Consider the following 140,267-nt stretch of genomic DNA (forward strand, 5'->3'; position numbering starts at 1 on the left):
CAACATGTTATAAAATAAAACCTCATCATAAGTTGGTTAAAGTATGGGCTTAGGCCCAAAAATATTTTAAGAATACTCTCTAGGGCGCGACTCTACTAACGTAGCGATTTCAGGGAAAAAACTGTGATTGTTACAACATAATCATTAATCGTGATATACACGCATCAGCTTTCAGCTGCTAGTGTATTAAACAATATAATATAATATAATATAATAATATAATTAGATTTTTAATATTATAATTGAGGATGGTATATTTTACAAGGCCAATTACGTTATGAATGGCTGCGCACTGTACACAATTGACTGCAGAGGAATCATATTTGGTAAAGGGTTGAACACCTTCAGATGATTAACAGAAAGCTGTTATAGCCCTACCAAAATTAATAATCAATATATCACTTATCTACTGTCTATTTAATATAGTACCTACAACAACTGGCATGTAAGAGTAGCTAATCAGTTAATCCATGAATTAATTTACCAAAATCCATGATTACTTCTACAGTATAAGAGACACTATGGCATGTATTGTTGTGATAAGTGCACTTTTCAAATGAATTAATTGCCTATAAGACTGTAAGATTTTTGAAAAGAAACAAAAGAGGCTCTGAGAAAATGTATAAAATCTATTTTGTGTGCTTATAAGTTAAATTGTATCCTGCCTTGTTAATACTAATATCTGGTAACCATATCTGAGCACATGACACTGAAGTGTCAATAATGGAAGTTTATTTTCCTCTTTGCAAGATAAAATAAGTACTTACGTATACCAGAATTATTTGTTAGAATGTAGACCTTGAAATAAATGAAAACACAAATTATGATCTGAATATAATTGTGGGATGGAGAAAATAAAAACATGATTGTTTGCAGAAATGATTATAATAAACAGTTTTTATATATACATGTCTTTTGCTTTTACCTACCTTATACAACACTTCTTACCTTTCTATAAATAATAATGTATAGTAAAATATGTCACTGCACACTTTAGACCATTAGTCTATTTTCATTTTATCAGATTCATCCATGTACCCAGATGGTTAAGTGCACTTGTACTCGTTGTTTCCACCAGTTTCATTTATCATTATAAATGGATCACATTGGCGTTTTCTGACCACCAGGCGATCACAGACACGTCTCAAATATTAAATAGGCTTCAAATAACGGTACTGAAGCTTAATAGCAGCGTTTTACCTTACAATAAAACGCTTATTAAGCGAAATACCTTATTTGAAGCCTATATTTTTAAATTCGCCTGTGGCTACAACACTCAGTTGCAATAAACCACATCACTTTTATTAAGGCCGTTGAGGGTAGGGGAAACTGGGGAGGGTTGATCACCCCTTTTGTTTTTAGCATACATTTTCTTAACTATTTGTAGTATTGAAAAACTTTATAGACCATACGATTCAGAATTTATCTCTTCATTAATAGTTTGAATTAGAACAGATTTGTGCAATAAATTAGACCATTATTTAATGAAAACCCATACTGTTGACTTTTACCATGTGTCCCCTATGTAAGGGAGACTTGTTTACCCCTGGTCGGGAGCCTTGATCCTAGGGGGATGAAGTGACCCTGGTTCTTGGGACACATGGTAAACAGATTTTTACCATGTCTCCCCATACCAGATTCTCATTGATTATATAACTAGGATCGCTATTAGCAATGCATCTATAATTTGTAAAATACACAGCAAACATATTTAAATTGCATCTTCCATGCTTTGAAGTTGTATTTCCGGTAATCAGATGTCTAAGCCGAAGGGATCAAGTCTTCCAGATTTGGGGACACTTGGTAAAAAGATTTTAAGCGGCAATGTCATATTTCGAGGGTAGTATCTACATTAATTTATTCACTTTATCTACAGAAAATTAATATATGTAGATATCTAACACATATTAATCCATAATCTTATACTTTTAAAAAACAATGTAATCGTATTATCCATAAAACAACATAAAATAGGGAATCAATTTTTGAACCAAAAAAAAAGTTAAAAAAAAACAAAAATCTAAGTTATTAACATAACATTTCTTGTAACAAGCTAAATTTTTTAAAGTTATTATTAAGGTATTTTTTAGCGTCAGATACCTACAGCAATTTTAAATTTTTTACCTATCTCTGGTCGTTATTGTTTACTATAATAAATAATTTTAGAAATTTACTGCTCACGTTTCGAGGACGGTGTTTGAGCTGCATAATCCTAAAATCCTTTCTATGCACCGTCGGTTCTATAGTACATAAGGTCGGAAAGCCATTGAAATAGCATTTCATCCATAAAAACAAATATCGCCGGTTGAAAACCAAATATCGTTATAAGTGTTGTTTGTCGACCGAGTAACATCCCCTGTGTGTAAAACGTTTAACTTGATAAACAAGACCAAGTGCGGGTAGTTCGTAAAATGTTGATGTCAACTTTAGTTAGTCTTTTCAAAGGCCACGGGGATAATTCCGTTTTCGGAGTTCGGAGTCGGTTGTATAATTAAAAACTGAATTATACGCCATTAAATCCCGTTTTAATAAACAATAATCAGTCAAAAACCTTGAAAGTTTAAATCAGTGTTTCTCTGGTCGTACTTTTGCGGCATGATTTACTAAAGAAAAGAAAATATTTATGATAGCTCTATGAATCATTTTGTAAGTAAATTTATTACAATGTATATACTTGATCGCTTTGGGGGTGACATGATCCCGGAATCATATCTCCCCTGAAGAAAAAGACAAAGTCTCCCCATACATAGCAAGATTATAAAACGTGCCGTACTCGAAACGTGTGTTTGCGTATATCAATGTAATCCAAGTTAATCATCACTTCAATAAACAACAAATAAAATAAGCACACTCACTAACATCATTTCCATCTCATATTATAAAATAAACCCAGTTAAAGCTTACCGAAAATTTAATATAGTACGCAGAAAATCTTTCACCGTCCGCCATTTTTGAAACACTGACTTTTCCGATACAGTGCCATGACAGAACGTGAAGTTAGGAACGACTGAATGAGTGTTACCAGTGCAAAAAAAATTATCTCGTTTGGTTTGATTAAAAATGAAGTTTACCAAGTGTCCCCTAGGGATCGACCCTCCCCACCCTCACCTACTTTTGGCTTGCTGTTTTTTTCTCCCACCATGCAGGATGCAATGAGTAACATCTATAGTCTATACAGCCCAATATACTGGTACGTCTATGTATTATTTCACATTGGAAATAAGTTATTTAATTAGCGTTTTATTTTTGTGTAAAACGCTGTCATTGAATGATAATATTATAATGCAACCCTTTGGTAAGTGATATTATTGCAACTTCGTTTTATTTTTAATTATTTGAGATCCAATGAAGGCAAGCTCCGTGGCACCGAGCCACGGTCCCTGGTGGTCGATGGAGGGGATTAAAACTGGAAACGGAAGTTGAAGGTATGAGGGTAGGTGTCAGCCAATTGTGAATCGCAACGTCATCTGTCAACAGTATCGCTCTCTCAAATATTAAATAGGCTTCAAATAAGGTATTTCGCTTAATAAGCGTTTTATTGTAAGGTAAAACGCTGCTATTAGAAAATCGTTTTGACAGTTCTACAAAAGAAGTTGATTTGACTAGTAGGAAAGTAGCCAATTATACTAGATCTTGACAGTAGAAAAAGGCGGCAAATTTGAAAAATGTAGGCGCGAAAGGATATCGTCTCATAGAAAATTTGAATTTCGCGCCTTTTTTTATTGACAAGATTTGGTTGACCAGCTATACTTAGTCAACCAGATCTTGACAGTGGAAAAAAGCGGCAAATTTGAAAAATGTAGGCGCGTAGGGATATCGTCCCATAGAAAATTTGAATTTCGCGCCTTTTTTTACTGACAAGATTTGGTTGACCAAGTATATATATTCCATCATATTTTCACGGAAACGTATACGAACGTGTCTTGATATTTCAGAACGTGTGCGAATCGCGACGCGAAGCCGCGAACGCGAGTGTGGAGGGGGCTTATAAATGTTATAAAGTGGTATCCAGACGAGACAATTTTTCGCCAATCTGATGAAATTCTCCGATCGAATCAGCAGGTGCGGACACATATAGCTGAATCTTGTCAGTAAAACAAGGCGCGAAATTTAAATTTTCTATGGGACGATATCCCTTCGCGCCTACATTTTTCACGCCTTTTTCTACTGTCAAGATCTGGTTGACCGAGTATAAATGCCAGTTTACATAGTAAGTAATTATTATCTATGGAATGCAAATTGGCCAATTATTTTCCTGATCAAATCGACTGATTTGATCAGACCCGTCTGGAAACCACTTAATCAATATTATCAACACACGTTCGTAATTTTTACCTACAATGACACCCGCGTGCGTTCGCCCGCTGCGTGCTTCCGCGCCAGCCAGCGGACGCCCTTATATTTAAATAAAATTGTTTCATGCTATTTTCAGTACCTACAAACTGTACTAAACTGTACGTGTAGGTATATTAATAATCTAACTCAATAATTTATAAATAAAAACAAAGTTTTATAACGACCATAAATGATTTAATAAAATGATTGTGACATCGTTTTTATGATTGTCCATATCCATATACTTAAAGTGACCTAAACTATTTACTTTTAGCTTTAGCACATAATTTTATAGTTAAATACAAACACTTAAGCACAATAGAAACAGGTAACTTTATGTGAAAGTTCCTAAAAAGTTTTCATTGTTATTAAGTGTATCTAAGCGGTATGTGATTGGTAAGGTAATTGGTAGTTAAAATCAAGCACGATTTTTTCTCACCGCTTTCACTATAGTTCGAACGCGTTAAGAATGCAGTAAAATTATTGTCTGCCGGCCTAGCGATGCTCGTAACGGCATCCGCAACATCCCTGATACGTACAGGAACGGTTTGGTTGGTTACGAGCGTCGCTAGGCCGGCGGACAGTGATGATTTTACTGCATTCTAAACGCGAACTATAAAAACTTCTGTTTAAGTATCTTTTACTGGCCACAAGGGCTGATTTCCCCGCACCTTTTCCTGGCCTTGCGCAGTAGCGTCGGGCCGGCAGCGGCGCCCGCAACGCCGATCAGCAGCAACGCGAGTACAAAATACTTCAGCAAGCTGCCGAGGCTGTCAATGAAAAAATAGTATGTATATACTTGGTCAAGCAGATCTTGTCAGTAGAAAAGGCGGCAAAAAAAAATGTAGGCGCGAAGGGATATCGTCCCATAGAAAATTTGAATTTCGCGCCTTTTTCTACTGACAATATCTGCTTGACCAAGTATATGTACCATCACTCTCCACGACTGTTACGCCATTTATGGTCGTAGCTAAATTGGTTGTTCCATACTTACGCTATGGAATGTCCAATTTAGCTAGGACCCTGTCTGTGTAGATGGCGTAAAAATCACGGAGCGTGACTGTACATTTAATTTAGAAAAGACTACAAAGGTGGCAGCATAGGAGGAGGATTTAATTACTAGTGTGCGTGTAAACTAAAGGAACGACGCGAATCAAGAAGAAATAGTTATTTACGATACAAGTGCGGAAAAGAGGAAATTCGAAACGAGTGGCGATAAATTAAAAAAAAAACCGGCCAAGTGCGAGTCGGACTCGCGCACGGAGGGTTCCGCACCATCAACAAAAAATAGAGCAAAACAAGCAAAAAAACGGTCACCCATCCAAGTACTGACCCCGCCCGACGTTGCTTAACTTCGGTCAAAAATCACGTTTGTTGTATGGGAGCCCCACTTAAATCTTTATTTTATTCTGTTTTTAGTATTTGTTGTTATAGCGGCAACAGAAATACATCATCTGTGAAAATTTCAACTGTCTAGCTATCACGGTTCGTGAGATACAGCCTGGTGACAGACGGATGGACAGGCGGACGGACGGACGGACGGACGGACGGACGGACGGACACCGGAGTCTTAGTAATAGGGTCCCGTTTTTACCCTTTGGGTACGGAACCCTAAAAACGATCGAAGGGAGTGTTTTAAATCGACACTAGTTGCGAATTACCTATTCTCACTCTAAACTTCCGACATACGCACTCCCTTCGGTCGTGTTTTAATTTATCGCCACTCGTTTCGAATTTCCTCTTTTCCGCACTTGTATCGTAAATAACTATTTTATGCAAGCTTTACTGACTGTACTTCTTTTTCAACAGTCAACTAATACTCATCGAGACAATTCTAACAAACCCAAACAAATACGATACGATAAGCTTGAGTTGTTAAATCAAATTATTACAGAGTTCCTACGTCCTCCTCCGGTAGCCATCATCAGATCAGCTCGATGGTACTATTAACATTGAATTTTCACCTAAAAGTAAGATCAATGTGGCTAATTCCGTCATGGGGCTATTCCGTCCACGAGCGTAGGTATATTTGTATGATTTACAATCGTAGGAAAAAACCCATCTGCTTTTGATTGCTGAAACTAAAAGCAATCGCTGCTTTGTCGATGAAATTATCAATGTTGTTCGTTGTTGTTCGACGGAATAGTCCCTATGAGGGAATTAGCCACATTGATCTTATGTGAAGTATGAAGCTCATTGACGTATATATTACGCTCAATCGAATAATGGGAAAAGTGGCTCTATTTCGGCTTGCAAGATTTGATAAGAAACATACAGGCAACGGGACAGGTGAAACTAATTAAAAGCTTGTAAAAATAATACAAATCTAATCCAATTTAATGCCAGTGAATAACTTTTTCATAAAACAACTTTATACTCTACGGGATAAAATGTAACTTTGTCTACTGATTTCAAAGAATAAAGTATGTATTTCTGAATATGGTGGAAATTTTAATAAGTACAATTATGAAACACAATAAAGTGAAACTAACCTTCCCTTCGGTTTTGGCCTCCTAAGTAAAAAAAAATAAAGGATATAAAAAAAAGTAAAATGTTAAAAAACCAACTTAACCCTTCTAACGCCAAGAACACCTAAGGGCCCACACTATCGTCTTTTGAGCGTTGGCGTCTAGTCAGCGCCGTGGAAAATGGCGTCGCTGCGCAGTTGCGTCAACGTTGCGCCGAGCAGCAACCCAGTGGCGTAACTAGGGGGGGGCTGGGGGGGGCACGTGCCCCGGGCGCCGTCCAAGGGGAGGCGCCAAAATGGGCAAAAGACTACCTCTCCGCCTTGCCAAAGGCAGCAGGGAAGCTTTTGTCAGTCGTATTTACCACCACTGTGAAGTGTAAAATGCGGATGGTAATCTGGCCCACAGCGCAAAAGAGAATAGTTATTTGTACAACAAGTGATCAAAGTTTGATATTTCTTCGAGTGCTTATTTTGAGTCCCGTGCAAGCGAAAGATTCTATAATAGATTCACGAGCGTAGCGAGTGAATCTAATTTAGAATCTTGAGCGTAGTAAGGGACTCAAAAGCGCACGAGATGTAAATAACTTTGATCTCGTGTAGTACACAACATTTTTCACCTCAGCGCAGTGAGAACATACCTATTAGACAACTTGAAAAATGTAATCCTTCTTCATCACTTAATACCTGCACTCATGTTTTCTTAAGATATACAAACAATTAAGTTTAATTACCGCAATGGAACACAAAAATAAAACGTAATAATAAATTCCAGTAAAATAATATAGAAATAACAAACATTAACTGACACTTCAATCGCCAACTTTGACAACAAAAAAAATCTTTGTAAGATACGGTCCGAATTGCGGATACGGACTATTTGTCAACTATGGTAGAAATTCTTAAAAGTAAGATAATTAATTTTGCGTGATGATCTGTGTATTTTTTGAGTTCGTTATTTTAATTGTACAATAAAATACCTAAAATATAGTATTTTATCAGTTTTTATGAAATCTTAAACTTTATTTCATACTCGTACGTGGTTTGGAACGATGCGGTCTGAAGTTTTTCGGGGGTCTATTATAAACCGTGAATATACTGTTGAATGTCGTTTTAACTTTTTTGTCTGTTTCTTTTTGCTAACAGTGTGAAAGGGACAGAGATAATAGAACCCAAGTATTTCGAACTTTTATTAGACCCCGCATGTTGAAATGACATTTGACTATAAAGGTCACTTGAATGTCATTTTGTCTCACTCAGTGAGCAAAATCGCATTTTGCTCACTGTTTTTAAGAATCAAAGTACCCCTGTTCGAGCTGCTGAGGTGAAAAATCTTTTAGGTACTCTTTTTGCCTCGAACTCGACCTTGAAATACGACTGTAGCGCCCTACCGCCCATCATCTCGTAGTGCGAATACTCTATACCAGAAACTTCTATCAAGCAGAGGAATATTCGGCGGGAGTTGCTATACTTTTGTTTTATAAGGCGAGCGGGCCGAGTGCTTCAGAGTTGTGTCCCGTGTTAGCGCGTCTTTTCCGTTAGGGGTCTCCTGTTATGGACTGTCCAAGAGACTACCTATGCAAGTGGATCGCTAGCCCTTTGTCCGGCAGGCGCATATGAGCCGTAGTAGACGGAACCTGCTCCAATAGCTGCTGCTGCATATCTGTGATATGTTGTCTATCGACGACATTCATCGATATGCGGACGACAGTACTGGGGATTCCTATACAGGATGGCTAAAAAATAACTACATTTCCGTTGCCAGGGAGGTTTTGGGATTATACTGAACAACTTTTACTACGGGACCAACCCCGAAATCGCGAAAAAAAAGTTTACCCTCCCATAGAAATTGGAGCTGCCAAAATGTATGAAACAGCCAAAATTTTTTTTCGTGACTTAGGGGTTGGTCCCATAGTAAAAGTTACTCAGTATAATCCCAAAACCTCCCTGGCAACGGGAATACAGTTATTTTTTAGGTACCCTGTATACAGAATGGTTCAAACCTTGAGGTCCAAAAAAAATTTTTAGAATCCTCTCGTCGTGGGTTATCAAGGACGTCAAGGTTTGGACCACCCTGTATAACACATGCCGCATCAACATCCCTCGTTCTGATACTAGAATGTCGTGAAAAACCTGTGTCAGGTATCGAGAGCATTCTATTCAGAGTTTCGGTGTGGGATCGGGCCAATTTAGTCCAAATCAATCCCACCAAGACTCAATTTTGCGCGTTTACCGCTAAGAATACCCCATTTTTCAAGGCACAACCCTTCCCATATCAGGGAGTATTGGGAGCCTCGGTGTTGACATCTCCATCAGTGACCTGTGTGGTTTAAGAGGAATTTCCTTCACAGCCAGCAGCGGGTGGGAGGAAATTTGTCGAGAAAAGGGAGCTCATTCCACAATAAGTTGAATAATTTAAGTTCTCTTTTTTCGAGAGGCTACAGTAGGGCGGATCTCCAAAAAAGAAGTGTATAAGTATTAAAATGGTCTGCAACGCGCATGTAACACCCCTGGAGTGTAGACGTCCATAGGATGCGGTGACCGTTTACCATCAGATGGGAAAGCTTGTTAGCCACCGATGTACTAAATAAACACATATCTTCGTACACTGTATTTGTCTAAATAAAAGTAAACTTGAATAAGTAAAAAAGTAGCCCTTTCGTTAGTTCATTTCGTTTGGGGGGGCGCAAATTTGGTGCCTGCCCCGGGCGCCATATCCTCTAGCTACGCCACTGCAGCAACCATAGAGTTGAATAGACGTCGACGCTCGGTCGTCGTGCCCACACTGCCATGGACAACTGTTACACTTACAATGTTATGTTATGACGGACGTTGTCATAGCAACCTTCACACTTTGAAGTAAGGTTTACATTAGCTCGCTTTCGCCCGGGACCAGAACCACTGGTGTAAATTTCATTCGATAACGTGACGTGCGTTCGCGTTTGCGTTATGTCTATTTTTGTATGGGATTTTGAACAGCTGGCCAAACGAGACGTTTTGGAAACTCAAAATCCCATACAAATTGACAACGCAAACGCCTAGCTACGTCACGTCACGCTATCGAATGAAATTTACACTTGGGGTAGGTACTGTAGCATGGCCGCTGGCGAGGTTGCGGAAGAGTACTTCGGCGTTCCTGGGACCTCGCCTTATAGCAGCGAGGCGGCAACAGAGGGGTTTTAGTGGGTAAACCTGGGGTCTCATTAGCCCACAACAGGGAGTCCCACATAACCATCCCGGCCCGTCCCCGCGCCGGGTGGTATGCGTAAAGCATTTCCCCTCTTAAAAAAAAAAAGTAGCATGGCAGGGCCTAGCATATGATTGGCGCGACAATATCGCGCGGCGAGATAGACTACCCGACTTTTTCTAATTATGTATGTTAATAAAATAGGGACGATTTGGAAATTAATTTTAGGCCTTAGGTATTTTTAGTGTTTTATGAAAACAAATTAATCAGCGAACTTACCGTCCGTGTCCAGACGCTTCCGACCCATAATCATTTAAAAAACTGAAAGAAAAAAATCTGTTAGGTATACATTATATCTTTTGAAGCCGCCTTTCGATTGACATCGTTGAAAAGAAAAAAAATCGAGGTCAGAAATTGACCCCTGTATACCCTGTACACACACCCACGCGAATGCTAACACTAAGTACAGAGTGCCTAGCCAACGTGGCAATCGTTAACGCTCAGAGGCATAGCGGCATCTCTCTCTATATATATATATCACTCTTCCAAATTAGTGCGATAGAGATAGTTGCGTCTCGTTCGCTACAGAGCGTATACGATTAGCATGTTGGCTACGCACCCTGTATGGCCGTTTCGGAGATAAAGGGGGGAATGGTCGGACAGACGGACAGACAGACGCACGAGTGATCCTATAAGCCTTATAGTATAAGGGTTCCGTTTTTTTCTTTTTGAGGTACGGAACCCCAAAAATGAGCAATACAAGCTCGAGAAAACTCAGCGATGACTTTTTTATTAAGGGTTTAAAGCAGCGGTCGGCAACCTGCGGCCCGTGAACCTGTCACTTGCGGCCCGCGAGCCTCCCTGGCTATTTTGTATGTAATTTTGACAAACGACAATGTCCGATATAGTCATAAATATTAACAAAGTACGGCCCGCGTCTACTTCGTTAGCTACTATGTGGCCCTTGGCTACTAAAAGGTTTAGGGCCACCCCACATCTAGCGTCTTTCGAGCGTCGGTGTCTGGTCAGCGCTATGGAAAATGACGTTGCGTCGACGTTGCGTCGACGTTCGGCCATAGAGTTGTAGACGGCGACGCTCGAAAGACGCTAGATGTGGGGTGGCCCTTAAAGGTACGTCGTACGCGTCCGGGTCCACGCAGCTGTGGGACACGACAGCAGGCCGACGACTGGGAGCGGTGGGGCTCTTGTACTGCGGGAACAGCGGTGTTTGTGGCCTGCAATACACAACAATAATCTATATATATAAACGTGAAAGACCTGACTGACTTAAATCAACGCACAGCCCAAACCGCTGGGACTAGAAAGTCCAAATTTGGCAAGTAGGTTCCTTATAAAGTCTAGGGGTCCACTAAGAAAGGATTTTTCAAAATTCATAAAAAAAAAAAACAAAATTAAAAAAACTCTCCTGCGCGTGCGAAGCTGCGGGCAAAAGCTAGTAATATAATATAAATAATCATTGGTTCCTTGGGGTTTGGGAAGGGTGCTAGTGTGTAGACACACTGGCCCCTTCCCACCTCACCGGAACCAGTAACCAAGCAGGTGCGGCGGTTAAAGCGGCCGAAAAGCTTAAAATGCATAAGTACAGGGGTCTCGGCCCCGAGTATATTTTTATGCCATTTGGGGTTGAGACCCTTGGCCCGTGGGGTCTTACTGCCCTACAACTTTTTAAAGACCTGGCGAAAAGACATCGACCTCATTGATGACCGAAGAGCTGGCAGCTTTCTCGCGCAGCGTATTAGCCTCGCAATACAGCGGGGAAATGCTGCCAGCGTCCTCGGCACCATGCCAAAGGGGTCCATTTTTTTAGATTTATTTTAATTTTATTTAGTATTAGTTTTTAGTTTGTAACATGGCAAACCTGCATAGTGCAGCCACCGCGCGCACTGGCCGGTTGTAAAATAAAAATTAAGCCATTCGCCCGTCTTTTGTTTTTTCTCATCAATATTCAATTGGAATTCTGTTGCAAATTGCACAACTTTGATTTTATTTATTAAATGAGACTCGATGCTTATGATTTGTACTAAAAACTATATACGAAGGCTGCCACTAATGCAGGTAATATTTGTATAATTGTATATATAGTATTAAGTTTCTGTTTATGTTTAAATTAAACCTAATCCAAGTCTTATTTGTACGTCACTGGTTTCCTGTAACGAAATGAGGCTTGGGTTAGGTTCCGACCCGACGTCTAAGAACGTACGATTGTTGCAGCCTTTACTTCTGCCTTAAAACTGAAGAGGTACTTATTACTGTTGCTGTTTCTTTTGATGGATATTTGCTGCTGAAGTTTTTCTCTGCGTGGACCTTGCTGAGCCTACGACATCGGATGCGGTAGCACCCGCGGCCAGAATTGATCGTTTGGTTCGACAAAGATCGGGATGCAAGAACGTTAAGGCCAGTGACGATATTTTATTTGTTTAGGCTTACGTACTGACGAAAATTACTTTATTTTATTGTACATATTTTTAATATTATATTGTTTTACTATATGAACCTAATTTCATTTTCTACCGCTCTAGTTAGCCGGTTACAAGTTTTAATTTAGTTTTATTTAGTTAAGTTAGTTTTTTTAATGTACAATTACATATTAAAGCGACATTAATATAATATTTAAAAAAAAACATTTTGAGCCTATATACTGTTATATACGTCCCACTGCTGGGCCCAGGCCTCCTCTCATGCGCGAGAGGGCTTGGGCTATAATCCCCACGCTAGCCCAATACGGATCATTGGGAACTTATACCTTTGAATTTCTTCGCAGATGTATGCAGGTTTCCTCACGATGTTTTCCTTCACTGAAAATCTAGTGGTAAATATCAAATGATATTTCGTACATAAGTTCCGAAAAACTCACTGGTACACCTTTTGCAACTGAACTTAAGCAGTTTTGTATGGAGCAATCGTGGTCGTGTGCCGATTTAGACTTGCTGCCTGCGGACTCATATACTTTTATAAGCAACGCGCACGGCTCCCGGCACTGGCTTGACCACTGTGTTGTTACCGCTGCGGCTCAACAAACGGTGGTAAATATGTTAGTGCTGTAAAACACGTATTGGTCGGATCATCACCCCATATTAGTTGAATGTAATATGCAGCTGATTAAGCCAAAAATTATAACATCTTTGCAAACTAATAATCGACCAGTCATTTGGGGTGACCGTGATCATGCACAAATAGACTTATATGAGAATCTGTGTAACACAAAGCTAAAAAAGCGGCCAATTGCAAGTCGGACTCGCCCATGAAGGGTTCCGTAAGTATTTAGGCGATTTATTTAAATTTCAGTTTCAGTTCTAAGTATGGGCAACCCCCAAAATTTATTGTTTTTTTCTATTTTTGTATGAAAATCTTAATGCGGTTCACAGAATACATCTACTTACCAAGTTTCAACAGTATAGTTCTTATAGTTTCGGAGAAAAGTGGCTGTGACATACGGACGGACAGACAGACAGACAGACATGACGAATCTATAAGGGTTCCGTTTTTTTTTGCCATTTGGCTACGGAACCCTAAAAATGTTGACTTTCAAGCTGAATTTTGCAACTGTAGCAATGGAATTTGTGGTAACAAATATCATAGGATATCACAGGATAATACTAGGAGGCAGATCTCCGTGAGCTCGGCGTTGGCGAAAGCTGGCGCGATTCCGCTCTGGACCGAGCAAACTGGCGTGCTCTTGTGTTGGAGGCCAACACTCATTTTGGGTCATCGCGCCAGCCAAGTAAGTATTAGTACTTAAGTATGAAGTAGTATATAATACTAGTGTAATACTATTGAACACTTACTCTTGACGCAAGGTAGTTGACGGGGCTCTTCTGACCGCCGAGGGGTTTTGCATGCGGACGGGAATGGAAACGGCAGAGGTGCTTCTCAACCTGTGACACCAATATCAAAACCTAATGCCAGCTCCGCTGTACACAATCGCCGAAAGTTTCTCGCAGAGAGGCTCGCTGCTCCAATCCAATCGGAGAAGCGCGAGACGAGACAAGCGGCCCGATTCGAACTTTAAACGGTATGGATTAGATATGTCAGTGTCAAATGTGACGTTTCTTCAAAAACAAAGACGTCCCTTTTGACACTTACCTACACATCTAATCCATATCGTTTCTAGATCTATTAATTGACGTATCTTAAAATTCGAATCGGGCACAAAGAAGAGCGAGACGAGAAACACTCGTTCTCGGCCTGTCTAAGGGTCTCTCGACGAGTGTGTACAGACCGCATAATGATTAAATGAATATGAATAGTTGTAAAATGTGTCGAAGTCAAAGGTCCCACTTTGTCGCTTACCATGAGAACGAGATTTGCTTGTATCTTTATACGAATAACCTGGCGGCCTAGCCAAGGTGACATTCGCTATCGAATCGCTTTGTGTCTCTCTATCACTCTTCCATATTAGTGTGACAGTGACAGTTGCGTTTCGTTCGCCTGTCAAAGCGTCTATAAAGCAAGCGATAGAGTGGGAATTTTGCTTGGAAACAACACAAAAAATCATCGAATCAATTAAGAAACTATTAATAAAATACGTTGTATAGTATTTAGGATAAGAGCTGATAATTAGTAAACACAAGTGAAAAAGCCTTATCCTATACAACCCTATATAACCCTTTGAATGCTACATGCCACACCAAATTTAATATACAACGCGCTTAATCGTAAACGTAACGTAAACATTATCGGAATGTAAGAATATTGAGATTACACAGGTGAGATAGTTAGTTGACGTCTATATGGCGTAATCTAGTGCGTCATTCTGGCGGTATTTATTAAAAAAGTCGAATACGTTTTTTATTAACGATTTCTGCTGCTGCTTGAGGCAACATCGTTAGCGCAACTGCGCAACGACGCCATTTTCCAGATAGTCTAAGAGCTAGCTACGGAAATAGGTATGCAATTTATAGAGCAACGAAATCCCTCTAGTTAGTGTGCCATATGTACTATCATTATTAATTAATCCGGGTGCCTGGCAGCTGTGCAGCGGTGGATGTGAGAGTGGATGGGCAACAAAGGGGTTGTAAAATCAATTGAAGATGTGCAATTTATAGAGCTCTGAGTTTGGTGTGATATTATAGCTAATTAAAATATAACAATGCCAGGCGTTTTATTTGGAGGAAAAGTAGTGCCAGGTGATGAAAGTACACAAACCACTTGAGCGCTTTGCATGAAGACCACGAGCAAATTGCACCTGACTCACAATTGCTCGCGCCGACGCACAAAAGTCGCTAAAGTAGTGTCAGGGGTCTAATATAAAAGATAATTAGAGGTATACATACTTAGTTATATTAACGAACCTGTATGTAGAGGGCTGAGGCGTTGGAATTTTATCTGCACACGATTGGAGATCACATTTGTGGGGGGTCACTGGTCGCCCAGATTGGGTCATACCCAGCCGTGGAGGACTGTAATAAATATGATACATTTACTAGAGATTATTCAATATTAGGCGTGAGTGCACGGAGCGGGCGCACGCACGCGGGTGCAATTGTAAATAAGTAAAATCCGTCGCACGCGTCCGCGCCAGTTAGCAACGCCACGCAACGCTCACGTAGCGTACTACGTAGGCGAACAACCGGAACAACACGCGAACGCGAAGCGAAGCGAAGCGTTGCGGCGCGGGGTGAATCAATCCTTTGGTACCTATAGAAGTGTCCTACGCGGGCGATCACGTTGCGAACGCGAACGCCGTGCGTCCGCCGCGCCGCGTCGCCTCGCGTTCGCGAATTGTTCGCTTGACGTAAGACGCAGCGTCATACTAACAGTTTTGAATGATTCACGGCTAGTTTCACTAGACTTATATCGACCGGGATATGAACCGTGAATACCTATTGCATTATTTTCGAGCTCCCGATATTTACAACAACACAAAAGGTAATCACGGTTCATATCCCGGTCGTAAGTCTAACGCTCATACTATTTTTCGATAACCCGCTCACTCGCTTCGTGCAACCGCGCCAGACGGACGCCCTAAACGGCAACCGGCTTAAAAATTGCCAACTACTTAATCACCACAGAACGTACTATAGGGAAAGGCTTTCATTTACCTATATCATGATTATCATGACAATACTTCATTGTCACTTCGAGCCAAAATACAGTGCTCATGCTGTGCCTCCTATAGTTTATTACTTTTATAGCATATTACTTATAAGTAGGTACTCGTTTGATAGAGGTGGACACACTTAAGCGTTATATCTATAGGTAAGTTCAAGTTCTTTATTGGCATTCATGTTGTAAATAATATGGATATTAAATAACAAATGAGTTGTTTCAAACATGAGCCATGCAAGGGCAAAGCATCATTAGGTTAGTAGGTACTTAAATAAGTATAGGTACCCATTTAATTACCTAAAGGCATTTTGTGTGGTTTTTTTACTTACTCTTCTTGTCTACTCCATTTACGTCTTAGTACGCCCGAACAGTCAGTTAGCACCACGGGTGTCATTGTGCAACAGTCAGTTAGCACCACGGGTGTCATTGTCCAACAGTCAGTTAGCACCACGGGTGTAACTGTCGAACAGTCTGTAAGCACCACGGAGCTGCAGTCACAGTTTGGGCATCTACTGCAAATATATTCGTCATTAACATTTTTTTAATTCAAGGTAACATTTTTTTTAATTCAAGGAACAATGGAAATTAATCGCTTAGAGGAAATTATTAATTTGCCGCCTTTTTCTACTGACAACGTGGCCATGCCAGTGTATAAAATTTGTCATATGCGATAGTACCTAAGTACCTATCCCTTTATATTGTTTTATTTAATTCTAGAATTGTCACGAAATGCAAAATTATATGTTTGTTAAATTTGTTGAAAACGAAGTAACATATCTTTTCAGAAATGTGTAAGAAATAATTAAATATCCCAAAAGTAGGTGGTAAGTATTATACCTACCTGGAACGTGAACTGACAGTGTGAACGGATTCCGTGGCACGATTGACATCTCTGCGAAAAAAGTTTTGTGGATAAATAGACAGTTTTGCTTTTTATAAACCAATTTTACAATTAGTAGGTGTTAGTTAGGTTTTAGTTTAATTTAGGTTATGATTTCTGTATTTATATAAGTAAGAGATGTGTAAGAAATTATTAAAAAGGTACGTAAATACCTATCCAAAAGAAGGTGGGAGTACCTACCTGGAACGTGAACGGACAGTGTGAACGGATTCCGTGGCACGATTACCAGCTCTGTAAAAAAGGTTTGTGGATAAATAGGCAGTTTTTAGGGTTCCGTAGCCAAATGGCAAAAAACGGAACCCTTATGGATTCGTCATGTCTGTCTGTCTGTCTTTCCATGTATGTCACAGGTCACAGCCACTTTTTTCTAAACTGAATAGTTTGCGCGAGAGACACTTCCAAAGTGGTAAAATGTGTCCCCCCCCCCCCTGTAACTTCTAAAATAAGAGAATGATAAATCTAAAAAAATATCTGATGTACATTACCATGCAAACTTCCACCGAAAATTGGTTTGAACGAGATCTAGTAAGTAGTTTTTTTTAATACGTCATAAATCCCCTAAATACGGAACCCTTCATGGGCGAGTCCGACTCGCACTTTTTTTTTATAAACCAATTTTATAATTAGGAGGTGTATGTTATTACTGTTATTAGTTCAGTTTTAGTTTAATGTAGGTTATGATTTTTGTGTTTATATAAGTAGGTATATATGAATGTATCTACGTATTTCTGGTGTTCATGACCTAATCTCATCTCCGAAAACTTTAAGGCCCGCAATTTTCCTTTAGGTTTTGATTTTTATACCGAAACTGACACTCCGGTCGGATAGATAGATAGTCCATTTATTTGTTTGCCACAATACACACAAGATATTCAAAGTTACAACAATGACAGTATACAAAAAACAATCCAGAGAAAAATGGAAAATTACAAAGACAGATAATAGTCACACAGATTAACACAAAAAAGAAAAAGAAAGAAAACATACATAAAACACTTTTCATACAAGTAAATGCTGTGTGCATCGCAGCAAAACAAAAGGGTTCTGGCTCAGCATTACGCTTCACCCATTGGGAGAAGCACTGGTATTCTGCCAGGACCAAGATCACGTCAACAAAAATCAATGAAAAAGATGAAATAGTGAAAAGTTGGTACTTACCTAATTACCAATAGTAACACAATTTAAACTATAGTGACTTTTAATGTGTGCACATAGTTGTGACACAGAAGTGTCAGTGTGGTTAGCATGTAAGTTGTGTCCAAATGTGATTTAGAGAAAATCTTTATTTTTTAAGCAGGATTACTAAGGCTAAATCCGGTAATCAGCAACCAGGTATCCGTGAGGGATTCCCAAACTCTGCTTCTCTAAAAGGTACTTTTTGAAAAAATTTGAAACTACGCTTAGTTTTCATAACACGAATAGGTGGAGGAATATTGTTCCAACACCTGGTTGCGAGATACCGGAAGCAGCCTGTAAAGGCAACAGTTTTGTGAGGATGCACTTCCAGGAGACATCGTCTGGTGGATAAGTATTTATTACCAAAAATTAAGTTTCGTTGGTTTTTTGTCCAAGTCCTTCGGTCGAAACATTATATTCAGTCGGACGCTAATAAATTGTCCTTTTTTTAAATCTGTAACTGAACATGTACATACCTATAGATATTATGTAACATAGGTATTTGTACGCCAATTGCGTAGAAGACGTGTCCACCTCTATCAAATTATGTATAAAAAATGAAACTACAAATATTTCTTAGGTGTTCAGTACAAATCTAACCAGTTTTGAGAATTACAAACTAAATTAAATTAAATAAACAAACCCTGATTTTCCGCCGGAAAGTAGATTTCCCATCGTGAGGGCCAAGGTACACTGAGAAAAAGGGTACAATTAACATTTATTCATCCGTGAGAAAAGTTTATCAAATAAAAAAATACCTACCTATATATTTATTTCAAGAGAAGCAATGCAATGATTAGCCCTGAACACTAGGCTCAGCCTGTCAGGAATCTAGATCTATGTACAGGCATCATCACATATATCAGAGCAGCCAAGTTGTTCACAATATCTGAATACACACTCTAACGTCTCTAACGCCCTGACAATACGCAAGCCCCCATTGTCAGATATTTGTACGTACACACTCGTCAAGAGCCGAGTCACGAAAAAATCGGTCAAGTGCGACTCACGCTTAACTGTACATTTCTAATAGGTTTTCCTGTCATCTATAGGTAAAGAACTAGGTATAAGTATTGTGTATTTTTTCAAAATTTTAGATCTAGTAGTTTCGGAGATAAAGGGGGGAACGGTGGGACGATGTCTTGTCTGTGGGTGGGACGGACAACCCCCGTTTTTTTCCTTTTGAGGTACGGAACCCTAAAAACCGGGCCCCATAGACAACATGCCAATCGCTAACGCTCCGTAACGAACGATACGTAACCGTCACTGTCACACTAATATGGAAGAGTGATAGACAAAGCGATTCGATGGCGAAGCGATAGCGATTGTCACCTTGGCTAGGCCGCCCTGCCGGCCTAGCCAAGGTTACAATCGCTATCGTTTCGACAACGAAAAGCATTGTGTCTCTCTATCACTCTTCCATATTAGTGCGACAGTAACAGTTGCGTTTCGATCGCTACGGAGCGTAAGCGATCGGCATCTTGGCTACGCGGCCTGATTGGAGAAGACCGAGATGAGACAAATAAAGAAAGGAGCAGTGTGTACACTCTCATTCTCGACCTGTCTCGGGTTTCTCGACGAGTGTGTACAGCCGGCATAAAAATAAAGCAAACGAGAAGATATATGCGGTCCTCAAAATGTTTTAAAAATAAAAATCATCTTTTTATTTTCACTGGTTACTTACACATAAAATTGTATCCTTTCGCGCTTGCGAAGGTATACTTACTTTAGCTTTATAATTATTTCCGATACATACTTATATTATTTTAATTACTTTATTTACATGTTTATTTCGGTAACGTTTTCAGTTTTTTACTTCAATTTTGCCATATTTGGCCGGTTCCAAAATGAGATATTGTTGGTTTTTATAAAAATTGGTGTTATCGATACATCATTATCTTGTCACTGTCAAGCATAGAGTAATCTATATTTACTTATAAAATTGTCAAAGCGTTTTGATTGTGCTTTTGCTCAAAGAAGAATTGTTTATTCACACGATGGCGGTGGCGCTCTTTACCAAGCACTGTTGGATTTTGGACTTGGTCGTTAAATCGAATTTAGCGTGCGGACAGATTCAAGCGTTTGTTTAACGTGCGTTGAAAGTGAATGGGGCCTTATATTTTACTACTCTTTGGGCCTTATTCTGTTTGAGAACTACACTCCCGCAGCTCGGCCTTCGCATCCCGATACGGGAATTGGACGTACAGGGACTGAACATTCGGGGAATCGGACGTACAGGGACTGGACATTCAGGGAATTGGACGTTTGGGGAATTGGACGAACAGGGACTGGACATTCGAGGCCACAATCATACTTGATACGTTTGGCGTTTGGCGATGTATGATTGTCACCTTGGATAGGCCCTCAGCTTGTTTGCATAGCACCTTGGATCTCCGTCATCCGTTGGCCCAAAAATACGTTAAAAAAAATTTACTGAGGTATATTGTTGATAATTTTAATAAATGTTTGCGTTTGTGTCTGTCAGACATTTGGATGTTGTAGGTAAACCAAAGATCAAATAAATAAAAAAAGAATAATTTCACGTGAATTTTGTTTATTGTCACATTCAGACGATCTAGTTACATCACGTTTCTACTAAGTAGACAGAGGTTTATATGTAATTTTAAACTAGAAGTATGTATTATGATTGTTAGTATAAAATAAATGCTCTCAAATTGTTACCATACTTGCGCCGTCGAAAAATTTCTAAAACTGCGAAAATTTCTACAATGAAAAATGTTGGAAACTTCTCATATTTTTGTATAGGAATCGAAATTGTCCATTTCCAAAATTAAAGTTTCTTTTGTTACCTGTGAAATTTTCCTGAAATGTCCGAGATAATTTTCAACTTTTTGGAAAATTTCCGGAACATGTCACATCTACCTATAACGAAGAGTAGTAAATAATTACAATAAACATTTGAAAAGGAAATACTCAAATTATATCGAAATAAATAAATACCTATAGGTATCACTAGAAATCAAATCACCTATACAAAAAGTCAAGATAGGTAGGTATAAAAAAAATTGATTTTCGCTTAGTACAATATTAACAGTTTATTATATTATTCATACGTTATTTTGCTTCATTCTTAAAAGTTTAAGAAAAAAATCAAGCATATCACAATTGTATAAATAAAAATAATAATATAAAGTGCAATCTGGACCCTGAATTAGTTTGTTTTGTTTTTTCAACATTTATAAGAGTTATAAATACTAAAATCCTATTGCACTATTAGATACATATAAGTATTATAGCCTATTATAGGTATAGCCCGTCCGCCTTCGATCAACACGGAAGGGATGCGGCATTCGCACTATTTCCCCTCTGCCTAGGTACAAGATCAACTGATCTAGCGCGGGTAATAAAACTAGTTGCGCTCAGATTTTTAACTAGACCGAGTCCAGACGCGCGAGTGAACACAGCAGCAGAAAAAATGCCTAATTGCTCGGTTTTTTGTTGTAAAAAGAGGTCGGGGACATCAAATTTACAAAAAGAAGGTGTTACATTTCACACGTAATATTTTTTTTACATGTCATACGTTTAATTATATTTAAACACAATTATTATATTTTAGTGTCATGTAATTGCTGGATTTATCGATTTTTCTCGCCCAGTACAAATTGCGGATCGGTCGAGCAACAAATCCGACTTCTCATCTCTTGACGAAAATCTGTTAGTGTGCGTGTTGTGACACTTGTGACTCGTCCGTACACAAAAACAGATCGAGGTGTGCAAGATTTGTCTGTGTAGGGTGTCATTTTCTATGTATTTGTGTCGTCATTACAGATTGGATTTTGTATGCAAGTGTGTGAGAAGTGCGACTGTGTGCACGTTCCCCCCCGCGAAAAATGGCAGAATGATTTGAATGTCAAGATATCGCTTGGGCCTATCCCTTCCGACCTGTCGGAAGCCCGTGTTGATCGAAGCCGTCCGCACATTATTATTTCTTTACTTCTTAATCGTGTAATAATTATTTACGGTATAAGTGCGGAAAAGAGGAAATTACCTATTCGCACGTGTATCGTACAACGTTTTACAGTACATATACTTAGCCCTTTAAATTTTGTGACGAAACGAGACTGGAATGGTATATATCAGGCCAGCACAACCACCTTTTCATGCCACGAGTATATTTTATGTTTTATAATACAAAAAAAAGCTCAATAAAAACTTTTATGCACATGGTTAAGTATTTCTTGAATTTTTGCAAAAAAATGGTGGAATATAACAATTTAATCGGATTATATCGCTTATAATGGATTTAACATACATCCCGACGTTTCGAGCCCTTTACCAGTGCTCGTGGTCAACTGGTAGACTGAAAATATGTGATGTCTGTATTATAAATGTTATACTAGTTAATCTGTATTTTTTTAATTCATTATACGTTTTTTACTAAGCAGGCAAACAAGCAAATTCTACCGATGGTAAGCAATTACCGCCGCCCATGGACACCAGCAACACCAGAGGGGAAGTACGTTGCCGGCCTTTAAGATATGAGTAAAGCCTGACCAGGAATATATGATCACGCGCCATGTTGCGGAATTTCACTGGAACAAAATTTTTCATACCAAACTGAACTGTCACCCTATACATAAGAATAATTGCGCCCTCTTGACAATGATCATATATTGGTCAGCCTTTACGGAAATACCGCAGGAGACCAATCCGTTATTCTCGTCCTTCCTTGGTATTATTGTAATGCGATGGACCCTTTAATTCGCAATGTAGATTAGAATTAAATTAACTTTTGACCCTCTTTTTGCGTTTTTCCCCAACTAATCATCACTATAACCAGGACAATCGAGCGTCACGGAGGCTGGAAGTCAGAACTTTTTGCTCTTTAAAGGGTTAAAAGTATCAGTTGATAAAGAGACGACTCTACCTGTGGCGATACAAACAATTGTGCTAGCGTATAGCTGTAACAGACGGGCGTACCGGACCGTCTTGGTCCGGTCCGAGACCTGTTCGATCGAGTGGAAGGTCCGCCGTACGTCTGTTAAAGAAGCAGCTACAAGTAAGAGGGAGAAAGAGAGATGCTGACCAAACCAAGTCCGTCTGGTAATGCCAGTCTGTTACAGCTTATAGATATGTTTATGAGTTCTTCTTAACGACCATGGCCCCAACAGCTATAGCGCCGATTATAAGTGCTGCAAGCGCGTACCACTTCCAATTGCTGAAACCAAAAACAGTCAATTAGTTTCAGAGACAAATATTTATGAGGTTGATTGGTCGAAGTATATAGCAAATGGCGCCATCATAGCTTGCCCTGTCAATCCCTAGTATTGTGTCAAAGTTTTGTTTTTTTAATGCCCTGGCTGGCTTAAAGCCAAATCTCATAGAAAAAGGCGACCTATAATGGCACCATGTATGGAAACCTTTGACAGTTGCCAACCCCATTCTGAATGCATACTTTTGGGAGTATATTCGGGTAATTCCGAATATCGTACGGTCGGTGCCCCAACTTAAGTAGGTACCCACGTTGCCATACTAATTGCATAGAAAAGTCGATACTTATGTCAGGGAACCGACTTGCACCAAACATGGGTTAGCAAATAACTCCGAGTTAACCGTTAAACCAGGGTTAAATGGTACTGGTAACCAGGGCTTTAAATACCGTTAAAAAGTTGGTATCGTTACCACAAGGTGACAGATTTAACGTTAAGTTGTAACTAACGTTAGACCAGGTACCGTTAGTTATACCATGCCCTCCCATTCCGAAGGCCGTATAATTCTTTTTAAATCGATATCATAGATGGCGCTATATGTCACAATCGGCGATAACGAAATTTTTATCTTACAGATTAAGATGTATTAAGAGACATTTAAAGTGTCATAAATTAAAAACATTATAAATGAAATACAAACATTAATAACAACACGAATTCAATGCATTCATTTTCAAAATTTGAAATCACAATTATATCGCGACTGACTACGTTATGAACAACAGCGCAGGACAGTTATGTGGAGCTGTCGAAGTAATATTGAATATTGTCACTAGATGGAGCCACCACGGTTCTAATATGTGGAGTTTGATTTAGAATAATTACATTTGAGTTATGAAACTTATGAATTACGAAATTTAGTACATAATGTAAAAAAAATAGATCGGTCGATAAACATGCCTACTCTAAATGAGTACCTATTTTTTTTAAAGTAGGCCTGACGTTAAAATATAAATTTAAAAAACTCGTAAGCCGATGTTTTTCAAAAGAAATGAATGCTTTGTTTTTAAATACAATGCAAGTTTTTATTTCGCTTGATGTCCAAGTCAAACGCACATTTTACTCCTTTATTGACCGACGCGTTTGCGAAGGTCTCCGTTTTAACTCGGGCCAAATTTCGTTTGAGGAGAACGTTCTCCTCGGTTTAATTCTCAACCGATTCTCATCAAATTTTGTGACCAGATTCTAGGATAAAATAGTTTTTTTTTTCAATGTGATTATTTCAAAATTGCGGAAACAAATATGTAGTCGTATCAATATTATAAGAGCATTTCTTTTCTTTTTGAGATATATTTACAGTGCTTGGCAAAAATGTAGAGATGTTGTAATGGTATAGGCGGTATTTAGATATGTATGTAGGTTTTTACTCGAAAATAAGTAGCCAAATTTCGTCAAATTGGCTAAGTGCTATCATGGCGCAGTTTGCAAACAGTTGCTTTGATGCATGGAGGTTCCAAGTTCGAACCCCAGTAAAGTGCGCTGCTAACTTTTTGTAAATTTTTACACTTATATTATTGTATTATTATTTGTGCAAAGCACGGGTTAAACGTATTCGTTTCATTTTTCCAATCTTTTATTAAACTTTTTGTTAATTTAGTTTTCCTAAATAATTCTAAACGGCGTACCCATATATTTTTTATTCAGTTTTAAGCTATGCTCGCGAGGTCTACAGTTTATTAATTTCCTTGTTGTAAACGACGATCGGCTTAAACCGCGAAAATCGAAGTTTGCAAACTTCATGAGGTAGAACAAACTAAATTGACAGCGATTTTGATAACACAGACTATGCAAGTGTTCTTTTAATTACATAATCTAATAGAAGTTTGATGTTTAAAATAACACTAATAAAATATGCTTGGTATGACTCATGCAACTATCTCTGTCACTCGAATTACAACTTAATGTTAGTAAAAGAGCCCAAAATTTGCAATATTCGGTGTTCGCGGGTCGCGGGGCCTGCCTAGTCGAATTTTTGTTGACGGACAAACTCCGACAATGACTGCACTCATGACTACGACGGGAAGTATGGGGGTGGTCATGATTTGGTCATGGACTGGCCACGGTGTGACATGCGAGTTACCCTTGAAAAAAATGCTACCTAGGTGTTCGTATTTCCAATGCAAGGTCATGACCGCCATGACTGGTCAAAAGTCGATGTTTCGTTTCTAAACTGAACACAGTGCGCGTTTGCAAACTTGAATTGACAATACGGTGTGTTATATCTATAGGTTTGTATTTATTTTTAATTTAATACGAGTACTTATGTTCTCAATCGCTCCAGCGTCTCAAGGCCGCACAGCGACGTGCACACGCACACTCGGATTAAGTACTAATTGTAAGGTGCGTCTGTGTGCTTACAAAAACTACCATACAACTAGGTACATAGGCGTGAACGGCCACAGTCATTCGTGCCGTCCTCTTCTTCTTTCTAATAGGAGCGACAGGGACAGCATGCACGGTTTGAAACTTCTAACAGTTCTAACCATGTTAATAAAAGAGGGACGGGCAATATATCTCGCCGCGAGATACTGTCGTGCCTATCATGGGCTAGCCCGGCTGTAAATATTTGTTTTTAGTGCAAATATTTCCTTTTTGTATTTTAAAATACTACAAAATAAATCGTGTTACTGCCGTTTGTACGAGAATGTACATTTTTAACATGAAATAAATGTTTAATAAATAAATAAATATTATAGGGACATTCTTACACAAATTGACTAACGATACAAATGTGTAATATACAATTAATACTTAAATACATAGAAAATATCCATTACTCAAGAACAAATATCTGTCTCATTATATAAATAAATTACACTTTATTTTCAATATAAAAAAATCGATCGAGTAGGTAATTCAAGGTCACTTTTTTTGTAACGTTGTGGACCTGCTACTTACGGGTTAAACACCCTGACCATGGAAACCGGCATACCCTTATTATTTTCCCTCCTCTTTTTTATTTCCGAGACTTGGTGCGCGACTGACACTATCAATAGCTGGCGCGCTCGAGTAACATTTTTAATAACTAATCCGTTTTGTATATATGTTTTCTTAGGTACAGTCAGCAGCAGAAGTTGCTAAGCGGGCGAGGCGTTCATAATTACCTTGACGCGCTCTTATTCACTTAACAATAAAGTCGCGTCAAGATTATTTTGAACACCTCGCCCGCTTAGCAACTATTGCTGCTGACTGTACATGATAGGACAAGTACGGCTACCATTAATTGACATTTGACTTTTACGCCACCGACTGCGTGAACTCGATCGCACCAATACATCAATGCGAGTGCGAGCGAGATAGACTGCGATCGACTTCATGCAGTCGCTAGCGTACCTAAACGTCAAATGCCAACTCATGATAGCCGTAGCGAATAAGCTACAAAACTTTTAGTAGCTAAATAAAAAAATGAATAAATCGGAAATACAATTAGTTTATTTATTAATTTAAAAGCATGGCAAAAAAAAACGTTACACACATTTTTTATTGCAATATTACGAAATAGAATGTAAAACACGCAAAGCAACGTACATATATGGGGCATTATCTATGAAAAGGGACCTTATTGTCGATGGCGCTTACGCCGCACAGCGTCGCGCATCAGAGCATCGTTAATAACGGCGTAAGCGCCATCGACAATAAGGTCCCTTTTCATAGATAACGTCACATATGCTACTTAGGGCGGTGCGCTTTTTTAGTATGGGATTGGCGGATTGGGTATCTGCATGTACTATGTAATTATGTATGTACTAGTATTTTATGGGGCATTATCTATGAAAAGGGACCTTATTGTCGATGGCGCTTACGACGCACGGCGTGGCGCGGCATTGTATTTATACCGGAAACCGGAGCATCGTTGATAACGATGTAGGCGCCATCGACAATAAGGTCCCTTTTCATGGATAACGTCACATATGATCTGTGATCCTTACAAAATACCTACTCCTTCCTTTCCTATATACATGGTCTTTTTAGGGTTCCGTACCCAAAGGGTAAAAACGGGACCCTATTACTAAGACTCCGCTGTCCGTCCGTCCGTCCGTCCGTCCGTCTGTCACCGTGTCACCAGGCTGTATCTCACGAACCGTGATAGCTAGACAGTTGAAATTTTAACAGATGATGTATTTCTGTTGCCGCTATAACAACTTAACAACAAATACTAAAAATAGAATAAAATAAAGATTTAAGTGGGGCTCCCATACAACAAACGTGATTTTTGACCGAAGTTAAGCAACGTCGGGCGGGGTCAGTACTTGGATGGGTGACCGTTTTTTTGCTTGTTTTGGCTCGACTCGATATTTGTTTATGGTGCGGAACCCTCCGTGCGCGAGTCCGACTCGCACTTGGCCGGTTTTTTATTTCATAATAAATCTAAGAAAATACCGCGTAGTATTATATCTATATCTCTAGGTACTAATATGGGGCATTATCTATGAAAAGGGACCTTATTGTCGATGGCGCTTACGCCGCACGGCGTCGCGTGGCCTTTTATTTATATCTGAACATCGTCAATAATGGCGTAAGCGCCATCGACAATAAGATCCATTTTCATAGATAACGTCACATATAAATTTAGATTTTAATATGCGCATATTTTTTCAAGTTAATACTTTCGATTTTATTTAACGGACGTTAAAAATAGATTGTTTCGTCGGCGCGACCTTGGGCTTTGGGCCTCTCAAGGCCATGTGGACGGCACGCGGCAATGCAACGCTTAGCTCCAAGAATTATTTTATTAAAACAGATCATACCGCAATGCCGTGTTCTTTCTGCCCTAATGTGAAGCATAGGTACGTGCTAGTAGTAGATACCTTCAAACCAGCATAAGAGTCCTCTTTGATTATGCATTATTATTGTGTATCTCAAAGTCACAGTTATGCTGGTTTACCCGAACGCTTGTCGTGCCGATTTGCCGAAGCAAGGTAAGCGATAAGAATACGACAAGAATATTTACAATACAAAAAATATAACAAAAAATTAAAAAGTCAAATTGATTTCATAATCGTAAATTATTTCAAAAAAAATAATAAAAATAAATAAATTTCAATTTTGTTGCCGATGGCTGAAACGCCCTCTAGTAATGATTGACCTTAAAAATGAATGTGATGTGTAGGTTTAGTGCGTGAAAGCTACAACAGATGTCGCGCGAGAGGTGTTTTGACGCCATTTCAACGCATGTTTGTCGTAAGAGTTTTATTAGCTCCGTGGGGCTCCGTGCGCCATCTAGTTTGTTACTGTGAACTAAAAAATTGCCTACAAGTATTTGCTACTTAGGACGGTGCGCGTTTTTAGTATGGGATTGGGTATCTGTACTAGTATTATATGATCTGTGGTTATACTACTCTTTACCGGTAACAAAATGGTAACGTTAGCAGCTGTCAATTTGAGCTAACGTTAAGTCAAAGGTATCGATACACCATTGTTAACGTTAGTAGGTAACGTTAACAGCTGCTTATTTACCGTTTGATTAACTGATAGGTGCCATCATCGTTGACAATCGAGCGAATGTTCATTCACTCTCAAGCAGAGATGGGCAATTTTAATAACAAAACTTCCGTGAGACAAAGACATATTAAATGGAGATGGGCATTTCGTAATTGATTCCTGGTTCCACGATTACTCGAAATTACTTTGTAATCTGATTACCGATTCCCAGATTACTTTGTAATCTAACAATACCGAATTACTAATAGTGGAGTCAATATAAAGTTAAAGTTACATTAATTGCACAGTAAAATATTTCTACACGGGTGAATTATATATCATATTGAATACCCGTCTGCGAATTAACAACTTGATATCTGTTCCCGTTTTTTAGAAATAACATTTTTTTTATTTTATATTTTATACTACCTAAACAGTAATTTCTAACTAGATTTTTTTTGAAGAATGGGCTATGAAGCTTACACGACTACACGGTCAGAATTTCTCCCGACAATAATATTAATTATAGATTTAATGAAAAAAACAATAATTTTGTATGTTTTCCATGACCGAGAATATCCCACACTGAGAGAAAAGTTTACTATTGTGGTTAATTTAATAGTATTTGTTTCGATCATGTTTAATTTATCTGCCCGAGGAACTGCTATATTCGCAGAATAGCAGCATGATTTTGGAAACAAACAGCAAATAATGTTCTACACAATTAATGGACACTTCTAGTTTTTTGGCAGTACATAACTGTACAAGTTATTGAAGACTACATACTTATTTTTCTCGCAATAATTAAATCAATTTCCAGCATAAAAAGTCAATGAAGTATGCTGTATTTCCAGGCTTCCACAGAGGCCAAGTCAAACTTTGTTTAAGATGTCAAAAAGATATCATTTTGTTATCATTCGCCCAACCGTCTCGCTCGCACCAATACATATTTCATCTAGTACGAGTGAAATGCACGCGCGAATGATATAAAATGACATCTTTTATAACAAAGTTCGAATTAGCATCAAGGTATATTAGGAAAATATACCTTATGACTTATGGCATTGCGTTAAGGTTTAATAATTCAATGCATAAAGTGTCTGTGTTTATGTGAAAAATGATAGGTGTCAATTTTTATATCTATTCACAAAACGTTTAGAATACAGGATGCACAGTCAGATATAAATAGACCCTTAAAGTCTTACAACTATCTATGATACTGGATCTCAAGCTTATTTGGTTAGTAAGTACCGTCCACCAAGTTATACTTCGAATAGCCACCCGGACAAATTCCAAAGCTAATTTCGAATTTTAAAATTTGACAATTCACGAGAAGAGTAACGTAACGTCAAAGGATATGTTTGTCCCTTTTCAACGATCCTGTCATCCGATGCTTGAGTAGAGCACAGACTTGTAATTGTCGCTCGCGCTTGACAGACAGCTGAAGTGTGCGAAAGGGAAGCCCTCGCGTATATGAACATCGCATGAGTGCGAAAGAGTCAGACTACAAATGAGAAAACGTGACCATTTTGGAGTTTGACAACGGCCGCGGACGGCCAAGAGCGTATCACCGTAATTTTCAATTTGAAAAATATACACAAGTTCGGAAGAAAACTATTTGATTAAGTAATACAATGAAGATGGTGTCTTGTAGTGTACCGGATTTCAGTGTCACGGGGCCAAATAAACCTAGCAAATACTCATTTCAGAGGAATTATGATATTCCGAGCGAAATCTTCTTGACAATATTTTGTCAAATTAACAGCATAAAAAGTGTAAGAAGCCGGTTTATACAGTTAATTATAAGTTTTTCTTCCTTTGTGTGCTAATATTTTATCATATTACTCAATAATTTAAGATATTTTGTGTAAAAACATAAACTGTTACTTTACGCTAGGGCTTGACAAAATGTTCAGATGACAGTATCGATAACTTGTCGGTAATGTCGGTATATTAATATAGCTATGTAATAATTTCTTCACAAGACATCATTAAGATATTAACCTTTATAACCGACTTCAAATAATAACGATTGTTATACCTTTTTGAAGGTGCACATGTTTAGCAGTAAATTTAAACTTCACTTTCCAACACAGTAAGAGTTAGACTAAGATAAGTCTGTAACGATTTTGATAGCACACGGAGTTCAAGTGTTATTTATACGTCATAACGTCGTAAATTTTAACGTTTGAAAAAAAACTGGCCAAGTGCGAGTCGGACTCGCGTTTCAAGGGTTCCGTACATTAAGTCCGACTCACGCTTGACCACATTTCTGATAGGTTTTCCTGTCATCTATAGGTAAAGAACTATTTTGTGTATTTTTTTCAAAATTTTAGACCCAGTAGTTTCGAAGATAAGGGGGGGGGGGAATGGTCATTATTTGCCTATTTTCTTGAATAACTGCGAAACTATTAATCCTAAAATTATAAAAAATATATATTTGAGATTCTTACAATGAGCTCTTTCATCTGATATGTAACGCGATATATGTAGTTTGAAAAAACTTTATTTTTTAATTTTCTCATTTACCTCCCAAAAATGGCCTCCATATTTAAAATTCATTTGTTTACGTTACACGTCCATCTTTGGGTCATAAACTTACATATGTGTGCAAATTTCAACTTAATTGGTCCAGTAGTTTCGGAGAAAATAGGCTGTGATAGACGGACGGACAGACAGATAGACAGACGCACGAGTGATCCTATTAGGGTTCCGTTTTTTCCTTTTGAGGTACGGAACCCTAAAAACGGTAATTTACAAACAAACAAACAAATTTACAAACTTATAACTAGGTAAATATAAAAATTAAGGGTAGGTATATAATTATATGCTATTAGGCCATAGGTACCCGGCTAAATGTACCTAGTACGCTGCTGGCGTTTCCTCTTTGCACCGCTAGCGAAATACGCTGGATAATACGTTTAAAATAACACATTTGAAAAAGTTGTCGATAAAGCAACCAAACACCGACAGATTATTAATATGTTGTAACATGACATCACTATTTTTGATCTCACATAGACAATTTACGCACACACTTGCATTTCATTTTTGGTCGCACTTTTGAAGATTGACAGTTGTTCTTGTCTATTCTAATTCTATGGAGTAGAGAAACTAAAAGAAGCAAATGTTAGCAATTCGTAACGCTTAGTTTTTGTTAGCGATAGCGCATCGCGACATGAGAACTAGTATGAGCCTGGCCCTCGATTACGTATAATTGCAAGGAAACTTGGGATCAAGTTATCTTAGTCAATTTAGAGCAGTTGGAAATCAACTGAATCAACTCATTGTGAAATTTTTGAACGTATTCAAATAATTTGTTGGATTAAGTAGTAAAAGTGTTACAGTATGTTATATATTTGTGATCTACTCACAAGGCCCTTTCATTTGGTACCCCACATGGTATGTTTAAAAGAAAAATGGTAAAAACTTTGCATCACAGTAACTACCCTCACCACTTTCGCGCTTGTCATCTCATATATTTGTGTTCAGGATATTATACTGAATGCACTGATACCAAATATACTCATATCCGAGACGACATGAGCGTAAATTTTTCTAGAAGTCTTTTCGAGAAAAGGCCAGGCTACAATATCATACAGGTTGATTGATACTGAGTGTATTAACACCATGTTCACCCATATCCAAGACGATATGAACGAAAAGTAACCTAAAGCCACCCTACCAACATTTTCGTAACAATGAGAGATTACACTGATTTAAACTTTCACGATTTTTACACATTATTAAATTATACAACGATACGCGATTAAGTCCCGTTGTATAATTTAATAATGAGAGATTATTTCTTGGAAATAATGTTGTAATATAAACTACTTGTAGAGCACCTACCTGCGAATAGATCGTGCTGTCAAAGTTGTTAATGATTTAATATAATATTGTTAGTTAACTAAAGTTTTATTAATGCATCATTTCATCTTATACACCGCGGGATTTAATAACCCGAAAGATTTAAACCACGTATTTTTGACGACAGTACGAGTAAATAATGTTATATCAACATGGGTCCAATTATATATTTTAATTAAACTACTATTTCAGTACAAATTAAATCATATTAATTTACCGCTTCTTTGTGAACAAACCTTTATTCAGAGAGTGAGCGAGTTTAATTAATCTCAAGTAGAGAAACAGAGAGCGAGCATGACATTTCACGAATCACTCCGATATCATACGATGCACGGCGAATGCAGTGACATGTGTTCCATGACAAGAAGTGTCAAGTTATGTCTAGGATCATGTTTACGTTGAAATTATTTCAATTGATTGGCACCTCAAAATACCACAAATTGTATCAAAACTTTATTAATTACTACAACAGTAGGTACAGTGCAGTTATTATTGTTGAAACTTTGCGATAAAATCTTTTCCTTTGAGTGAGATAACCAAAGCCATTAACCATGATTATATCCGAAAGAAATCATGTCTCTTATTGTTTTAACTCATACTACAGCTGGAAAGGGATGATTACTTTGTTAAAATCAATGAATGACCTTTTGTTAAAATATCGATCATGCTTATCAGTACGTATTTTAAATTCTCGATGTGTTGATTTATACTGAGTAAAGTAAAATAAACAACTATGTTAAACAATTACGCTTTTTTATTAATTTAATGAATTAGGTTTTCACACCTGAGGATGCCGAAGACCGGGCAAAGTGGAGAAGGCTGAGCAGGAAAGCGGACCCTGGCGCTAGACCGGGAAAACGCTAGGTTGAAGAAGAAGAATGAATTAGGTTTTCGAAGTGTGTACCACCGTTTTCAGCACAAAGATTTAATTTTAAACGGATTTCATTATTTAGGTTTACAAAAGTGTTCTTTATTTCTTCGGAAGCCGTTCGAATTTTTATTAATAATTCTTCTCCAGACTTCACTGGTGTTGAGTATTCCTTCCTTATCTTTCAGAGTTCCCCATAGAAAAAAAACCAATGGCGTTAAGTCGGGTGACCGGGCGGGCCAGGTTAGGACGTTGCTTCCACGGCCAATCCACCTGTCAGGGTATTGTTCGTCTAGCCAATTTACGAACTGGGAACGAGGCTGAAGTGGGTCCGTCGTGCCGGAAGCACATAGTTCTTCGGGTTTCCAAATCCGTACACAAAGTGAATATCCGCTAAATGAGCCGGAGGATAATGCGGCATGGTGAATTTTATTTATTACAGTCAATCAAATTTAAAGATTTTATCTTGCGCATATCTTGACATCAATTTCGTCATTTTCGTCAAACTATCAGCCAGTTATCGTGAAGAATCGTGAAGGAATAGTTTGCACTCTCGTGATTGAGAACAGAACAAAATTTCGTTAGAAGTTCGAATTTGGCTAATAACCATGCAGTTAGTGCGCCTGCGTGTAAAATTAGTTGGTGGCTACGTCATGCATAAGGGTGTGTTAGAATTGAGATTTTTTAACTTGTGATTTGTTTTAAATAATTAATATCTCTTAAATTAAGGGTTTTTGGACTATGTGTTATATAACTTTATATACTCTAATTAGGATCTAAAATCGTTGGTTTAAATCTTTCGGGTAATAACCCCCGCGGTGTATATAACCCTATTACCCTTTGAATGACCTTTTTCACGTTTTCTACAGCAATGCAGTCGACTGCAGCAATTTTGAAGCGCCACATTGCTACCGACTGCATTACTGTGGTAAATGTCAAAATCGAAGTTCCTGTCTGGATTTTGGCGTCCATTAAAAATAAATAATCAAAGGAGGTCATCGATGAAATGGCCTGGAGGACAAGCCATCGTTAATTGGTAGAGAATGCCTTATGGCATTAAGTCCGCCTCTTGTACTATAAGGTTTTTCTTTTGTGCAATAAAGATTAACCACTTTATTCATAAACTTTACGGGCCTGATTTAGTTCAATTATGTTTATCCCTTACTTACAAATACATAAGTTAAACTGACAGATAAGGACAAACGATTATTACTATTATTAGCTAATTGAAGTTTGTAGCGCGTTTATGAATAAGGGGTTAAAGAAATAAAATAAATACAGATGATGACAGTAATTGTATACGCATTTTATTACGGAAAAAGATTTAATATTGGGTGTAAATGAAACGGGAATTGGAAATGTAAAATAAAATGATATTAAAATCTCGAGTGTCGGATTCATGTTTTGATATATTTTTTGTATTTTAATAATAGTTTGGATTTATTAAAAGAATGTGACATATTTTGTGGAGATTTCTTTTTAAATATAGTATTTGCAACATAGGTTATCACATCTCAAAAAATCTCTGGTGTGAGAATTCATGTAGAGCTCTCATACATTATGAACTGTGCTGACCAGACTATTTTACAAGCAAGCAGTAACATCAATAAATAGGTGTCTCATTTAATATAATCCGACTAAATTACATTTCAGCAACACCTCCATATTTCACAAAAAAAATCAAGACATTATCCAACCTATATAATCTTGACGTATATTATATCAAAGACGCCTGTACCTAATATAAACCGACCAAGTAACGAATTAGCTATACCATCATATTTAACAAACTAATTTATGACGTTTTGCAACCTTCTTATTTTGGCAAATATATTCCGACACAGCCGGGTGGTATTTTATCTGTCCAATCTCGGTCCATTGTGTATTTGCGTCTCACATTTTGCTTAATGAGAGAGTGAGACGCAATGCATATTGGACAAAGATCTTAAACAAGTAGAATACCACCTCTTTCATTTGATAAACATAAAGAATAATGACAAAAGACTATGAACTCTAACTACTAGAATTAAAGTTGAGTTTTACTAACGTACATAATTATCTTTAATGTATTTTGACTGATTCTATTTCAATTTGACAGAAGCCCTGCCGTATTTATGGTCAATAAGGTCTACTGGCCTTAAAATTGTGTATGAAATTACAAGCAAATACCAGCTTAAAGAATGATAGTGTTAACGTTAGTTTGGTAACGTTAGTTTATAATGTGAATTGGGTAACGTTAACAAGCCCTGCAATAAAAAGTAAAATTACCGGTAAAATTAACGTTAACTAGCTAACGTTATAATAATGTTAAGTTATCAAGTATCGTTACCATTTACTACCGGTAATAAGGTATTTTTATGATTTTAACGTTAAGTAACGTTACTTTATAATGTGAATTGGTAACGTTAACAAGCCCTGCTGGTAACTTCGGGTTTAACCGGTTAACCCCGAGTTAGGCTAGCCCTGGGTGGCGCAAGTGGCCCTAAGTGTCCGCGAGTAGGTACCATAGACAAAACTGTAAGTTTGTATTAAACACAAGAACAGCTACAAAGATTATGTATATTTCTATTGTACGACCAACATACCTAAATTATAGTCTTGTACTCGTAATATCTTATTTATACAATACGATTATAATACTCATAAATATACAGTCCTGTAATATAATATGTTTTAAATAATGAATGTGAAAATATTGACTCAATCGACTGTTCATAAACTTAAACCTTATAAATATAATATATACCTTCATTATTGGAGCAAAATGAAATGAAATAAAAACTCTATTGAAGTTTTTCATTGGTACACGGAACAGTCACCTGCAATAGGTAATACATATGTTACACAACGAAGGCCGCAAAAATATCTGACAAGATCTAATTTATAGAGCCATAATAGCTTTTCACATATTTAATTACACAAACGGGTCTACCGCGATATAGTTTCATTGTTTTTACCTTAAATTCCGACGTTTCAGCTGAGTTGCACCAGCTGTGGTCACGGAAAGACTGACGTCCCAGCAAATGTCAACGGAGATATAAATAAAACAACACTGAACTACCCGAAATTATTTTATAAAAATGTTCGGGGTAGACAAAGAAATTGCAGCTACCGGCGTGCGTGTCACATATGTTTGCGGCCTTCGAAAAGTAACATATTATTGCAGGTGACTGTAATAAGGTGACGGGTAATAAAAAACAACTCACGCTATACGTTATAATATAAGTACAGGTACATTTACCTTCCACCACCACATTGGTCGCAGGGAAGACCACGCTTCCGTCTTTTTTCACACCTTGCAAACAAATCTGACTTAAATGTAATGCAATAGAACCTCAATTCATTATTAAACTATCTAATCTACTGCTAAAAGAAACAAGTCAAGTACAATATAATAAATAATAATTTATGTGTAAGGTTGGTACGGATGTAGTGCATAATTATTTTCCATCGTATTTTCACGGAAACGTACGAACGTGTATTGCTATTTCAGTCAGTCTCGGTACAAAAAGTACTGAGGTTAACTGAAGTAGCATGACAAATACGAACTTTTCCGAGAAAATATATACGATGGAAAACAATCATATACCACATCTGTACCTGCACCAAATAAGGCCCAGTTCGCTTGTTAACTTTCAGAATTTTATACATAATTTTATAAGGGGGATAGGTTCAAATTTTGCGTCCATGTCCACTAGTACCCTAGACCAAACTGCAAGTTCATATTAAACATAAGAAAAATAAAAGATAAAAAAAAACATGGGCCTTATTTAGTGCATGTTTCTTATGTGATACACCTGTTAAAATGTCAAAATTTTTGGCATGACAAATTTTCTGAATTTCACTGAGCCATATTCGAACATATTACTGGAAATCCTAAGGGTACGTACCCTCTTTTGCACTTCTTTTTTGTTTTCACAGTTTGGCTAAAATAAAAAAGAATAGTTAAATTTTAATATCACCTAGTGTAAACTAGATTTTGTGTGTTTTAACAACTTACAAGCTATTTTTGTTCCAAGAAAGCTAATATAAACCTAAAAAAACATGGAAATTGCTTAGAGCGCATTTATTAGGTACAATTAGATTACAAATTCTGCCAAATTAATTAATTAATTCTAGAATTTTGTTCCTGTGTTTGATTGAAAGAGCCCATCATTTTATTCAAAGTTATTTATCAAATGATTTCCTCATTATGTTACAGTGATAAGATAATATACAATTTAGAAAATGGTAACAAAATGATAAAAACTCATTGAAAAGCTTTTGGAAGTGTCAAAAAATTTAAACACCACAAAAATTAACCTGTCCGAAGTATCAGCAACGATTTTTTTGGGCGCGGACGTAGACGTGGGTATTTCATCGCATTTGTCTGGAGGTACCGCGAAGCGGGTGCCCTTGGAACTCTTGGTGGTGAGCGGACTGCCCAACATGTTATAGTCATTAGTTATTGGTAAAAAACATTGTTTAATAAGTATTAGACAGTTCTTTAACACTTTCACTGTCCCGTGCCCCACATGTGGGTCACGGCAAGCCTCTAAGGCCGTAAGGTTAACAGTTAACAGTTGGGACAGTGAACGTGTTAACTCAGCGACTACTTGACATGAATACAAACGTACAAGTTGCCAAGAGTTTCCAAAATGTTGGAAAAGTTCTCGAAAATGTTCATATAAACTACAAGGAACTCTGTAAAGAAAATGTAACTTAGGAAATGGGAAATTATGATCCTCGAACAAAAATATGAGGCGCTTCGGAATTATTCCTTGTGGAAATTTTGCAATTACCTATTGGAAACTTTCTACGGCACATAGTTTACATACATTATGTATACTTTATTTAAATAAGGCCCAATCATACGTGGTTGATTTTAGGGTATCGTCTTGCGTCGTCCCATTAATTTTTCGTCAAGTTCTTACATTAGTCCTATTCTGCTTTCGTCACGCATTCTACATTCGTCACAATCGTCGGTGGCTTTCAATGTAGAATGCGTGACGAAAGCAGAATAGGACTTATTTAAGAACTTGACGAAAAACGAATGGGACGACCCAAGACGATACCATTTTTTTTTAATATAAATTGATAAGGTTTTTTTTTAATGTCTATCTCCACTTTTCTATCGTACACAATTAGATATTTTATCTACGATAAATCGTTTTAAAGTACCTTGTGTTGTCAGGAGCATCGAAATTCCGCCAATTTTTAACAAATTTCTTCGAAGGTGCCTTGGTAAGTGCCGCACAACTAAGACAAATAGTTTACTATGTTAAACATTAAAAATAAATAGAATACTTAGGTACATTTTAATAAAAGATATTAAAAATTAAATACCTTGAAACAGAGTTACAATCTGAACATGAACTTTTTCTGTGGAAAAAAATATTGATATTATAATTCACAATATTAAAGTCATTATTACTTATCGCACTGAATACTGGTGATTACTTACATCATTTAGTACCTAATTATAGTAAAAATGTGTGTAGATAAATTAACTATAATGTTATAGTTGGGGGTACTGAAACTTTTGCATGAATTTATTTATGGGGCATACATTTTTATTTACTTTTTTGAATAAATTATTATAACAACCTAACGCTACGGCTTACGTCGGCGGACAACGCGCGAACGCGGCGCGGCGCGGCGCGGCGCGGCGAGGATGAAACAAACCGTTGATACGTATAGGTATGTCCTACTCGTACGTGAGCGATTTAGACGCGAAGCGGCGCGGCGGCCGCGCAGCGTCCGCGCGTTGTTCGCCTACGTAAAGCCCTTGCTACACGGTCGCCGACAAAGGCCACGCGGTTTGGGGGCTTGTCGGCGACCGTGTAGCAAGGGCTTATGGCTCATAAGGTACAGCCATACAAACTCATAAGACAAGTCAAAATCTTATAAGAAACGCAAGTACAGTTGTAGTGCATAATTAATTTCCATCGTACTTTCTCGGAAACGTTCGTATTTATCTTGCTATTTCAGTCAACCTCGGTACTTTTTCTACCGAGATTGACTGAAATAGCAAGTCACATTCGTACGTTTCCGTAAAAATACTATGGAAAACAATTGTGTACTACACCTGTAGGTATCATTATAACCAGAGATCGGACAAATTTGCGACATTGCTCGCAATAATGTGGACATGACTCCAAAATTGATTAAATAATTAATTTCTTACCTGAGGTTTAATTTTGATTCCAAATAACACAAAGAGTTCTTATAATGTAAATTTGTTTAAAAAAATAATCAGTATGTTTTCCAAATTTTCTGTAGGTACTTATTTTTTTATATCAAAAATATATTTAAGTGCTATTTATTGACTAGGGAACAAAATTCAATCTCAGGTAAAAAATTAATTAAATGATTAATTATTTAATCAAATTTGGAATCATGTCCACATTATTGCGAGCAATGACGCCAATCTGTCCGGTCTCTGATTATAACTTACAGTGTAGGAAATATATTTGATTTTGCTTTTAAAAATTTAACTAAGTACCTATAGTAAGTATTTGTATTGATTTTGCTTTTAAAAATTTAACAAAGTACCTATTTTAGCTCTAAGTACATATATACGAGGGGCGTTCAATAAAAAGTGAGAATGAGTATGTTATATACAACTTTTATTAAATGTTATTTTATTTTTCGACATAGTCACCTTTTAGCATAATACACTTAGTATATCTTTTTTCTAAACTTAATATTCCATTTCTAAAAAAGGTTTTATCTTGAGTACTTAAAAAATCTTGTACTGCAGCGACTACCGCGTCGTCGTCTTCAAATTTCTTGCCTCTTAGGTATTTCTTCAATCTCGGAAATAGGTAGAAATCACTAGGGGCGAGGTCTGGTGAATACGGAGGATGCTTAAGGATATCGAACCCAGCATCACGTATTGCACCCATTGCAACGGCGGACTTGTGTGCCGGTGCATTGTCCTGATGGAACAAAACAATTTTCGAGAGTTTACCTCGCCGTTTTTCACGGATCTCATTGCGCAATGTTGCTATTTGTTTGGCATATAAAGAGCCCGTAATAGTGGCTCCATGCTCGAGATACTCAATCACTACGACCCCTTTACCATCCCAAAAAACAGAGCCCATGACCTTATCGGCAGATGGGCCCACCTTGAATTTCTTCGGAGTTGGAGATGATGGCCTTTTTCATGTCATAGACTGCAGTTTCGTTTCAGGGTCGTAATGATGGAGCCATGTTTCGTCCATTGTTATAAATCGCGCCAAAAAAAGTTCCCGGTCTTGCTGTATCAGGTCCAAAGCTTCTTGACAAATCTCGACTCTAGTTTGTTTTTGCGTGTCAGTAAGCATCCTGGGTACCCAACGCGCTGATACCTTTTTCATACCCAAGTGTTCATGTAAAATATTATGCACGCTCCCCGTTGAAATCTTTACATTTTCAGCAATAAAACGAACCGTGACACGACGATCCGCCAAAACCAAGTTTTCGACTTTTTTCACAATTTCTTCAGTTACTGCTGTAGTAGGGCGTCCGGAGCGGGGGTCATCCATGGTCGATGTTCTTCCACGTCTAAATTCGGCGCACCAACGTGCAACTGTCGAATACGGAGGAGCATTAGACCTTAAAGTGTCCCGTAAATCTAAATTGACTTGGTCCGTAGAAAAATTTTTCAAACACAAGTATTTAATAACGGCGCGCAGTTCAATTTTCTCCATTTTCGCTAACGTATCGCAAAGAAATCGCCGTATTTTTTTTTTAAACAAAAAACAGTTAGTTTTTTTTTTCATGGCAATCAGCTAGGTAGATTAGCTTTACCGGCCAGTATTTACTTTCCTAATATTTAAAGAGTTTGCATCTCATTCTCATTATATATTGAACGCCCCTCGTAGTTTGTAGCTTTCTAATAGACCCCGAAGGCTAATCCTATTGTCTATTGTTAAGAAAAACCGCTCGTGCCACGTGCCACAACCACCTGCATAAAAAATCGGTACTTCGGTTACTGAGTGCCGGCGAGTCGAACGCTACAGAACCAGTCTAACATGTGTCATCGAGTGTAACAAAGGCGCGTTATCGGAGAGCGCACCTACACTGGTTTTTGAGCGTTGGACTAGCCCGCGCTCAGGTGCCAAATAGAATAATTAGGACCCTTTTTTGCAGGTAAGTAGCACGTGCGGTTTTACTGAACAATAGACAATAGAATTAGCCTTCGGGGTCTATTAGAAAGCTACAAACTATACCTAGCATTTAACGACCGAGGCTTAAAACTACAGTTTAAAATAAATAATGTTACAGACCCACTTGGAGTACTAATGTTTTTTGACTTGCGATCTTTCTTTGCCATCCTGTGTTCGGTCATGCAACTAAAACATAGGTAAGAGTAGAAAATAAATAATTAAAAAAATCAGTACTTTACAAAATAACAAAATATATACAGGGTGCTTCCTGTAACAGGAGCAATAAATTAAACTGTAGGCTGTACTCCTCAAACTGACTAACATTTGTTCAGCAACTTTTGAAAATAACTCATGTTTTGATTTTTATTACACTTTTAAGTTTATTCTAAGACGCAATTGTATTGAAAATTTTGTTATGTTTAAAGCGTGACAAGCAACGTCAAACACACTGATGTCAGCGTACATTGAAGGCAATATTTATTTTGTATGAAAAAGAGGAAGTCTAAAGAATTCATAATTTTTAAAAGTTGCTGAACAAATGTTGGTCAGTTTGAGGAGTACAGCCTTTAGTTTAATTTATTGCTCCTGTTACAGGAAGCACCCTGTATAGGTATATATATGTACCTGCTACTTGGAGCGCAAACTATAATACATGGTTGACGGTTTCTGTGGAATAGTTTTTATATTTTAGAACTGTCTTATATTATAACTAAATTTCAGACTATCAATTATTACTGTAAGAATTCTAAATATATAGACTAAAGTCTGTTTTTTTATTCGATAGACTAAAATGAGATATAGTATGAAATGACATTTTATGTTCGTACTATGAACTGTCATTTCAGTCTATCGAATAAAAAAATTGACTTTATATATATACTTAGTACAGTATGCTGCAGAGCGATTCTATGCAGGGGGGTCAGTTATCTCTGCAGCGTACCGTACAGTCAGCAGCAGAAGTTGCTAAGCGGGCGAGGTGTCCAAAATCACCTGGACACGCTCTTATTCTCTTAACAATAAAGTCGCGCCAAGATCATTTTGAACACCTGACCCGCTTAGCAACTTCTGCTGCTGGCTGTACATACTAGGGCGTGCTCCCTTGTAAGGTTTTCTATACACGGTGATCACGAGGAACCAGAATGATCTTCACAGTGTAATCCTGATCATATTTAAAGACTGAAATGTCTTATAAACCTTTCTGAAATTTGCCTCTGTATTTACTCTGAAAGTATATACTTTCAGAGTTAAGACAAGACAAGAATGCGCCACAATAATTCGTATCTGGCGCTATTCCGTTAAAAATATTTACTACATATTAACATTTATTATATTTACCTACGACTATAGCTAGACAAATATGTTAGCAATAACTTAGATTAAACACTAAAGCTAACAACATTCCTCTAAATAAACACAAACATTTTATAACTCATTGGAAGATGCGTCTGCTTCGGCGGCCGAAATCAACTAAGAACCTACCGCGAACACCGAATTTCGCAACTAGCGGGCATCTTTCTCTTTTACTCCAATTAAGGCGCTAGACGCCGTTTTTGGCCGAAAACTCTAACATTCTAGAGTCTATATCTTCTTAACGGTTCAACAAAAAAATATGAAAAAAATATATATGATTTTACGTTTTATGTACAACATTTCCAACGTTTGATTTGTTCCCTATGACTTATAGTTTTTCCAAAAAAGGAACATTACGACAGGCCGTTTTGCGACTAACTTTGCCTATTTCTAGTAAACGGATTATTCGATTAAAGTTATTTTTAAACTAGAATAATTGTTTTAACAGATACTACAAATGCAACGTAGAATAATGTTAATTAATAATTTTTTTTTTAAGAAATCGAATATTTTTCAACATTTTGTGCGTATGTAGCTCGAAAAAGGCGTGGCCGGCAGTCGTGTGCTAGCTTTGAGACGAGGAGGCTGTGTCGCTCGTCGCTCCGTGCCTTCCTTGTATTCTGCATGCTTGTTCTGAGCCGAGGTGCAATAAAATTGGAGTTATTTTGACCAAAGATTAAATAACTGCAGAATGTTGATTTGGTTGTGACGCGCTTTAGCGCGCGCAACACGGTGTTTCGCAGCCTATTATTACGAACGTAATGATAATATTTCCACTTATGTTTGAGAAAGCTTCATTTGAAATATATAAAAAATGTTTTCGAACATGCGCCGACATATTGCCATTAAAATTTAACGTTATTAATAAAGTTCAATTTCTAAAAAAAATTGATCAACATTGGCAATTTATGTTGTAGGTATATACTATATAGTTTGATTCAGAAACCATTACATTTTTAGGATTGTTACCCATTAAAATGATGTTAGTTTATTAAGTAAATCTGAAGGCACGGCAGTGCCCCCGCCAAGTCGAGCAAAAAAAGAGGCCGTACCATCCTTTTCTCGAAGCGATTCAGGCCATTTTCGACGTCCTGTAATTTTGTGCTGGCTGAAGCTAAAACCCTGAATTTTCAGTAATATATAGGGCTAAACATGTTTAAGATATATTCTTAAAAAACATTCAATTTGAACTAGTAGTTTAAGAATTATTGTACGTCAAAGTTCCTTATTTTCGACACTGACACACTCACTCACTCACTCACTCACCTACGATCATCATAATTCTAAGGTACTTCTAGTATATCCACAAGCTTCAAATTCTAAATATAAGTAGTTTTTAAATTTAATTTTAAAACCTAAAAATATTGCAATATCAGTCACGTTTTAAAGATCTAAGAACTGCATAAGTAAGTTTGTAATCCCATATAAATATTTGCTATTACAAAGTTACTGTTGCAGTTCCTACAAATAGTAGGTAGTAAAGTAAAGGTACACTACGATGTACGATGTGAGTATGAATGAAGATGTGTTTCTTTATGATATGTGTATACATAGTATGAGTACCCGAAAAGAAGGACTGTCTACAAAAAGAGATGAGATCCCATCAAAAACATTACATGTAAAAAGGTGCAAGTCTCGCAACGCTTCTACTACAAAAAAGTTTTGAGATGTAATGTGAAACCAAGTCGGTTATTTTAATCAGTGCCAGGGGGTGTAAAAACTGTATCAAATATATATCTTTAATTTGTAATACATATAATGACTTGGCAATCGCACGGCTGCAAACAAAAGGTATACGAGTATAGCGCCAACTGCACGCCTCTGGGCTGTATCTTATTCTTTGAACCTCGTGGCGGTGCAGCGATACAAAATTCACGTACGATCGCAGCGAGCGGGGTAAGCGGGTGGTGCGGGTACAGAGCGCTTAGCTCCGCCCTGACGCTCAAGGGCATTGGGCCTTCCAATCGTCTTAAGGTGTAATTATAGAGACAGAGAAAGATGCCCGCTATTTTGCGAACTGCGGTGTTTGCGGTAGACCTCACAGAAGCGCGGGCGCAGTTTCATTCTAAGATTTTATAAATGTAAAATTTCTATATTTATTTACATATTAGTGCCCTTACAGGGTTTAGAGCTGCTCATAATTCAAATGTACCACCTTATGTACAGTCGCCTTCAGATATATTGGAGCGGTCAAGGCGCTCACAAATATCTGAACACGCCTCTATATATTGTCAAGGCTTTAAAGTGCGTGTTCGGATATTGTGAACACCTTGGCCGCTCCGATATATCTGATGGCGACTGTACCTCTATGAATGAAAGCAATAAATTACTAATGACAGATTCTAAATTAAATACATTAGTCTGTGCGGAAAGAGAAGAGTCGTGGAATATATGGGGAATACAGTGAAACCTGGTTAAGTGGGACCTGGATAAGTGAGAAACCTCTATAGCTGGGACTCATGGTGCGGTCCCGACACTTTAGCACTGAATTACCTCTGTTAGTGAGAAAAAATGAACCTCTATAACTGGGATTAGTTGTTGTGATTTTAAAGTCACATTTACCTCTATAATTGAGACAGAGAGTGTATTTTACCTCTTTTACTGAGACTATATAAGATCACATTTTCCTAGTTGTTTTTTTTTTAGAATTTAATAGGAATTGACCTCTGTATCTGAGATAACGTCAATCTATGACCTCTCTAACTTGGACTTTATTGATCAATTTCCGTATTCTTACTAAATCTTAGTCTATCCACAAATTCCGCATTTGCTTAATTGTGTCTAAACGACTTCAAGTTTCATTTAGGTACTTTATGTAGTTAAAACTATCGAAACGAAAGCTGAAATCTTGATAGTAACACGAATAAACAAATTTTCATTTAATAGATTTCTAAGACGCAATGAAGTCCGTATCAAATTTAATTGAAAAAATATATTCTTTGGAGAATCATTCAAAATAAATTCAAAGAAATATTTAAACAGACTTAAAAAATATTTAGAGACAAGGATTATTTTACCTTATTTTTAAAGATAATTACAAAATACCTTATTAACCACCTCTATAACTGAAATATATCCTCTATTCTCACCTCTATTAGTGGGACCCTCTGTAAATGAGACAGAAATTTATTTGTACATGGCTAACTGAGAGCCTGGGTAAGTGGAATACCTCTTTAAGTGAGACAAATCTGCTCGTCCCTTGAGATCTCACTTATCCAGGTTTCACTGTATATACCTCATAGACTAGGAATCCTCTAGACTGAGTTTAGACTTAGAGCAATTATTTCATGAAACCGATGCTGCCAAAAATACGGGGGTGCGGGGGGACGAGGTGAGCGAATCCCGTGCCGTGATTGGTCCGTTCAAAGACACGGACCAATCACGGCACGGGATTGACTCGAAGATGGAGGAAATTTACCGTATGAGTGGCAGAGGGGTTAGCGTTACTATGCTCAGTCTAGAGGATGTCTTGTCTGTGATATACCTACATTCTACGACTCCTCTCATGCGGAACAGACTACAGGCAAATCTGGCGCTACTTAAAACTGAGATAATTTCTATTTACATGGATGCAGAAGATTTCGCACGTTAATTCTAAAATTACATCATTATATTATGATAAGATAAGATTTGCCAGTGATACCAAATAACCACGGGATGTTTAAGTAGGTATTATATAAAATTAATACTTTGCATGTGACAAATAAAACTCTCCTTCGTATGATAAAAGAATCTAAATATGCAGTGCTGTAGTTATTTAACTATTTACTTTATGGTAGTAATGGTATTGTAAATAGTTAATATAGATTTAAGTAAACAAATATTGTACGCCTGGCTGAAATATTACAAACTATAGTGATGGAAAAATACATATTATGTAATCCACCTTTCTGTAACACCTATAATTATGCAATAAATAATTATCTTATCTTATATCAATGAAAAAAAAACCTTGGGCAGGCTTGTCGTTTACAACTGAAAATAAAATTGAATAAAGTTTTTAGGATTAGGAAAGGAAAGGTCTGTTAGATATTATAAAAATACATTAGACTATCAATATATACCTAACTTATATAATATGTCTGTGGGATGAAAGTTTACAATAATATCAGGAAAATCTTGTAGCACACACATCAAATACAAAAGTCCGTGTATGTTGATCGCAAAGTAGAAGGCATAAAATCTTTTAAAGTTTTTCTTCAATAACAAGGAAATTGAAAATTATCTCATAAGTCAAAGTTTGACGACCTGTGTGGCCTAGTGGATAGTGACCCTGCTTAAGAAGCAGATGGTGCCGCTCCTGGGTTCAAATCCTGGTATGGGCATTTATTTGTGTAATGAGCACAGATGAGATTTATTTGTGTGATGATCTGTTCCTGAGTCATGCATTGACGTATATCTCAAGACTGGCCTTACGGGCAATAATAATGGGGCCAGTACAGCGGTGTGACACCGCTACAAATGCGATTGGTTGACGAGTTCGCATCACACGCGCGATTGTTCGCAACTAGTTGCGTTACACTGCACGCTTGACTCGAATTCGTGAGTGACACCGGCTGAACTAGTACTATTTTTAGATATACGACAAGTCATCCGTGTTTTCTATGTATTTATAACTTGTATTGGCATCTTGGCTTTTAATAAGATTTAAAAAATAGCTTCACATTACACTTCTCCGGAATGCCCTTTATGAGAAATTTGAATGCATTGACGTATATCTCAGGACAGGCCTTACGGGCAATAAGAATGGGGCAGTACAGCGGTGTGACACCGCTAAAACGCGATTGGTTGATGAGTTCGCATCACGCGCGCGATTGGTCGCAACTAGTTGCGTTGGACTGCACGATTGGCTCGAATTTGTGAGTGACACCGCTGAACTAGTACCATTTTTAGTGCCCGTAATGCCCGTCCTGAGATATACGTCAATGTTTGAATGACTTACCAAGGTTGAACAGGAACAGCTTTCTTTGATTTTTCGTCATCTGGCAAAGTTCCAATTTTATACTGCTGCAACAGCTCTCTGAAACATGTTTTTTTTTATGTTATAGAGACCGCGCGTGTAGGGTCTGCCATCTTGTGACCTGAATCGAAAGCAAAACCAATTCATGCTTCTAAGCAGATGCTACCCCCTACATCCTGGCCCTTTCGCGTAGTAGGATCTGCCATCTAGTGGCTTGAATCTAAAAATGGAGACATAATGATGCGGGGCAATCAAAACGGGGCTTCTGTGCTGCCGTGTACAGTTCATCCACGCTCCTTATACCACAGAATAAGTAATAGTATTATCATACAGAACGGCCACGCACCGCCCCGCGCCGACTCGCATTACCTCGCCCCGCGACTGGCCACGACATGAATGTGACGGACTTCTGGCGTCCTCTCAGTAAAGCGACTTACCCACACATACACAATGACACGTGTACAGACGCGCCGCGCACACATATAAACGCAAATGATTTTTGATGTATGGCGTGTCCGCCCTGTGGCTATAGACACCTTTTGACTACTTGCTTTATAACAATTATAAAAAAATGTAAACTGAAACATTTATTTATGGGTGGCATGAAAATAACTCTAGGTGTTTCCCATTTATTTATAAGCAGTTGTTTGGACATTCACATCAAATTCTATAATCAAGCCAGCATTCTCAGCACCATTCCAAAGGGACCCCAATTTTTAGATGTATAAATTCATTAGAGTATTAATTTTGTGTTTAACTTATATTTGTTAAATAAGCTAGTATTTATTTATATATACATTATTTAAGTTATTTTTTGTTATTTTTTACCTGTAATAAACTGCTATACCTACTATTGATGTAATGTCATAATTATATTCAGTGCATCAGCATCTTTCTTACGTATAAGAGCTGTTGTTTATTCCAAAATTACAATATATTTGCTACATCATTTCTATAAAATAATTTTAAACCAATAATTATTAGGTGTTAAACAATTTTAAGCCAAAACTAACATTATTTTGACAGGTAGGGCCTGTCAAATGTAGTAGTGACAGAATAATTATCATACCAAAAAAAGCTGACTAGAGCCAAATAAGGTAGAGTCTGTCTAAGGTATACCACCTGTCCAATTTCTTGGTCCAATGTGCATTGCGTCTCACTCTTTCCCTAAGCACATTGGCAGGAGTTTCTTTAGAAATGTCATACTTATTTTCATAGAATTAATGGGGCTCCCTTATGAGGCATAAGGATGTCAGGATTTAAGCAAGATTGAACCCTGTTAGTTTGAAATAAAATTCAAAATCAACCTCATAATGGCTTAGCTTAGCATCATCAGATAAATATCGCCCTACTTACTAGGTAATCTAAAACCAGTAGCTTCAGAGAAAATAGGCTGTGACAGATGGACAGACAGACAGATGCACAAGTGATCCTATAAGGGTTCCGTTTTTTCCTTATGAGGTACGGAACCCTAAAAATTAGGGACTTTACATTCACCTTTGAATTTCTTCACAATTGCTTGCAGGTTTCCTCACGATGTTTTCCTCTACAAGCATATGTATTTACAAAAGCTCTGTTTTCATGTTCACCCACTGTCCTGACAATACTAAAAAAATAAAACATTACCTTGCATCTTCACTGTGACCTACATCTTCAAAAGCTTGAGTGGCATCTGACCCCGCAGCGTCCAGAAGGGTGTCCTCGCCTCCAGGGTGCTAAAATAAAATAAAAACATAATTCACTTATATCCAGTGTTATAACAGGTAAAATCGACTTTAAGTTTTTTGAAAATGCAAAGTTTATCTAGAACTTAATGAAGTTAATTTAACTTGATTGTTACGTCATCATAGAACAGTAAATAGTTAACTATTTACCTCTTCTAAAAATTTTGTTACATCGAACACATCGTCATGTATTATCAGCCACAGGTTGTTCCTGTGCCTGTTTTGCTTCACTTCGGCTCTGGTTATAACTGTAGTCATTGTTACAAATTTAAAAACTGAGTACTTTCATTCAATTTAGCTTGTTACACGTGAATTTATGTTTTTTTATATCAAATTGTTGGTGTGGTCGCCACCCATTTGCCACCCAGCTCAGCTGGCACTGGCATTTGTCATTTGTCACTGTCAGTGTCAGTGAGCAAGTGAGCGTTTAGATTGTTCAATAGATCAAAGAGTAGTATAATCAATAGATTATTGTGGTTTGATTGTGGTTCAAGGACGTAAGATTGTAAGATCTTAATGTAAACAAAATATTAATAAAGTTATTTCACATAAAACAGCTATGGTATGTAATCAATCGAAGGCAGAATAGTCAAAAGTTCTTCGACTTAAAATTAAAAATAGATGCTGTCATATTGAGGGACGTTCAAAAACTAAAAGAAGCGGTTGCATTGTTATATTTTATTTAACATTGAATAATGCATATAACGAACGTAAATTTCCATTTTTTATGACATTTTATGTAATTTTAATTTTTTTATTTAAAGCCTAGAAAAAAATTTAGCAAAAATATTTGATATTTCAAATAAATTTGCTTTTTCTCACCAGTTATGAACATCCTCTTGTTCGTTAGAAGTGTCAGTACTGTCAATGTCAAAGTCATGCTTGAATTGCTTGGCTTGCATGGTGCTTGCTGACTGTGCACTTAGAGCTGTTTTTATAATAATACAATATTTAAATTACAGTTTGTACATTGATCTATATTTTTTATTGTGTGCGACTAGTTTTTCCTTCTTTTCTAACTAACTATAATTTTCCCTGCCTAGCATACATACAGTTAAAATTGATTCATTTATATTTTGCTTGATACAACCTATTTATCAGAAAAGGTTTCATGGGGACTACACCACACCTTGAAATACTTTTACAAAAACATTTAAAAAATACTCTGCAACGACTATATCTTGTAAAAGAACCTTTAAATGGCTGTGGAACGTGATTTTAACGACGTTTTAGACGATATTTTTGTGCATGAGGAAACATCGCATAAAAATAGTTTTGAAGAGGGATTCAAGGCCGGTAAAGAGGCAGGGAACCCTGAAGGGTACCACTTGGGCTACCACAGAGGTGCTGAATTAGGGAGAGAACTGGGTAAGTTCATTTTTATTATGCCATTGACATTGAATTTACTTTTAATTTAATTTTAATCAAATTTAAATTTAATTGAACTTAAGTTAACTAATTTAATATTTTAATTTAATTTTATTTATTTTACAATTTATGTACTCTACTAATATAGTTTTTAAGCAGTGTAAACTAACAGAATATGGGCCGACAGACCTGAAATAAAGATTTTCAATTTCAATTTCAATTAGGAGCTGGTTGTATAGTTTGTATACCTACTTTTTTACCACTAAAACTCTGTGGTGACAATGTTATCTCTCACACACATCTCATCATCTCATGAACCTAGTATTTTAACTGGATCAGGCATGAGGGTGATAGTCTTATGTATCTTTCAGTAGGAGTAGCAGCGAAAGCGCTATTATTGTTTGTCCGTGTCACAGTCTCACATTTTTTTTATTCCCCACCATTTTATTCTTACACAGGATATTACTTAGGCACAGTGACACATCATTTAAATATTAACGAGAACTCAGAAACAAAGTATTCTGACAAAATCTTGAACCAGCTGACCAAAGTAAAGGAACTTATTGACACATTCCCTCGCACTAACTCTGAGGACCATGATATATTGGACATGGCGGAGAAGATAAGGGCACAGTATAAGAAGACGTGTGCACTCTTGAAAATACCATCGAATAATCCTTATGATGCTGGTGTATCGTTTTAGAATAATTTAGGTGAGTGATTCTTTATTTAGAATTCGAATGTGGAAAAAATTATAATATTGTTAGGTTCCAATTTAAAAAAAAGTTCACTAAATATTAAAAAACTGATTTCCCACCACAAACTTGGTTGCAGGGGTCCATAAAGAGGGTGTTCACATAAAACAGGACTCCAAATTACAAGCAATTTGGCCTACAAAAGGAAATAAACTCCATACAGTCCTGCAGTCCATAAATTCCATGCAGTCCTGCTGCAAAAACTAAGTGGAGGCTTGGTTGTGCCCTTGGGTCAAAAATATTGGAGAATAAAAACTTAAAAAAAATATATTTATTCATTTCAGATTAACTATGGACCCAACCATGCTAAAACTCCGCAACCATATAGACTCACTACTCTCCTACTTAACCCCCCTACTGCCGCTTGCAAACTGCCACATGGTTGAGTTCCTGACCCACAACCATTGGGAGACACTCCTGCCTAAACGGTTGAGGGAAACGCTGGATGGAATGGACTTGGAATGGGCTGTTGAGGAGTTTTGGAATGTGCAGAGTGATGAGTGTGGTAAGTTTACAAACTACAACTCTGTCCACAAATACCACACTTCTTTGCCTTTAATTAAAACTAAAGAAACATGCTATTATTATATATAAGACTTCAAAGTACGTAACTATTTAAGTTTCATAAGAAAGCTGAAGATATGAGAAATTTGCAAGACCAATGAAGTAACAAATGTCAAATTAAATAGATGTTTTCCTTTTTATATAAAAAAAAACTAAAATAATGCTAGATTCAAGTCTGAATGTCAGAAATGCTTGATTTAAGTGTGAACTTATGATTGGACGCATGGTGTCCAATCGTAAGTAAGCTTTTAAGAAATCCTAAAAAAAAAACAAGCATTATTGTGATTAACTTTTTAAACGACTTTTTAAGCTACCAAATCATATTCCAGACAAATCACCTCTCGGCCTGTGGGTACATACGGCACGCAAGCACTGTCTGTCAGTGAACAATGAGTACTGCTTGTCAGTAGACCAGCTAGAACAACGCATCAGAGACAGAGGCGGAGTGTTGCCACAGGAGATCCCAGTCAAGGAGTTCATGAACCCTAAGAAGAGTTACGAGGTTTGTCACAGCATAACTGGGTGGATCAACTATTTCTTGTTGTTATTCTGTCCGGTCATCCAAGAGACAATAGTAGCATAGTTTGTTAGAAGACATTGTCCACCACCTTCTTCTGACACGCTTGGTAGACGACCCTCAATGGAAAGGGTTTATAAGTATCACAAAAAAGCGTGTTTGGTGAATTTAAATGCTTAAAAATCAGGTTTTAAAGAGTGACCCAGCAGAACGTAACCATGGCAACGAGTGACAAGAAAAAGTTGATTCACCCAACTATTCAAGCACTGTCTGTCAGTGAACAACGAGTACTGCTTGTCAGTAGACCAGCTAGAACAACGCATCAGGGACAGAGGCGGAGTGTTGCCACAGGAGATCCCAGTCAAGGAGTTTATGAACCCTAAGAAGAGTTACGAGGTTTGTCACAGCATAACTATTCAAGCACTGTCTGTCAGTGAACTAGTACTGCTTGTCAGTAGACCAGCTAGAACAACGCATCGGAGACAGAGGCGGAGTGTTGCCACAGGAGATCCCAGTCAAGGAGTTCATGAACCCTAAGAAGAGTTACGAGGTTTGTCACAGCATAACTGGGTGGATCAACTATTTCTTGTTGTTATTCTGTCCGGTCATCCAAGAGACAATAGTAGCATAGTTTGTTAGAAGACATTGTCCACCACCTTCTTCTGACACGCTTGGTAGACGACCCTCAATGGAAAGGGTTTATAAGTATCACAAAAAAGCGTGTTTGGTGAATTTAAATGCTTAAAAATCAGGTTTTAAAGAGTGACCCAGAAGAACGTAACCATGGCAACGAGTGACAAGAAAAAGTTGATTCACCCAACTATTCACGCACTGTCTGTCAGTGAACTAGTACTGCTTGTCAGTAGACCAGCTAGAACAACGCATCGGAGACAGAGGCGGAGTGTTGCCACAGGAGATCCCAGTCAAGGAGTTCATGAACCCTAAGAAGAGTTATGAGGTTTGTCACAGCATACCACACGATTATCTTAAGTAGTAGTAGTAGTAGTAGTAGTAGTAGTAGTAAAATACTTTATTGTACAAAGAGAAACATAAAACTTGAAAGAACATCATCACTACACATCATTAGTACAAAGGCGAACTTATCCCTTTCAGGAATCTCTTCCAGTTAACCCTTCAGCAATTGAGGGAGAATTGGAGAACGGTAGACATAAAAGCTGTACTAATCGGCATAAAGATAAAAGATTTAATATCCTACAAGATAGGTCAAACCTATATCCTACTATAAGTATATACAAAGTATGAGATATGAAATATAACAAATATGTACCTAAACAGCTATATATATTTAAAATATATAATACATATATTACATTCTATACGATATAATACATATATACTAACTTGTTTATGTGCAATAAAGTGACTTACATACATACATACATTATCGGTCTATGTACACACATAGACCGATAATTGTGGGTACATACGTGAAAACAAACATACACATGTATATTTGTTCCTTCGTGGCTCTTTACAAGTCAAACAAAATTTAAAACATGACTGCAGCACCCCTAGCATATGATTGGCGCGACAGTATCTCACGGCGAGATAGACTAGACTACCCGTCGTTTTCTAACTATGTTAATAAAAGAGGGAGGGACGCCAATCATGTGCTAGCCCGGCTATTTAAAAGCGAACTAAATGTACGCCATAGGTATTGTGTTTATTATGACGTCATATACGTAGTCTATTTCACCCGGGATGACGTAAGGATTCTAATGATGCATCATACATCTAAATTGGTTAAGGCATTTAGAAGTTATCGTGGAATAAAGAAACTCACATACATACAAACATGAACACTGAAAACATACACTCCTTTTTGGGGAGTCGTGTAATTAGAATTACAGATAATTGTTTTCCATCGTATTTTCACGGAAACGTACGGACATGTCTTGCTATTTCAGTCAGTCTCGGTACAAAAAGTACTGAGGTTGACTGAAGTAGCATGATAAAATACGAACGTGTCCGTGTATTTTCAGCTGCTTAATCTACTGTTTAATGTTAATAAAAAACAGTTTTTTCTCAATAAATAAATAAAAAAACAACGGGTTGCACTCAGGGAGTGCCGGCAGAAGTGAAAACTCTATGACTAGTGCAAAATGCACTATGTATAATTGAGGTTAACGCCATCTAGCGTTAGCGCTAATTACTTGAAACCCCTAAGCACATCACTGTTAGTACTCGAGTTATATTAATACCAGTTAGAGCGAAACTCACTAGATGGCATTTAAATCAATAAAGAAAAACTCAATGATATTACATGTAACAGTTTTTCATGTAATATTGAGTTTTTCTTTATTGATTTAAACGATATCTAAATCAGTGGCAATCTAAATCTTACGGTCACGTGATCGTCTTACGCTGTCTCGAGTCTAACATTTTTCGCCCACCTCAAAAAGTCCGCAGCGCCGCTAAAGAAGTTTTCACTTCAAAAATGTTGTCTCACTCAGCATAGACTAGGAATCCTCTAGACTGAGTTTAGAGCAATTATTTCATGAAACCGATGCTGCCAAAAATACGGGGGTGCGGGGGGACGAGGTGAGCGAATCCCGTGCCGTGATTGGTCCGTTCAAAGACACGGACCAATCACGGCACGGGATTGACTCGAAGATGGAGTAAAACTACCGTATAAGTGGCAGAGGGGTTAGCGTTACTATGCTCAGTCATAGAGAAATATAGTAAGACAAGAGTGCTCACTCCATACATCAGTTCAGACTATTAATTTCAGTGTCTACATCTAGCATCGAGTAGCGGAACTATCAGTACTGCTATTTGACAATAGATGTAGCACCGACCGGAAAGTCTTATCTCAATAGCATAAGACTTTCCGGTCGGTGCTACATCTATTGTCAAGTAGCAGTACTGATAGTTCCGCTACTCGATGCTAGATGCTAATAGTCTTTTTGGTACTAAAACTGATGTATGGAGTGAGCACTCTATGTATTTTTTTCTCTATGGCTCAGTCTAGAGAATGTCTTGTCTGTGTGTCTCAGGTTCGCATCATGTCACGCCTGCTATCGTCTCTCCACCACATGGTATCGGCAACTTGCTCGGTGGAGGCCGGCGGAGGCCGCGGCCATCTGCTGGTGACCGCCAGCCATGGTATGTACCAGGGATGTTGCGAACATCCGCATCCGCAACCGCGGAACATCCGCATTATTTTCAACATCCGCATCCGCATCCGCATAAAATCGATGCGGAGCTTATGCGGATGCGGATGTTGAACAACTAGGTAATTTCGTCATTACCTATAACGAAATCGTCTAGATCAGGGATGTTGCGAACATCCGCATCCGCATCCGCAACCGCGGAACTTCCGCATTATTTTCAACATCCGCATCCGCATCCGCATCCGCAACCGCGGAACTTCCGCATTATTTTCAACATCCGCATCCGCATCCGCATAAAATCGATGCGGAGCTTATGCGGATGCGGATGTCGAATAAGTCGGTACAGGAACGTCTTATAGCGGCGGCGTAAGTGCTAGGTAATTTCGTAATTACCTATAACGAAATCGTCTAGATCCAGAAAAGTCAGCCAAGTTACTGTTTATTAAATATAACGCACCTATATTCTTGTTCAAATACTAAAAGTTTCGTTTTTTTTAATAAAAAAATACTAAAAATTAGAGATGCACCGGATATCCGGTTACTATCCGGTATCCGGCCTATCCGGCCGTTATTTTAGTATCCGGCCGGATACCGGATAGTGAAAACAGTCACGGTCATAATGCTAACGACACAGTAGATATAGCTGGTCAACCAAATCTTGTCAGTAAAAAAAGGCGCGACATTCAAATTTTCTATGGGACGATATCCCTTCGCGCCTACATTTTTCAAATTTGCCGCCTTTTTCTACTGTCAAGATCTGGTTGACCAAGTATAGAAATAAATACGTAACCAATGTCACACAATACACTTATTTGTTTACACAAAAGTACGCGCGCGCACTTGTAACTATAAACGAACTTACTACGTAATGACATGATAAAACTCGTTACGCTCCTAGAAATGTCTCCGCGCGAACGTTCACTACGAAACAGGTTGAAACCTGCACGACGCGCACCTGCAAAACTCAAAATATAGGTATAGTTCCGCCGGCCGAATATCCGGCGGCCGGATAGCGGATATTCGGCCACCGTCCAGACCGGATATCCGGTATCCGGCCAAACAACTATCCGTTGCATCTCTACTAAAAATGTAATATTTGACGTTTTCTAAGTACCTAATCCTGACATCCGCATCCGCATCCGCATCCGCGGATGTGAGCCTTTAAAAATCCGCATCCGCATCCGCATCCGCGGATGTCAAAAAATCGGCATCCGCAACATCCCTGGTCTAGATCCAGAAAAGTCGGCGAAGTTACTGTTTATTAAATATAATGCACCTATATTCTTGCTCAAATACTAAACGTTTGGTTTTTTTAATAAAAAAATACTAAAAATGTAATATTTGACGTTTTCTAAGTACCTAATCTTGACATCCGCATCCGCATCCGCATCCGCGGATGTGAGCCTTTAAAAATCCGCATTCGCATCCGCGGATGTCAAAAAATCTGCATCCGCAACATCCCTGGTATGTACATTCCGGTATAGAGCAAAAAATACATAGAGTGTTCACTCCATATATCAGTTTTAGTACCAAAAAGACTATTAGCATCTAGCATCGAGTAGCGGAACTATCAGTACTGCTACTTGACAATAGATGTAGCACCGACCGGAAAGTCTTATGCTGTTGAGATAAGACTTTCCGGTCGGTGCTACATCTATTGTCAAGTAGCAGTACTGATAGTTCCGCTACTCGATGCTAGATGTAGACACTGAAATTAATAGTCTGAACTGATGTATGGAGTGAGCACTCTATGTATTTTTTTCTCTATGATTCCGGTCACTACCTACTCTACCTAGCCACGATCACGATCGTACAGTCGCCATCAGATATATCGGAGCGGCCGGGCTGCTCACAAATATCTGAACACGCCTCTATTGTCAAGGCGCTAGAGTGCGTGTTCAGATATTTGTGAGCACCTTGGCCGCTCCGATTTATCTGATGGCGACTGTACATCGACAAACGCCAAAGTATTAAATGAAAGGAAAAAATGTATCGGGATGACGGGTACAAGAAGTGACGTGACTATTTCCGTGACCAGAAGTGAGTTGATTTTATTTTGTTTGAAAATGAAATGTAACAAAACAAACGCAACTCTGTTCCAATTGAATTTGATTTAAATTTCATTGTACTGAATAAGTCCTATAGGTAGGACCTTGGTCCTTACCAGGATATTAAGATAGCATGATTAGTATGTATACTATGTAAGCGCAAGCTAGTCACTGCACCTTATAAAACAAAGTCCCCTGCCGCGTCTGTCTGTTTGTGCGTATGTTTGTCCGCGATAAACTCAAAAACTACTGTACCTACGGATTTTCATGCAGTTTTCACCTATCAATAGGAAGGTTTAGGTGTATAATTTGTTAAGATTTTGTGTAACCCGTGCGAGGCCGGGGCGGGTCGCTCGTAAGAAATAAAGCAATCTAAGGGCTGATTTAGACGGCGCGCGAACTCGCATGCGATTTTAATGGGCCCACTGATTAGGTAACAGTCCGCCGGATTATATCGGCCTGTCAGTTAGAACAAAAAGTTGACAGCTCCGAACAACTGACAGGCCGATATCGTCCGGCGGACAGGTAATCAGTGGGCCCCTTTATTTACATTGCGGACTGTTGATTACGTCCAATTCAACCGGACCGATCAAAACCCGCAATGTAATGAAACTCGCATGCGAGTTCTCGCATCGTCTAAATGGGCCCTAAGTTTAAGCCAAAAAGACACAGATTTAATCCTTTGTTGGCGTCAAAAGATATTATCTGTATCGAAATATGAATACATTACAGGTTACAAGCTGCGTTGCCTCACTGTGGACTGCGATAGAACTAGTCTAGCCAGTGCTGAGGCGAGGGGCAAACTGATTCAGGTAACTACATTACTTTTATCAAAGATAATTTGAAATAGAGGCGTATTGTCAAAGTGATTTATGTAGCCAAAGATTTAATATTTTACATAAATCATATTAGTCGTTTACGGTTTTTATACATGCGATTATAATTATACTGGCTGAAGAAATCCAATGCTGCAATGTAGCCAAAGTAAATTCACTGCTATCTTTTGACAAAAGATTAAAACTGTTAGAACGCCATTTGACTTTTATCCTTATTCTTTCACTGATATGTGTTAATTTGTAAATATTGAAATTAACGCCATCTAGCCGAGAATAGGCCAAAGGTATGGTGCAATCTTTTCGAAGGATGGCGCCGTAACCTTTGGCCTACACTCGGGTATATGGCGTTAATAGGGTGAATCAACTTTTTCTTGTCACTCGTTGCCATGGTTACGTTCTCCTGGGTCACTCTTTAAAACCTGATTTTTCGGCATTTAAATTGACAAAACACGCTTTTTTGTGATACTTATAAACCCTTTCCATTGAGGGTCGTCTACCAGGCGTGTCAGAAGAAGGTGGTGTACAATGTCTTCTAACAAACTATGCTACTATTCTCTCTTGGCTGACCGGACAGAATAACAACAAGAAATAGTGGATCCACCCAATAAATAAATTTGAACACAGAAACAATGGCACGCCATATCCAACACCGGGTCCCGCGGAACGGGACACCTCCACCGTTTCGCGCAACTCTTTGTCACCGAGAATACTGACCTGGCGTCGGTTGTGAGGGAAAACTTCCCTGAGCTCGCACACGAGGATGTCAATGTGATGCTCACAGGTATGAATGTTTGGATGTGTGATGTGATGTCAGATCGTTTATGGAAATATTTATTTAATTAATATTTAAAATTAAATTGTTATTATTGTTCTGGCTTAGCTTGGAGTTCATAAGTGTCAATCCAAATTCTTATTGGCCAATTTTTTGATTTTTCGGTTGCCGAAAATTGCAGCATACTTACCTAATTGCAAATGCTCACAACTTTAGTAGGTACATACAGGTCGAAACTACAGTACTCTGTAGAAAATTTGAATTTCGCGCCTTTTTCTACTGACAAACTTGTTTGACCGGCTATATACAATTTTACCATCCAGGAACAAAATTGAAGAAACACGTTTTGTTTTCATCTTGTGTCCTATTTATGTGTCAATGCTTATTATCTTTACGTCTTTAGCCTTTGACTTAAGTTTTTCTCTTTGTATATGATCAGATAAATATTATTAGGGCTAGGCGGTCAAACCCGATAACTCGAACAAAAGGGTTTTTGAAATTGGAACTATATGTAACATACGTGCTGTTCTAATTTGAAAGAAAAAAATATTTTAATTTATCGGGTTTGACCTCCCAGCCCTAATAATATTTATCTGTCGGAACAATATACACATTTTTTTTCTGTCTGTATATGTGACCGTTTTCAAGTGAAAGCTTACCATACCATAAGGACGAGATCTGCTTGTGTCTTTATACGAATCACCTGCCAGAGCGTCCTTATGTCAAGCGACCTTTCACTTAACGACACATATGTATACCCCTATTATCTGTCTGCTTGTATAGGCCTCCACACTTGTGGCGACCTAGGCCCCTCCTCCCTACGAATATTCGTGTCCCAGTCAACCACGAGTGCTATATTCAACGTGCCCTGTTGCTACCATCTCCTCAGCGAAGAGATAACACAATCGACATTCTTCGAAGACTTGCAGAGCGCAAGCGGAGCTGGGTTCCCCATGTCAGAGTATCTTAGAGGTAAATTATAATAATAAATAATAAATAAATATTATAGGACATTATTACACAAATTGACTAAGCCCCACGGTACGCTCAAGAAAGCTTGTATTGTGGGTACTCAGACAACGATATATATAATATACAAATACTTAAATACATAGAAAACAACCATGACTCAGGAACAAATATCTGTGCTCATCGCACAAATAAATGCTTACTGGGATTCGAACCCAGGACCGCGGCTTCACAGGCAGGGTCACTACCCACTAGGCCAGACCGGTCGTCAAAAAATTAAAAGTGGAAGAAACCGGCCAAGTACGAGTCGGACTCGCGGTCCAAGGGTTCCGTACATTAAGTCCGACTCACGCTTGACTGCACATTTCTAATAGGTTTTCCTCCAAAACTTAACCAATCGTAACCATATTTGGAAATCTAAATGAAATTATCTGTATCGGACCGTTTTGCTTTTTTGGCTAAATGATAACAGTTTTGAATACCACGCCTCTCATTGCGGCATAGTCAATTAGGCCATTTTGGCCATTTTTGAAGGGCTCTAGCGACCAAAAAAGCAAACCGGTCCGACACAGATATTGACAATATTAATCTGTGTTGAAAAAATCATTGCTCTAGCTTCAAAACCCACGGAGGAAACAGTCGATTACGTTTGTATGGAGAAATGACCACTCCTGTTGGCTCTTAATTGCAGGCTTCACGCTGGGCCGTAACGCTCGTATGGTGGCCGCTCAGTCTCTAGAGCGGGTGGTAGCGAGGCGCGAGCTGCCGGCACGCAGCTTATTATACCGCGCTATGTTGCAGGTAAGTCCTATAGTAGGGACCAAAAAAAAATTATAAAATACAATACAAATCCTCTTTATTGCACAACCTCAATATAACATTTATACAAAAAAATACAAAAATAGTTTATTTGGTTTAACTTATGATACACTTTACATAAAAGGCTGGAGTCTCCCATTAAGTAAAACAATACTTGTGTTGTCGGGAGAGCCCGCTCTTCCATTAGGAAATAGGGTAATAACCAACAAACTGTACTTAACTAAATCAATATACAATTTACAAATTATTATATTGTACTTACAAATTATTATACAATTTACAATTAATGATCAATTTCAATTGTGTAATTACAATTAAAGATCTATAGTATTTTATAACAAAAATACAGGTACATAATTATATTTCAAGTGAAAGTGTGTGTGTGTGTATATGCATGTGTGTATGAGTGTGAGTGTGTGTATATGTATGTGTGTGTGTGTGTGTGTGTGTGAATGTGTATGTGAGTGGGATTCAGACTAACAGTGCCTCCGTTTCTTCATAATCCAGTGTGCTTAGCCATGATCTAACACTCTCTCTACACTTTAGATATGTCATTGGGTAAATGTTAAGTATTTTATTGACAGAATTATATAACTTGGCTGATTGAGTCGGAAATTGGCGTTGGGCAAATTTTGATTTGGTAGACGGAATATTAATAACATTGGGTATTCTCCTACGTCGAGTCATGTTGTCATTAACAAATTGTATAGCCTTGTGTTGTTTGAGAAGCAGAGCTTCTATATAGAGTTTTCTTACGGAGTGTAGGTCGCTAATCCGATATAATTCAGTAGTAGGGAATCTAAAAGGTTTAGAATATATGACTTTAAGCAAACTACGTTGCGCCCTTTCAACCTCCATGAGATTAGTTTTATTAGCCCCTCCCCATACTGGGATGCAGTAGGTTATTATAGACTGGGCTAGTGACAAGTACACTTGCTTTAGTAGTTCTATAGGGGCAATACGTTTCAAAATTTTGAAAATCCATATTAACTTCCTGATCCTCCCATTCAGAAGTTCAATATGGTTATGCCAGGAAAGCCGTGAGTCTATTATTATGCCTAGATATTTTGTGGAGTGAGTCCGGGTAATGATTGTGCAGTTGCAGTTTTGAGTGTTGTCAGGGCAGTTATGCACTCTCAACTCAAAGTCTGCAGGAGGCTGCGTGTTTCTGTATTTTGTAAAGCAGATATAAGTTGTCTTTGAGCTATTTAGAGTAAGGAGGTTATTGATCAGCCAAGTAGCTATTTTACGTAGCCCAGTTTCTGCTGTTTCGTATACAGCTTCCCAGGATTCGTCATGGAAAACTACTAAATTATCATCTGCATACGAGAACACACAGCCCCTGTCAATGTCTAGATTTGTAAGATCGTTTATGTATGCTAGAAATAAGGTAGGTCCGAGAACGCTCCCTTGTGGTACACCAAAGGAAATTTGAGACTTACAACTAGTGTAGTCGCCAATCTTAACAGTTTGTGACCTTTCCTGAAGATAGCTTTTGAACAGCTCTAGTGGAGTGCCTCGAACGCCTAGTTTTTCGAGTTTTTGTGTAAGTACGGAGTGCGAGACGGTGTCAAAGGCCTTACGAAGATCCAGAAATACTGCAAGGCATTTTTTACCATTGTCGGTTTGACGTGTGATTTCCGTGGTGAGCGCTAGGACAGCATCTTCTGTAGATCTGCCTTTACGAAATCCAAATTGTCGATCTGATATGATGTTATATCTATTAAAGTAATTGGTAAGGCGATTGTTAATTATTTTCTCCACTATTTTGGAAATAGTGATGATGATAGTGAACTGATATTGGTCGAAAGTTATTAACATCGTCTCTCGCCCCGGCCTTGTGTACAGGTGTCACAACAGCCTGTTTTAACTGTTTAGGAAAGACCCCGGCATCAAAACATATGTTAGCTAGTCTGCAGATAACAGGAACGACATTTATCCTGGCTAATTTTAGAAATTTAGTGGTCACTCCATCCCATCCAGGGGCACTATCACTCTTTAAACTCATCAGAATGCTGTCTACTTCACTAGGGTCCGATTGGAGGAGTACATTTACAGATAGACACATAGTATATGAAGGCAGAGGTAACAATAGGTGGCCCTATCGATTAGTGGAATAAAGTAGTGTTTATTTTATTGAACTTTTATTCGGTTCGTTTCACGATATTAGGTCTTTAACACAAGCCTCCTTGGGCTTACCATGGGACTTAGTCAAATAGTCAATCTGTGTAAGAATGTCCTATAATATTTATTTATTAACACGAAATGATCCTATTGTTTTGTTCCAGGCAATTATTAAGAAGCACAAACCCGACTTCGTATTAACAGAAGGCAGACTGAAGAGAGTAGGAGCTAAAAGCCGAAACTTCGAAGAGTACTTCAAAATAGCCGACTCCATCTTAAAATTAGACCTTTTTCATACTTTACCTGCAGATTCTTTGACGGTAACGGATTGTCAGTGGAAAAATATGGTTTTATTTTATTTAATAAGATTATGCTTAGCTCAGGTAATAGAGAGTTTAATATTATTAGATAGATTACTGTTTTTGAAAGAGAATGGTTTTGATAATACGTTTTTGGTTAAGCTGTTCGATCCTGTGTTGTCGCCGCGATGCCATAGCATTGTAGCTATAAGATGAAATATATATATTTTTATTATCAATGAGTATTATTATTTTTCTATTGTGCCGTATGCTCTAATAATAAATGAAAATGAGAGACTCTCGCTAGGTGGTTGGATCAAGGGTCAGATGCAGAAGGCGGTGATCTTGGACACGGCGCGGATAGTCCGCCGGTTCCTCTCTCTGCAGCCCTGACCACCGGCAGCTTGGGCCTTGCCCCGCTGCTGGCGGCACCCTAGGTTAGGTTTTTTATAATATGTTTATAAGTATTTTGTATTGTTTTTGTAAGTGTTTTTGTATTTTATTTTTATATCCATATTATAAAATAACCTAACTTAAGACCAAAAATAAATAAAGAGAATGAAAATGAAAAATCTTTATTTCCGGCAACTAGTGGCCCATAGACAAATACCTTAAAAATAAATTACTAAACTAAACACAGAACAAGTAGAATGGCGATGCGAGCAGGGTACAGTCACCAGCATAAATAAATGACTATGGGCAGCCGTGCAAAAATATCTGATGCTCCATTGGAGGCATAAGTATATGACGACACTACCTCGGTAAAAATATGTGATCCTTTGTGACCAGCAAAAATATCGTTAGTCCGTATCCGCATAAATATCGGATCGGGTCGCTTAAAAATATTTGATTACTCATAAAATTCAAAATTATGTGATTACTCTCATCTGGAATAAATATCTCTCCACTGTAAAAGCAAATACATCGGATGGACGACAGACCGCCTATTTATCTGACACGTTGGAAAATCACAAATATGTTATCGACCTTTAAAAACGAACCATACATGTTTGGTATAGAGCCGTAAATTGTATAAAGTGATTTGACAATTCACGAAAAGAGTGCCGACTTGTCATTGTATATGTCTGTCTCACATTATATTTTATCATCGATTTGACGGAATAAACGAATAAACTGGATATAATTTTGAATTGTAACGTATTGCAATCATGAATCTAGTATATAACTGGATCTGGCATGAGGGGTGGGGGAAATGACAAAACGGGATACTCTTATGAATCTTTCAGTAGGAGTAGCAGCGAAAGCGCTATTATTGTTTGTCCTTGTCAGTCTCATAGGAGTCACAGGTTGACCTCTTCATCATTCTTTTTTATGTAAGAAGGAGGTTTATTACACATTGTCTATTAAAAGTCTACCTGAATTATGTCACAATTTAAAATTGCAAATGAAATATGTGAGACAGACATATGCAATGGCAGGTCTGCACTGTTTTCGTGAATTGTCAAATCATTTCAAACAATGTAAGGCTCTATGCTATCCAGGTATGGTTCATTTTTGCCGGTTGATGACATATTTCATAATTTCGTGTCAGATATATAGGCGGTCCGTCTGCCATCCGATGTATTTGCATTCACATTAAGAGAGATATTTATGCCAGATGAGAGTAATCACATAATTTTGATTTTTATGAGTAATCAAATATTTTTAAGCGATCCGATCCGATATTTATGCGGATACAGAGTAACGATGTTTTTGCCGGCCACAAAGCATCACATATTTTTACCGAGGTAGTGTCGTCATATACTTATGCCTCCAATGGAGCATCAGATATTTTTGCACGGCTGCCCACAGTCATATATTTTTGCTGGTGACTGTACGTGTCGCCGCGGGGTTTTGAGCAAACGCTCGCATGCTACTCGCCCGCGCTGACCGAAAATGAAGTAAACATGCCTTTTTGCGCCACAATAACGTTCAGATTAAGAAGCCAGACGTCAAATCTGTTTAAAGGAGGCGTATCCATTCACCACGCACACAAGGCGCTAGCTAGTTTTACTACCATTGCGCGAGTGTTAGTAAATGTGTAGAGGAACGAGCGGCGACACCGGTTCCGATACTAACTGTGCGCGATAGCCATTCTAACCTCTTTAATATGTTCTGTGAAACTAAACTAAATGTATGAAGTTAAATAAGCTCCCGATGATTCTTCTCGGTACGGAGTAAAACCTGTCGTGCAATTTCCGACTTAAAATACGTGAGTGACCCGTTTTAATAAATTTAATACGTCTGTCTCACGGAAGTTTTGTTAGTAATGGATTTGTTCAGATATTTGTGTGAACCTTGGCCGCTTCGATATATAAGATGGCGCCTGTGATTGTGAATTAAATATTTAATCACGTACGCTGTCCTTAATGGCAAACTGTTGTCTATAGGGAAGGAAATTGGCTTGTAAATGCCGTTGTCCGATAGGTCAACCACTTGTAATGACGGACAACATAAAATATTTACGTTTGGCTTTTTACCGTTTATTTGAACGAGTTTTTGTTGAACTTGCAACGGTATTTCTTTATGTTTTGTAAAACAAAGTTTGAAACGAATGTGGTCGTTACGTACAATAAAAAATTGCCCAAGAGCATATCGGGCGCTGCTCAGTATAGGGTTCCGTACTTACCATTCTGTCAGAATAGGCTTAGTTAGTGATCATGTTCGCTATAGTTTTCATTTAATGTCTGTCTTAGATTCTATTTCTACGTTTTATTTTTATATTTTTTGGACCCATGGTGCCCATGGTTCAAAAGTTACAGGGGGAAAAACATTTTTTTTCTAGTTAGTTATTTCGGAGTTATTATTTCCGAAAAATACTCACTTTATCAAAAAAATATTGTTGAAGACCCCTACTCGTTTTGAAAGCCCTATCCAACGATACTAGGTTAAAGATATCCAACTAGGGTTAAAGCGAAAATAAATTACACCCCCATTTTACGTGTAGGGGAGGCACCCTTAAATATTTTTTTTCTAGATTTTATTGTACGACTTTGTCGGAACTATTTATTTACATATCCATGCCAAATTGCAGCTTTCTAGCACCAACGATCACAGAGCAACGCTCTTGATTGATTACAGACAGACGACATCGGGACGTGAAAGCGGTGAAACTAAAGAAATTTAAAAAAATAAATAAATACCTATTGCGCTGCTGGGCTGCAGAGAGCCATCGATCTGCGTGCCGCTTGCAAGGCTACGCTTCCCAAGAAGCCCTGCGGTCCCAAGACTTGATTTAACTTCCTAAACTTTGGAAACAAACATGACAAATAAATCGGAATTAATGTTTTGGTGGGGTACCACGTGTAACAACTGTTAAGGCCCCCCCCCACGCCAATGACCTTCGATCTGAATCCCTTAAGTGTTCTAATGTTTTTTGTAGCTTATCATATTTAGCAGCAACGGCTTTTAGCAATATAGTATCCCATATTTACTTCAAAGTTCATCAATTTTAGGCCACAAAACTGGTTTTCTGGCCATAACTTTTGTGTAATACTTTAAAATTAAAATCCTTGACCGGTCGGCAACGCACTTACAACCCCTCTTGTGTTGCCGGTGTCCATGGGCCGCGGTAATCGCTTACCATTAGGCAATCCGTCTGCTCCTTTGCCTCCTTTATCATAAAAATGGATTAAAACATCGTGTTCATAAAAATCAAATAAAAGCATAATTTTCCTTTTTTTATTGCCAAAACAATAGGGTGAGTAGTAAAGAAATTAAACTTATGAATCACCATAATCAGCACCCCTACACCACATGATAGATTACACCGAAAAGTAAATTTCCTTCTAAGAACTGACCTCAATGTAAAATACATTATTCCCGCGTAACTGAGTCACTGCTAAACTACTAAGCCTACTTGCACCATTCCCCTTGTCCAGGGGATTCAGAAACGTAATATCCCAAAATATATCGTAATATACCGAGCTATAACATCTTAAGGTACCTATCTTAAGATACCGTGCTCTAAGATATCGTAAGATAGAGTCTGTTCGGAAAGAGAAGAGTCGTGGAATATATGGGAACCAATACATTCCACGACTCTTCTCTTTCCGCACAGACTCTACCAAAATATATATTATAGCTTCGTGTCGTGTGTGGACTCTGTCAAATATGTAGTACGTAAAAGACATCGTAAAATGCCGTATCTTACGGTATGTCGTATATTATCGCTCCGTATGTGACGGGCTTTATACCTACACTAGCGATCCGCCCCGGCTTCGCACGGGTTAACAAATTATACATAATAAACCTTCCTCTTGAATCACTATCTATTAAAAATAACCGCATCAAAATCCGTTGCGTAGTTTTAAAGATCTAAGCATACATACAGACAGACAGCGGGAAGCGACTTTGTTTTATACATGTGATGTACCTACATATTTGCATGTCGTTTTAATTCGGCTAGCGATTGCAATAACAACCCCGGGCACGCAACCTAAAGATAAATCGAAAGATAGATACGTACAACAATCTTAACTACCTAATCGATAATGCACCGTATGTCTTCAATAATAAAGCGTACAATTTGCCATGAACACTGTCTTATATGGTATGTATAGAGTACTAAGTATGTACCTATGGTGTCCGATGAAACCAATTATAGAGGAAGATCAAAGGATTGACACCTTTAAAGACATGCCTCGGGGGCATTTAGGGAACTTTTTGGGAATTTAAATTAATTTCTTTCAGCGATTACGAGGTTGATTGGAATGACGTTGTGGAGACAAAATACCGTGTTTTTAGGGTTCCGTAGCCAAATGGCAAAAACGGAACCCTTATAGATTCGTCATGTCTGTCTGTCTGTCTGTCCGTCTGTCCGTCTGTCTGTCCGTCCGTATGTCACAGCCACTTTTCTCCGAAACTATAAGAACTATACTGTTGAAACTTGGTAAGTAGATGTATTCTGTGAACCGCATTAAGATTTTCACACAAAAATAGAAAAAAACAATAAATTTTTGGGGTTCCCCATACTTCGAACTGAAACTCAAAAATTTTTTTTTCATCAAACCCATACGTGTGGGGTATCTATGGATAGGTCTTCAAAAATGATATTGAGGTTTCTAATATCATTTTTTTCTAAACTGAATAGTTTGCGCGAGAGACACTTCCAAAGTGGTAAAATGTGTGTCCCCCCCCTGTAACTTCTAAAATAAGAGAATGATAAAACTAAAAAAAATATATGATGTACATTACCATGTAAACTTCCACCGAAAATTAGTTTGAACGAGATCTAGTAAGTAGTTTTTTTTTATACGTCATAAATCGCCTAAATACGGAACCCTTCATGGGCGAGTCCGACTCGCACTTGTTTATGACTGCCTGAAATAGGTTTTTGTTAGCTAGATTCCTTATGAAGTAGTCGTAGGCAACAAATACTGATAAAATTTACTAAAACTAAAACATTTTAATGAAATTATTATATGTAGGTATACCATGTCTTTAACTTCTGAGTATGGCTAAGTGGGTACATTTATTTAGAGGAATCTAAATGGCATAGGTAATTTTGCCAATTAAATCCTTAATTGTTACGAGTGGCATGGTCAATAACTGTAGCGTCACCCTACAAACTTTTGTTAGTATAAGACTGTATAAGTTACGTTTTTGACCCATCTAAACCGCTCCACTTACTCAATCTAAGTTTTTACCCCTTCTAACTTTCTTAGAACTAGTGATAGTTAGGTAGGTATTCGTAACCGAAACGGATACCGATAGTCCACCACGCCCCATTCGCACGAAGCTTACTCTAGTTAATGACCGGTTTGTAAACTAATGTTTTCTACTTATGCCATTTTCTTAGAATAGGTAGTGATGGTGTTAGGATGGTGATTTATGGGTTCCTTTGTAAGTAATTTTTGTCTTTTATTGTGTTATGACGCCTTAATATACAACGTGCCCACGAGGGAGCTGAAAGATTTTAATCAATCCGTTCTGAGGCCAAAAAACGGAAAACTAATTATACATAATATTAGGTAATTTAGGTAAAAGCCGAAAAACTCAACACCCTGCCCTGTATGTCGTTATCTACTGCGTTACGAAGAATAACAAATTCAAACCATCGATTAACTTGGTGTGTAAATGTAACGCGTAACTACCCGTACCTACCCCTAATGTAAATTTCATTCGATAGCGTGACGTGACGTACGTGTTTGCGTTGATCTCATTTTGTATGGGATTTTGAGTTACCAAAACGTCCCGTTTGGCGCGCTGTTCAAATTCACATACAAATAAGACTTAACGCAAACGCGTTGTACGTCCGTCAGGCTTCGTTCACACGGCATTGTCCTGCACGTTTTTTTGCAGTATACGTCTTAACGGATAAATAGTGGCATATACTTTGTGCATAGAACCATTCACACGGCGTTTGTACTGCAAAAAAACGTACATTCTTTATACGTTTAAACGGATACTCACCGGACTTGTCAAGCAAATCGAATGAACTTTTAACGTATTCGGCAGTGGCGAGTAGTATAGTTCTGTTTCATTCACACGGCACAATTTTATACGTTTTTAGGGTTCCGTAGCCAAATGGCAAAAAACGGAACCCTTATAGATTCGTCATGTCTGTCTGTCTGTCCGTCTGTCTGTCCGTCCGTATGTCACAGCCACTTTTCTCCGAAACTATAAGAACTATACTGTTGAAACTTGGTAAGTAGATGTATTCTGTGAACCGCATTAAGATTTTCACACAAAAATAGAAAAAAAAACAATACATTTTTGGGGTTCCCCATACTTCGAACTGAAACTCAAAATTTTTTTTTCATCAAACCCATACGTGTGGGGTATCAAAAAAATATATGATGTACATTACCATGTAAACTTCCACCGAAAATTGGTTTGAACGAGATCTAGTAAGTAGTTTTTTTTTATACGTCATAAATCGCCTAAATACGGAACCCTTCATGGGCGAGTCCGACTCGCACTTAGCCGCTTTTTTAACGAAAAAGCGTCTATAGTACTCGAGCGTTTTTCGGAGGGATCACACGTATTTCGTTTGGAATTTCGAGGTTATTTCAAAATGGTTGACGAATCTTCTATAGATAACGAATTATTAATACGTTTAAAATCGAATGCGTGAAAAAGCGTGCAGGACGTTGCCGTGTGAACCTAGCCTCACGCTACCGAATATAAAACGTACACTAGTAGGTACCCGTGCGATTAGTCACTGATAGTGTCAACTGACATATGCGCTAACGTCTACGTAATTTATTTTCTATACATCTCGCTTGCACTAATATGCGAGTACGAGCGAGACGCATAGAAAGTAAATTACGTTCTCGATCGCATTTATGTCAGTTTCAAACTGGTGGTAGCCACATAGGGCTTCGTATGCCGTTATCTACTGCGTTACGAAAAAGAATAACAAATTCAAATCATCGATTAACTTAACTTTAATTTAGAACTATAATATTGTTTAATACAATGTATTTAAATTCACTAGCTTCATCAGTGCTTAGACATACGAAGGGTTAAATGTGTGTAAATGTAACGCGTTTCTACCCGTTTCCAGGAATACGGTCCGATTCGGATTTTGAAATAGATATCTGTTAGATATCTTTTAGACATCGCCAAGATACGATAACGATGTGTTTAAGATCTAACCTGTCAAATTTGATATTTGCGCGATTCTGGAGATACTCTTGAACGATTTCCACAAGATATGGCTTAGAGATCCAATTCACATCTAATAGATATCTAACTCTATCTTACGTAAAAGTGACATTGATTGCTCGAATTGCCCTGCAAAAGCGAACTAGTTGAAATCTAAACTATAACGTATCTAGAATGGATCTAGTACGTGTCGTCTCTTGTGAATATCTTGAAGTTCGAATACGGCAGTAAGTTGTTTACGCCAAAGACAATTAGAAAACTAAAACTTGTGGGCCGAGATAAATTGGATCTGTTCACTCTATTGAGAGGAAAGGGATTTACGCTTCAAATAAACAGGTGACTTCGAAGATTTCAGCCTTTGTCGACCTTATTTTAGGCTATTTTGTTTACAGAGCAACAGTAAAGTACATATAACTGAAATAAAGAGGAACTGTAATGACTAGGGAATTATTTATAGCAGATTGTTAACCAAAGGATGAAAGACACCCATTTCTGAGACTGAAATGGTGCCTTTGACCCGAGATAAACACTCTACTTTTCTTTTATAATAAATAAAAATCGGAAAAAAATTAACGAAGGGGCATAGCTGTGGTTAATAGACATCAAATTGTGTAAAAATATCTATGCAGGGAGGAAAATGGGGAATACGTTTGTATGGAGGAGCGTCGTCGACCCCTTTCGTCTTCTATATAATATATTTAGATACCTACCTACTTAGAAACATATACAGTAGAATCCGCTTATAATGACATCAAAGAGAAGGGACAAGTACGTCATACTAAGCGGATGTCATATAAAGCATAGTTGATAACTTCTTATTTTTGTTTATTTTTCCCATATTTTTCCAAATTAATCATAAATTACTTTGTGAGAGATGAGTTTTATTAACTTATCAACTTGTCACTGAGAATCAAAACTAAAACAACTTAACCGCCTCGCATGAACCAAACGTGCTGGCAGAGAAATACGTGGGGACGGCCACGAAAACCAGCGAACCGCCAGCCAGTATAACCGGACATAATTTCATGAATATAGGATTTTTAGGTCATTGTAAGCGGTTTGTCACTATTAAGCAAAGTCATCTTATCCGAATTTATCACAAAGAATCGTATATGAAAACCAAACTTCGCACAGTAATTACGTCATAGTAAGCGGAGTCATAATATTCTACTGTAGTTTTTTTCGCGATTTCGGGGTTGACTCCATAGTAAAAGTTGTTCTATGACCAACATATTTACCGCACAGAGTATGGTCAGGCATAACAAAATTACCCTGATGTATAACTTCGAATATGTAACCCATGGCCATAAATCATAATAATTATGTTAATTTAAACGACACGTGATTGCAGAAATTATTTTAATGATTTATCGTTTTTGATTAGAACTTTTAACTTCGAAGGAATTTCAATATACTTACCTATTGCTCAAGTATTACAAGTTTTTTAACTGCGCTCTTTCCAAACATTTTGTATGTTTTCACTTTAAAGCCTTGCTTATTTTGACATTACTTATGTTATTTTAGTAATATTTTAACTCAAGTATTTTTCTGGTGCAAAACTTATTTTTTTGTGTAGTTTAATAAAGGGTTTTGAAAGATACTGCGTGCTTCAATGAAATTCTAGGCAATTGTGTCTTAAAACCATTATAATATGTATGTACTTATGTAATTGATCCTTCTTTGATGTTTATTTTAGCTTAGCGTGGACTAGGTCTAGGTTTCAGAGATCTCGGAAACGGCTTTAACGATTTTGATGAAATTTGCTATACGGGGGTTTTCGGTGGCGAAAACTCGATCTACCTAGGTCTTAACTCTGGGAAAACGCGCATTTTTGATTTTTTATATGTTTTCGAGCAAAGCTCGGTCTCCCAGATATTAGAGTCTGTGGTTATTTAGATAAACCTCAGTGTCAGTTTGTCTATAAAACCCTGGATACCTAACCTTGACCGACCTTTCGTATTCGTAACGTCAAATCACGACCCCATTAAGCATAATTGCGCATTTTTATACATTCATATTTTTCTTTTTTGTGTAAAATGTATTTAAAAAAATTAAATACATTTTAGACCTCTGAGTGATTGGAAATCAGATTCCCTTTGGGAGCGTAGGTTCGTATCCTACCGACTGCGCCAATCAGATATATCAGAGCGGCTAAGGCGCTCACAAATATCTGAACATGCCTCTATTGTCAGGGCATTAGAGAGCGTGTTCAGATATTCTGAACACCTTGGCCGCTCCGATATATCTGATGGCGACTGTACTTGGTAAGCGACAATCAAACACCATTTTCATATCAAGACTCAGCTTCAATTTATTGTACGCAACACAACATGCATGAATGTAGGTACATTAAGCAAAGTACCTACACCTATGATCTTGATTTTTTTATCGAGCGAAAGTCAAAAACTCAATTAGAATCGCTGAAATCCCTAGAAGACCTCAAGATTGCTAATTTTTTTTTTTGGCAACCTTATTGTGATCTAAAAAACCGCTACGACTTTTCAAAAACTGTGTTCTCTGAAACTACTGCATCTTATTAGCACGAGGGACGTTTTTCATATCCTCCTGGCTCCTAGGCCTTTATAAAGGATTTAATTCAAATCGAATTTAGAATTAAAATGGAATACAGGAAGGTTCCAAATTCAAAACTGCAATAATGACAAGGGGGGACTCAGGAGGATATAGGTAGGTACATAAGTACCTAGCAAAAAAAGCAATATCGCGCCCCTGGGCCGTCCCACGTATTTCGCACAAAGCGTTGGAAATGTCACCGCCCTTACGGTAACATTATGGTCATAAATTAGAATTTTAATTACGTTATTAAAGTTTCTAGTGAACCGGGTTAATAAATCATGATATAGGTTCGCCTTAATGGCAATACTGCTGTTTTAAGCTAAAGTAGGTATTTAAGATAATTAATGAAATCACTTTTCTTTGACATGTAATGAGAGTGAAACGTCCTTAAAAACCCGTAGAAGTAAAGTAGAAGGGTCAGTACTTGGATGGGTGACCGTTTTTTTGCTTGTTTTGCTCTATTTTTTGTTGATGGTGCGGAACCCTCCGTGCGCGAGTCCGACTCGCACTTAGCCGGTTTTTTATTATTTCTCGCATGAATGTAAACATTTTTGTACGAGAATCGCCTGACGATTATTACATACGATAATGTCATACGACTTCTTGCCCCAAAACGTGCGAGAAAATCGCACCATGTAAATGGGCCTTTTTATTGTATTTTCCGCCTACTTACTCCGTATTGTACCGAATCTCCTTACCGACCTTTCTTGTCATCGGGATAGGTGGATTGCTACCTATTAAACCCGACTCCTCGGAAAAGTGTCGATATATCGCGTGACGGCTACAAATGAAGAAGATTAGTCATCGATATGACGTGACTGTGACGTGACGGAGGGCGGGGAAAGTACCTAAGCAAGTAAAGATAAATACTATTTGCGCGTTCTTGATAGTACTATGCCTTATGGGAAACGGTCGAAGAGATAGTTCAGATCCGGAAACCGCTACCAACTTTTAGTATGTTGTTGGGCATGGTATTTAGTCTCCAAAACTGCCGGGAGACTAAATGAGGGACGGAATATAAAACACGTTTTGTAATGGCTGAAGCTGAAAACATACAAGGTGACCAGTATTGCAGCGTGACATTGCTGCCGACCGCATTCCTGCCGCAAATGTCAAATAATAAAAAATCGAAAAAAATTACCACTTTAAATGTTCCTGCAGCAATGCAGTGAACAACTATTAATAAAAAAATTGTAATTGTCATACTCGATGTTACTGCCTCAATTTGTCATTTGAGACAGCAATGCAGTCAGCAGTAATGTCGCGCTGCAGAACTAGAGCAGTAATCATCGTTGTTGTTGCATCGTTGTAGAAAATTACACATAGATTAAGCAGACAGTACAAAACAATAGAGAGGTGTACCTAGGCGTTTATGACAACACCACAGGGCGGATACGCCATACATCAAAAATCATTTGCGTTTATATGTGGACACGGCATGTACACGCGTCATTGTGTATATGTGGGTAAGTCACTTTACTGAGAGTACGCCAGAAGTCCGCCAGATTCATATATGTCGCGGGGCGAGGTAATGCGAGTCGGGGCGGGGCGGTGCGTGGCCGTTCTGTATGATAATACTATCTATGTATTGTGTATGTATTACTTATTCTGTGACAATACTTATCACTGAAAGTTATTTCGTCTCCATAAATATACCCGCCTTAGAGTTTTGTTTCATAAGTTCAATAAACTATAATATATTAAAGTTGTGTTTTAAGTATGTTTGTGAATAGAGAAAATGCTTTATTACGCACGAGGAAAATATTTTTTTCCAATTTTCTAGGATTTTTTTCTTTTATTACTTATACGGGAAGATCTTCATTAAATCCAAAGTCAAATTAAATTAATTAATAATGATTTTATATTTTTAGCGGACAGGGAATTACTTATGGGGAAAAAAATATGGTATGAAGGCATAAGCCTTTTAAAATAGTATTTTGTGCAACAGGTACAAAATAAACTTATTTAAATTGGGTGTTATAAGGTTCATTCATTTGACATCGCTGATGATTTTATTTAACATAGAAAAACTATGAATAGGTTATTATTCAAAAAAGATAGTTCGACAACGTGAAATAATTCTTATGATCATAACATAGAGGGCACAACTATTTCAAGATAGGGGTTATGCAGTAACGGATATTATGGTTTTTCAATCAATATTAGCGGAACCCCTGTCTAAAACTGCGAAATTCGTATACAGTTTTTTAGATGTCTAGCTGTTTAGTAACACTTATTGAAATTCTGTAATATAGAGGCCCAACGGTGCCGACATGTCTTATTGATAAAGCCTTCTTTTAAATATGTATAGATTAAAAAAAAATCATAACATGTTCTCTTGGGATAAATAGTAAATACCCGAATGTGCGTCATTTTAACGACGCAGCAATCGCCCAAACAAATGAAAGACACTATTCGTATTTCCAACAACATGGTTAGGAATTTCATGGGAATGGCGACGGGGGGTGAAGTCGTATGTTTACTGATAAAATTAAGTGGTTAATTCCACAATTAACCCAATAAATAACCCTATCAAAAGGCTATAAGCTGCATTTTTGATACCTAAATAAATCATTCTTCATTTGTTTTTTTAATGAGTGGCGTTCACGGATAGCAGCGCACCTCGTATTTCTGCACGCCGCGCCGCGAATATGCCCTTAACTAAACGGATCCCCATTATTTTTGTCACACATTGTATAACGCGTAGTTTTAAAAAACGCGACTGGTCAACGTAAATGGTACAAAACAATACACTCTTTTTTTGGGCAGTCGTGTAAAAATATGACAAACTGGGTCGTCACATGAAAGTGCTAATAAAATGTATTGCTACCGGTGTACCTAATACTACGAGTATATTCATATCAATACTTCTGTCACCGCATCTAATAAATGAGATTTTTTATGTTTCATAATAAACTTTTACGCACGTTTTATTCGCTTTTATGTATGCCTGGCGCTGCCGCTGGCGTGTCCTACCGAATGGGCAAGTCCACAGTACTACGTTTGTGTATTTTGCGTTAGTGGGTTTATAAGGTACATTTCATTTGCAAGCAAGAAGGATGTTTATATCGGTCGCGTTTTTATCGCTTGTCACCATGCCGGTCACCTTCTAACAAGTATGTAAGTGCGAAAGTGACGGGCATAGTGACGGCGATAAAAATGGAACCATACTGCGCTTGGGACTTTTTTATGTAATAATAATATTACACTGTATAACTGTCATCATAACTTACATACTGTGTAAGTGTGTATGTATGTAAATTATCCGCTCAATCGAATTGAGAAGTTGGTCTAATTAAGCTTGTAAGTTTTGACCCAAACATACATTACTTACAAGACAAATAAAAGCTTGATGTAATAAAAATTGCGTGCACCATGCCGTAGCCATCGCCCACACTATTAACTTGTACATCAATGGACCTTATGCCTTTTGTAATAAGGTCCAACGATGTACAGTTAGGAGTGTTGCTGTTTGTATCGTGTCCCATATAAAGGCGCTGGCGACCTGCCGCGCGGCATTACAGTTCCGAGGCAGAATGAAGACCGCGCGCGTCGCCGTGCTCGCCCTGCTGGCCGGTCAGTTACGAATTTAAATTTCGAATTCGAGGTTTTTAATGTTTTATGGCTGGTTATAAATTGTTTTGTTTTAAATAGTTTTTAATGTTGATTTTATATATATTTTTTTAATTTCAGTGTTTGAGGTTGTAAAAAGTTTAAGTTTGCTTGACTTTTTTTTGGGCAAATATATTTTTTTGGCCAAGGATTTTCGATACCTTTTATTTATAAAGCGGCTATTTCAGAAATTTATATGAAGTTTACCTTTAGTTTCTTATAATGATCGAATTTTAAAACTTTTCGTTGTAACGAAAATGCATGGCCAGATTTTTTAACTGCTTTGTTTTTTCTTTTATTCATTAAATTTTTGTTTATCAGAAACTTTTTTGTTTTATTACTCTCGCTTTATTTTTTTCCTGAAAAATTCAAAATTTTTATAGGTGATAAATAGTGATTTTTGGGTACCTAATATTTATTAAATTATTTTTAAGTCTTTGTAACGTGAAAACTAATCGACAACAACGTAAAGGTAAGTGTGTAACTTTTTATTTGTAGATTAGAGTTCTAAAAGTCAGTTTTTATTGACCGAAGTGTACTGATATCACATAAAAGTTAGTAGAGTTAGACCAAAATAAGTCTGCAACTATTTTGGTAGCACACGCAGTGCGTGTTATTTTATACGCCATAATTTCATAGAAGTTTGTCGTTTAAGATATTGCTAGCGTGTGCTACCAAAATAGTTGCAGACTTATCTTGGTCATACTCTATAAAGTATAAGAAGTTAGTCAAAAAGTTTTAAGATGTCCGAATTGTGGGACCCTATTGTAATATATAGCATCTTCACTTTTTCAATAAATATTCGGTTCCACTTACTAAGTAGGTATTAAAAAACGCAGTGAAATAAATATTAGGAAAGTCTTTCAACTCCTTCAAGCCATTTCCGTCAGTAGAAAAAAGCAGCAAATTTAAAAAATGTAGGCGGGATAATTTTCCTATATAAAATTTTAATTTGGCTCCATTCATCCTAAACACTTATCTTAAATCTTTTTTTTTTTAATTTTCATTTCATTTTCTACTGACAACGTTGTTTGACCGGCTATACATAATGCCCTATAATGAGAATCTCCGAAAGCGGCTACGCACTTGTTGCGCTCTCGGCTCGCGGTCGCGCTCCCTATAGGAACTAAGGCTTAGCACGCACTGCGGTTTTTAAAAAGCGGTCCCGCTACCTCAAAAAATGTAACGTACGGCATTCTTTATAAGTGCACGCACGCAACTTGCTACATTTTGACCGCAACCGCAAGAAAAAAACCGCAGTGCGTGCTAAGCCTAATTCAAACGCCTGAAAGACTCGAAATAAGTAAGAACTTTATTGCGTACACAGCACACATACATTTATTTATTTTTATTCCCGTGTTATGATATGATAAATAAAATTAAGTAAACCTTTAATTTAGTACATTTAGTTATCTACTTTTTTGAGATGAGAGATCTTTATTCGCACATTGTACTAATATAGTGTTATGTAGGTCAACTAGACACATTGACATAATATAAACCACCCTGTATACGTCTTGGTGGAAATTTTGTATCAGTATGTTCATAACTGCAAATTTCAGCCACCACCCGAATATTAGCATTGATAGAGGTGGATGTTTTATTTTATTAGTATTAGCTCCAAGGTCCCATCATTCCTGACGCGATAGCAATGAAACCATTTGATTAAAAGTTCCAATCAGTCCAACCGTCTTCGAGAATGGGAAAATTCATAAAAAAGTTAAAAAGCAAAAAAAAAACAGAGACCGCAACAAAATAACAAACGTCATTTTTAAAGCCTGGTAAAAAGGCCGTTCAAAATGGTGCCGTTTAAATGTAAAGTGTTAGACTGACTTAGGTACGTAAGATTTAATTATCATATCATTCGCTAGTTTCCATATTTTACCTAAATACCTAATTATGTTTACATTTAGGTAGTTAAGCTGGGTCTAGACTCGTGTACCTAAAACTTTATGTAAAATACCTACTGTAAATCCTCTAACTATTTAAAATCGCTGTGTTCCGTACTTAATACATGTATCCTCGTTTTGGTGTGACTAGATAAATACAAACTTATTTGAATGAAGTGATTCTTAGCACAATATGTTTTTGTGACACAAAATAAAATGTTAAGCCTAAATATACGCGGTGTAACTTGCATAATTTTAGTCACTCGCGAGACATGTATCGGAGAGCCTACCCAACTAGCAAAACAGTCGTATAAGAATTGATTTACTCAGCCTGTAATCGTATAGCAGCCGAGTTACGGTGGTTGAAACACCAATATATCGTATTTATTAAGTACCTATTTACAAACATAAACATATAAAAACAGAAATAATACCTACAAAATTAAAATTAACAAAATCTATCTACCTATATACACATATATCGTATAAAAGCGGTAATCACGACTATTTATAAATTTTTAGCTAATTTTTACTATAATTACGTCGTATAAACGTTTTCAAGCACTACAGTGCATGTGGGGAGTAGCCTTAGTGGGGAGCCTTAGTGGGGAGACACTCCTCCTTTCGGTCAAACTTTGCTCCATTCGGCTCAACATTGTTTCGAGCAATTATTAGGGTTGGCACCACTTAGCGTTCTTTTGCGTGCACGACCACAGATAAGATAAAGACATGGATTTTGACAACCCTAAATAGCCGAAAGGTATGTGGCGTACATTAGAAAGGGATAGTATGATTCGTCCCTGAATCGCTGTCAAAATTTAAGTCTTTAAACAATATTCAGACGTCCCACTGTTGAGCACCTGTTCAGGAACAATACCTACAATCATGTCTATGTTAATTTAATTAATTTATGTAGACCAAGACGATTAATTAGTATTACAGAAGAAGAGAAACTCAGTGGATTGCGGGGAAACCCAACAAATTGTAACCTTTACCTACACCTTAATTAATATCGATTTCACGATACAACATCTTTGTTTATATTTATATACTGTGTGTAAATTTCATTTGATAGCATGACGAGACGTACGCGTTTGCATTAAGTGTATTTTGTATGGGATTTTGAGTTTCCAAAAAGTCCCGCTTGGCGCGCTGTTCAAAATCCAATACAAAAAACTTTTTATTTATAAAAAATAATAATAAAAACGGGGGCAGCTTGTGGCGAGCTGACGGTGAGTGGCGACACCGCGGTCCCTATTCCAGAGGGCACTTTCATCTAGCCCTCGCCTCTGTGCTTGTCTTCACCGGCCGGCCAGAGTGGAGTCGCAAGAGCGGGACCTATGCTCCAGGTTGGAAGTGTAAAATGTCATAACGCCGGCGGCCCGCTGAACGGATTACCGGGATCTGGCTACCGCAGACTCACCTCTCGACAACCTCACAGCCGCTCCGAAGTGTTGCCCTATTGTTGCACTGTGCGTGCGGCCGTTGTAGGGCCCACTAAATGAGTAGGCGAGCCACCCTGTCTTTCACAATTTTGAGACTGATTGTCACGGCAGGTGTCCGCTAGTCTCCTCCCATAGCCCGATATCCGTACATCCAATATTCAAATATATAGCCTATGACCTTAGTTCCAGCACATAAGTGCTGCGCTGTCTTAAGTCTTTACACCTGGCGGAGACCATCTCCGGATGTATGAAATTGTGCGCTCGGGGATGGTATCCGCCATGTGTATCCCTTGCTTTTAGATTAAATTGTCTAAAGGGCATCTGCGCTGTTGGCTTCGGCACGCACGCCTCCCAAAAGTCCGGGACCCCATGGTCCCGAGATATGGTACGACATAAAAATAAAATAAAAACCAAATTAACAATGTCATTTAGTTTTCTTAAACGTAGGTACTTATACCCTGAAGTTAACGGAATCCAATAAAAACACGGTGTATAAATTTTAAGCAATTCCTAAGTTGATGCGAATTGCGAAGTAGGCGGTGACCTCCCGCGTTACTTGGTGGAAATTTGTAATTTGCCAACTTTCGAACTGAGTTTTTGATTGGCTTCAATAATGTAAGCATGAAATTTGGTCACCGAATATTCGAACGAACGTCAAAAAACGACATTTTTTCCCTAACTTTTAAATCAAGGCAGTTTAACGACTTTGACTTCGAGCTCTGGTTGTAAAATGATTGTGTAACTGTAAATGGTTATATGTATAAAATTAACTGGCCATGTTAGGCAACTTTAGGTTTTATTTTGTAATTTATCTTAGAATATAATATTAATAAAAAGTATGAAAGAAAAACACTGGCCATTTTATAGTTTAAGTCATACAGATATGATAATAAAAAGGGTTTGGCACTAGTTACATTACCGTCAAACTAGTATTATCTTGTTTCCTGTAGATAATTTTCATTTGAACTAAAATTAAAATTTTCTTTGTCTATCCTGGAATAAAAACATTTAAAACTTGTTATATCTCCTTAAACAGAGTTACCTGAAGTACATATAGGTACTTATACATTAGTTTTGAGACGCACGACTCTAATTATCTAATAAAATTATTATAATGATTTATATTCATATTATTACTGAGCTATTTTATTGTTTTTTGGGTGCCGTACTTCAAAAGGAAACAACGGAACCCTCACGAATCTTAAATGATATACTTAATAATAGAAGCTAATTCAGCGTAGGTATTTACTTACATTTGCTCCTTAAAACGCAATAAATGTTAAAAGTAAGTAATACTATCTTTCGTCTACCATAATAAGGTGATTTTTACGACAAATTATGTCGTTTATTACGGTAAGCAGGTGCGTTGTTCTGCTTCCAGCTGTGGGCTTAATTACGCTAAGGTAGTGTAGTTAATAAGTACCTAACAAGTTAATATAATTGCTTCATTTTGTTTCATTAGACTGACAAATAAATATTTATAACCATGCCGAATTGAATCTTTCTAGCACTAACGATCACGGAGCAGAGCCTTAGACACTTTGGACTTTTGGACAGACGTAGACCGACGCAAAGACAGATAGACAGACGGGCATGGCAAAACTGGTTGACTACAGAACCTAAAAAGAGTCTGAGAATGCAATTCTTTGTTTTCAATGTGAGAACAATAGAGAATATTACATATTCATACGCAAAGAGGTGCAACTGACGTGAACTACGAGTAGATAGAAAATAACAATATCTTTAGCCCTTAAATTCGCTAGGCTATTCATGCAGTATTTTTCAAACAATCGTGTGATTTTCATTTGCATCGCTTCATTTGTATTTGAAATATTTGACTTCCGCGCCAAAAACTAATAACCTCGTAAGTAATAACCTAATAACCGTGGAATTGTACAGTCGGCATCAGATATATCGGCGCGGCCAAGGTGTTCACAATATCTGAACACCCACTCTAACGCCCTGACAATGACAATGGAGGCGTGTTCAGATATTTGTGAGCGCTCCGATATATCTGATGGCGACTGCACAAGAACAAATTAAATTCGAGTTTTGAACTCGTATAGAAATAAAAGAAAGTTCCAATTTCAAAGCGGGCATACCTAATACTTGGGCATAATAATATCAGTTATAGTTCGTTTTTTAGGGTTCCGTACCCAATGGGTAAAAACGGGACCCTATTACTAAGACTCCGCTGTCCGTCCGTCCGTCCGTCCGTCCGTCTGTCACCATCAGGCTGTATCTCACGAACCGTGATAGCTAGACAGTTGAAACTTTCACTGATGATGTATTTCTGTTGCCGCTATAACAACTAATACTAAAAACAAAGATTTAAGTGGGGCTCCCATACAACAAACGTGATTTTTGACCGAAGTTAAGCAACGTCGGGCGGGGTCAGTACTTGGATGGGTGACCGTTTTTTTGCTTGTTTTGCTCTATTTTTTGTTGATGGTGCGGAACCCTCCGTGCGCGAGTCCGACTCGCACTTGGCCGGTTTTTTTAGCATGAGAAATAAGGTAAACAATCTTGATGTGTCTTTTAATTGAAAAACACATTTTAAAAATAAGTTACGGCAAATATGTAACAATTATGAATCTAATACGATCAATTATATTCTTCTGCTTTCATAAGTAATAGTTACTGATATTTAAAAAGCGTTTTTCAATTAAAAGACATGTCAAGATCGCTTACCTTCTCTCAAGTTCTTTCTAATGCTAAAAAAAACGAACTATAGCTGTAATCCGCGCGATTATTTGAAATTATTTTGGTTTGATATCAGTGCACGTTCGAATTGACGATAGCTTGTTTAGTTTTAAAATTGAACCGCATTTTTTTTAACTCGAAAAAATTCTTAAACATTTATTCAGCAAATAGGCCACAAGGGCACTTTTAAGTACATGTCACTATACATTTTACAAGTAATAAAAATAAATAATAAAAAATATTAAATACAATTACAAATGTCTATTCAATTAAATATTAAATTAATCAATCTCAACCGGGTTAGTGCAACGACATAATTTCTTGAATATCTCACATTCACATTCACGGAATATTTAGCCGTAGATACAACAATTTATCACTGACAGTATAATTCTAAGTTGGCATGGATAATTCGAACATCTTAATCTTACCAAAACCCTGATTACCATTAAATTGTCGTTCGGAATCCTAGGATAATGCGATGCTGGTGATAGCAAGGATCAAGATGTCATCTGAACCTAGGATAAACTAGATAAGTCTGTGTTAAGACCGCGGATATTTCTGAGAAATGTTCAAGTGACTAGAACAGTCACTTCTATTATTAAATTATGTGAAAGAAGACTCGACTTTAATCTCCATTATAGTTATATACTTAACACTTATTAAATAACTAGATAAGTCTGTGTTAAAATTAAGACCGCGGATATTTCTGAGAAATGTTCCGGTGACTGTTCTAGTTCTATTATTAAATCATGTGAAAGAAGACTTTAATCTCCATGATACTATATAACACTTATTAAATACCTAGACCCAGGTACCTATATATTTATATAATACTAACTTATTTTCCTATAATAATACTAATTATAGGTAAGTAAGTATTTATTTGCAAAGAATAAGTAGGTACAATAGTGTCTTAGGTGGTAAGTGACAATTGGTTGCTTATTCTAACTTATTATTATTGAAGCGAAAACTTCTTTAGCGGCGCTGGGCACTTTTTGAGGTGGGGAAAAAATGATAAACTCGAGACAGCGTAAGGCGATTACGTGACCGTAAGGGGCGTAAAGTTTAGATGGCCACTCATAATTTAGATCGCATTTAAATCAATAAAGAAAAACTCAATGTTATTTGACATTTATGTTGCGGACTCCTTTTCAAGACTCTTTACCTAAAGTCTATTTTTTTATTCCGTAGACTGAAATGACTTTTCATAGTATGAACATCATGTGTCATCTCATACTATGAAATGTAATTTTAGTCTACCGAATAAAAAAATAGACTTTATGTTCAAATAATTTGACGTTGTCATGGCAGTATGTAAATAAACATGTCAATGAAAAAGTGTGATTTTATTTGAGAATTATAATAATATATAATAAATAAATAGAATACCTCCGCTAAACGTATGTATCGTGTTACCGGGCGTCGGTAACATAGTGAGGTGAGTTTTCACTTCTATCGGCACTCTCGGAGTGCAACCGTTGTTGCTTGTTTTAAAACCTTTTTTACGCTAGTATATTTCTGATGAGCTAGCTGATTCAAACACATGATTTACTGGGTGTAATTACATATCCTTGTACACGGCGTACGTACGTGTATCACATATGTACGAGTAATTTTTCCACGGCGTTGAATATGATAGGATTTATTGGAAAAGCCAATAAGGTTTCCAATGAGAAAATCTAAAAAGCAAATTAAATTGCACATTCGTCACGGTACCGATTAATTGGAATACCGGTAATAAACGGTACGGAGTTATTGCGAAATACAATGTATTTATTATACATGTATACCTACAGTTAGCAAAACTATTAACTTAGCAGTTAGCACCCATTAGGCTAGTGCTTTAGCTCAATTGAGGCTTTTCTCTAGTAACTGCATCGATTCGAAACCTGATTTCTTAACTTTCACTCGATAGGAAAAAAACATAGCATATAGCCGTTCTACCAAATCTTGTCAGTATAAAAAGGCGCGATATTCAAATTTTCTATGGGACGATATCCCTTCGCGCCTACATTTTTCAAATTTGCCGCCTTTTTCTACTGTCAAGATCTGGTATCTGGTGGTGGTGGCAAGTATAGATAGACATAGACATATACACAAACCACGAACATAGGTATAACGCACCTTCAAAAATTTAAACTATTTTACGCAATAAAAGCTAAAAACAATTATGATATTGCTTTTAAATTTTTTTTATTTTTTTTTATTGCAATCTCACTGAGCGTAAGCGTGAGCGAGACGGCTGTGCGTGCCCGGGACCGCGGATATTGTGTTTCTGAATTAAACTTTTATAAGTTTTAACATAAAAAAAGTAATTTGATGAGTTCGAGCAAAAATATGAGAAAACCTGAACACACGTGGCTTAATGCATAATTAAATCTATTTCATTCAAAATTTATTAAAATATTAAATAAAAAATACAAGAATTAAATAACTAACCTATAAAACTTACAAGCTAAATCTAAAAATAAACTGTACCACTAATCCCAAAATAAATACAAACGAAATCCCCTGCGGCATGTTGCCGTAGATGCTGGCAGCATTTCCTCGCTGTATTGCAATATTCGCAATACTTATACTTTGTGCGAAGAAGCTGCCATCTCTACGTAGATATATTCTGATAGTTTCTTTCATTCATATCAACCCAGTGATATGGGTTGGTCCCCTGAAATATAATAAAGTTAATATATGGCATAATAATATCACTTGGGTATAATAGTGTGCCTTTGCGCTTGCAGCTTCCATTTCAACTGCAAAGACGTCAAAGTTTAGTTTAAATATGAAATGAAATATTCTTAGAATTCTTTCCATTCACATTTCTTGCTATTCAGTCAATCAGATACCTATCTGAGATAGAAGGGACCTTGATATAAATAGCAAGTAAATTATCTTCAACGTTATAGCCATTGGCGAAATTAAAGTACCCACGTAAAAAGTAATAAAACTTTAGAAATGCAATTAAATGAAATGAAATGAAAATTTTAAATCAAATCTGAGATTTACGATGGTATTTGAAAGTTAAAAAGTTAAAAAGTAATAAAACTATTAATATATATATGTTAAGGTCAAGGAAGGTAAATGCAACTATGGGGTTATTGCGTCTCTCCGTTCTTTCTCGAATACGATTGGTCGAAACGCCCTCTACTATGCAACGTTTCATGCCTGAGCTACTTGGAAATGAAACGTTGCATAGTAGAGGGCGTTTCGACCAATCGTATTCGAGAAAGAACGGAGACGGAGATACGCAATAACCCCATAGTTGCATTTACCTCACTTGACCTTACTTGAATCTTGTGTGCTGGAAAATTCTACCAACATCTAGAATATGAAAACTACTCTCTTAAATAGCTAAACAAATTACGGAGACTTAAATCATAATTTAATGAATATTCAAGTCAAATTTAAGCCTTAGGTTTCATTACGGAGGTCGTGATTAGGTCCAATTTAAATAAATAAATATTACTTGCACAAATTGACCGAGTCCCAATAGGTTGGTTTTTAGGGTTCCGTACCAAAAGGAAAAAATGGAACACTTATAGGGTCACTCGCGCGTCTGTCTGTCTGTCCACCGGTTACAGCCTATTTTTATTAACTTAAATGTGAAAATTAAAATACAATTAATGTTTTGCAAACGATATCAAATGAAAGAGCTCTTTGTGAGAATCTCAAATATATATATTTTTATAGTTGAAAGATGAATAGTTTAGAAGTTATTTAAGTAAATAGGAAAAAAATACTCTTTCTAATTTGGAATATCACTGTAGCAAAAAATGGTCCTTCAAACCGGACACCGACACTTTCCAAACTGCACAATAAAATTGGCATCGTATTAAATTATCTGTCAATGTCACTATTGTAACCAGATCGGGTAACCAAGTAACCATACCTTTCGTGGTCTTACCTGACCAGTGTAACGTGGCCTCAATATCTATAATAACCAGTGAACTCTAAGGGTGGTTTATACTAGTTTTACTTGATTCGAATTGGTCGATAATTGGAAGAAAAGATCTGAGACATTTGACGGAGTAGGGACGTGACAGGCCGGGATAACGACCGCGGATAATGTTAATGGGAATGGGTTTAGAAAAGGGTATGTTATTGTGCGAATTGATGGTGTAAATAGTTTAGGCAGAAAAGAAAAAATACAAAATACCTATGCATGTGCAAATTAAAAAAATGGTGAAAGGTGCGGCAAACTAAAATACCTAATCAAGCCGGGATTATCATTGTTTATGATCTATGATTTCCTGCTCAGCGCACAGCTCTATTTGTAGTCCGTTTTTAGGGTTCCGTAGCCAAATGGCAAAAAACGGAACCCTTATAGATTCGTCATGTCTGTCTGTCCGTCTGTCCGTCTGTCTGTCCGTCCGTATGTCACAGCCACTTTTCTCCGAAACTATAAGAACTATACTGTTGAAACTTGGTAAGTAGATGTATTCTGTGAACCGCATTAAGATTTTCACATAAAAATAGAAAAAAAACAATAAATTTTTGGGGTTTCCCATACTTCGAACTGAAACTCAAAAATTTTTTTTTCATCAAACCCATACGTGTGGGATATCTATGGATAGGTCTTCAAAAATGATATTGAGGTTTCTAATATCATTTTTTTCTAAACTGAATAGTTTGCGCGAGAGACACTTCCAAAGTGGTAAAATGTGTGCCCCCCCCCCCCCCGTAACTTCTAAAATAAGAGAATGATAAAACTAAAAAAAATATATTATGTACATTACCGTGTAAACTTCCACCGAAAATTGGTTTGAACGAGATCTAGTAAGTAGTTTTTTTTTATACGTCATAAATCGCCTAAATACGGAACCCTTCATGGGCGAGTCCGACTCGCACTTGGCCACTTTTTTTAGCATTAGAAAGAAGGTAAGCGATCTTGCCGTGTCTTTTTATTGCAAAACACTTAAAAATAAATCACAGCAAATATGTAACAATTATAAATTATATACGATTATTTACATTATTTTGCATTCATAAGTAACATAAACGAATTTTTAAAAAGCGTTTTTCAATCCTTGTCCAATTGTTTATTGTTTATAGTACCTACTTAAGATATTTTTTACTAATTTTACTCGTATTTGGTTTTGCATTCTTCGAGACGTAATGAATTGAACAAGTAGGTATGAGTAGGTATAAATAAACCAGAAAATTAGGAATGTTCTACTCGAAACCAACCGTGACTCCAAATTCAATTTTTAATGCAATTTTCTGCCGACGCGCACTTACATTAAAACCCCATGCAAACATTCAAAAGAAACTTGTAATAAAATATGCAGTTAGCAGGTAAAATATACCACAAAGTTATTTAATTAACAGAGCCTGTGATGCCAATTAAAAAGCTTATGTACGACCGGCAGCTTTTGTCTGACGTGGCCTACTTGCAGTTCAAAATTGTATATATAAACAATCTGTAAGAATAAAGCCAGAAAAGCGGCTAGAGCAGGAACAAAAGAAACTCCTTTCCTTTATATCAGTGCCTTTATATAAACTGACGTCTGACCCCGTCTTTGACGTTTTCAACCGAGTCGTTTGATGTTAAAAGTGCGTTGACCTGCCGATGATGATTGATGACACATGTTGAATTTTATAACAAAATCTAGTAAAATAAATAGTAAATGGGCAATTTATCACAATATTGTACATATAAAAAAATGGAAATAATACAAAAATACAGCACCTGAAAGTTTCAAAATATGTACCTACTTAAAAGTTTTTTTTTAACTTTCGAAAACGAAATAAGTAAGGATACCATTCGATTCTTCACATCGGTGATCACGTGGTGCTTCCCATAGAAAACGAAGCGCCAGAAGCTCTGGCCTGGCCCCGGCCCGCTCTAACGTGAGTCATCCTTCATCCGGCCCCGAATGGAATTACTGCGGCGGCAGTCTGACTGAAAATTGATTGAATCTCAGTTCGATTGTCAATAAAACTAGTGCCTATGCCAATTCTCGGGATTTGTTGCCAAGCGGACCTCAGTCTCTCCATGAGCCGTGCTTTGATTATTAAAAAAAATAAAAGAATGTGTCCTGTGTAAAATGAGGTAACTTAAGGTTTTAAAGTACTTTCCCTCCAGGGCCCATAATTTTTTTCCACCCTGATGTATACGAAAAAATTGGTCACTTAATTTGTTATTCTGTCAAAGATGTAGGTACTTATTTATATTCTTTGCTGTTATTGGATACTTTGTCGTTAGTTCAGAAATATGTTTATAACAAAATTATATTGAATACCTACTTGTCTCTCCTGCTAGAAAGTTTGGAAACTCTACGTCAAGTAATTCGATTTATTTCGACATGTTATATTAAATAACTTGAGTTAAGCCTCATTGGGGCTCACAAAACTTGATATTTGCATGGCATTTGGAATCTAATTAAATAACTATAATAAATATGTATTAATATTAAAACAAGAACATAATATATTTGCTTAGAATATTCAATATTTGGCGTTAGTATTTTAGGGAATGGTGGCGTTAAGTGTCCGCAGCAAGCTCGGTCGAATTTCACCTTCAGAAATAGTAGTTTATGTGACTGCTACATAATGACAGGCATTAAAATACGAGTGTGGGTTTAAGAAACGAACGTCAGTGAGTTTCTTAATAGAATCACACGAGTATTTTAATGCCTAATTATGTACAGTTACATACACTACTTTATCTAAGCACATACTTAAAACTAATTAAAAGATAAACTGTACGTCAAATGGCGGTGAATGAAAACTTTTTTCACGCATGTCACGCATCCGTAGTTTTTTTTATTCCTAGACAAACGAATAAAGACAATGAAGTCCCTATTCTCATATCACTCACGATCAAATATCGTTCGGTTTATATTAAAAAAACATACTAAATTGACGTTTCGTATCGATAACTGTTTTAATATCTATGGATACCTACTAGAATAGAGACCCACATGAGTTTTTACTGCTGTTCCAAATTTAAACTCTTATAACGTCACAAAAAATCTGTAACGTTATAACATTAAAGTACAGATTTTTCCTACTACCACAGATAAAGTTCTCATAGTAAAATTGGTTATAATAAAGCTTGTCAGTTCCTACAGTTTCTGAACGCATTATAGAGCACTAACGACATGTGTGTAGATAAATATTTTAATTTGTTTTTCTTATATGACATTTATTTCAGTTTATGACATATGTGTTGTCTATAAACCCATCATATACGCATGCAGCGTTCTAATCTCTGGCCAATGATGTGCATTCTGAGTTTTCCAGTATACCTAACCTATGCATTATGTACTACATATTACGATACAGTTGCTTTGCCACGTGCCTAATACGCTGACCGATACGATATAAAAAAAACCGGCAAGTGCGAGTCGGACTCGCGCACGGAGGGTTCCGCACCATCAACAAAAAATAGAGCAAAATAAGCAAAAAAAAAACAAGCAAAAAAACGGTCACCCATCCAAGTACTGACCCCGCCCGACGTTGCTTAACTTCGGTCAAAAATCACGTTTGTTGTATGGGAGCCCCACTTAAATCTTTATTTTATTCTGTTTTTAGTATTTGTTGTTATAGCGGCAACAGAAATACATCATCTGTGAAAATTTCAACTGTCTAGCTATCACGGTTCGTGAGATACAGCCTGGTGACAGACGGACGGACGGACGGACGGACAGCGGAGTCTTAGTAATAGGGTCCCGTTTTTACCCTTTGGGTACAGAACCCTAAAAACAATGGCTTTTGTTTAACAGATTAGGGCCTTCTGCGTAAAAATCATTTGAGAAAATTCAATTCATACTAACTATACCTTCCTCTTTAAGTTGGATGAGGTATAGTATAGTAGGTAGGTAGGTAGTTGATGTGGTCTGTGTTTGTTACAGAACATCTTTCATTGATAAGCTCCGTGTTTTGTTGTGGTTGTCGCACACACGATCAATCTCCGGCGACACGACACAGCACGTGCCAAAACAAAACACTACGCCTGCGACAGCAACGTGTACTAAAACTGGGACAAGTTCAGAACCCCTAGTGTAAATTTCATTCGATAGCGTGACGCGCGTTCACGTTTGCATTTTTGTATGGGATTTTGAACAGCGCGCCAAGCGGGACGTTTTGGAAACTTAAAATCCTATACAAAATGACACTTAACGCAACGCGTTCGTAACGTTACGCTATCGAATGAAAACACTAGGAGTACTGGACCCGTTTTATGGAAGCTTGTACGCAACGCATACACTAAAGAAAAAGTGACCAAGTTTTTTTTTGCCGTCTACATAATTCAGTTAATAATTTGTGTAAGATTATTACATGATATTTATTAATTTAAAACCTATGGAAACGTTTACTTACAATAAAATTACAAAGTTTAAATGAGCAAGTAAGTAAGCATCCGAAATCCAAACCGGAACAACTTCGCTTTGTTAAAATTAACTTCGCCTGTAACAAGTTGCAACAGTTTCGCCCACGGGAAATTAATTATTACAAACAATACAAACATTGTTATCAATAAAGATAAAGGGGGCCTATTTGTAACAAAATAATACATACGAGAAAGATAGCCCCAGAGCTATCCTCCTGAGACCCAGAAGCATTTGTTTTGTTTTTGAATATGGAACCCTTAGTTAAATAGTTACTCAATGAAGACAAAATATTTTTTGGAATATGTACAAAAATTTGTACGCAGTGTCTTAGGAGGCAATTATCAAGCTTTTTTGTTCACCTGTCCCGTTGTCTGTCTGTAATCAAATCTTGCAAATTAAATTGGACCCACTTCCCGGTTTCCGATGAAGCTGAAAATTTGCATACATAATATTATGTAAGTCGGGTGTCAATGCAATATAATATTATGGTATCATCCAGCTAATCTGATGATGGAGACAAGGTGGCCACTGGCCATAGGAACTCTGTGATAAAAAAAAACTCAACCTAATTGTATTTGGGGTTGTAAGAATTGTCTCGATGATTAGTTGCTTATGAAAAGAAAAGTACAGTCAGCGATAAAAGCGTACCAAAAATGAATTATTTTCCAAAAACTTATTTTATTCACTTTTATTTAGCTTCATACCGCGTTTTTTTTTTATATAAGGTAAACGTACTGATGCTCGACGCGGTCCCAGTACATGTCATGTTGAACAGGGATGTTGCGGATGCCGATTTTTTGACATCCGCGGATGCGGATGCGGATTTTTAAAAGCTCACATCCGCGGATGCGGATGCGGATGCGGATGTCAAGATAGGTACATAAAAAACATGAAATATTATATTTTAGTAATTTTTATTTCAAAAAACCGGCCAAGTGCGAGTCGGACTCGCGTTCCAAGGGTTCCGTAGATTAAGTTCCACTCACGCTTGACTGCTAATTTCTAATAGGTTTTTTTGGCTAATGACTAAATTACCTAGCAGTCTAGCACTTACGCCGATGCTAAGACGTTCCTGTACCGACCTGTTCCACATCCGCGTCCGCATTAAATCCGCATCGATTTTATGCGGATGCGGATGCAGATGCGGATGTTGAAAATAATGCGGAAGTTCCGCGGTTGCGGATGCGGATGCGGATATTCGCAACATCCCTGATGTTGAAACTTGAAGTCGTTGTCAATAGAGGTGACAGCAGGGTGTCATCTATTGGGCATTAGCATGTCGAGCACTAGTATTTACCTTACCTATATCTATTAATAGATACTTTTAAAAAATGCGTCTCCTACATAGTCTTCTCGCTGTGCGATTCCCAGTGTGACTTCACACTGTGAATACACAGATACGCCTGTGTTCACAGCTTTAGAATGATCAAATGTTGGTTTAGGGCCCTAACAAAACAATGATTTGAATATCGTTCAACGAATATCGTTGTCAAAATCAAAATGAAAGCTTTTTTTCTACTATTTGTATTACCGTTGAAAATTTCTAGAAAGAATATTTCTAAGTGTGAACAAAAATACATACCTACCGATAAAATCAAAACCCTCCTTTTCCTTTGCCGTAGACGGGTAAAAATAAGTAACTTATATGTATCTATCATCGGATGCCTAACGTTTTTAAACGACCTTCTTAAAACGTTTGATTCGACTTATATTTTGTTTACAAATGATTTGAAATAAAATTTTAAACAATATATTTTTTTAAATCTATATGCCGCTCAGATTCGAACCCGGGACATCGTGCTTCGTAGGCAGGGTCACTACCCTCTAGGTCTAGGCTAAGAGGTCGTCAAATTTCTTCATTTGGAGAGGCGAATGGTCAGTGATAACAAAAGCAGCCTGTATAATACAAGTGTACCTATAGTATAGTTTCTGTGCTATTTTTTAATACGAGTAAGACAAATTTTGAGCACAATAACCTGTAGGTTGACCCATGGCACAATTTGCATGGGTGTGACGTATTTCAAACGCCTCTTTACCGTTGTTCATTTATTAATGGAAGTTTCCTCTAGGGACGACAGTAGGGCTAGCACAGGAGCAGGGCCGGATTAACCCTAAGGCAGAGTAGGCAACTGCCTATGGGCCCCGCCTCGGCTAGGGGGCCCCGCCTCTGCTAGGGGGCCGCGACGGCCCCGCGCGCGCCTATGTTTCATATGGCCAAAATTCATAAATAATTTTGTATGGTACCTACTTATACCTAATGTCCAATATCAGTTTCTCAGACATACAATCATCAAATGATTATATAAATTAGGTATGTTCGTTTATAGCATTTAAAGTCTGTAAATCGAGCTCGAATTTCAGGCTCCCGAGGGCCTAAAACCTCATTAATGAAACTTCGGCCCTCCGAGTAACTCTTGTATGACACATATTATTATTATTTGTATGTCTCACCATATCTCGGGACCATGGGGTCCCGGACCTTTGGGAGGCGTGCGTGGGGCCGAAGCCAACAGCGCAGAGGCCCTTTCAGACAAGTTTGATGTCATGTAGAACGCCTGCTGGAACCCATTCACGGGTACATCAATAGATACCCGTGAACCGGTCTCAGCAGGCATTGGGACTATTGTATAAAAAGTGAACAGTATATCGGTCTATGGATTGAAGTTTGGGGGGACAATGATACTGGGCTATTGTAAAGAAGTCCGGACACCTGCCATAACAATGCTAACACACGTTATCGAGGCAGGTGGTGACTCGCCGCTGACTAGATGGGCCCCTGAAACTGTCGTCGTAAAGACGACCAGGCGCAACATCGGTGTGAGCGGCTCAGGGGTGTCGAGAGGTGTACACCGCTTTCTACCCAGTGGCTGTAAACAGCCACTGTGCCAACTCGCGCTTACGCAAATTTCACTTCCACCCCTGGAGCATATAGCTCTAACGACTCCTCTCTGGACGGCCAATGAAGGCAAGCCAGAGCCGAGAGTCCTGCGGGTCCCCTTGGGGTTCCACTCCGACCGACGAAGACACGCCGGAGACGGAGACCCTGACCGACTCTCTGGAGCACTCGGGTCCGTGGGGTCGTTACTCCCCAACAGCTCGCCACAAGCTGCCCTGCGGGCTTATTATTATTACTATTATGCGAGGCAGAAGCTTAGCTTTTGCCTCGCATGGAAGCTCACCTCGCTGGTTATAAGTACGCTTCGGGCTTGTTAAGTATGTGGAGATTGCTGAGCTCGACCTTCAGCCTCACTTTTTACCTAAATTTTTGGTTCGTCTACCAAATCTCTTCTTCAGCTTAGCCTTTGGCCTCGCTGCGCCAAGCTCGGCCTGCGGTCTCGCTTTTTAATACAATGGACATTGGTTGACGTCTGTGATCTAGCTGAGCTTATCCTGAAGCACGGCTTTGACCTCGCATGAAAGCTCGCCTCACTGGGTAACTTCGGATTTTTAGGCTTTTTTAACACGCTTTCACAATTTTTTCACAAAAAATTTCGCGGTCGCTGCGCTTGCGATTTTTATTGCTTTGCCGAGTTATCCTGTACTTACATGCTAGTTTGACTGGGTAATGAATAATCATTTAAACACATGTAAAATATTTATTATTAGGTTAATTTTAATCATGTGGCTCGTATGGTCGGACAATCGCTATTCAGCCTCGCAAAATATTTAACTACTTATTGAGAAAAAAAAGGGCTCTCCCCACACTGGACGCAAGGAGGAATCGGCAAAAACTAATATAAAAAACCTTTATGTCCACGCAAGAGCGAAAAAGACATCGTTCGGCATGTTCGGATCGGCTCAACCGACACCTGAAGGTTGAAATTAAAACCGCAAACTTCCCTGTACTGAACAACTGAACTTATTTATGCAAAATTAACTGTAAGGGGGCCCCGAGCATTGCACTGCCTAGGGGCCCCGACATGCTTAATCCGGCCCTGCACAGGAGGGGAGCGACAGTATGTCGCCCGCGAGATACAATACCCGTCCCACTCTAATAAATACAGTTAGAAAAAGACGGTTTGTGTTTGTGCAGATACTGTCGCGCCCGACTGTTTTAGCCCGACAGGGGTGTTTTATATACAGGGTGCTTCCTGTAACAGGAGCAATAAATTAAACTGTAGGCTGTACTCCTCAAACTGACCAACATTTGTTCAGCAACATTTGAAAATAACTCATGTTTAGATTTTTATTACACTTTAAAGTTTATTCTAAGACGCAATGTATTGCAAATTTTGTTAAGTTTAAAGCGTGACAAGCAACGTCAAACACACTGATGTCAGCGTACATTAAAGGCAATATTTATTTTGTATGAAAAATAGGAAGTCTAAAGGATTCATAATTTTTAAAAGTTGCTGAACAAATGTTGGTCAGTTTGAAGAGTACAGCCTTTAGTTTAATTTATTGCTCCTGTTACAGGAAGCACCCTGTATAAACATACTAAATACCCTTCTAACAAATTACGGAGCGTATGAAATTTAATTAAAATAAAATAATTGTATGCATTTAAACGTTGAAATCACGCAAACGCGTAACGTATTATCATTCTGACAAATCCAAAAGGGATTTGAGTTATTAAGGAGACCCTCAGAATATGTGATTTTGTAAATTATTTTATTTTGAGATACTAAGTAGTATTAAAATATTAAAAAAAACTTGTAGTCCTGTAACCATTACATAGGTAATTGTCGGATTTCCTTTTTAGGGTTCCGTAGCCAAATGGCAAAAAACGGAACCCTTATAGATGCGTCATGTCTGTCTGTCTGTCTGTCTGTCCGTCTGTCCGTCTGTCCGTCTGTCTGTCCGTCCGTATGTCACAGCCACTTTTCTCCGAAACTATAAGAACTATACTGTTGAAACTTGGTAAGTAGATGTATTATGTGAACCGCATTAAGATTTTCACACAAAAATAGAAAAAAAAAAAAAATTTTTGGGGTTCCCCATACTTCGAACTGAAACTCAAAATTTTTTTTTTCATCAAACCCATACGTGTGGGGTATCTATGGATAGGTCTTTAAAAATGATATTGAGGTTCCTAATATCATTTTTTTCTAAACTTGCGCGAGAGACACTTCCAAAGTGGTAAAATGTGTGTCCCCCCCCCCTGTAACTTCTAAAATAAGAGAATGATAAAACTAAAAAAAATATATGATGTACATTACCATGTAAACTTCCACCGAAAATTGGTTTGAACGAGATCTAGTAAGTAGTTTTTTTTTATACGTCATAAATCGCCTAAATACGGAACCCTTCATGGGCGAGTCCGACTCGCACTTGGCCGCTTTTTTTTGACATTAAACACACATAACAAGCTTCATACCCTAAAATTTAAATGTTAAACTTACGTTTTTTATTAGGGTTCCGTAGCCAAATGGCAAAAAACGGAACCCTTATAGATTCATCATGTCTGTCTGTCTGTCCGTCTGTCCGTCTGTCTGTCCGTCCGTATGTCACAGCCACTTTTCTCCGAAACTATAAGAACTATACTGTTGAAACTTGGTAAGTAGATGTATTCTGTGAACCGCATTAAGATTTTCACACAAAAATAGAAAAAAAACAATAAATTTTTGGGGTTCCCCATACTTCGAACTGAAACTCAAAAATTATTTTTTCATCAAACCCATACGTGTGGGGTATCTATGGATAGGTCTTCAAAAATGATATTGAGGTTTCTAATATAATTTTTTTCTAAACTGAATAGTTTGCGCGAGAGACACTTCCAAAGTGGTAAAATGTGTGTCCCCCCCCCCCCCCCCGTAACTTCTAAAATAAGAGAATGATAAAACTAAAAAAAATATATGATGTACATTACCATGTAAACTTCCAGCGAAAATTGGTTTGAACGAGATCTAGTAAGTAGTTTTTTTTTATACGTCATAAATCGCCTAAATACGGAACCCTTCATGGGCGAGTCCGACTCGCACTTGGCCGCTTTTTAACTACATTATTTGTTGTATAACATTATACAACAACAACATTACAATACAAATACTCTTTATTGCACACCTCATTACAGATAACTATACAAATAATACAAAAAAGAGGTTTAACAACAGGCGGTCTTATCGCTAAAAAGCGATCCCATCCAGACAACCTTTAGGTAGCGGAAATTAATAAATTCATGTCATGTCAGTAGGTGGTTCAGACACTTACACACATACATAATGTATTTTAGGTCCATTACATATGCGAGTGTGATTTTGTCTAAGATTATTTATTTGCAGAGATGCGATTTATTTGAAATACTTCTATTTAAAATGCAAATACAAAATGCAAAATACCTATTTTGTATTTTGCATTTAAATGCCTTTTAGTAAAAACCATTTTGTATTTTATTTGAAATACTTTTCGAGACGTATTTTGCATTTTTAATATTCATTTCAAAATGCAAAATACTTTGAGATTAAGTTTAGCCAACATTACCAGTCAAACAAAATGAAATGAACGAATGACGCTTGTATTGCCGAATTTGACCGATAGAGGCGCCTGCTAGCGCCTGGCGCCAGCGCCAGGAGGCCGATTTTTGAAATTCGACCGCTCGATTTCGTGTATTTCGTTCAGTAATATCTCCACTACTAGGCATGTAAATTCTACTAATAGAATCAAAAACTAGTGGTCAATACCACTAAATTCACAATTTATATCGCTCGTATTTCAAAAATCAGCATCTCGCCGTTTTCCACCGATTTTAGAGTGACGAAATCGAGCGATCGAAATTCAATAATCGGCCCCCTGGTATTGTTAAAAAGCGTAATAAATAAAAACTGATGTTTTTTTCACTTTTTAACAATACCAGTCCAGTTGTTATTAATAAAAGAAAAGTGTAATAATAATAAAATAAGAACTAGATGCACAATCAACCGAAATAAATGGCCACACAAGTCACAAAATGGAGCCATGGCTCTCTTTTCGTTAGTCTAGTTTTTTACATTATTTTAAGTGAGTATTATTTCCTTTATTTATTTCTCTTCTTAGGTTGGTTTTTTACAATATGTATATAAAATTAAAATATAAAAACACTTACAAAAATAATATAAAAAAAATGTATAAACACATTATAAAAAACCTAACCTAGGGTGCCGCCAGCAGCGGGGCAGGGCCCAAGCTGCCGGTGGTTAGGGCCGCAGAGAGAGGAACCGACGGACTATTATGAATACCATAACAGAATTTATTGATACGCGTACTGATAAATATGACCAAAATGTCATGCATAAGGTGCCATGCCATGATATTAGACGTTTTTGTTCGGCTCGGCATTGTGTCTCTATTTCTCATGATAAATACCTAAAATAAATAAAACAATCTGAGATTTGTTCAAAAGGTATTTTATTTTGAAAAAGTATTTTGAAAATACCTATTTTGCATTTAGCATTTAAAATACAAAACGCAAAACTATTTGGTATTTTGCATTTGAAATAGTAAATCTGAAAAGTATTTTGCATTTTGTATTTAAATGCTTTTTTAAAACCATTTTGTACATCTCTGTTTATTTGCTTACCATCAGGTGATTCCTATGATCGTTGCCTATATCATAAAAAAACAGCTTATATCATCCACTCATTGAAAACCTCCCCAGCAGGGTTAATCTCCGCGGAAATCCAGAACCTGGACCTGCTGCGCCTGCTAATGGAGCGGCCGATGCTCAGCGGACACAACCGCTTCGACCGCGGACCCTCCATCGAGGACCGCGGCGACCAGCTCTGGCATCGGAAGTATGGGGAGGACCACGGATATAGTGACGACTTGAGGTATGAATATAGTCAGACAAAGCTTCTAATCTAAGTGCTTTTCAGACTGAATGAACCCAGCGTTTTTGGAAATCTTATCTTCAAAAATGGTGCAGGTAATAGTTTTTAACTTTTTACTCCCATTTGATCTTCTAATGAAGACTTAACGCCCTGACCACTAGGCCACCTGTGACCGGCATTTGTTTTTAGTTTGTGACATCTATTTCAGGTTATAATTAATATACCTATGTTTTAATGCGACTACTTAAAAACACAAATCAAAGTATTTAATAATTTTACTTACTTATGCCTTCTTTGAACTATTTAGCTTAGCTTATAAAGCAATTTGACCGTTCGAGGTCATAATAAAACCTCAGCTGAAAACTGTTGAAAGCAAAATACGGAAATAGTTTATCGTCAGTTATATTTTCGTGGTATTCAGGTTAAAGAGAGGTTACCATTTACCAAAATACCGCGATTAATGCAAGATTCTGACGAAGATATTAACGACATAAAACTGATATTAAAAGACATGAATATCCTATTAAGTCGCGGGGGGTATTATAGTGACTGATATTTTTGGGAGATATTCCTTGAGGCAGCTCGTAGGTGGTGTAGGCGATTTGTTTTATAAATAGACTTCAAATTACGGTGTATAGGCCTTACGAAACTTTAAATGATGACTTGTCTTTTTTAACTTTAGTATTATCTGTGTGTAAATTATGTTACGTAGGCACAGTCGCCATTAGATATATTGGATATATCTGAACACGCCTCTATTGTCAGGTCGTTAGAGTGCCTGTTCAGATATTGTGAACACCTTGGCCGCTCCGATATATCTGATGGCCACTGTAAAACGATATACATAATATTATACTACCGGACCTGCATAATTATGCTATAACAGACTGCAAGCCAGGAGCAAAAATCGTCGGTCATCGCATCCCGGGAAATAACTTGTAAAGTGGTTAAGGGCGATATGTAACAACCCTGGTAAACGTCAGCTGCCGCTCCGTTGGTGGGTTGAGGAACGGCAGCCACCCAACCACCACGTACAAAAACTGATTATATTGTGAATTATTTTGGTCTTTTTGGTTACGTTTTCAATACAACCGTCAATGCCCGTAACAAAACGGACAAACAAAAAAATATGACGTTTTTGGGAAACTTTTAAGGTCGAAAGAGCTATAATGATTCTGACATGAAATAATTATGTATAAAAATTCCAAAATCTGAATTCAAGTATACCTAGTACAAGTTCAAGTTGAAAGTCGCACGTCTAACACGTCTTTACCACTATTCTACGAACGCTTATTAGTTGAGGTACGTACTTTAAATCCTAATAACTACAAGGCCGACTTCGACCACGGTGACTGATGTCAACTCCGTTGCTGTCGCTGGTGTGCTGTGTAGCGATCGAAACGCAACTGTCACTGTCGCACTAATATGGAAGAGTGATAGAGACACAAAGCGTTTCGTTGTCGAAGCGATGGCGATTGTCACCTTGGCTAGTCCGGCTGTGAACGCAAGTGGCTGACGTAGCCAATCTTGTTGGTAAAAGTTCGCGAACATTGCAGGCACGTGAACACACCATTAACATACTTTTCTGTAAAATACACAAAGAAAGAACAATAACTCTCTATTAAATTATTTCTTTCCTTGTTATTTCATCACAAACCTGATCGAGTACAACTGAACAAATCATATTATTTTCTTATTTACTCTGATTTGTGTTTTTTTAAGTACCTATGTAAGTAGTCACAAAACTCACAAAGCTATACCTTACCTACAAGGTGTAACAAAAATAGAGGGGGATCCGGTATCGTGTTCTAATTAGGAAAGAGTAGAAAAAAACATTTTTACGTCATTTTTTTTTTCTATGGGGCAAGTCGTCCAAGTCGAACCCCTCATACAAAGGCGAAACATTACGCTAAACGTCAAAAAAATTTGCTTTAGCGTCAAAGTATTTTAGTGGAGTATTTCCTGTAATAAATATAAATACCTATTAATATCCAGAGATGAAAATGAGTACTACTTTTGTATTGAGAAGCGGTCGGCCCCCTTTTTCTTTTCACTTCTACCTAATCAAGTTGGCCCGAAAAATAGCAACTGTAGGAAAATTATAAAAAAAAAACTCTAAAACTGCGTGTGACCCAAACAGCTTCATAGTCTTCAAATACCCACGTAACTGATGTTATAGTATGTCAATGGACTGTCTCATTTCAAACATAGACAGAGAGAATCATACTATATTACGAGGGAGGTCAAACCCGATAAATCAATAGTTATTTCAGTTATTTGTACAACAAGAGATCAAAGTTTGATATTCCTTCGAGTGCTTATTTTGAGTCCCGTGCAAGCGAAAGATTCTATAATTCTAATAGATTCACGAGCTACTCAAAAGCGCACGAGATGTAAATAACTTTGATCTCGTGTAGTTCACAAAACTTTTCACCTCAGCAGTGAGAACATATTAGAGAACCCGAAAAATGTATTACTTCTTCATCACTTACCTATTCACTCGTGTTTTCTTAAAATATACTAACAATTAAGTTTTCACCTCAGCAGCTAGAACAAGGGTACTTTGCTATTTAAAAACAGTGAGCAAAATCCCATTTTGCTCACTGAGTGAGCAAAATCGCATTTTACTCATTTTGTCTCAGTCAGTGAGCAAAATGCGATTTTGCTCACTGTTTTTAAGTAGCAAAGTACCCTTGTTCGAGCTGCTGAGCTGAAAAATATTTTGTCATTCAAATTAGAACTCCATGTATGTCACATATACTTAGTTCTAATTTCAAAAACCCTTTTACTCGAGTTATCGGGTTTGACCACCCACCCCTCGATTTGTCTTACACTAGACTAGCACCCAAAAGAAAAGGATGAGTAGGTATAGTTTTCCTGGTTCTTACTGACTGACAAATTGGTTTGTTCAACTATAATTTGTTTTTGTTCAACAGCGGCACACCGACGAAGCGTTCGGCGGTGGCGACGGCACTGAACGCCGGGCGTCCGCGCCGGCAGCCCGCGCCCGCGCTCGGTAAGGCCTTCTCGCCTTTTACCGGCGTCGGTAAGCAGAGCTGAGACATCGCTTGCTTGGCTTGTTGCAGCTTCTATAAGCTTAGCACGAGTATACCGCGACTGTCTCGCGAGATCGACTGTCTGTCTCTCTATAATTTAATACTTACAGTTAGAAAAACACTCGTGCAAAGCCTACTGCAACTGACCGCGGCGGCAGCCCATGCCAGCTCTTGGTAAGGCCTTCTTGCCTTTTACCAGCGTCGATAAGCAGCGCCGAGACATTGGCTTGCATGGCTTGTTGTATCTCGTCTCAGCTGTGTGCTGTATAGCACTGAACGTCGGACGTTTAGGCCAGCAGCCCCAACGCGATAAGCCCAACACGTCTCAAGGAGAGTTGAGGCACCTGGTATGGTTTGTTGTAGCTTTCCCTACATCTGTGTAGGTACGGGTAGCACTGAACACCGGATACGGGATCTACCGGCATCCCGAGCTCGGTCAGGCCGTTTGCCGGCGTCAGCAAGTAGTCGAGACAAGGGCTTGCATGGCTTGTAGGTATAGCTTGCCCTACAGCTGTGTACGGTTAACACTGAACCGGACGGCCGTGCTGACAATCCGCCTAAGGTAAGGCTGTCACGTGTTAAATACAAAAAGCTTAATTATACTTTCAGTATATTTTTTTGGATGTCTAAATAAAAGGAAATGCTTAGATACCATTTCGTACCTTGTCTCAATGACAATTGTATGAGATCTCTAGCGGCCTTCATATTGACGGGCACTGTGCTAAAGTACGAAATGGTACTTATATATTTTTGACTACCTATACTTTAAATTATTGGTACATACATCAAATCTCATTAACTGTACTCTAATTAATTGAATACAATAAGAAATAATTGCGGAATAAGCTAGACACTTTTTTGCATGGCATATTTTATAACTAAGGTAACCTGCACCAAAGAAGGCCCGGTGCGTAATTTCATACTAAATTATACTAATAGGTATCATAAGTGTGGATACCAATATTGCGTCCATGTGCACTAGTACCATATAAAAAGTTCATATTAAACATAAGAAAATTAAAAAATAATTATAACGATGGGCCTTGTTTGCTGCATGAACATGAATTAGCTGAATAAACTAGCACTCCTTAGAACCGTAGTGAGGTAGCTGACCCATTTATTGTCCACATGTAGCGCTGGCACTGAACACGGATGCACGGTCACTGAACGGACGGCCGCGCCGGCAGCCCTCGCCGGGGCTCGGTAAGGCCATCACGCCTTTTGCGGGCGTCGGTAAGCATGAGACAACCCTGGCTTGCATGGCTTAAGCTACATTTACACGCTTACCGAGGTTTGGCTAACGGCTACAAGGACTTTACACACTTGCAAGTATGATCTTATATTCCGAACAGATTGTATTGGGTTACCACCAAGTTGTTACCAGTGGTAACTACTGGGAATTTATTTCCGACCTTTTACCACTGGTAACTACTTTTTTGACGTAAAATGCTTATGCATGGCAACAATTTAGCATGGAAATGTTTTAGATCCATTTTATTTTATTTCTACTATTTTATGTCGCACCTCGCACTATACCTTTGGTTACCTTACTTCAAAGCGCATTAGGTAGGTACCATACTTTCATACAAATTTGAAGGCTTGAAATGTGGCAAAAAATATATCTACCTACTATACTGAAACACACCCAACTTGTCAGTAGAAAAAGCGGCCAAGTGCGAGTCGGACTCGCCCATGAAGGGTTCCGTATTTAGGGGATTTATGACACATTAAAAAAAACTACTTACTAGATCTCGTTCAAACCAATTTTCGGTGGAAGTTTGCATGGTAATGTACATCATATATTTTTTTTAGTTTGTTCATTCTCTTATTTTAGAAGTTACAGGGGGGGAGACACACATTTTACCACTTTGGAAGTGCCTCTCGCGGAAACTATTCAGTTTAGAAAAAAATTATACATATTAGAAACTTCAATATCATTTTTGAAGACCTATCCATAGATACCCCACCCGTATGGGTTAGATTTTTTTTTTAAGTTTCAGTTCTAAGTATGGGGAACCCCCAAAACTTACTAAAAAAAATATATTATGTACATTACCATGCAAACTTCCACCGAAAATTGGTTTGATCGAGATCTAGTAAGTAGTTTTTTTTAGTACGTCTCAAATCCCCTAAATATTTGTACCCTTCATGGGCGAGTCCGACTCGCACTTGGCCGCTTTTTTCTATTGACAAGGTCGCCATGCCAGAGTATATAAAATAAATAACAAAGGCCATAATATCTGTTTCACTTCAAATCCCATTGCTGGAGAGAACATAAAAATTAGATAATCATGGTACCTTTATGGTCCTCGTGCCCACGGGACGTGTCTTATCGCGGCTTATTGAAACCAGCAAGTCCCAAGGCAGCTTAATACGGAACGACCTTTTGTAAGGGGTTTCATTATTTTTATACCTTTGAAAATCTTACGAAACTAATGAGTTGTTAGGTAAATAAAAGGAAATAGAGTGGACCTCCTTATTTCAAATATTATGCCTCCGGAGACCACAATAACACCCTTAGTTTTGTTTTCCTCTTATTATTTATTGTTAGCACAACCCAAAACTCCTACAGTGCGCTCAGCTCTTTCTGTTGGTATTACAAATGTTTTCTCTGAATTTTGCACGGCTGGTGCTGCCCTCATTTTGTCCGCAAGGTAAATATTAGTAAAAAAAAAACATAATCTGTTTATTTTCATTCAACAAGTTAGTTATACAATCAATCTCAGTTACAATCTCTATATTTGGAGATTATTTAAACTAAGCTTAGCCTTAATTATATGTAAACTTATATCGTTTTGTTACAGTTAGTTAGTGCTTACATGTTAATACTAGTTATATCTTACATTAATTCATGTTAATCAGTGCTTTCTTAAGTGTACTCTTTGCTTTATCAGGATATTTTTCTAAAGTTTCTACTACTAGTTTGGGTAGTTACTTATAGTAAAATTAGTTCCAACGGCACACCCGCTAGCATTAATGTTTGACATTCCTTAAGATTACTTGTATTTGTGACAATCAGAGCCACTTCTCCCTCCACTGAATTCTTACTTCTCACCTTGCCACTGCTTGATATTTCAAAATTGGTAAGGATCACATTTACTTACAATATGCGACTAGATTGTGCCCAATGCCCAACGCTGGAACTGAAATCGAAACATTATCTCCAAAATTCTGGCGCCTAAGACTTAGACTACTTGATTCTTCTTTCCAAAGCATATCCAATCATTAGCGATACCGAGAGATTGACTTATAAGCATACTTTTTCGGTGCGGGAAGCCGGGAATGGTTTACTACGCAAAAAATTGGTAAAATCTGTCAAAACAGAAACTATTTTAACAATTCTAAGCACATTTGGAGGCAACTACCCATTTTTAATTCATAGTTTGGTAATTGTTTTACAATAAACAAAGTTATAAATACGCTAAATTATAATTACCCCGATATACGTATGCTTATAAGCTTTACGAACGCTGTGAAAGGTTCAAAAGTTTCAAAACATAGTCTTGCTGTCCTTCCTGAACTGATCTTATTTTGTCGTGTCGTTGTCATGTCTAATTTTGAATTTAAATGTCCGTAGTTCCAAATATGTATGTCAGTCAGCCAGTCCGTCAGTTGGTCTATGTCAGGTCGCCACGGAGGTTGGAAGCCACGACAGAGGGCCTACCGCGAACCACGTCCGACGTGTTTCCTCCCTGTCACACTTACGTACGAATTTACAAGTGCGACAGAGAGGCAACACGTCGAACGTGGTTCGCGGTAGGCACTCAGGGATCTATTTTAAATTCATTGTACGCGACTAGTTTTATTTCATGATAAACTTTCCTCAGGTATCCTGAACGACATGGAGAACTTCTTCGAGTCGCTCCGCGGCAACCTGGCCCTGCAGGCTTCGTTGTCACCCGACGAGCGCGCCCACTTCTACGAGCCGCCGACTGTCGTGCAACCTCCCTCCTCAGGTAATACTTCTGTCAGGGATCCTGAAACATAGAGAACGAGTTGCTCCACGGCCTCGCCCTTCAGGTGTCGCTATCTCACTTCTACAACCCGTGCTATGTTGTTCCCCAAATAGTTTTAAGTCATAATGTATTGTTTGCCCGCATTTTTGTTAGTCATAATTTATTTGGTTCAGAAACGCGTCACTTTTCAGCACCTTTTCAGGATTTTCATAAAACAAACCTAACCTAACCTAACGTATCTATAGGATAACCTGACGAAAATCCTAAAAAGTTAACGGTTACAGTTTTATGACTAATGATAATATGACAAACAATACATTATGACTTAAAACTTTATGGGAAACAACGGGACCCTTTCCCAGATATTATAAAAATGCCCTTCTCAAGGTACAACTCTCAAAAAACAACAAAAGAAAGAACATCCCAGATCATTTCTATCAAAACGCATTAGCGACTTATTCGTCTCACTTTCCCTTTCGATCGCTTTCACTTTTGTTCGTAGTAATCCTGGCTGCGATCGGTAAGGCTCGTGTCGAATCCTTTTCAACACGTCATGCCCATACGTAGGTAGGGTTACCAAATGTCGGGAACATTCCTGACATGTCAGGACTTTTGGCCTTATGTCAGGAATGCGGACGGAGCACGAAAATGACAGTTTATTTTTAATAGGGAGTATTACTGCAATGTTTTTCCGCCAGAGTGCAGCACTATCGACTTAAGTATACCATAGAATAACTTATACATACTGTACCTTAAACTGTTTTTGACAAGTTTTCACAGACAATCAAATATGACATTGATATAAGTACATCAAGGCGGTTTGTTTACAAAGGGTCTACCGGGAAACGCGAAATCGAAACTCAGCTGTCTGCCTCTTTATCGCTCGAATGTACAAGAGTGATAGAGAGGTTAGATAACAAAACTTCGACTCTCTCGTTTGCTGTAGACCTCGTTTGCTGTAGACCCTTAGATTGTGACTTTCGCGTAATATTCCCTATTAATAAACTTTTTTATTAAGTACCTTTTTATATACTTAAATTAACGCAATAACAATTAAAGATATCCACTCAACAAATCTTTCCTCAAGCGTATACATAGATATTTTAAAAATCGAAATTGCGGCGCAGCACCTATCGCTTATACGGCTATAACCCCCCCGTCCCCAACGTCCCCGCCCGTCGTCAACGATATGAGTGTCAGGAAAAATATTCGCAAATCAGGATTTTTTTCAGGAAATTTTAAATGTGTATCTGGTAACCCTATACGTAGATATATCTGCGGTAACTTGTCTTCTTTGTTTCGTGAAGTTAAGGACATGGGGTAGTCATGTGCCCGCAACTTTGTGACAGGTCGAATCGAAACTTCGCCCGCCCGATTCTGATTTTACAAATTGTCACGGTTTTGATCTTATTTTGATAAGAATGTTAATGAAAGCAGTTTGATGCCCGCCCGATTCTGATTTAACAAATTGTCACGGTTTTGATCTTATTTTGATACGAGACTTATGTTAATAAAAGCAGTTTATCTAAATAAATTGTTTAGGTTATGGGTTATGGTGTATTGAATATAGTTTTTTTATTTACATAAAACATATAGAAATTTGATATTGGCTGAATGCAATAGCTGTGGTAGACAGCTCTTTAGTTATTATGTTTAGTTCCTAAAATGGCCACGTGGCACTAGTAGTACGATAGTGGACGCTCGGTCGAATGCGTTTACTTACCGGTGTTATTCGATCTAATATAATGATTATTTACGAAACCCTTCTTTTGTTTCCTAATTTCGCCAAGTTGGTGTTGTACCTACCTACATAGTAAAGGTCAGGTCAATTGTTATTTGATGGAGTAAAAGACAAGCACCATATCATGAATTCATGACATTACTGTATACGCGATAAGGTCGACCATATAATACGCTGGTAGCTGCTGGTACCTACGTACCTAGAGCCTTTAAAAAACCTTTAACTAACGTTTTAATTTGCTCATGTTACAAGGTCTTTTGTTAAGGATTTCGTTGCGTGTTCCATTTTCGAAAACTTTTGGCTTTGGCGGCGATTCCAGTATTCGTTGCGGATGGCACGCCTATCGTGTCATACGCCACACGTTAAAAACACGCCTGTCGTGCCATCCGCATCGAAACGATTAAGCTATTACAGAATGGTTAGATACTTTTGACGCGTATTCTGATCCGCTACTTTTAATGCTGAATGCAGTTCATCTAAGTAACTGAACTTACACCTGCATTTAAAGAAGCGATCTTCAAATTTTCCTCGTCTCATTTTAGCGACCCTTTGTATTTTAGTCACGTAACATTAGTCCTAGGTACAGGAAACGCGTGCCCGGAACTCCTCTCAACGAGGCTGTTTCCTCTTATACCGTCGTGTCAATGATCTTTGTCCTAGCTACTCATTTATCATTTAACCCTTTTCCATACTCGTACATAGTAGGTACGATTAATCGACCACATACGCGCCAACACTATTTCAACTATATAGCATTCCGATTTAAGGCTCAAATTAGATTGCACTTTCGGGAAATGTCAATCATTCAATCATTAGGATTCCGTACCCGAAGGGTAAAAAAAAACCGGACCCTTATTACTAAGACTCCTCTGTCCGTCTGTCTGTCTGGCAGTCAGTTGAAATTTTAACAGATGATGTATTTCTGTTCCCGCTATAACAACAATTACTAAAAACATAATAAAATAAATACTTAAGTGGGGATCCCATAATACAACAAACGAGATTTTTTGCCGTGGTACGGAATCCTTCGTGCGCGAGTCCAACTCGCACTTGGCCGGTTATTATTTTTCATATCATATGACACCACATATCACTGAAACTAGGGTTTGCTCCCGGGAAATACCGGTACCGAAAGTACCGGGAATTCCCGGGATTTAGAGCCAAGCAAAGAACCGGGATTTCAAAATTAAAATCCCGGTACTCCCGGGATTTTCGGGACTAAAATTTCCGGTACAATATTTGACTGCTTTCTGTTACTTAGCATGAAATATCATGAAAAAAATATATTTTATCAATCTAAGGCTGATGGTAATACTTTTACGGCTGACCACTACATTAAAATAAATTTAAAAAAAAAGTCAATGGGTTTGATAATGCCGACAATATAAAATTGCGTAATTTGATACTTTATGGGCATAAATGTTTGTACGATAAATAATTTTATACGAACAATTAGTTATTTCATATTTGTATACTAACTAGAAGCAAAAATACAGACAATTTTGTAATTAATAAAATACTACTTTTAATTCAAATTCAAACACGGCATGATTTGTCGTATTGATAGTTCTGTTATTATATGTTCGAAGGTCCACAGCCCATTTTGAACGCATGCTAAAATTATCATTTTTTTATTCTTTTTCACAAAACGTCTTATATATTAAAAAAAAATTATGATATTACTGAGCCACAATTTAGTTTTTGCCAATCAAAAAAGATAGTAAAAATATCATGTAGTCTAGGAAAAAAAAAACAAATTATATTAATGATTGTGCGACTTAATGACACATATTATGGTACAAAAGAAGTGTGTACCTTCACTGTGCTACTTTTTTATTGTTTTAAGAAAGATTCGTGGTCGTTTTACGCTTTTTTTTACTGAAAATTGATGTGAAAACTGATTTTTGAACGCAGTCCCGAAAGTACCGAAAATACCGGGAAATCCCGGTTCCATTTTTGCCCGGTACCGAAAATCCCGGTTCTTTTAAACAGTACCGGTTCTGCAATCCCTAACTGAAACGCACAGTCATTTGTAATTAAATAACGGAGATTTTACTCATTTTTAATTTCAATGTCGTAATATCAAACTTAAATTTTGTTACCGTCGGAAGCCTTAAAATATTTCGTTTCATTTGATAACCTCGGGCCTCGCTCGCTCGTTATAACTAAATACAACTTCAGAACTTCAAAACAACAAAGTAAGATACGATTTTAGAAATCAAAGGCAGTAATAAAATGTTTATGTTACATACAAAGTAACAAAACTGGTAGTCTATTAGCCACGTCAGCCACGTGAAAATCACTAACACCTTATAAAACATAGTCCCCAGGCGCGTCTGTCTGTATGTATGTTCGCGATAAACTCAAAAACTACTAAACGGATTTTCATGCGGTTTTCACCTATCAATAGAGTGATTCTTGTGGAAGGTTAAGGTGTATAATTTATTAAGGTTTTGTGTAACCCGTACGAACGAAGCCAGGGCGGGTCGCTAGTCGATTATAGATACTAGATACACATTCGTTCGAGGCAAAAACGAGTGTCTGAGGATACCTATATAAAAATAAAACCAATATAAACATTTCCGAGAAGCTTCAACAATGCAAATCTAATACAAATCGGTTGATAAAGTCCTCTTTACATAATTATATTTAGTACTTAAATATAAAAACGAAAACTGTAGTATACGGTGCCAAAATAATAGACAACTAGGTACCAATATATCCTAGAAGATATGTGATACCGTAAAATGGGGTGAGTAGGGGCAAAACTGACATTCAAACCTCGATAACATTTTATTTTTACATATGCAAACTGAATGGTGTATATAATAAATGTTCCGGACGTTTGTATATATATTTTATTTTAGTTTTTATTTTAGGTAGTTCCATTTCATAACTTTGACGATAAACAGGAAATCCCACCTCACCCCGTAGTCCCTCGTAATTGGGGTGAGATGGGATTTCATACAAAGGTGATTTTGGAAGATAGTGGAAGAAGAGTATTACTATAGCTCCATTTTAAATTGGAATACATTATTTTTGTAGCAGTAGCCTTAAAATCCCATCTCACCCCCCTTTCATCCTTTCTCTCTCCATTTATAACCCAAATCTCCCGGCGAACCCTAGGTACTCACCCCGTTTTACGGTATGTATCGGACGTGTTCTGTATTTCGCGGAACCTATCTTGTTTAAACGTCAATAACAGACATGTCGATATTTCATTTTGTCAATCATTCTTATTTGCCAGGAAAAGTTATGTCTGTTTATAGAAACCGCCAAACTGAACGCTATAAATAACTGTATGGAAACAGCCATACTTTTCATTTAGCCTTCTGGTTAAGATACCAAAATAACAATTAACAAATGAAGGGGAAATGCTACGGCGTCATAATATAATACATAAAAGTTTTGAATGAATTTTATCCGAATATTGTTTAACTTTACTAATTTTCACACATTTTTTAACAAAAAGGACTGACGCGTTTTGCCAATACATAGCAATAAATACCTACTACAAATTGTCCCTAATTATAGGTACTTGATTTTGATACGCGATTAAGTCCGCTTTCTTTCAAGTAACTTTACATGCAACTAAACACATTTACAAGACTTTTTTTAATAAACAATCTAAAACTTTTTTTAACCCAACAGGTTTCAAGCCACTCAACTATTATCCATCCATCATCCATCCTAATAATATTCAAAAACCATAAGTGACATTTTTAATTGTTTAACAAAACTGAACACTACAATTTGTTCATCTTTTGGCATCACTACATAACATAAAACAAAGTCGCTTCCCGCTGCCTGTCTGTCCCTATGTATGCTTAGATCTTTAAAACTACGCAACGGATTTTGATGCGTTTTAAAAAATAGATAGAGTGATTCAAGATGAAGGTCGCTAATAGTTATAGATATATAAAACAAAAAAAAACATACAATAATATCAAAGGTTAAAGATTGCGTCACATCTGTTATTAGAATTGTAAAACAGGGCTGTCATTTAACTTTCCTTATTCCTTTGCGGATATCAAATAAACATTATTGTAAACTTTGCAATTTTTCGGAGTTCAATCAATGACCACGGCCTTTCCGGAACAGCTGTATTAGGTATAAGGGATATTTGTTTACGGTAGCTAATAATACACTATTGAACGGAAATGTTTGATGAACCTTCTACGAATTGAAAATTGAATAAATTTCGGGCAAAATATATAACACCTGTAGATTTGGGAAGGTTTTTCTAATCCCCTTTGTCGTCTCATGGGGGGGGGGGGGGGGGGGTAAAATGGTTCGTGTAATATTACACACGGTTGCTGCGTCGCCAGTTCCTTTTTCTTTGAACTTGGCTGGACACGCTACCGCGTGTCTAGATGTGCCTACATTGCTCCCCTCTGAGTGATTGTGCTCATGGTCTATTTAAATAACTATGTAGGTTCTCGTATATCAATATACCTTTCACAATATAATAATTTTAAATTTTATTTATTAAAACCATAAACATAATTCATAGCAAACTTACAATAAAAAGTAACCTAAAATTAAAACTAGGTACCTACAAAATTTAGGCGCTTTTCAATGAAATTTGCTATATGGGGATTTTCGGGAGCGAAAAATCGATAAGTCTTATCTCTGGGAAATTGCGCATTTTTAAGTTTTTATATGTTTTCCGGGCAAACCCAGATATTATCATATTTATTAAGTAGGGCAAAAACTATATTATTTAAACCGGTGATATTTAATATACAGTACACAATAATACGTGTATCAGGATAAATGATACTGGAAACCTTTTAGTTTCCCAAATTATAAATGGACGTCGAAATTAATGATTAATGAGGATTATGAACTTGCAGTTTACGGAGTTTGGTAATCATTATTAAAACCTACCCTGATTTTCTATGAATTAATTAAAACCAAAGAGTAAAGTTCGTTGTATCATTAAATACCTCTGGCTTTATGCCTCCTAGTACTTATCTAACTGTGTACAGTCACCTGCAATAATGTTACACAGGGAATGCCGCAAAAATATCTGACACGATCGTATTTGTAAAGTCATAAGAGCGTGTCACATATTTTTGCGACCTTCGAAGAGTAACATATTATTGCAGGTGACTGTACTTAGGTAGGTACATTACTTTTAAGGCAGTCGCGGCTAGTAATATGCAAGTTACAGAAGATTCTCAAAATTTCTGAAACTTTTCATGAGAAAATTCTCATGCAAGTTACCACTTAGAAAGTTCCCGTCCAGATTAAAAATGATTACTACTACATTTATATCGACCGGGATATGAACCGTGATTACCTTTTGTATTGTTTTCCTCCCGAGCATATTCCGGTCGATATAAGTCTAGTAAAACTAACCGTGAATCATTCAAAACTGTTATTGATTACTAAATGTTCTTAACTGTTGACGACTGTTTCATTTCGTCACTACTTACTTACTTTAAAAATTATCGTATCTCGCACTGCTGCACTGCACTCAAAGCAGGCGTGTCTCACTCCGCGATTTCGTCGCTTTGCTACAGGTACTTAGCTAAAAGTACATCCAATTTTGGGGAAAGCCATAAGCCGCGCGTGGCGCTGTCGCCACCTGGCGGCCATATCTGTGCTGATCATAACAGACGCGTTTTGTTAGAGAGTGAGTCTTCTGTACTTAGTACCTACTATTATTTATTCTGTACTCAAAGTTAAAACGCAGTAACTGTAAGCATCCCATATATTTAGTTACCACATTTTCCTTTTGATTTTTTTTTTTCAAAATATTCCCGATTTAATACTTGCGTCACTCATTGGCGTCTGAAGATGGTTTGGCAATAAACGTGCAGCAAAATATACCGAAAACATTTCATGGGATTACTGCAAGTTTTGAAAATTCTCTAATAATCGCGCCATGATTCTATAATAATCAAAACACCCCAGGGTCATTGCCACCTAGACACAGGATTATCCTTTATTGCTTTCATAAAAGTTGCAAACTTTGGTTTTGCACAGCACAGGGACAGATATTATTATAAGCTATTATTACTAAAAGGGCATCGAGTCATCAGCTAGCTATAGGACTTGGCCTATTTTTCACATTCGCTCCTTGTACCTACATCTATTTTGCGATCACCCAAACACATGAAATCGAGCGTGAGCAAGTCCTATCAATAACTCGCAACTATTAGCATAATGTAACAGCCCACACGTATTTTTCCCTGCCTACAGAGACGGCAGGTAATCTAACTTAGTTCACAACTCGGACAATCTTGTGTGGCAACTGGCATGTGTCCTATTGTGGTGTTGCTACCTACTCAGTTCCCTGTGGATCAGTTGGAGACTACGGTATTGTGAGTGAAGTCGGTTTTACCGGGCTTGGACTAATTTAGTAAAAGTAATGACTAATTAGATGTACATAATTAGTTTCCTTTTTGATAGAAAACGATGGAAACGAAATAAATCGCGTATAATGAATTTAAAATACATCCCGACGTTTCGAACCCTTTACAGCATTCGTGGTCAACGGGTAACTGAGGAAAAAATATAATATATGGATATTATAATTATTGAAAATATTTGGACACAATTAGATGTACTCATATCAAGTTATCTTAACAACCACAGATGCTATGCCCCTAAATTTTATTTTAATGTTTTTTTAATTACTACCGACCTATTATAAGAGTTAGAGGTAATTAATTATTTCTATGGAAATCGTTTTTCGCTCCTAATTCTTATAATAAATTAATAATCAAAAAATCGAAAAAAAGTCAGACGAAAGGGCCTTAATATATAGTTAGTACCTATACGCCTATACATCGAAAGATGTAAAAAATTTTTCTGCAATGTCAATAGGTATCGGGATATGAGGAAAGCGGCTTCCCCTTTCCTCTTAACTCTAATTCGAGATTAATACTAGATACTAGTTAATTTAAAGTTGTTAGTAGTAGTTTTATTTGTTTGCTTAGAAAACTAATTATGAAATGGGTTTCAAGCACTTGAATATACACTCGAATAAAGGAAACTGCGTTTGTGATATAGTTGAAGGTTGGCACGAGCCGAGAAACTACCGGCCTTTAAAACTAATACTGAAGGCCCATTTACTTTAATAATTTACTTAAACCATTTAAATCAAATAAAGAAATAAAGAAAGAAAATACATTTAAGGTGCAGCGGAGCAATTTTGACCGGTAAGTGGGCGTTTTTTTTTGTTGTCCCCTACACTTTTTTTTTCAAATATGGGATTTTTTATGTTATTTCTACTCAGAATCACGAGCTCTTTCTATCCTAATAGGAGAAAAAAAGTGTCCCAAAATTTCCATACATTTTTCGATCTTTCCATTCCGCGACCGCCATACAAAGTCTATGAAAAATGGTGACGTAATGGAAATGAAAACCTTAGGACACTTTTTTTCTCCTATTAGGATAGAAAGAGCTCGTGATTCTGAGTAGAAATAACATAAAAAATCACAAATTTGAAAAAAAAGTGTAGGGGACAACAAAAAAAAACGCCCAAGTTACAAAGTACAACTCTGACTACCGAAAACTGCTAATATCTACAGTACTTTTACTGACAATTGATTGCCTCATACAGTAGATTAGTTATCTACGTTTTATTTTTTCAGACTCGCATCCAAAAATGTTCAGTCTGTATACTTTAAAATGAGTTTTTTTTATATAAAAAGGCCAACATTGTTGTACATATTACCCCGTCGGGCAATTACAACTATTGGTAATAAGATTCGTCACAGTGATCTTGCACTGCTAAACGGTTAGTCATAGCTATAGCTACGTTAATTTTTGCAAAAAACGACTTACTAAATAGATTTTTGCGAGGTAAATTCAATAGTAAATAGTGATGAGACTCGTGTCTTTAAAATCAATCGATAATGTATACTTATACAGGTTTACACATCTTTTTTTCTTTTCATCTACGAATCTAATGTATTCTAATATGAATATAATGTTTGTTTGTTCGTCAGGAGGCGGCGGCGGGAGCGGGATGCGGAAACTGCATGCGCTCCGGCCCCTCCGACCCACGGGCAACATCAGGTAGATACACTAGTCTTATTTAATTTTATAGTTTGTCAAAGGACTGTCATTTCAAACATAGACAGAGAGAATCATACTATATTTGTCTTACACTAGTACTAGCACTCAAAAGAAAAGGATGAGTATAGTTTTCCTGGTTCTTACTACAAATTGGTTTGACCAACTATATTTTACAAAATAATACGGGCTAAATATGGATGGAGTTGATGGAGATGTAGTATTTTGTATGGAGACGGCCGCTATATGACGGCACCGATATCCTAGGAAACCGGAGCTTTACCCACATACCTACTAAAAATATTGCAATCAGTCAGACATTCGACCAGTTAAAATCAAATTAATTAACGCCCATCGAATAAAATAATTAAGCTGATAAAGCTGGTCAACCAAATCTTGTCAGTAAAATAAGGCGCGAAATTCAAATTTTCTATGGAACGATATCCCTTCGCGCCTACATTTATCAAATTTGCCGCCTTTTTCTACTGTCAAGGTCTGGTTGACCAAGTATAAATGCGGTGTCGTTTTTCATTACTTTTCGCGGCTTAATTGAATTGGCTTCTTATTAATGGTATTTTAATATGGATATATTCCTTAAGCTTACACATTAAGTACTGTAGGTAAGTAACTTAAGGTTCTGCCAGTAGTCAGAAGAGACTGCAGTGCACATTCGCTGTTCCTGTGGACCACTAATGTCAAAAAGAAGTACTTACCTACTTAGGGCGGCACGTATTGCAATTGCAACCCTGAGGTACAGAACGTTACGGCCCAAAGAATCTGTAATTTTTTGGATCCAACGTGCATTAGTAATGAACTTTAAAGGGCCGTCACAATAGATCAATACTTGGTCTATGCGGCACTCAAAAGCCCAGTACCACCCCAATAAGCTTACACATGGCGGAGATAACACGTATAAATAAAATATGTACTGCTCATTTCTATATTAGTTAAGGAGAATCAAAAATTATTTACATTTTTCAACATGCGTTTTGACTACTTTTGTCCAGAGAGTTGATAGATAGTACCTATACGGCCACCACCATCATGTTGGCAATGCCATATTTACTAGCGTGACCGTAACTTACTTTCTATGCATCTCGCTCGTACTCGCATATTAGTGCGAGCGAGATGTATATAAAGTGAAATACGCAGACGTTAGCGAATATGTCAGTTTGACTGCTAAGGCAGTCGTGGTAAGGCTACTAGACTTGACGGTTCACATTTCTACCAAACCTCATCAATTCGACAGCAACGGCTTCCCTAGAATGCGTTAGACCTTGTTAAAATGTGACGTTATCTATGAAAAGGGACCTTATTGTCGATGGCGCTAACGCCATTATTAACGATGCTCCGATATAAATACAATGCCGCGCGACGCTGTGCGGCGTAAGCGCCATCGACAATAAGGTACCTTTTTATAGATAATTCTCCAAATATCATTTAGATAGAAAATATGTTCGATCAATTCGTTTTGTAAAATTACAAAATAACAATGTACGAGTAAGACATTCGATTGAAAAGGATAAGTCTGACAGTTGCAGTTCGACTTGCTTACTTTTCAGGCAGCAGTTCGAAACATTATCATTCATCTTAAATGGTTACCCGTGAGTGTCATTCTCAGGCCTCAGCTAAACGGATGGCGGTAAATGAAAAACAATGTCATATTGTTGTTATTTAAATCTCTTACTTTTAATTGATTTGTCAAAGTTTTGGAGAATCAGGGCGTTGTGCCGATTCTGTGTTCAGTGTTTACAATTTAAAATTATTTTCAACTTAAATAGGACCTTTCAACTACGACCATGACCGTGTACAGTACACCAGTCGTTTTTTACAGTAAGGTCTCATGAGTCATCTCATATCTCTTCATGAGGCGTTTCGATCACACTTATTAGTGCCCGTGCGATGCCTGATGACACGACTCAAGCAACGTCGTATCAAAATGAGACGAAAATCATATCAAATTGTTAAAGCAGAGCTGGCTTCCTACTTAAATAACAACTCAATATAAAAATTAATTCTGTCTAGGGTATATATTTTCCACTAGCAAAGTCTGATTTGATTAATTAAAATTACAAAACAATTGGTACAATTGCAACATCGACAAAAATAAACAACCTGAGGGGTTACCGCGAAAACCGAATTTCGCAAATTGCGGGCATTTCTCTCTGTCACTCTTATTACGCCTTCATTGGAGTAAAAGAGAAAGATCCCCGCAATTTGCGAAATTCGGTTTTTGCGGTAGCCCCTCTGAGGGATTTTTTGCCGTGAGCTACGAGATATTAATACTCAAACACACTTTGTGAGTAGAGAAGAAATTCAAATTTTCTATGGCACGCGTCTCCATTTTTAAAATTTACCGCCTATTTCTACTGACAAAGTGAGTGTGCCAGAGTATAATATTAGATAACGCCACAATAATAAAATTGGTCTATTGTTTTTAATTCTTAACCTGGAACTAGAAGACGCAGACTAAATGCGATTGCCACATCTAAGTACGTCCTGTTTAGCGCGATTAAGTTATTCTCATTGCAAAAAGAGTTCCGATAATATTAAGGTACAAGTTCCGAGTCACAATAGATCCCTTTCACTACTTTCTCTGTACTTCCACCACTATTCTATCACCACAAGTCACACTAAGACTAACAAAGTTCCTTCCTTGTACTTAGATCTTACAACCGCAGATCCTTGGTGGAAGACCACATATACCCCGGCGCGAACCGGCACGACCCGGGTTTGCTGTGGGCGGGGCTTGGCCGGTAGACGTATACACAACAACCGGCCCATGGTCTGTGGACGGAACCAGTTCTTCGGCCCGCTCTGTCCCCCGTTTCGGAAGCCGCCCCAAGTGATTATACGCTCTGTAAGAACGCCTGACACGATGCCGATTTTTCCGTACGTGAAAATAGCTTATTCTGAATATTGTAAGTCCAGCCAGTGCGCCGTCATGTTTGTCTGCGTTTGATGCTCAATACAGGATTGGAATAGGTTCCATCTCTCAGAATGACAGCAATTGAATGTGAAAGTGCACTGGTGTAGACAATTGGACATAGCTTATTATTTGCATGTTCCTCTGTTATTTAGTAAAAAACCTTGTGATCTCGATACGCATTAATACTAAGTACCTACTCTAATTCCTATGAAATAACGACATGATTGAAAAGAATTCGTTGAATCTACTATCTACTCGTACATGAATCGATACTAAACTGTTATTATTTAATGATTAACTATGAATACAAGTATAGAATAAGTTATTTTAAGCTTTCTAAATGCTCTAACCTAACATGTTTATAATTAAGGCCAGTCAAGACGGGACAATTTTTCGCCCAATCTGATTAAATTGTCAATTTAATAAGGTGGTGTGGACGCAAAATGAATTAAAGGACATTGGCTCGCCGATTCCACTATGAAATTGTGTACAATTATGGAAGCTGGATGAGATTAACGCCAATTTTTTTTCCTGGTCAAATCCGTCTGAACGGGTCTTTACTTATCCATATTTTAGTAGATTTCGTGGTTATTATAAAAATATACGGAGGTAATGTGTATCACGGCTTTTATTCATATTGTTAAGTTCGCCTGTTGTCTGTCTCTATTTTTAATGAATCAATCGTTTCTTTTCTGACACAGTATTATTTTATTGAGGTGTGCATACTTGTATAGTTGTGCCGTTCTCGAGAACGTACTCCGTTTACGGCGCAATAATACTGATTATAATAGTACATTACGATACAAGTGCGAAAAGTACGAAATTCGCAACGAGTGGCGATAAATTGAAATACGTCTGAAAGGAGTATTTTAAATCGACACGACTTGCGAATTACCTTTTCGCACGTGTATTGTACAACGTTTTACAGTACATATGGCCCTTTAAATTTTCGAAATAAGCACGTATTGTGCTAATTACCGTAGGTACTAGGGCGGTAAAGTAGCATCATATGTACCTACTGTAAAGAATATTCTATTGCGAAGAGTCGGCATCTAGGGCTTCTGGTTGATTTTTTTATACTGTATAATTACCGTGATACTACGAGTAGGAAATATCACAGAAAAGTACCGGCGATTTGTCAAAAATGTTTGGTATTATTTGAGACAAATTTTGGATGACTTATGGACATGATATTTCCCGTTTTATGACTAAAATAAAATAAGTATTTTAAGAGTAGGTATAAGTACATTACCGTGCTTTCTCTAATACGTATAAGTATGTATTCAAAGAACAGATTTAACGTTACTAAATTAGGTATACCTATATTACTGTTTTTTTAAACAGACATAGTGCAAATTGGAGGTACCTCAGGTACCTAAGTATCTACCCAATTGTATTTTTTTTAAGAAAATGTTTTTAGGGAGGCAGTATATTCTAAATCGTATTAATTATGATAGTTATGACTACTCATTTAAAGTAGGTAGTTTCATTGTATCGTATAAATCGTATCATATCGATGCTTAATTTTAAGTATACAGGGTGCTTCCTGTAACAGGAGCAATAAATTAAACTAAAGGCTGTAATCCTCAAACTGACCAACATTTGTTCAGCAACTTTTAAAAATTATGAATCCTTTAGACTTCCTCTTTTTATACAAAATAAATATTGCCTTCAATGTACGCTGACATCAGTGTGTTTGATTTGAGGTTGCTTGTCACGCTTTAAACATAACAAAATTTGCAATACATTGCGTCTTAGAATAAACTTTAAAGTGTAATAAAAATCAAAACATGAGTTATTTTCAAAAGTTGCTGAACAAATGTTGGTCAGTTGAGGAGTACAGCCTACAGTTTAATTTATTGCTCCTGTTACAGGAAGCACCCTGTATGTAATCTATGCTGAGACTAAGTAGATAGGTGATTTGAAAATCCCGAAAACTACTTAATATGTACACCGATATTATTTTATTAATAGTTATAAATTATAATGTTTGTATTCTATTTGCCAAATCTTTTAAATTGTAATGAAAAACATCTATAGTATTACTATTATCTGTCATTAATGTGTATACGTATTAAAGAATAATAAAAGTTAATATCGTATGATAAGTTTGGCTATCATTATGTACTTCACTGTCCCTGGCTATCAGTCGTTTTAACTATTAAGTTATTAAACAGTGAGAGTAGAACTTACGGTAAACCGGGGTGATTTTGAAATGCAGGGGCGACTTCGAAATTTCTGTTTTTCAGCCGTAACATATTTTTATTCGGAGTTAGTAGTAGGTAAACAAGAATGTATAATAATCTAACTTGTTACACGAACAGTTCGTGAAAATAATGAATAATGCTAATTTAGTGGCCGTTTTAAAACTATCAAAGTATCCCCAAAATTGCCTAAAGTCACCCCGTTTTACGTACTTTATAAATATTAATTTGATATTGTCGTTTTTTTTTACTATTTCATGTCGGCGGCCGTTCGCAATATCTGCCAGCTCACGAAATTCCTGCGCATATCGGGAAACGTGAAAATCATTGTCTCGTTCCCTGAATCGACGGAGCCCCGCAGGGGCCGCAGGGCTCCTATTTCTGGACTGTTTGCTATTCGATCTGAAGCAATCTAACGACCCTACCCTACTCGTATCTATTGGTTTAATTTGACCACCGTCAAAATATTACACAAGAAAAAAAAAAAAGACCGGCCGCCGACATATATCTATTATAAATTATATCGGGTGGAACAGAACGAAGGACTTGTATGCAAATGGGGAATTATTACGCTACGTACTTTATTTTTCTTTATTTTTCACTTATTAATCACGTTAATATTTCTAACGCTCCCGGCTCCACCCTGTATATACCTATAGGTAATAACTTTAATTATTAGATATGCCGTGAAACTTAAGATATATCAACCATATATATATAGGCAGAAGCATGATCTCTTCGAGGTGGATATAATCGTCTTAACATGGAGTCTCTTGGTTACATTCATATATTTTGCCGTTTATTTGATTACACCTGAAATTCACCATTTATAAGTAACCAGTGATCGTTAATTTTCCAGCAATTTTGGTGCAGCATTGTTGGTTAAAAGTATCTGTATGCCCTACTCTAGGTGGAATAGATATATAATTAGGGTTAATAACAGTAATATTAACCTTAACCAATCCTCTCCCTAGAAAAAAATTGAAGAAAATCCTTTATCAAAATTGCTGGAAAATTAACGATCACTGGTAATAACTTATACGTAAATGAATAACCTAATTACCAAATTGTTTTTAAGTCTTTTTTCTAATAAGTAGTTGCAATCGATACTTATTAGATGTTGGGTTTGAAAAAACATGGTTGATAATGGTCAGATTTTGCACTAAAGATCCCAGTGTAGGTACCTACTTATCCTAACTGCTCAAACAAATTAAGATAAGTCTTACTTAATAAAATGTATGTTCAGACTTGATAGGACTGTTTTATCCTTGGGTGACAAACTCGAAGATGATAATGCAAGGAAAACGTGAATAATACCTATAATCTGTCCGTCAGTAGAAAAAAGCGGTACTTAAATTAAAAAAAATTTGGCGTATAGAAATTCGCGAATTTTTTTACTGACAAAGTTGTTTGACAGACTATATTTGGACATCGAAAGGACAAAGGAAACTGTTTGACTAAGTGGGCAGATGGCATTCAAAGACCTGTTGAGTTTCCTCGCATATTTCTTACACCTAACATTACTTTTGTAACTGTCTGATTGTTGTATTAAATGGTCGTCAAATAAACAATGTTTTGGTTTTATACTACAAGTTCCTTCCAACCCCCTCTTGACGTGTTTTAGCGTGTTTTCTCAATAGAAACCTGAGAATAAGAATAAATTTATTGATAATAATTAAGAATACAGTAGCATGCACAAAAGGTGTCGTGTCCTGTAAGCCCCAAACTAGGCTAAGCCTGTATCTTGGGACTCACAAAAAAGAGTAAGTAACAGATGGGACATTCATCTAACTTAAAAAAAATATGTGTGAGAATGAATGAATGAATGAATCAAGCTCCTTATAAGGTCACCGTTAACTCCCGAAAACACCGACGATGTGGACGTCAATTGTGGCAATTTCCTGCCAATGAACAGCCGATACGCTTCCTCATTGTGGACAATCGGCCTAATGGCCAGCGAGACCAATAGGTCTATGATAATTGATAATAAGAAAAAAACCAGGGGCCTTATTCGACATGCCACTTTTGACGTCGCATGTTGAAGTTCATTTGAATCTGAACAATCATGGGTTGTCGAATAGGTAAAGATCATTATCTGTCAGTGAATCTCATGTAAACAAATCATTTCATCGCTAGACTTGTTTGTCTATTGGTATGGCCGCCATGTTTGGATTTATGACATTTAAAAGGGGATTCTATGGCATAGAGTAAACTGCATTTCTATTTTCTATAGTTTTTTGATTCCTCTACTCGACGCAAGATGGAGTTAACAGTCAAATTTTGATCTTGGCGTTATAAAAATAAACCGCAAGAACATGACATGCAGTTGCGTTGGTGTAGATCTATCATGAAAACGAATATATGACAATTGTCCAGAATTAAAAAAAACTTGACAATAAACATACAGCAATACATATACCACTAAATGTCAAAAAGAAAACAGATTTAGTATAATTACTAGGTAACAAATTATATATAAAGTTTAAATTTTAAACCAATCGTCGTGGGTCCTAACCCCGGCTCTTAGCAATGAACTTCTTGTAACTTGTGTGAAAAATATCATTTGATATTACACCAATTACTTTATGGTGAAGTAAAATATCATGAGTCATGAGGAAGACGGAGTAGCCAGTAGCCACAATAAGCTATATTTTTGTCCTCTGGGTTAGATGGCAGTGAAATAGGGAGAGATAGTGAAGAATGCGGCAAAATAAGCATTTATTGTGTTGTTAGTAGTTAGTAGACTAGTTTTTTTTTCTAAAAATGAAAATTGACGCAACAGCAAGCTCATAGCCCCCTATGAGCCAGTCTATTAGGTGCAGGCTTAAGGGCTAATCCCGGGGGAAGCGGAGCGTCGGCGACTAGCTGGTGCATCTGCTTATTAACCTCTTCTCACTTTTACCTCAGGTCCTTTGATTAATAAATTAAGGTAAAATTCGTAAGAACTAGTGCCTGTGTCATATTCTAAATTGGACGCTATGCCTAATTAGTTGTTATAAATTAAATAAAATAATTATTTATTTAATTAAATTTATAACAACGCAACGTGGGGTTATTCATGATGAATTTTAATGGCTTATATAAGACAGCGGTCGTATATTGCCTTAGAAATTTGGATTTTGTCAGGTTGAATGAACAGCAAACTGGAGACATTGAGATTAATTTTAAACTTATTATTTTAGGTGTTCGTAAGAAATAAGGTATTGACAGACATTGACGGAAAATCGCGAAAACCCGGCCAGGTGCGTCGGACCACGCAAAACGGAGGAGGATTCCATACTTACTTCTTCTACCATGTATCCATATGCCAAAATAGCAACAAAAAAGCCGAACAAAAATACCGTTTCTTCGCAGCACTAGATTTCAGTCCTTTTTTTAGAAAAGTAATATGTTTAGGTACATAATATATATATATGTAAGTAATTTTGTTATGTGAAACTTATATGTTGTGTTACGAGACTTACGAGTAGGTAACTTTAAACTTTAACAGCCTAACAGATCCCAATAAGGCCTAGTTTACCCTCTGGGTTGGAAGGTCAGATGGCAGTTGCTTTCGGAAAAACTAGTGCCTACGTCAATCCTTGGGATTAATTGTCAAGAGAACAATAGGTTCTCATGATCCGTGGCAAAATCGAGATAACGCGAGGAAGAATAACTTTGTCACAAGAATATTTGGCCAAATATAAATCCTTATTTTAATACTCTCGTGTATTTGACCTACCTAGTCGTATTTTGCCACCTAGTAGCCTCGAATTGGTTGTTATATGTGGCTTTCCATAAATTAAGGGTCCTTATGCTTCAATAAGGACGTTTTCATGGGGTCCCGTTGTTTCCCATAAAGTTTTAAGTCATAATGTATTGTTTGTCATATTATCATTACTCATAAAACTGAAACCGTTAACATTTCAAGATTTTAGTTAGGTTATCCTATAGATAGGTTAGGTTAGGTTAGATTTGTTTTATGGCAATCCTGAAAAGTGACGCGTTTCTGAACTAAATGAATTATGACTAACGAAAATTCGAGCAAACAATACATTATGGCTTAAAACTATTTGGGAAACAATAGAGACCCCGTTTTCATCTGAAGTTGCAATAGAAATTGAAAAAGCCACATTTTTTCAAGCTTTTACTTAGTTTTATCTGTCCCGTTGGTTGTCTGTCTGTTCCAATGTGGTTCCAATCAAATCATGCAAATTAAATCCCAACAAAAACATAAATGTGAAATGAGAGCCAAGTTCAATATTGAGAATACGTGTCGTTGTTGACTCGCCGACAAAAGAATTGAGATCTATATGGGTGCCAAGTTCTGTGCTGTGTAGAAAATCCTGAAATTATAAAGGATTTGTCTTGGCTAGTTTTTAACAACAAACCAAATTTTTGAAAAACTAACAGAAAAATATATATTACCTATATGCCTATACGTAAAAACTAGCCAAGACAAATCCTTTATAATTTCAGGATTTTCTACACAGCACAGAACTTGGCACCCATATAGATCTCAATTCTTTTGTCGGCGAGTCAACAACGACACATATTCTCAATATTGAACTTGGCTCTCATTTCACATTTATGTTTTTGTTGAGATATCATTACTTTTTGTACAGAAATTACTATAGTATTCATCATGAAAGCAGTTTGCCTAAGCTGAAAAGGAGACCCTCGCTAACGCGCGGTTAATTGTCAAAAAGTGTATACGCCTTATAGTCTACTTTCATTCCAAATATCAAGTTTCTAAGTAATCTAGAAGTGGGTTAGGTTTTTGGTTTATAAGTATGTTTTTTTTCCATCGATATATCAATAATTTCCAGTTTTCAGATTTTTCCCTCTATATGCACCTAATATTCTACCTTGATGCCAAATATCAAGTTTCTAAGTCATCTAGAAGTGGGTTAGGTTTTTGGTCTATAAGTATTAATTATTTTTTTTCCATCGAAATATCAATAATTTCCAGTTTTCACATTTTTCCTTCTATATGCACCTAATAGTCTACCTTGCCAAATATCAAGTTTCTAAGTAATCTAGAAGTGGGTTAGGTTTTTGGTCTATAAGTATTAATAATTTTTTTTCCATCAAAATATCAATCATTTCCAATTTTCACATTTTTCCTTCTATATACACCTAATAGTCTACCTTGATGCCAAATTTCAAGTTTCTAGGTCACCTGGAAGTGGGTTAGGTTTTTGATCTATATGTCAGGCAGTCACAAAAATGCCGGTTTTTAAACGTTAATTTATCAATAACTGTTTGAGCTATGTTTATGAAATAGTGTATTTTGAACAAGCTAAGGGACTTGAATACATGTGCCAAATTTCATGTGTGTAGGTTAAGTAGGTTTCAAGTTGTGAAGGGGTCAAAAGTAGCTCGAAATGGTTCGTGTAATATTACACACGGTTGCTGCGTCGCCAGTTCCTTTTTCTTTGAACTTGGCTGGACACGCTACCGCGTGTCTAGATTTGACCCACTTCTCGGGTGTTCAATGAAGCTGAAAATTTACATAAGTACATAATATGTAATATGGGTGACAATACAATATTTTTATGGTTACCATCGAGTTGATCTGATGGTGATGATACAGACAGTGGTCTTTTAAGTCTTTTTAACTTTGTGATAAAACAACGCAACTTAATTATATTTGAAAATATTTAAAGAAAAATACAGTCAGAAATTAGAAATATTGTTATCTAACCTCTCTATCACTCTTGCATATTCGAGAGATAAAGAGGCAAATAGCTGAGTTTCGATTTTCGCACTTCCCGATAGGCCCCTTTGTAAACAAACCGCCTTGATGTGTCTATGTCAAATTATTAATTGTCTGTGAAAACTTGTTAAAAAAAGTTTAAAGCAAAGGCGTAGGCAAAGTGTAGTATAATATGTATATAGCTGGTCAACCAAATCTTGTCAGTAAAAAAAGGCACGAAATTCAAATCTTCCATGGGACGATATCCCTTCGCGCCTACATTTTTCAAAATTGCCGACTTTTTCTACTGTCAAGATCTGGTTGACCAAGTATACCTATATAGCGCTGGCGGTACACCGAGAAATTCAGTAAAATGCTGCAAATGATGTTAAAGGTATGAAAATCGGTACGATTGATCTTTAGAACATTTGAAACAATTTGACCCGAAGCACCAACAAATAAAAAAAAACGACGATGACGTCATCTTTTTTTGTAAGGAATAAAAAAATATTGTTTAAAAACCTATCGTGTTTGGTATTAAACGAAAGGGCTTTCTGAGCCGATTCCAAACATATATCACATCATTACATTTCAGTATTTTTTTTTTAATTATAATATAAATAATTTTCAAAACATACCAATTAAGTTTGGGATTCTCCAGATACAATACGGTAAAATTTTTTTTGTAAAATATACCTCTAATCTTTTACCTAATATCCTCATATCTAACCCTAATAAAGCAATTTTGAAATTATATACATTTAGGTTTTTTTTATTTTTCAATTTTACATAGTGTGATCTATGAATCTCTCAATTAAATATTTAAAAATAAAGCATAAAATTAATATATAACGGTTTTTTTCAGAAAGTCGCTTATATCTCGGAATCTATAAGTCGTAGTAAAAAGTGTCTATGTAATAATTAAGAAAGAATTAACCGAAAAAACTCACCTTTAACGTCCCCCCTTTCCCGAGTTCTCCACCCCCCACTCATCAGAACTTTTTCTTACTTAAAGCTTAGATATTACCAAAGGAACATGTAATAGTATTTTATGCAACTGTTGTTTAAGAGAGGTCAAAAAAGGCGAGTGGCGTGAGTAACAATAACAACAAACAACAACCGAAAATTGTTAATAAAGACGCCACTAGTATTTTTTGACTCGGTTAAACAACGTTGCATACAATACTTTTTCTACGACCAAGCACTTACTTTGAAATGCAATGAAATAATAATAAAAATGGATGATGATGATTGTTTCATGTCCTAATGTGATAGGTTGTTCAGTGCGTGGGTTTCTTAAGGGGAACGAAAATTTTATTATTTTTGCGCTACGACGCACGGTTTAGGAGATACAGCCCTATAAATATTTTTCTTCCTCTTTTTTCTTTTTTTTTTCTTTTTTTGTGTTTTTTAAATCTTACTTAGGGATTTCTTAAAGGGGAACGAAAATTTGATTATTTTTGCGCTACGACGCACGGTTTAGGAGATACAGCATTATAAAGTTTTTTTGTTTTTTTTTTAATCTCTTTTTTGTGTTTTTTTTTTAAATATTAATTAGGGTTTCTTACAGAGGAATGAAAATTTTAATATTTTTGCGCTACGACGCACGGTTTAGGAGATACAACCCTATAAAAAAAAAATTCTTTATTTTTTTTTGTTTTTCGTGTTTTCTAAATATTACTTAGGAGTTTCAAAGGGGAACGAAAATTTGATTATTTTTGTGCTACGACGCACGGTTTAGGAGATACAGCCCTATAAATATGAAAATAATCGTACCATTAACCAAAACATGTCTATGGTTTACTCATCTGTCAGAAATGACAATTAAAATTAGGTTGGAAACAATGTATTCCATACAATATTTTTTAAATGGTGATTACACGAAGTATCGTAGAAGTGCCAAAAAGATACTGCGTGTATGCACAAATATTTTTTTGGGGAATAGACTAAAGACTTGTGTTGATAACTATAAGTTAGGGGTTTAAAGGTGTGTGCACGACCCTTTAAATGACAAATAAAAGTACGGGAGTAGAAAAAGCAAGTTTCAATACTCTTATTTTACCCGAATGACATTATTACTCGTATTGAGTAATTCGGCAGGGCTATTATTACACTTTGTAAAATTGAAAAATTAAAAAAAAAACCTAAATGTAAATAATTTCAAAATTGCTTTATTAGGGTTAGATATGAGGATATTAGGGATAATTTGAGGTATATTTTACAAAAAAAAAATTATGGTATTGTATCTGGAGAAGCCCAAACTTGGTATGTTTTGAAAACTATTTTTATTATAATTTAAACAAAATGACTGAAATGTAACTATGTGATATATTTTTAGCATTGGCTCAGAAAGCCCTTTCGTTTAATACCATACACGATAGGTTTCTAAACATTTTTTTTTTATTTCATACAAAAAAACATGACGTCATAACTCCTCTCGTTTTTTTTTATTTGTTGGCGCTTCGGGTCAAATTGTTTCAAATGTCCTAAAGATCAATCGTACCGATTTTCAGACCTTTAACACCATTTGCAGCATTTTACTGATTTTCGCGGTGTACCGTCAGCGCTAGAAGTGGGCAGCAAAGAGTAGTATAATATATAGGACAGTCGGCAGTCAACGTTTGTTCCTAATAAATATAACATTGATGAATCAAGGCGGTTTGTTTAAAGAGGGCCTGCCGCGAAACCAATTTCGTTATCTGCCACCATTAAATTTCGCTCGTATATGCAAGAGTGATAGAGAGGCAGATAACGAAATTTCCCCCACCCCCCTTTGGATGGTTCTTGTTTGAGTTATAATGTCACTGTATTGAGGACTCAACCTTTCCATTTTTAAAGTGTTTTTATATCGACATGACACTGGCTACTGTAGTAAATGCCAAAAAAGAAAAAAAAACGCTGTCATAGTAACGAAAATAATAAACACGTCAATCGAAATAAACAACGTAATATCCAAGAAAAATTTGCAAAATAGTATATGATAAATATGTAAAACATCATTAATTATCGAATTAAGATTACATACAACTTTGTGTAAAAAAAATTGAGGCAATTATACAGCCCGATTATACGGGTTACATTTTGAAAAAGATGATTATCTTGGAAAGAAGAGTAAATATACATAGGTGAACATAATGGTGAACAAAGGTATAGTAAAATAGGTAGGGACATAATTCAGGGTTTGCTTGTCTGGTCCACGCATGCTGTACCTATCACGACCACGGCACGGCCGTCTCCTGCTAACTTTTCGCTATAATAGTAAAATCATAGGTCTAATACCTATGATTTTAATATTATAGCGAACAATATTTCATGTTCATGATCTCGAATTTAAGACTTTAGCTTAGATTTATGGCGTGCGGCCTAGCGCGCGTTGCCTCTATGAGGAGCTGTCAAAGCGCTTTATATCTGTATGCTTTTGATGATGCGGATCAGCATTCTTATCCAGCGGGGCAAGCGGCCAGCCTGCAGAAGGGCACCCTACCGCACTTGGTAGGTCACTACACTCACTACCAGGATTTAGGGCTAATAATTTATTTATAAGTTTTTAATACCTTTAAACGAGCAATTCTTGTATATCTATTTATTTATTTATATGTATAATATATTTCGGGGATCTCGGGAACGGCTCTAAACGGATTTAGATGAAATTTGCTATATGGAGGTTTACGGGGGCGCAAAATCGATCTAGCTAGGTTTTATCTCTGGGAAAACGCGAATTTTTGGGTTATTATATGTTTCCAGAGCAAAACTCGGTCTCCCAGACATTAAGTTTTTAATTTAAGTGTTTTTATCATGTTTCATATTTAAACTTACAGATGTGAATCACCAGCAGAGTTTTTGGAGAGGTGTGGTTTTCTTATTTCCTGTTACCAACCTGAAACACCATACCTACCTAAATATCAGAAAATAATAAAGTGAAGAAAATTAAATAAAGTTGAATGCTTAAAAACTTTAATGTTTTATTAAAATTAAACGAAAAAAAATGTGTAAACTGAAATAGATCAAATTTTTTTTATTTGTAGTTGAATAACATATATGTATTTAATCTCCTTTAATTAAAAATCATCTCTGAGTAGATACATATTAAACAATAGGTACTTTTAGGTCTTGGTAGTAATGTTAGGTCTTATGACCTACTGTATTTGACTATATTACTTACCAAGACCGGAGCCTGACCTGTCAGTCACCAACTATTTTGATGCTCTTTGTAGGTAGCATCAAAATAGTTGGTGACTGACAAAGTTACCAAGTTACTAAGGTAGTAGGTACCTATATAGTAGGTAGCAGTAGCGCAATATTTAGTCAAAATATTTTGACTAATTTAGATTATTTTTATGCCAAAAAAGTAATACAAGCTATTCATGTTCCACTTAGTAATAAAATACGGACTTTTCTGAATATGTGGTTTACGAAATGTGTTAAGGTACAACTTGTGGTTTATAAACGTGGTTTAGAAATAGGCAGCTTGAGTTGAGAGAGGTGATGAGTAAATTGTTTCATTTTTTTACAATTTTGAGCGTTTATAGGAGAATGTGTGGAGCAAGCATTATTTGACGTGTAGGTGTGGGTTCAACAAAAAGATCGCTTGTCAATAAGGCATTCTTGCTGTTAAAATTCAATTATTAATAGCCTTTATCGACCATCAGCAATGTAGTCCCTTTTTGATTGATGGAAATTGTCACGTAAGTTCCACTACTCGCCGCCGCATCGCCTACAGCGCATTCGTTAGTCTATCGCTCACAAGATGTCATTAATTCATGTAAACTTACGTACTGAAAAAAAAAAGTTTTACTCTTTGCTATAAATTACCCTTTCGCACGTCAAAAACTCCAAGATGGAGCCGAAGGTCATAGAGAAAAAAGTCTACATTTGGAATCATTACTTGTCAAAATTTGACATTAGCAATCCACAGTTAGGTGACAACCAAACCAAACCATTATAAACCTTAAAGTAATAATAAAACAAAGTTGTTTTTTGTTAAATTATTGTTTGTACCAAATGAACTTCAGCACTTGATGAACTTCAAATGAACTTCAACAGTTGAATTTCAAATGACGCGAAATTTGACAGTTGCACATGTCGAATAGGGGCCCAGCTCTTCTAAAGGTATATATCTGGTACACAGCGATGAACGTTTTTTTTTTGGGCTCTGCCAGTGGGGAGACACTCCTGACTTCGGGCACAGAATAAGTAATAGTTACTTCGGAGTCGGACCACGCTAAGTTTCCATGCCAAGTGACACAAGTTCATCAAGTATGGAGCTTTATAAGGATAAATTTAAAAGTGGAAAAGTTAGTCTTGGGTGAGACTTGAACTCACGGCCTCTGGATCGATACTCCAGCGCTCTGCCATCTGAGCCGCCAAGAGCTCATCCATAGCCAGCAAATATTTCCACCATATGGTAATATGACTTGGAACTACGGTAGCCGTTTAAGAAGTGTAACACGCTCTTACGGTAGATGTCGCTCGGGTCCCCTTGACCCATACCGTAAAATGGGGTGAGTAGGATTCGCGGGGAGAGTTGGGTTATGAATGGGGAGAGAAGGGTTGAAAGGGGGGTGAGATGGATTTTTAAGGCTACTGCTACAAAAATTATGTATTCCAATTTAAAATGGAGCTATAGTAATACTCATAATAAAAAAAATCGATCAATCAATATTCCAAAATCACCTTTGTATAAAAACCCAACTCACCCCAAATACGAGGGACTACGGGGTGAGGTGGGTTTTCCTGTTTATCGTCAAAGTTATGAAATGGAACTACCCAAAATAAAATAAAAACTAAAATACAAACGTCCGGAACACTTATTATATACACCATTCAGTTTGCATATGTAAAAATAAAATGTTATCGAGGTTTGAATGTCAGTTTTGCGCCTACTCACCCCATTTTACGGTACCTATGCATGGTGAAAAGATTTGCTGGCCATGGATGAGGTCTTGGCGGCTCAGATGGCAGAGCGCTGGAGTATCGATCCAAAGGTCGTGAGTTCAAGTCACCCAAGACAGTAATTTTTCCACTTTTAAATTTATTCTCAGCCTAATAGCATCGTTCGTAGAAGTTTCTGCTTGTTAAAAATTAAAATGTATAAGGATAGTATGCAATTATGCTTTCTTACTGCCAGTTAATGCAGAGCCTATGTTATGTGTGGACATCGGGCATAGTGTGACTAATCTACGTAAGGCTTGTTTGTCCATAACGTTAAACTGTTGTCTTAGGGCCACGGGACGCGTCCTTAATTCGGTCGGATGTTATCACTGTCTCGAGATCGTGACGTGTGGGCGGTTGTTAAAATGTCCACGTCGTAACCGCTTCACACAAAATTACACAGCAAATTATGCATATTTTACGGGAGTCACATAAAAATATATGTATATTTATGCATAGGTATATCACTGACTGGCCTTACGGGCAATAAGAATGGGGCATGAATGAGGCCAGTACAGCGGTGTGACAACGCTACAATGCGATTGGTTGATGAGTTCGCATCACGCGCGCGATTGGTCGCAACTAGTTGCGTTAGACTGCACGATTGGCTCGATTTCGGGAGTGACACCGCTGAACTAGTACCATTTTTAGTGCCCATAAGGCCTGTCCTGAGATATACGGCAATGTATACCTATTTATGCATATTTGTGATTGTGATTGTACCTTTCTAAGAGACTCAATATTCCCTTAAAATGTTCGCGCGGCGTTGTCAGCGCCGCCGGACGCGCTAAACGCCGACTTCCGCGTGAGGCGTGTCGAAGACGCCGAGCCTGTGACGTCATCACTTACCGACCTCTCGTCGTTAAAGAGATGGAAAGTTGTAATACCTAGTACACTGTGTAAGAATTAATGTCATATTATTTATTTATTTTACTTATTAAGCGGTAAACAAGAATTTACGAACGAGTGTGAATTAAAAACGGGGAAATAAATAAAACTTCTGCCTTTAGGCTGTGTCTCCACCAGAGATGAGCGAGAAAACCAAAATTCTGATCATCTCTAAACGCCGATCTTTACACAATCCAATATCACTACAGAACACAGCACTCCAGCCTGCGGCTGTCGTGAATCTGGAATCCCGTTTGCAATATTTCACTTACCCCCCTCGTTGCACAATGTACCGCAACCTAGCTTTTTCTTTGTTGCTATTGGTGGTGCGCTTTCCAGGGGCCTTATTCGACATGCCACTTTTGACGTCGCATGTTGAAGTTCATTTGAATCTGAACAATCATGGGTTGTCGAATAGGTAAAGTGTGTCACCTGTCAGTGAATCTCATGTAAACAAATCATTTCATCGCTAGACTTGGTTGTCTATTGGTATGGCCGCCATGTTTGGATTTATGACATTTAAAAGGGGATTCTATGGCATAGAGTAAACTGCATTTCTATTTTCTATAGTTTTTTGATTCCCCTACTCGACGCAAGATGGAGTTAACAGTCAAATTTCGATCTTGGCGTTATAAAAATAAACCGCAAGAACATGACATGCAGTTGCGTTGGTGTAGATCTATCATGAAAACGAATATATGACAATTGTCCAGAAATAAAAAAAACTTGACAATAAACATACAGCAATACATATACCACTAAATGTCAAAAAGAAAACAGATTTAGTATAATTACTAGGTAACAAATTATATATAAAGTTTAAATTTTAAACCAATCGTCGTGGGTCCTAACCCCGGCTCTTAGCAATGAACATCTTGTAACTTGTGTGAAAAATATCATTTGATATTACACCAATTACTTTATGGTGAAGTAAAATATCATGAGTCATGAGGAAGACGGAGTAGCCAGTAGCCACAATAAGCTATATTTTTGTCCTCTGGGTTAGATGGCAGTGAAATAGGGAGAGATAGTGAAGAATGCGGCAAAATAAGCATTTATTGTGTTGTTAGTAGTTAGTAGGCTAGTTTTTTTTTCTAAAAATGAAAATTGACGCAACAGCAAGCTCATAGCCCCCTATGAGCCAGTCTGTTAGGTGCAGGCTTAAGGGCTAATCCCGGGGGAAGCGGAGCGTCGGCGACTAGCTGGTGCATCTGCTTATTAACCTCTTCTCACTTTTACCTCAGGTCCTTTGATTAATAAATTAAGGTAAAATTCGTAAGAACTAGTGCCTGTGTCATATTCTAAATTGGACGCTATGCCTAATTAGTTGTTATAAATTAAATACAATAATTATTTTTTTAATTAAATTTATAACAACGCAACGTGGGGTTATTCATGATGAATTTTAATGGCTTATATAAGACAGCGGTTGTATATTGCCTCAAAAATTTGGATTTTGTCAGTTTGAATGAACAGCAAACTGGAGACATTGAGATTAATTTTAAACTTATTATTTTAGGTGTTCGTAAGAAATAAGGTATTGACAGACATTGACGGAAAATCGCGAAAACCCGGCCAGGTGCGTCGGACCACGCAAAACGGAGGAGGATTCCATACTTACTTCTTCTACCATGTATCCATATGCCAAAATAGCAACAAAAAAGCCGAACAAAAATACCGTTTCTTCGCAGCACTAGATTTCAGTCCTTTTTTTAGAAAAGTAATATGTTTAGGTACATAATATATATATATATATATATGTTGGAGCGAGACACCAGAAGGACGTATTGCAGTGTTACAGTTCATAGCTTTAAACGCCTGTATAAAATCGATTAGCAATGTTTGGCTACATATTATTTGCTTGTAACGAAATCATAAAGTTGCGTAGAGAGTAACGCCACCATCTATTGGCGTATTGATGAACTAAAATGACAGGTAGAAGGCTTTGGAACGTCAAGAGGAGTATCTTGAGTGAACGTAGGCACGAGCAGGCATTTTTGTCGTTATGTTGGTAGACTGGTCAGGCAGGTTTACCAACTTGAATTGGAGGCGAGAGCGGTTGGCTCCGCCGCTGGAACTGGCTTCCTTCTTCTTGATCGGACCGCGCTAGAGATCGGACGTTAGCCAAGCTCGTGCCTAATTCGCTACGTTCCTGAAGGCTTACACCTGAAGGATTATTCTGAAAGCTTATAGATTCTCACGTTCTTTAACCGTTTAGCTAAGTGTTTTATTCCAAGTGTTATTTTGATTTCTTATGTGCCATTATAAGCTTACTTTTGTAAAATAAAGAAACTATGTGTTGTTTTGAAAAGATGTGTCCCGCCGAGTTTGTTGCCGGGTTAAATCTTCTCGAGTCAGAGGTGTAGGGTTGGAGCCGGTGTAGTTTGACTTGAATAAAGATTTGAACGGATTTATGCGATCTTTTTTTATTTTCAAATCACACCTTTTAAAACTAAATAGCAATTAGTTATTTTTATCGCTTAGTCCTAAAATATGGTAGGCACTAGTATGGTTAACAAGTCCGAATGTTTATTTCATGCGTTTGTAGCATACCTACTATTTTGGCTGTGAAGTAATACATCTACCTACTACCCCCACGCGCCCACCGCCATCGGGACCATCCGTCGCCGACATCAGAAGTGGGATTAATGCGGAGTTTCATGTATTGCTTACACAGCCACCTGGGAGCGTGGTGTATTTCTGGTGACCTATATTCCATAATCTGGACACGTGGTAAATGGTAAGCTCACGTGTCTAACCTTCATTGAAAGGTGAGTGTAATTCATTGTTATTTGGTGAGAATTATTGTGAAATTGTGAATTATGATTGAGGCAGTCGAGCATAGCGGTCGTTACGTGACGTCATCTCTGGTATCGCCACGTTTCTTTATAATTAATTTTTGTAATCCATTTAAATCAAAGCGATCTTGAGTTATTTTGATTTGAAATCCATACTGTTAATTAAAACCAAGTATTAGCTATCACGACGTGATACTATTTCATCGCTCACTTGTGAATCTACCCTCAATAATTGATTTTTCATGAAAATACAATTAATTTTTAAAATCCATTTAAATCTAAGTGATCTTAAGTTATTTTGATGTGAAATCCATATTGTTAATTAAAATCAAATATTGGCTGTCGCGACGTGATATTATTTCATCGCTCACTTGTGCATCTACCCTCAAAAAATATTTTTTTTTCATGAAAATACAATGCACCGTTAGAAATTGATCCTGCTGATTTGCCAATGCATAGGATTATGTAATCTTTACCCTGTAACCTTTAGTAATTAATAAAATTGCGACAAATTATTGCTCGTAATGCCGTGATAGATCACAAATCGTGCATACTATGGAAACACGAGCTACGCATATGAAAATTAATATTACAGTGTCCTGCAGCCAGAGCCGAGCGAACTTGCAGACATCATACCATTACGCCCGTGACACAGAAGCAGCTGTGCAGTATCTTCTGTGCTGGAGATTTGGAAATAAAAGGACAGGTTTCGTTCTAATTGTTTATTAGTGAATTTTATTTTGAGTGTAATGGCGAAGCATAACAGTCGAACGTAACTAGCTGTCACTTTTCGTATTGGCCCATTTTACCGTGTTACTTATTTTTGAAACACGTGTTTGTTTGTTCATAGAATGAAATAAAACTCACTCATTGAAGTTTAAATTTTATTCTGAGATTTTTGAAGTCCCGTATACATTGGAAACATGTGTTTTGTGTCTGCTACCTTGCATTTCATAAACCTTTTGAGTTTAGCCTGCATACATGATAAACCTGATACCGTGCAAATGATGATTTCAGTAACAGCCAGCTATGTTGAACCACATCGTGTCTCTCGCAATCTGCCGCAGCAACGGCAACGGCAAGCGGAAAGGATCAGCCTCCGTGCTTGGGTTGGACCTCACCACCACCACCTTTGACTTGGTCGCGTGCATCATACTTTATTAAGCTGGTGAGCAGTTCCCATTTCGTTGGGATTATTTTGAGATGTTTTACTTCTGCATAGAAGTCTTGAGCGAGTTTCTGTTGTTAAAGCTAAAGAAGAAAGCTATCTTTAGTGATTTTGATCAGTAATGTTCAGTTTCAGTTGATCAGTTGACGCTGATCGTACCAATGGTTCTGAGTAACATGATTTAAAGACCTGTTTTTATTTTCTTTTTTTTTTGGAATTCACTGTTAACATTGTTTTGCTTTCGACGGACTGAAAGCTTGTACTTTCGTAGGACTGAAATTATGCCCGATGGACTGGGCACTACTGTTTTGCTTTCGATAGACTGAAGGCACGCCCGATGGACTGGGCAATACTGTCATGCTTTCGATGGACTGAAGGCACGCCCGATGGACTGGGCAATACTGTTTTGCTTTCGATGGACTGAAAGTATGCCCGATGGACTGGGTATTGTTTAGTGACCGCATCAGAAGTGCCGGAGCATGTAAGAGGTGCACGTGGTCTGCTTTTTATGTGCAGAATGCTCTTTGCGAGGAGTAGCACTTACGCGGCTGAGATGGTTACTTCTGACGAGGGTCTGGTATCTGCCGAAGGACTGGCAATGCACCGAAGGACTGGTGTTGTTTTGTTAAAAATGAATTCCCGTTTATGTACTGTGTTCATACGAGTAAAATTGGAACTATCAATTCAGAATGTTATTTATTTTAAGATGTCTTGCAAAAATTTAGATCACATATGACCAATTTTTTTTATGCCAGATAATTTCCCCGTAAATTGATATTGACGACTATAGTAGTGATACTGTCGAGCCATTGCTTAATTCATTAATTAGAGCTGTTGTGATTTGTGTTTTTGATGCAAACATCAATTGATCCTTGGATTGTTTTGTTTTCACATAAATTTGAGAGTATCCGCCAGATGGAGGCGATGATTATTGGAGTGTATCCGTTAGATAGCGGCGATGATTAATGATGATTATTTTATTTAGTCGTTGCTCGATGGACTATTTTTGACTACAGAATTGAGGATTGTTAAAGTAATTTAGAACAATTATTTTTTCTGGTTTGATTGAAAACAAAGTTTGATATTAATAGTAATTTGAGTGAGACCCAAATTGTTGGTCAGGAATGACCGAGCGATGAGATACTGTGCTGTATGTTTTGTTTCAGTATCAAATGCATACACCCACACACGAGGACGCGTGTAACGCAGGACGGCCGTGTTGGAGCGAGACACCAGAAGGACGTATTGCAGTGTTACAGTTCATAGCTTTAAACGCCTGTATAAAATCGATTAGCAATGTTTGGCTACATATTATTTGCTTGTAACGAAATCATAAAGTTGCGTAGAGAGTAACGCCACCATCTATTGGCGTATTGATGAACTAAAATGACAGGTAGAAGGCTTTGGAACGTCAAGAGGAGTATCTTGAGTGAACGTAGGCACGAGCAGGCATTTTTGTCGTTATGTTGGTAGACTGGTCAGGCAGGTTTACCAACTTGAATTGGAGGCGAGAGCGGTTGGCTCCGCCGCTGGAACTGGCTTCCTTCTTCTTGATCGGACCGCGCTAGAGATCGGACGTTAGCCAAGCTCGTGCCTAATTCGCTACGTTCCTGAAGGCTTACACCTGAAGGATTATTCTGAAAGCTTATAGATTCTCACGTTCTTTAACCGTTTAGCTAAGTGTTTTATTCCAAGTGTTATTTTGATTTCTTATGTGCCATTATAAGCTTACTTTTGTAAAATAAAGAAACTATGTGTTGTTTTGAAAAGATGTGTCCCGCCGAGTTTGTTGCCGGGTTAAATCTTCTCGAGTCAGAGGTGTAGGGTTGGAGCCGGTGTAGTTTGACTTGAATAAAGATTTGAACGGATTTATGCGATCTTTTTTTATTTTCAAATCACACCTTTTAAAACTAAATAGCAATTAGTTATTTTTATCGCTTAGTCCTAAAATATGGTAGGCACTAGTATGGTTAACAAGTCCGAATGTTTATTTCATGCGTTTGTAGCATACCTACTATTTTGGCTGTGAAGTAATACATCTACCTACTACCCCCACGCGCCCACCGCCATCGGGACCATC

At 37.4% G+C, this 140,267-nt stretch overlaps 4 protein-coding genes and 1 long non-coding RNA gene across 6 annotated transcripts; 3 read left to right on the forward strand and 2 right to left on the reverse strand.

Moving 5' to 3' along the window:
* Positions 1-23,035: 23,035 nt before the first annotated feature.
* LOC134653363 (cytochrome b5-like) lies at positions 23,036-50,028 on the reverse strand. Its single transcript, XM_063508700.1, has 4 exons — positions 49,839-50,028; positions 49,591-49,679; positions 47,947-48,024; positions 23,036-23,311 (listed from the first exon to the last, which is right to left on the reverse strand). Exons 1-4 carry the CDS (start codon positions 49,944-49,946, stop codon positions 23,230-23,232), a joined length of 357 nt encoding a protein of 118 aa, XP_063364770.1. The 5' UTR covers positions 49,947-50,028; the 3' UTR covers positions 23,036-23,229.
* An 815-nt stretch (positions 50,029-50,843) lies between these two features.
* On the forward strand, positions 50,844-51,763 carry LOC134653225 (protein LTO1 homolog). The gene is made up of 2 exons (XM_063508552.1): positions 50,844-51,056; positions 51,515-51,763. Exons 1-2 carry the CDS (start codon positions 50,888-50,890, stop codon positions 51,757-51,759), a joined length of 414 nt encoding a protein of 137 aa, XP_063364622.1. The 5' UTR covers positions 50,844-50,887; the 3' UTR covers positions 51,760-51,763.
* A 342-nt stretch (positions 51,764-52,105) lies between these two features.
* Positions 52,106-64,126, forward strand: LOC134653374 (probable methyltransferase-like protein 25). The gene is made up of 8 exons (XM_063508710.1): positions 52,106-52,316; positions 52,705-52,877; positions 55,910-56,018; positions 58,807-58,886; positions 59,535-59,691; positions 60,466-60,654; positions 61,343-61,452; positions 63,759-64,126. The coding sequence occupies exons 1-8, from the start codon at positions 52,115-52,117 to the stop codon at positions 64,107-64,109; spliced, it is 1,371 nt and encodes a 456-aa protein (XP_063364780.1). The 5' UTR covers positions 52,106-52,114; the 3' UTR covers positions 64,110-64,126.
* A 13,484-nt stretch (positions 64,127-77,610) lies between these two features.
* Positions 77,611-119,486, forward strand: LOC134653350 (uncharacterized). 2 transcript variants are annotated; one of them, XM_063508685.1, is made up of 6 exons: positions 77,611-77,654; positions 99,637-99,808; positions 102,745-102,824; positions 106,692-106,820; positions 116,526-116,595; positions 119,259-119,486. In XM_063508685.1, exons 1-6 carry the CDS (start codon positions 77,615-77,617, stop codon positions 119,350-119,352), a joined length of 585 nt encoding a protein of 194 aa, XP_063364755.1. In that variant the 5' UTR covers positions 77,611-77,614; the 3' UTR covers positions 119,353-119,486. The 2 variants fall into 2 exon arrangements, with proteins under 2 accessions (XP_063364755.1, XP_063364756.1); XM_063508686.1 differs by having other exon boundaries at positions 77,613-77,654; positions 99,640-99,808.
* On the reverse strand, positions 94,780-95,173 carry LOC134653226 (uncharacterized). The gene is made up of 2 exons (XR_010097240.1): positions 95,106-95,173; positions 94,780-95,071 (listed from the first exon to the last, which is right to left on the reverse strand). It is a non-coding gene; the product is annotated as an uncharacterized LOC134653226 (long non-coding RNA).
* Positions 119,487-140,267: the final 20,781 nt, after the last annotated feature.

The sequence above is a fragment of the Cydia amplana genome, chromosome 13 (genome assembly GCF_948474715.1).
Source record: "Cydia amplana chromosome 13, ilCydAmpl1.1, whole genome shotgun sequence".
Classification (NCBI taxonomy): domain Eukaryota; kingdom Metazoa; phylum Arthropoda; class Insecta; order Lepidoptera; family Tortricidae; genus Cydia; species Cydia amplana.

What these genes read in the sequence shown, in the direction of transcription:
- LOC134653225 (XM_063508552.1), top strand. Translation starts at nt 50,888, where the DNA reads ATGGCTGTGGAACGTGATTTTAACGACGTTTTAGACGATATTTTTGTG. An exon ending in TGAATTAGGGAGAGAACTGG is followed by an intron (nt 51,057 to 51,514) that starts GTAAGTTCATTT and finishes ATTCTTACACAG; the next exon opens with GATATTACTTAGGCACAGTG.
- LOC134653350 (XM_063508685.1), top strand. Translation starts at nt 77,615, where the DNA reads ATGAAGACCGCGCGCGTCGCCGTGCTCGCCCTGCTGGCCG. An exon ending in CGTGCTCGCCCTGCTGGCCG is followed by an intron (nt 77,655 to 99,636) that starts GTCAGTTACGAA and finishes AAACCTCCCCAG; the next exon opens with CAGGGTTAATCTCCGCGGAA. An exon ending in CGTGCAACCTCCCTCCTCAG is followed by an intron (nt 106,821 to 116,525) that starts GTAATACTTCTG and finishes TTTGTTCGTCAG; the next exon opens with GAGGCGGCGGCGGGAGCGGG.
- LOC134653374 (XM_063508710.1), top strand. Translation starts at nt 52,115, where the DNA reads ATGCTAAAACTCCGCAACCATATAGACTCACTACTCTCCTACTTAACC. An exon ending in GCTGGTGACCGCCAGCCATG is followed by an intron (nt 56,019 to 58,806) that starts GTATGTACCAGG and finishes AATACATTACAG; the next exon opens with GTTACAAGCTGCGTTGCCTC. An exon ending in TATACCGCGCTATGTTGCAG is followed by an intron (nt 61,453 to 63,758) that starts GTAAGTCCTATA and finishes GTTTTGTTCCAG; the next exon opens with GCAATTATTAAGAAGCACAA.
- LOC134653363 (XM_063508700.1), bottom strand. Translation starts at nt 49,946, where the DNA reads ATGACTACAGTTATAACCAGAGCCGAAGTGAAGCAAAACAGGCACAGG. An exon ending in TAACAAAATTTTTAGAAGAG is followed by an intron (nt 49,680 to 49,838) that starts GTAAATAGTTAA and finishes ATTTTATTTTAG; the next exon opens with CACCCTGGAGGCGAGGACAC. An exon ending in GGTCACAGTGAAGATGCAAG is followed by an intron (nt 48,025 to 49,590) that starts GTAATGTTTTAT and finishes AACATGTTTCAG; the next exon opens with AGAGCTGTTGCAGCAGTATA.